At 48.6% G+C, this 144,179-nt stretch overlaps 1 protein-coding gene across 1 annotated transcript; it reads right to left on the bottom strand.

Annotated features, from left to right (window-relative positions):
- Positions 1 to 25,112: 25,112 nt before the first annotated feature.
- On the bottom strand, positions 25,113 to 89,370 carry ESRRB (estrogen related receptor beta). Its single transcript, XM_030804309.1, is given in 9 exon segments — positions 25,113 to 26,254; positions 26,879 to 26,931; positions 26,934 to 27,081; positions 28,482 to 28,720; positions 35,732 to 36,001; positions 44,678 to 44,839; positions 45,310 to 45,420; positions 65,099 to 65,215; positions 88,974 to 89,370. Coding segments are annotated over 9 exon segments (1,524 nt in total). The 3' UTR covers positions 25,113 to 26,227.
- Between the last annotated feature and the right edge of the window lie 54,809 nt (positions 89,371 to 144,179).

Below are 144,179 nucleotides of genomic sequence, written 5' to 3' on the forward strand. Positions count from 1 at the left end.
CAAAAAAGGGGCTTTATTGGCTTCTGTCACTGGGAGGTCCTGGGCAGGTATGGCTTCAGGCTGAGCTAAGATTCTGATGTTGGAAATCCATCCCTCCCACCCTCTCTCAGTCCTTCCTGGTTTTGGTCTTTCCCTGCTTGGAGGCAAGGCTGACCCTGGTAACTCCAGGCCTTCGTGGATTTTGCAGCCAGTGATCCCAGTGAAAAAGACTGTGTTACTTTCCCAGCGGTTTCAGCAAAAGTCCCAGTGATGACCCTCATTGGCACAGGTTGGGTCAGTGTCCATCTCAGGGACTGGGAGTAGGATCAGCCCCACCAAAGGACATGGTGAAAAAGTGGTATATTTTGGGTACTACCCAAAGACAGACACTGAGACAGGGTTTGAGGACAAGCGGTTTCCTTGGGAGGTGATGCCAGAAAGCATCAGCAGAAGTAAGGAAGTGGAATGGGGAAGGGAGGGGAACAACAGAGGGTGAATTCATGAGCAGGTTATAATTTGGGCAACTGCCACTCAACTCCACTGAGGCCCCAAGGCCCCGGGACTTTGTGAAGAAGCAGCCTTGGAGCATTCATTCATCAACAGTCTAATTTCCCTTTGGTTGAAAACTCCTCCTGCAGGCATTGGCTCTCCCCGCTTCTCACCTGCCCCATGCCTGTGGGCTGAGCATGCTTCCCTGGCCAGAGAGAGCCTTCAGGCAGGACCTTGCAGTAGGAGGTCATCAGGGTGTGTGGAAACCAAGTGCTGGAGGAAAATGGGCAGGCCATGGTGGTCCCCAAGGGAAAATAGGAGGCTGTTGTCAAAAGAATGGGACAGGACCGTAAGGCAGGCATAAAGAGCAGACATCCACTTAAGCCACGCTCCTGACAGCATGCAGGATGGGGAAGCTGAACTCTGAACCTCACCCCCAAATTGGTGCATTTTTCTGGACAGAACAGCCATAAATTGCAACAGTTTTCCAACAAGGTCTGGTCTGATTTCAGTAACATTAGGAGCCATTTCTTTAAGGAATAACTTGATAAGACTGCAGATAGCATCATCCCAAAGGATTAATACTAATGAAGGATGATGATAGATCCCAACAAGCACATCACTAATGGTAGAATTTCAGGCTCCACAAGAGTTGTTCACTGGGGAGAGATTCTTGGGAAGAGGAGCCCCATCTAGCACTGATACCACACAGGGAGTCATCCTCTATGGCCAATTAGATGTCAAATGAAGTTCCGCTGCTAGTAATAATTATTACCGACCTCACCTGGGCCTTGTAATAATCTGTGAGGCAGGAAGAGTAAGTATTATTCCCACTTTAGAGAAGAGAAAACAGAGGGTCAAAGAGGCTGCATGACAGAGGAAGGCTAACCGGCTTTATCTAACTCCAGTCAGATTCCCTGTTGCTGTCTCAGTGTGACCAAAGGCACTGGAAGGAAAGTAAGTCCTGGCTTGTGGAACTTAATCCCTCCAACTCATTCCTTTATTTTTGTTTTTAGTTTTTTGTTTGTTTGTTTTGAAACAGAGTCTCTCTCTGTCGCCTAGGCTGAAGTGCAGTGGTACAATCTGGGTTCACTGCAACCTCCACTTCCTGGGTTCAAGCGATTCTCCTGCCTCAGCCTCCCAAGTAGCTGGGACTATAGGTGTGTGCCACCATGCCTGGCTAATTTTTGTATTTTTAGTAGAGATGGGGTTTCACCATGTTGGTCAGGCTGATCTCGAACTCCTGGCCTCAAGTGATCTGCCCCCCTCGGTCTCTCAAAGTGTTGGGATTACAGGTGTGAGCCATTGTACCTGGCCCAACTCATTCCTTTAATACTTTCCCTATGGTCCTAAACCTTCCCCTAAGTCCAGACCGCACACCTGGGCTGTTGTCAGAATGATAAGGGCAAGCGGTAAGGGTAAGTGGGAGGAGAACACAGGGCTTCTGGGAAGCACAGAAAAGACCCAAAAGAGCACTAAATAGTAATAATGACAACCCAGGCACTAGGAAGGCAGAACGATGTCTCACAGAGGTTGTGTGTGTGTGTGTGTGTGTGTGTGTGTGTGTGTGGTGTGTTTGTTTTTGTTTTTTTGAGACAGGGTCTCACTGTCACCCAGGCTGGAGCTGGAGTGCAATGGCACAATCATGGCTCACTGCAGCCTTGATCTCCAGGGCTCAAGCCATCTTCCCATGTCAGCCTCCTGAGTAGCTGGGATGCACTACCAGTCCCAGCTAATTTTTTTTTTTTTTTGGTAGAGACAAGGTCTTGCTATGTTGCCCAGGCTGGTGGCCAGCCTTCAGTGGCTGCTCATGAGCTGTCAGGAAATCAATCAGCTGCCTAAGTTAGATCTCTCATTCCTGGCTGCTCTGATTCTGCCCTTGGGGGGGTTGCTATGATGTTCAATGTCCTCAGTAAACAAAGAGCCCCTGGTTCCTGAGTTTTGTTAGTGGGAGAAGAGATCAAAGAGGTTCCCTCAAAAGTTTGCAGTCAGGTGATCCAGAGATGGTGGTGATGCCATGGAGAGGAGAACCAAGTGGAGAAAGAAGCCAGAGGCAAGAAAAGCAAAGTTCCCATACATTACAATTTGCCAAGGCCTTGCTCTGCCTGGCACCTGCCTTCTCAGGTGCCCAGACTCAGCCTTGCCGGGTTTCACAGAGAAAACATCCCTGGACCCCAGGATCCATGTGGTCCAGACTGGTCTCCTATCAGTCAACTACTCCCGCCACTGCTGTGTCTCTCCTGGCCAGTCCTCTGCTCCCTGTCCTACTCAGACGCCCCTCCCCAGCTTTCCCAGCCCCTGATCAGAATGCAGCATCACAATGGGCTGTTTTTAATCCTTGCTAGATCTCTTTTATTTTTTTTCTCCTTTGCTGGGCTTCCTGGGCTGTAATTTTTCCCTCTGTGTCATCCATCACAGACACAACGTTGCTTGTGCAAATTAAAATGCACCTCAGAATAATAAAAAAGGGGCTTTCTTTCCCCCTCCTTTTCCTTCCCAGCAGCAACTCTTCAACACAAAACATTTGTCTCTGGGCAAGAGCAGGAGCATTAATTAACCCCGTGTGTGCCATTGCCAGGCCCATATAGTCCCTGCAGCCATGTGCAGCCAGTGATCAGGGCTAGGGGGCAGCTGGAGAATGGCAGAGAATTGCATCCAGGGAATAAATTCTCCAGACTTTTCTTATCATGGGCCTGGCACTGTTTATCCATTGCCTCTTTAGTCCTCACTACAACCCTATGGGGCAGGTACTGTTATTATCATTATTTTTTAAATGCAGAAACTGCTGGTGGTTTAGTGACTTGACCAGTTAGTCGATTTGCACACTGACTCCAAAATCCATACCCTCTTTTGCTACTCAAAGTGTGGTTACATGGACATAGCATCAGACCTACTGAATCAGAATCTGCATTTTAACAAAATAGCCAGGTGATTCATGCGTACATGTATACATTCAAGTTTAAGATCTGCTCCCCATTCCCGCCACCCTGATGTCCCCATCTTTAATGGTCAAGAAAGGTTCTTTCAGAAGTTACAGTGGGCTCAGCTCAAGCATCTCCTCCTCCATGAAGCCAGGCCCCAAAGAGACTTGACCAGGGCTTTTCTAGGTTGGTCTTCTCAAACTTCAAGTTTAGGGTACACGAGGCAAAATCATGGTAAGTGTAAAGGTATTACACTTATTTACCTACATGTTTGCTTCATCTCTCCATGCTGAGCTCCTTGAACCTTGAGATGTGCCTTATTTTGTCCCATCTCTGTAGTGCCAGGACAGTGCCTGGCACCTAACCAAAAGGCTGGCAGTGAGCCTTTATGTTCCTGTATGTTAATGCTCCTAAAAATACACACACACACACACACACACACACCCATATACACTCACACTTTTTTCTAATTATAAAAGTCATGCAGCAGGACTTCTGCTTCTCGGAAGATGGAATAGACATACTTTTTTCTATTACTGCCAGTAAGTATAACTAGAAGGTCTGGAAAACAATCATAAGAAGAGGTGGAAAGAAGGAGGCAGACGGGCTAGAGATGTCAGGTCCCAAGGAACATGGAGGTGAGTTTTCTGGGTTCTCATTTTGCCTTGTATACCCTAAACTTGAAGCTTGAGAAGACAGCAACCCAGAAATGTTGAGTGAAGATTTTATAAACCCCAAACAAAAGCCTGCTGTCTCTAGCCAAAGGATTGGGAAAGGGCAAATCTAGCAAGACAGAAAACTTTTAGATTATAACTGCTCTACTCCAGCCAAATACCACATGAAAAAAATCTGAGTTTATATCCCCACCACCACCATCAAAGGGCAAGTGGGGAGCCTAGAGTTCCACCTTTGCTGGGTTATAAGGAGGCATCCTAACCCCACCACCAGGGTGGTATCCAAGAAGACCATGTAGGGAGCCAGGACTTTCATCTTCACCAGTTGGTAATGAGTTGGCAATGAGGTCCCTCACTCTATGGTGTCACTGGAGGCCACATAGAGTGTAGTAAGAAGGCACTCCTACTCTTCCAGCCAGGGATACCCGATACTTTCCAGAGAGGTATCAAGGGAGGCCCAATGGGAGCCAGAATTCCCATCCCCCACTCAGAAGTAATGAGGAGTACTGTCTTGTACCCTCACCTGGCAGTAACAACAGAGTACACCCTCTTCCCCTGCCAGAGGGGTGTCAGAAAAAAGTAGAAAAGATTTAAATGAGAGCCAAAGTCTCCTAATATGATGCCCACAATATCCATATTTTAATAAAAAGTTATTATATCAAGATCCAAGAAGATTTAAAACTGAATAGAAAAAGACAATCAATAGTTGCCAATACCAAGATGACAGATGTTAGGACTAGCTGACAAAGACTTTAAAGCAACCATCATAAAAATGCTTCAACAAGCAACAGACACACTTGAAACAAATAAAAAAATTAGGAAGCATCAGCTAAGAAATAGAAAATATCAGTAAAGTAATAGAAGATATAAAGAAGAACAAAGCGGAAATGTTAGAACTGAAAAGTACAATAACAACAACAACAACAAAACCCTCAATGGATGGGCTCAATAGCAGAATAGAGAGGCCAGAGGAAAGAATCAGTAAACTTGAAAATAGAACAATTGAAATAACTCAATAATCACCCAATTTGAACAACAGAGAATAAAAAAACTTCAAAAAGATAAAGAGTCTCAGGGACTTGGGTCTATAACAAAAGAGCTAACATTTGTATCATGAGAATTCTAGAAGGAGAAAAGAAGGATGGCAAGGCTGAAAAAAGTACTTGAAAAAATCATGCTTGGAAATTTCACAAATTTGGCAAAAGTCATAAACTTGCAGATTCAAAAAACTGAGCAAACCTTAAACAGAATGAACCTAAAGAAATCTATATCAATATACAACATAGTCAAACTTCTGAAAACTAAAGATAGATAAAAAATTCTTGACAACAGTAAGAGATAAATGACACCATATCTACAGGGGAAAACAATTTACATCACAGCAGATTTCTCATCAGAAACCAGTGGCACAACAGTTTTAAAGTGCTCAGAGAAAAAAAACCATCAATCAAGAATCCGATACCCCAACAACAAGAATAACCAAAAACCCTTCAGGAATGAAGGGGAGAAATGAAATCAAGACATTCTAAGATGGAAGGAAACTAAGATTATCTGTTGCCATCAGACGTATCCTAAAAGAATGGCTAAAGGAAATTCTGTGAACAGAAAGAAGACAATAAAAGCAGGAACTCTGAAACATCGGGAAGAAAGAACACAGTAAGCAAAATTATGAGTAAATATAATAGATGTTCCTTCTCCTCTTGGATTTTTCTAAATTATGAAGCAAAAATTATAACCCTGTCTAAATGGAGGTCTAAATGTGTACAGGAGAAATATTTAAGACTTGTTGGGTGCAATGGCTCATGCTTGTAATCTCCTCACTTTGGGAGGCTGAGGTGGGAAGATCACTTGAGCCCAGAAATTCAAGACCAGGCTGGGCAACATAGTGAGACCTTGTCTCTAATAATTAAAAAAGGAAATAAAATAGAACTATTAAAGACTATTACATAATCAACAAAGGAGGGTAAAGGAACATAAAGAGACGTAAGGTTTCTACTCTTCATTTGAACAGATAAAATCATGACAGCAGAAGACTGTGATAGGTTATGCATATGTGATGTAATGCCTACAGCAACCACTAACAAAACTATACAAAGTAATACACTAAAAAAAAGATAAATAAAAATGTCTAGCTAGGCATGGTGGCTCACACCTATAATCCCCACACTCTGGGAGGCTGAGATGGGTGGATCACCTGAAGTCAGGAGTTTGAGACTAGCCTAACCAACCTAGTAAAACCCTGTCTCTACTAAAAATACAAAATTAGCTGGGCTTGGTGGTGCATGCCTGTAATCCCAGCTACTCAGGAGGCTGAGGCAGCAGAATAACTTGAACCCAGGAGGCAGAGGTCACAGTGAGCTGAGATTGTGCCATTGCACTCCAGCCTGGGCAACAAGAGCAAAACTCCATCTCAAAAAAAAAAAAAATTCTAAATGCTAAAAAGTGTTCAAGTAACTCAGACAAAGTCAGGAAAGAGAAATCAGAGAAACAAAGCACAGAAAACAAAAACTGAACCCCTATCATATCAATAATTACGTTAAATGTAAGTGGCCTAAAGCACCACTTAAAAGACAGAGATTAGATAAGTGGATAAGAAAACATGACCCAACTATATGCTAGCTACAAGAAACTCACCTTAAATATAGTGATATAAATAGGTTGAAAGTAAAAGGATGAAAAAGTTATGCCTACAAATACTAATCTGAAGAAAGTAGAAGTGTGTCTATATCAATATCAGATAAAGTAGATTTCAGAGCAAAGAAAATTACCAGAGACAGAAAGGTATATTACACAATGATAGAAGAGTCAATCCTCCAAGAAGATATGGCAATTCTAAAAGTGTATGCATCAAATAACAGAGTTGCAAACTATGTAAAGCCAAAGCTGATAAAATTGAAAAGAGAAATCGGGAAATTCTTAATTATAGTTAAAAACTTTAATACCCAGGCTGGGCATGGTGGCTTATGCTTATAACCCCAGCACTTTGGGAGGCTAAGGTAGGAAGATTGCTTAAGGCCAGGAGTTTGAGACCAGCCTGGGCAACATAACAAGACCCAATCTCTACAATAAAATAAAACAAACAAACTAAAATCTTCAATATCCCTCTCTCAATTGAACAACTAAATAGAAAACCAGCAAGGGTATGGAAGAACCCCACCATAAATCAACAGACTCTTATCAACCTTTATAGAACATTTCACCTCACAAAGCAGAATACATATTATTTTCTTTTTTAAATTTTTTGTATTGTTTTCATTTTTATATTTTTAGAGATGGAGTCTCACTCTGTAGCCCAGGCTGGGGGTGCAGTGACATGACTATAGCTTGCTGTAACCTCTAACTCTTGGGCTCAAGTGATCCTTCCACCTCAGCCCCCTGAGAAGCTAGGACCACGGGTGTGTACCACCACTCCCGGCTCATTTTAAAAACTGTTTTTGTAGAGATGGCATCTTACTACATTGCCCAATATGGTCTTGAACTCCTGGACTCAAGCAGTCCTCCCACCTTGCACTGTGATTACAGACATGAGCCACCACACCTGGCCACGTTATTTTCAAATGTCCAATGAACATATGTCAAGATAGATCATATCCTGAGACATAAATTAAATCTCAACAAATTTTTAAAAGAGTTTCAGAGTATGTTATCTGACTAAAATGTAATCAAACTGGAAATCAATAAAAGAAAGATAATGGCAAAATTTCCAACTACTTGGAAACAAAGAAATATAATTCCAAATAATCCATGGATCAAAGAGGAAAGACTCCAGGCAGAAAATTGATCTGAATGAAAGTGAAACTACAGCATATTAAATTTTGTGATATGTAGCTAAAGTCATGCTGAGAAGGAAACATAGAACATTAAATGCTTAGATTAGAAAAGAGGAAAAGTTTTCAATAATCTAAGTTTTCACCTTAAGATCCTAGAAAAATAAGATAAAAATAATCCCAAAGCAAGCAGAAAGAAGGAAATAATACAGATAAGAACAGAAATCAGTGAAATTAAAAACAGAAAAAAAATTAAATCAGTGAAAAAAGGAGCTGCCTCTTTGAAAATAATGAATAATATCAACAAAGTGGATGGGCATGGTGGCTCATGGCTGTAATCCCCCCAGCACTTTAGGAGGTAGAGGCAGGAGGATCCCTTGAGGCCAGGAGTTTGAGATCAACCTGGGCAGCATAACGAGACCCTGTCTCTATTAAAAAAAACAAAAGCCTCTTTTGCCTCAAAAGGAGGAACAAGAAAACAAAAATAAGAAAGAAAAAAAAGAAAACTGACAATAAAAAATTATTATACCAGGACTGACAGAGAAAAAAAATCAGAAAAAAAAATACAAATTACCAATATCAGGAGTGAAACAGGGTATGATACCATAACAGATGCTGCAGACCTCAAGAGAATGAGAATACTACGTACAACTCTACATACATAAATTTGACCCCTTAGATGAAATGAACCCATGCCTCAAAAAACACCAGCTACCACAATTAACCCAATATAAGATAATATGAATAGCCCTATAACTTTTGAGGAAATTGAATTTACAACTTAAAAACTCTCGAAATAGAAAACTCATGAAAGAAGGAAATAGAACCTTAATTTCCTCATCTGTAAAATAGGAATGATAGTTATAATATCATTTACCCTGCAGGGTTGCTCCTAAGATTAAATGAGCAAATGTCCAGGAGAGCACAATGTGTACACCACATAAAAATTACTCTCCTCCTCTCTGATCTGTCCCCATCCCCACTGGCAACATTTGATGCCATGTTCTGGAACTGGCACAGAGAATCCAGTGACAAAAATGCCAGAGTGGTGTGGCCATCATGGTCATCACCCAGCCAAGGTCTTCCCAGCCCCAGGGAAGGGAATAAAGTCAAGCACAACACCTTGAGGAAGCAAACCTAGCTTTTCTGTGGGAGGAAAGAAAAAATACAAGAGGAAAAGAGAAATGGAAATCACCATTATTCTTAATCATTACATGGAGCATTAGAATAATATGATTATTCAGTGGCATTCCAATTAGGCTTAATGAAGAGTAATGGGAGTGAGAAAAGACCTGGAACATATAGTTTTCTGTGGTATGCATCCCCCACCAGGCAGAGAAACACAAGGACCCCGGGGCTCAGATGCACTGGAACGAGATGCACCCTGGGCTGGCTGGCATTCACCCGTAACTCCTGGCATCCACCTGTGACTCCTGGCGTGTTTGAAGGGATTTGGTATCTAGGAAACCATGCAGACACCCCTTGGCAATGTTTTGGTGGGGATTAACAGAAAGTACATTTTGTGAACTGTGAGTGGTATGGACCCTTGCTGTGGAAGGGAGGCTGGCAGGTGGCCCAGGTGTGGCATTGTGTGAGGTGTGACTCCCTCCCCACCTACCTACCTATATAAGGTATCTTGGAATACACAAATTAGAAATGGAGCAAGGGGTAAGAGGGGTCAGATTTAGTGGGTAAAGGCCTTGTAAGTTTTAGAAGTCCCAAATAACTGGTTCTATAGAAGACAGAGAGGAAAAAATACCTAGTCCCCACCCTCCCCCCGGCTCCCACCACACTTTGCTGTCTGAGGGAGGGCTGATTTGCCTTCATGGTGGTGAACTTACTAAGAACTTCATAGTTCTTGAAAGCATCTCTCCCTAGTGACTATTGACTGGACAGTGTTCCTGGTTACTGGTGTGATGGCCTCCCTCCCTCCGCCCCCCCCTTCCTCCCTCCCTCCCTTCCTTCCTCCTTTCCTCCCTTCCTTCCTCCCTCCCTCCCTTCCTTCCTCCCTCCCTCCCTTCCTTCCTCCCTCCCTCCCTTCCTTCCTCCTTTCCTCCCTTCCTTCCTCCCTCCCTCCCTCCCTTCCTTCCTCCTTTCCTCTCTTCCTTTCTCCCTCCCTCCCTCCCTCGCTTCCTCCCTCCCTCCCTCGCTTCCTCCCTCCCTCCCTCCCCCGCTTCCTCCCTCCCTCCCTTGCTTCCTCCCTCCCTGCCTTATTTCTTCTGGGTGGCAGGAGAACTTGTCAAGTTGGGGTCAGCATGGGCAGTGAATTGAACCAGAATGAGGGAAGAGAAATATAATATAATTTAGACTAAGCACTTGGAACCCTATGGACTGGGTGGGTGTGTCAGTTGAGACAGCCTAGGTTGTACTAGTTAAGAATCAGAGGCTTATTATAACAGGGTTTATTTCTCATTTATCCTAAATGTTATTCACTGGCAAGCTGGAGGCTCTACTAAGTGTTGTTGTCACTCTAAGACCCCAGTTGACTGAGCTTCCACCATCTGGATTCTTGCACATTGTGAAAGCAGAGGGACAGAGAGGGACAGAGAGCTCTGGTAATTAAATGCTTCAGCCTCAAAGTGACACTTGCTACATCCACTCATAACTCAGTGACCAGAATGACCACATGGTCCCACCCAACCACAAGGTGTCCAGGGCATGCAGTCCTACCACATGCCCACCAGGTGAGAAGTTAGAAGTATTTTGAACAACACTAATGCGGTTAAGAGTTTCCACAGGAGTGCCATTTGTCATGGGCTTTCCCAAGCCTGTAGCCATCGGCTACTCAATTGTCAAACACTTGCTGGGGGCCTATAGTTAGTTTGTCACGGGGTTGGGTACTGGAGAACAAAGATCAACAAGCTATAGCCCCTGGCCCTAAAGAGCTTAAGGATTCATGTAGCAGGTAGACGAGTAAACAAACAATTGGGATTCATCATTGTAAGTGCCATGACTAAGCAAAAGCAGGTGCCATGGGAACATAAGATCCCACCTGAGAAGTCTGGTCCAGCTTCTTAGAGGCGGTGATGCTTGAATGGATCCTGGGGATTGAGGAGGAGTGAGGCAGAAGAAGAAAGGGATGGGCATTCCAAGCAGAGAGAATGACATGTGCAAAGGCATGGAAGCAAGATGCTTTCAGAAAAGAATAAAACGTGGCTGGCATGCAGGATGGGGAATGCAATTGCTAAGAGAGGATGCTGGAGAGGTAGGAAGAGGCCAGGTCACAAAAGGCCTTACCTGTCATTCTAAAGACTGTGTTTCCAGTGGGAAGCCATCAGGGGCTTGAGCCACATTTTGGAAGCCATCCATTGGCTGTTGCATGAAAAGAAATCACTTAGATGGGGCAAGACTGGAGATGGGGCGAACAGTTAGTAGATTGTGGCAGACAGTAATTCAGGTGAGAACTATCTGTGATCTGACCCAGGCAGGGCAATGGCGAGGAATGCCAGTAGACAGAGGGGGTGGTATTAAGCTACCTATCAAGTAGACAGATTGACCCGTTGGACAGGATGAGCATGTTGTGAAAGACAGGCCTGAACTTGTGTCATGCTTTGTTTCTGTGCAGGTCAGCTCCGTGTTGACTGCTTTAATTATTTTCTAGAACAAGGCAGGGCATAAAGCTATCATTCAAGCTGTCAATACTTCCTAGTTGCTGGCTCTGCATTAGACACAGAGGATTCAACACTAACAAAACCCAGCCTATGCCTGGAGGAGCTCATAGTCTCGAGACAGGTTCCTCACCCCAGTATGCTGAAGAAGGACAGGGTGGCTGAGGCGAGAGTGGGGAGGACCTCCAGGCTTCTCTTACACAAGTGCTACTCAACTTCACTTATTCCAGCCCCACAGTCATGAAGTTCACCAATTCCACATCCCACCTGTATTGTTATTTATGTAATATCTTTCTTTAAACGAACTCACTTTTTTTTTGAGACGGAGTCTCGCTCTGTCGCCCAGGCTAGAGTGCAGTGGCGTGATCTCTAAACGAACTCACTTTTTAACCTTATGTGCCTACTTTAATCTCTTCCTAAGCAAAATAACTGATATCGTACATTTGAATATGTTAGGGATTTTTTTTTTTTTTTTGAGATGGAGTCTCACTCTGTCACCAGGCTGGAGTGCAGTGGTGCGATCGCTGCAACCTCTGCCTCCTGAGTTCAAGCAATTCTTCTGCCTCAGCCTCCTGAGTAGCTGAGACTACAAGTGTGCACCAGCACGCCCAGCTAATTTTTGTATTTTTGGTAGAGATGGGGTTTCACCATATTGGCCAGGTTGGTCTCCTGACCTTGTGATCCACCCGCCTCAGCCTCACAAAGTGCTGGGATTACAGGCATGAGCCCACTGCGCCCAGCCCCTCCATCATTTTTATACCCCAGTCCTTTTAGCACAGGTAAAGCCCTGAGCACCGTCAGACAACAACACACTCGTTAAGGGTCCCTTGTGGACAAGTGCTGCTATATAAGCCCCTCCCTCTAGCCAACCCCAGGGTACCATCTACCTACAGTTTCAGGAGACACCCCAAGGAAGACGAATTGTGCTGTTCACTGAGGGCAGAAGGGGACTAAGAACCCGAGCCTTTTCCAAAAGCAAGGCACTGTCTGGGGCCCATAACTTGCAAGGTGCTGGCTTCATTGCTCTGACAACATGAAGGATGTTTGGTTTTATTCCCAGTGCTGTTATCATTTATCTTCCTCTTGTAAGACCTGGCACCCTCCACCTGTTCCCTCTTCCTTCTCACTCTCTCCCAACCCCCACACTCAATCCAACCTCCCTATTTGCCTGACCCCCCTGCCACTGAGAGGAGCCCTCTTGTATGTACCCCAAGGAAACTCTCCCCTATTGGTTCCCAGAAGCCCAAGGGATACCCCTGTTGAACTCAACTCTTAAACATTTGCTGAGCAGTTCATCTGGACAAAGTACTGTGCTTGAGGCTTTGGGTGGTAAAACAAAAAAAAACATCAATAAGACAAGTTCTTGCCTTCAAGGAATCTGTCTTCCAGCAAAGAAACAACTGTAGTGTCCTAGGCAGAGGGCATAAAACACAAAACACAGGCATGCCCAGAGAGAACCACATGTCAGGAAAGGCTGGGAAAGGGAGCGTAGAGGGCCTTTGAAAGAGCAGGGCAGCTGGGTGGAGGATGGAGGAAGACAGAGGCCTGGGTGAGGAGTGAGTGGGGAAGAAGACAACAGAAACAACAAATATCTTGGGAAAAAAAAACATGGCTGAGGACAGAAAGAGAGGAAGTCACAGCTGGAAGAGGAGCTACTGTATTGGAGCTGGTTTGAAGGTGAGAGGGGAGGAGCCAGTGGAATGGCAAGGCTGGAGGTACGAGAGAGAGGAAGTCACAATGGAGCAAAGCCCAGGCCAGGATGGGTGAGGCAGGGTCAAGACAGAGGGAGGGCTGCCCCTGATGGACAGGGTTTGCCCAGAGCTCCCTACTGAGGCAGCCAAGACTGTGTCAATAGAGGTTTCATAGCAATCATAGGCTGAGATAGAGTTGGGAGAGCAAGAATTTTATTGGAGTTGGGAGTCGGGGGTAGGGGGTTAACCTGTGAATGCTAAAAGGGAAGAAGCAGAATTGGTCTGGGAAAGACTGGGCCATAGCCTGACACTCTCCCTGTCCAATCTGCTTTTGTAGGCATTACTTCCTGTGTTGGCTTCCCAGGGCTTTGTGACAAATTACCACACCCTGAGTGGTTTCGAATTATAGAATAGAAACCTATTCTCTCACAGTTCAGGAGGCCAGAAGTTCAAAATCAAAATGTTGACAGGGTTGGTTCCTTCTGGAGGTTTGGAAGCAAAGTTGATTCCATGCTTCTTGCCTAGCTTCTAGAAATGGCTGGTGATCCTTGGCTTGGTGCTGTATCACTCCAGTCTCTGCCTCCATCTTCACATCCCCTTCTCTGTGTGTCTCTCCGTGTCTTCTCTTCTTACAAGGACACTAGTCCTGGGATTTAGCAATGTACCCTCGCCTGCAGCTGTGTCCTTTAAGGCAGCTCCATGTGGATGATTTAAATCTAGGATGATTTCATCTTGAGATCTTTAATCAATTATACCTGGAAAGACTCTATTTCCAAACAAAGTTAGATTAGAAATTCTGGGTGGTTGTGAATTTTGGAGGACATTATTCAACCCACTACACCCTCCCCCAATAAACGTCTTCCTAACTCCATCTCAGCATCTGCCTACCAGAGGGCCCAAACTGACCCCCTGGCAGACTGAGAACTGTAGGAATAAAAGCAGGTTCTTCCGCTGCTGGTATGGCCAAGAAATGGAAAGAGACAGGAGGTTTACTGATCTATTAATTTGATCAGCATGTATTTATTCCATATGGAAGATTCCAGAGTTGTGGTCTTGGTGGTAAAGTCTTAGGTGGCACTGAGGATGTGAGGGCTGATGCAGTAAACTGGAGTGGGCCATTGAGGGATTGGGGGAGCAGAAGAAGGGCTGAGGTGGGTCAGCAGCATGGACCCCTCCAGAGGACACTCGGGACTTACCTGCTAGCCTGCACTCTTCTTGGCAGGTCTTGAGGAACCATGACTGGCCACATCTGGGCTCTGTCTATTTCCCTCCTTGACCTTCGAGGAGAAGTAGACATTATGTTGAGAGCAATCACCATCACCATGATCAACAAACATACCGAAAGTATAAAACTTGGAAAGATGGGATTACGGATCAAAATAAAGGAAACTGGTAAACAAAGTCTCATCTTTGTATCTCCTCAGGAAATTGGGAACCTACCATGTACTGGAATAACTGCTGGGAACACGGCGAACTATGTGGCCACTATCCCTGGAAAGGTAAGACCTACACCTGAAACACAAGAGAATGCTGATGAGAAAACCCTTCCTTACCCCACTGGCATTTGGCTCCTTATATATTTTGATGCATGAAGTTATCTGTATTGTAAATGGATGGAGCCCCTAAAATTTGTGTCTGCAACTGAGAATTGCTTGAAAATTATCTTCTTCCTATTGGTTGGGTTATTAATTCATTACTGGGAGAGGTAGCAATTTCCATGTAAGTTGCGACTGGTGGCTTAATATGGTCTTCAGAGACGTACCCTTGCCTGCAGCTGTGCCTTTGAAGGCAGCTCCATGTGGATGCTTAGCACACTGAAGACATCCCCACAGCTACTTCTGTGGAGACAGTTGCACAGAGCTTAGGAGAAGGTTCTGCTGGCTACCTGAAAATTAGGACTGCACTCACCTGTACTCTGGGTTGGCAGAAGACCTAGTTGTGGATTGGTACTCAAGTGCAAAAAGCACTGTTCTGCCTAATTAATTCCTCTGCATTGATATTTTGTAGCATTCATGGAACTTTCTGGCATGTCCTGGTTCTGTAGAATGACAACTCTCTTGAAGTCTGGGTGATTTCTGTTCTTTGAGTGTGAAGTGAATTTGCAACTGAGGCAAAATAAAATATATAGGTGGTAAGGTTTTCAATCTTCTTCTATGCCCTCCAACCCACATTCTCTGCTAAAGAGGAGATTTTACTTACAGGATCAGCTTCTAGTCCTTCGTGACATTTTCCACTCAAGTCCTAGAAAATTATAGGTGTGTTTGGCGGGGGTGGGTGGGTGTGGGTGGGGTGGTTGTGAGCATGTTGTATTGGCCCACCCTAAGCACCCCCCACCACCAAAGACGTAGCCTCTGGAAGAGATTATTACTACCTGACTTGCCAAGTTATTCAGTTCTGTCTCAGGCTCCTGAATCCAACCTAAAGTTGATACACAGGAAGCAACCAGAGGACAGTTTGAGAGCTCAGAATCAGGGAACCTGTGAGTAGCCGAGAGTCTGTTTCCATTCCTGAAGGGTTGTGGGTAGAAGAAGGGTACAGCTTGCCTCATACGGCCCAGAAAGCAGGACCGGGATGGAGGATGGAGTAAGATGGGAAGTTATGAAAGGCAGAGAAGTGGACCCAATCCATTATTTGATGATTAAACATATACAAAGAAATGGGAATGGATTGATCAGCGTGCATTGTTGGCCAGATTTAGCGAAAAACAAAACAAAACAAAAAAACAGGACACTCTGTTAAATTTGAATTTCAGATAAACAATAAATCATCCCATACAATATTTGGGACATATTTATACTAAAACATTATTCATTGTTTATCTGAAATTCAAATTTAACTGGGCATCTTGTATTTTATCTGGACACCCTCCCAGGACAATGAGTTTTTGTCACTGAAGGTGTCCAAGCCGAGTCTGGGACACAGGTGGAAGGCTGTCGCATGGGGATGAGCTGAGATCTCAAATGGCAGCTTGGGTTGAAGAGCCCCACTCCCAATCAGGCAATCAGTTTCACCCTTTTCCCAGTTGTAGAGTATTCAGGTAAGGGGCATCCTCCTGCTCAGGGGAAGGGCTGTTAATTCACTGTCCATTTGAGCGTGAAGTGCATTTGCAACTGAGGCAACTGGGTCCAGCAGCAACTTGTTTAGAGCTCTGTCCTTAGTCACCTAGAGCAGCAGCTGGCATCCTGCATCCAAGAGCAGCTAGCCTGGGGATGATGCAGGTGTGGCCCCGCCAGGGCTGGACTCCCTCCGCCTTCAGCCCTTATCAAGCCTCTCTTGGGTGGTGAGCCGTTGCCTACCCCTAGGCCGCTGGCTCCCTTGGCCTGTCATCACCCACGCACACTCGATTAGGGGATTGGAGTGACTTACCACCGGGGCTCCTCTCCCCCAGGGTCAGCATTTGCATAGGGTGATGGATGCTGAGATGTCATCCAAACACATCCGCACTTTGCATTTTAAACAAAGCAATTTCCAGAGGAAGCTGGGGGAGCTTTGTCTCCTTCCAGGAAAGGTTCCTCTGAATCACATTGTCTTTCCTTTTGGCCAGCAGTTTCCACATCTGCCCTGAGGCCCTCCCCTCTATTGGCCTCCCGTCCCTGCTTCCCCCCACCTAATGACCTCAATGTGAAGCAGAGGGTAGCCTGGGACATAGAATAAAGGAAGACACAGGTCCCTGGCCAAGACCAGGCAAGGACCACCCAGGCTTTCCTCTGTATCTGACACTGGTGTCTCCTTCCCATTCCCCATCCTGCAGGACACCCATGACTAGGATAGGAGAACAATCTTAGCCAGGACAAGCCCCCTATAAGGCATGGTTTGTGGGACACAGAACATCTGCTCCAAACATCTCTGCCCTGCAAACGTCTCCATGTCCCACGGTGCAAGCCAGGCATTGCCTCCTAAGATCCTTCTGTGTTCTGTCTGGGAATATGGGATTCCTTCTGCCTAAGCTCTGACTTCTCCTATCATACAGTTAAGACTTTTTCCTCTTAGTAAGTCTGAGCCTTCACCCCAGGGACCTCTAGGATGATGATAAAAATGTCAGCATAATATAAGTGCCTAAGGTTCGGCTGAATTTTTTTCTCCAAAGACACGTGGAAAGGAATAAGGTAGGAGGATTTCTGTCCCCTGTAATGTAGTCTGAAGGCAGCAGCATCATCTTAGCTCAGTTACTTCTGCAGAGCATGTCTTTGGGTAAAGTCACTTAACCAGCAAACTGGCACAGCAGTGCCTCCTCTGGTGGCTCCACTGTCACAGAGCACAGGAGCTGCTCGGCACAGAAGTCTCCAAATGCATGCTTGTGTCTCCTCTCTCCCTTCCTGCCCTGATGGAGATGTTAGTAAGCTGACCTGGGTTGGGGACAAGCCGTGCCTGGCAGGGGTGAGGGGCAGACATCTGTAGCTGGGGGAGGCTTCCGTGAGGCCATGGGTACCTTACAGTAAAAGGAGGGTTGGGGAGGAGCAAACACTTGTTAAGTGTCTACTATGCACCCAGTCTTAGACAACAATTTCATAGTCTGAAATATGACATGGTGGTTAGGAGAAGAGACGTTAATTGAACTCATACAGATCTGGATTCAAATCTGACCTCTGTAACCTCAAGCAAGTAGAATAAGATTTCTGAGTGTTAGTATCCCATAAAATGAAGGCAGTGGCATTTACAGTGGACACTCATTGTGAGGAATGAAGGGCCTCATATGTGTGAAGTGTCTGGGATATGGGAACACCCACTAATGCTGCCCATTAGCGTCCTCACTTGGTGTGATCAGCTGCATTGCACAGATTGGGAGCGGAGGTGGCTTGCCCGTGGCCATGCAGCCAGTGAGTGGCAGGGCAGACTTCTGGGCCTCAGCTGGTCTGAATCTGAAACCCAGGTTTCATCCCATAGCCAGTCCATGGACAACAAAACTCTTGACCCACTGTCTTCAGGTAGGGGAGACAGATCTGACCCAATCACTCCCCTGCTTGAAACTTCGCAGGATTTCCCACTGCTCCTGCCATGCTGAGCAGTGTCCTCAACGATCTGGCCCTCGCAATTTCCAGCCTTCTCTTTTCTTCCTCATCCTCTGCCCCCACTCAACCAATCAGGTGGTCTTCTTCCAGTTTTTTGGGCAGGCATGGAGCAGAGCAGCCTCTCTCTCTCTCTTTCTCCCATGGACAGCGTTTCTCTTCTGTCTTCCTGATACAGTGTTCCCTCCCTCACCTTGTTAACTCCACTCCTTCGGGACTTGGCCTCAACCTGCTGCCCCAGGGCTGATGTCCTTGGACAACTGTTCTTCACCATCCCTACCACTAAAGGCCAGGTTGGTGCCTGCCTCCATTGAAGTCTCTCTTATATTGCTAAAAGTCTCCTGTAATAAGATACACTCGTGAACCACTAGTTCAATGTTTACCTTCCCTGCTGGACTCTGAGCTCCCACCTTACCCTGCAAATCCAGCCCTGTGCCAGATGACGAATGAATGAGAAACAGATAATGAGTCAAATGTCAAGGAAAAACTGGAAGCCATTCTTCTAGAAGGGCCCCTGTGTTCCATCTAGAGTTCCAGGAAACACAGTGTGGGGGCATCAACTCTTGTTACCAAGCTCTTCTCCCCGATGCCACCTGGTCTCACTCTACCCTGACACTTCTATCAGGGGCAAACATTCCATGCTCTGCATGGACAGTTTCTGTTCAGACTCAGCCTTCAAGTCCAAGGAGAGACTGCTCCAGTAGAATTAACTGGGAAAATTTAGGAGCATTGGAGGGCAGAGGGCACACCTTAGGTTGGAAAGGCCTTGCCTTGCTGGGTGCTTGCTGAAACAAGACTTAAAACAACTGCTTGGCCGGGCGCGGTGGCTCACGCCTGTAATCCCAGCACTTTGGGAGGCTGAGGCAGGCGGATCACGAGGTCTGGAGATCGAGACCATTCTGGCTAATACGGTGAAACCCTGTCTCTACTAAAAATACAAAAAAATTAGCCGGGCGTGGTGGCGGGCGCCTGTAGTCCCAGCTACTCGGGAGTCTGAGGCAGGAGAATGGCGTGAACCCCGGAGGCAGAGCTTGCAGTGAGCCAAGATTGCGCCACTGTACTCCGGCCTGGGTGACACAGCGAGACTCCTTCTCAAAAAAATAAAAAATAAAAATAAATGAATAAATAAAACAACTGCTACAACCTTTGAGCCTGGAGGTGGGTCCCAGAGGGGCACATCCTGGTTCTGCAGAAGGACAATGCACACAGCAAAGCCTCGGGGCAGGCAAGGGGCAGCTCTCTTGGGTTCACAGTTTCTGTTCTTGGAGTGTGAAGTGAATTTGCAACTGAGGCAAGATAAAAGACATAGGTGGTGAGGTTTCCAGTCTCCCTACACCGCCCCCGCCCCATATCCTCTGCTGAAGAAGAGATTTTGCTCACTGGATCAGCCTCTAGCCCTTAAACCTGTGCAGGAAAATGGGAAAAATGTTTAAGGGGCTACGAAGTCTGGATCAGGGATGGATCAGTGAGGGAGGGATGAGAAGGGGAGTGAAGACTTGTGGCACTTTCAGTTGTTTTGGGGTTTGCTGAGTTGTTGTTTCTTTGCAAGTGACTGGCTGGGCATTAAACATGGCATTGGGGTTTCACCTGGGACATGTATTAAATAAGGATCTTAAGAATGAGATTGATAGGTTGCCCTCTTGGTGCAGTGGGCAGTCCATCAGTGTCATAATCTGAAGAATGGGGTTGATAGCTGGGCGCAGTGGCTCACACCTGTAATCCCAGCACTTTGGGAGGCTGAGGCAGGTGGATTGCTTGAGGTCAGGAGTTTGAGACCAGCCTGGCCAACATGGTGAAACCCCATCTCTACTAAAAATACAAAAATTAACTGGATGTGGTGGCAGGCGCCTGTAATCCCAGCTACTTGGGAGGCTGAGGCAGGAGAATTGCTTGAACCTAGGAAGCGGGGGTTGCAGTGAGCCAAGATCATGCCACTGCACTCCAGCCTGGACAACAGAGAAAGACTCTGTCTCAAAAAAAAAAAAAAAAAAAAAAAAAAAAAAAAAAAAAAAGAAAAAGAAAAAAAAGGGGTGGGGTGGAAGTACAGACCACATGACAGATGTGCTGTTCTCAAGTGTTGCTGGGCCAGCCGAGGCACCTTGTTGGCCCTCTCCTTTTTGCCCACCCCTGTATTAGTCTTGCTCCAAGCTTGTCCTGTCTGCCTGTGGGAGGAGGGAATGGAAAGATCTGCCTGTCCTTCTCCTTCACAAGGGAAGTGGAAGAGACTCTTCAGTACCCAAGTGAAAGCCCTGGTGCCTTATGGCTTGGTCCTGGTTTGTGGCAGCTGACAATGAGATCTTTGCATAGATGGGTGGGACATTTGGGCTGATAAGGAAGAGATGTCTGTAGAAGTGAGATCAATCACCTGGAAAAAGTAAGTAGGAGAAAAGGTCTCAAAAGTCGCTTAGTTCTCCTCCCCCACCATTCTGCAGAGAAGGCTTCACTTCTTACCATCAGACGCTGGACTTCGAATGGCCAGCCCCAGGAGCCCCTGCCCATCCCAGGCAAGGGGAAGAAATAATGAGAGAAAACCCAGAGGTAGACCAGAAGTGTAGGGACAGACAGCCAGGGACTGGGGCCACTTTGGCTGAGGAAGAAGAGGATGTGGAGTCACGTTTGTTCTTAGCGCACTTCAACGGGGGCCTCTTAAATCTGCCAAGAAGGGTCTCCACTTCTTTGAGACCTGAAGCCACAGGTGCTGCCTGGCTTCACAAAATCAAAAGTTGACATAGAAAGGAACCAGGCCGGGGCAGACTGCAGGACCAGAGCAGTCTCTCCTTGGACCTGAAGGCTGAGTCTGAACAGAAACTGTCCATGTGGAGCATGGGATGTTTGCCCCGATGGAAGTGTCAGAGTAGAGTGAGGCCAGATGGGGTGCAGATGGCACTGGGGGGAAGAGCTTGGTTGGACCTGAATGCTGAGTCTGAACAGAAACTGCTCATGCAGCGCGTAGGATGTTTGCCCCTGGTAGAAGTGTCAGGGTAGAGTGAGACCAGGTGGGGTGCAGAAGGCACTGGGGGGAAGAGCTTGGTAGCAGGAGTTGACGCCCCTACACTGTGTTTCCTGGAACTCTGGGTGGAACACAGGGGCCCTTCTAGAAGAATGGCTTCCAGTTTTTCCTTGATAATGCCCAGAGTACATCTAAATCAGTGTTTCTCAACTTCAGCATCACTGACATCTGGGGTGAGATAATTCTTTCAGTGGGGGGCTGTCCTGTGCCCTGTAGGATGTCCGGCAGCATCCCTGACCTCCACCCCTGGAGCTATGCTCAGTGTGACAACCAAAGATGTCTCCAGACATTGCCAAGTGTCCCCGGGGGGAAAATTGCCCCCATTTGTGAACTCCTGGCCTAAATCTAGTCAAGCAGTTGTGTACTTGCCAGTCCAGCGAGCTTTTCAGCACCCCACACCCTTTTTGAAAAATCAAGGGCGAGGTTATAGTTCTGATTCTTCCAGCGAGGGTCTTTTCCCCAGAAGCTCACTTTTGGGTTATTTCGCTCAGCTGACAAATAATGACATAAAAGGTGATCGCTAAGCTCCTTCTACTCCATAAATCTGTGTTCACCGGATTAATTTAATTTATTGCCTATGAGGACAGGTAGAGAACAATGGAGGGGTTGGCTGGGTGTGAGAAGGAATTCTCAGCTGGGAAAGACCACCAGTGCTACATCTGTTATTGGGGGAAGCACATTTCCTGTTTCCTGTTTAGCTGGTCCTACGGTCTAAGGCCTTTTTGGCGATATGTCTCCCCTGGACTTGTGATAGCATCTCACCCTTAACACGACTGATTCTCCCACCCAGTCCCCAAGCTTGCCCTCCCTCAGTCTTTCCCATCTCAGTGGATAACAACCTTACTCCTTCCAGTTTCTGCGGCCGAAATCTTTGGAATTACCCACATCTCCTTTCTTTCTCTCACATTCCACATTCAATTTATCAGCAAATCTGGTGGCTTCAAAATAGATCTAGAACCTAAGCATTTCTTTTATTTTTATTTTTATTTATTTTTTTGAGACAGAGTTTTGCCGTGTCACCCAGGCTGGAGTGCAGTGATGCAATCTCGGCTCACTGCAACCTCCGCTTCCCAGCTCAAGCTATCCTCCAGCTTCAGACTCTTGAGTTGCTGGGACCACAGGTGCAAGCCATCATGCCAGCTCATTTTTGCATTTTTTTGTAGAGACAGGGTTTCACCATGTTGCCTAGATCTCCAACTCCTGAGCTCAAAGTGACCCACTCACCTTGACATCCCAAGGTGCTAGGATTACAGGCATAAGCCACTGTGGCCAGCCCCCAGTGCTTCTTAACACCTGCTCTGAAATGTCCCTGCTCCAAGCCATAGTCACCTCACCAGTGGTCTTCCAGCTGGTCTTCCTGCTTCCATCCTGTCCTCTTGGAGCATGTTTTTAACACAGCAGCCAAAAGAGGAGAGGGATAACCAAAGCCCCCATGAAAAGTTTGGGGCAAAACTAAGATGGGGTGGACACAAAGGTGGGACCAGTCAGGTGCCTCTGGTGGCCCAGGGAGACTTGAGAATGACACACCTGTCCCATGTACTTCCACCCTGGCCCCATTCTCAGACCCCTATTTAAATACATGACCCAGATAAAACCCCAATGCCATGTTCAATGCCCAGCCAGACACTTTCAAAGAAACAACAGCCCAGCAAACCACAAAACAACTGAAAGTCCTGTTAAAATGCATGACCACGTCACCCCTATATTCAAACGCTTCCACTGGTTCCTCATGTAATCTCTTAGCGTGAGAGCCACACTTACTATGGCCTTGTGTCCCTTGTTCCCCAGGGCCTCACCCATTCCATTTCACCCACACACCTTTCCTTGATGCTTACTGAATACGCCAAGCATAGTCTTACCCCAGGGCTTTTGCCCTGGCTGCTCTTTCTGCATGAAGAGCTTTCCCTCCATCAACCCACATAATCCTCACTTTCTTTAACTTTTATTGTTGAATGTAACATCCTCATTGAGACTGCTCTGACCACTCCTTTAAAAATTGTAGCCTCCACCCCATTTCTGATCACCCATACCTTGCTTCCCCCCAACTCACTTACACTATATACATTCAAACAAACTATGTAATTTGGTTATTTGCTGTGCTTATTTTCTCTCTTCCTCCCAATTGACTGTCTGCTCCATGAAGAATGAAGATGGATTTTGTTTGTTCTTGTTTCTCTTTTTTTTGAGGTGGAGTCTCCCTCTGTCGCCCAGGCTGGGGTGCAGTTGTTCGATCTCGGCTCACTGCAACCTCCACCTCCCGGGTTCAAGTGATTCTCCTGCCTGAGACTCCCCAGTAGCTGGGACTACAGGTGCGTGCCACCATGCCTGGCTAATTTTTGTATTTTTAGTAGAGACGGGTTTTCACCATATTGGCCAGGTTGGTCTTAAACCCTTGACCTCGTGATCCACCCCCCTAGGCCCCCCAAAGTGCTGGGATTACAGGTGTGAGCCACTGTGCTCGGCCTTGTTTGTTCTCTTTACGGAGATAGTCTCCATGCCCAGAATAGGGCCTGGAACAGGGCAGATCCTCAGTAAATATTTGTTGAATGAATAAAAGAATGAATGAATGACTATTAGCTGAATTTTTCCCCTTTCTTTGAAGCTTCACTTTTTTGCGAACAAAAAAAAAAAAAAAGAGATAGGCTAGAGAATGAATGGAGATGGAGGTATGGATGATAGTTAAGTCTTTGAAAATATGAGCTATTAGTTGGTCTGATCACAATTACATGTATAAATGGAAAAAGTAGCACAGAATATCCTAATATACAGATAATCAAATAAAGATTTTCATTTTGACTGCACTACATGATATTATGGTTGACTTTCTTTTGTAATTACTTTTTTCTTAAGATAGCAACATAAATACCAGCCATGTGTACATTCTTTTAAGGTGAATTACCTGAAAACAATCTACAAATTGAGTACTTTCATTCCCACAAGTACATAATGCATATCATGCATGAAAGTGTTGAATGCAAAGATAACCATGTGGTTCTTATCTTCCAAGAGCTTCAGGAGACTCGCAAACCTCTCACTGAAAGTTGACCTGACCCTGAGCTGTCCACGTATGTGGGTTCTGTGGGCATTATGGTTGGCTGTCTTCTAGATTTCTAGACTTCCAGCCTACCCCTTTCCCACAGTGTGGCAGCTAGGCCATTGAGTGGAATTGATTCTACCCCAAGCTGGTCATGGGCATTCATTAAGGGATAGATAGAAAACCCAGTGGAGTTCAGAAAGAAGTTCAGACATTTTCCATGGTTGCAGAAAGAGATTTTCTCTCCCCCAGGGTGTGAAACAAAAAACTGGCAGCCTTCTTGCTACCAGGAAAGAGGCCAGCATAAGGATGAAACAAACACACAGAAGAACTGGGGGAATCAGAAAAGTTGAACCATAACCCTATTTACTTTGTGAATCTCTGGATCAAACCCTGCCTGATGCCTACCCCACTTCTGGACACACATATAAATCCAGTAAGCTGGTATAGGCTAAGGTGTCTTTTATTTGCAACAAAAGGCATCTTGAAATGTCTTCTTTGATCTCTTTCAGGCCCTCCCCTCTGCTTCTCACTGGTCCTGAGTGTGTCCTGGAATGACATGTGGGCTGTGCTATCAGTGTTGTGTGTGTCACAGATGCAATTCAAAATCCTAAGGCAATGAATTGGTTTTCATTCACATATATCTGATATCTCGTTTCTCTGGCATTAATGAAAATAATCGATTACCTTACCATTAATATTAAAAGCATAAAAGCAACAGGGAGCTTCTCAGACATGCAGCATACTTCTCCAGTTGCATTCCTGAGCTTTGCTGAGGAACATGCTTTTAAAATGACACCTTGGGACTTCCCAGGGAACACTAAGGCTGGGTTGCCTCTCCCAACGGCCTCTCCTAGCCTCAGCCTGAAACCCAAGGGCAGTGCTGTCCGGGGGACAGTCAGCCCAGAAAGACAATGTGTGAAGAAACTCAATAGTTCCTTTCCTTATTTATTAGATTCCAGATACATGGGACCAGGATGGAAGCATCCTAGGGCATTTGATTTACATGGGGGTTTCTGGGAGAACATATACAGAAGAAGAAAGACGTACAAGTAGGTGATACGGCAATGGGGAGCTGCCATTTTAAAAAATATATACATCTTAAGAAGCCATTCCAGCCATATTATCATTATTAGAAAATAAAACAATCTTTCCACATAGTGCTTTTCTTTGGTGCTGTTCCATGAGCATGGACTCTGGACCCTTCAGTCTTCTTGTCACAAGCTGGTCACCCTCCCCTGTCACTTCCATCTGCACAGAGGGAGGGCAGAGTCTATGGGGAAAGGAGGTCCCCCCTGACAGAGGTGGGTGCAGGTTCCAGCTCCTCTGAGGCTCTGCCATGGCCTCCTGACTCTGCTGGAGTCTTGAGAGCCTCTTACTTGGTTCTTAAAGTGTGGCCCGAGGAAGTTCCCTATATGCAAAGATTGGTTTTCACACATGATGAGTTCACAAAGTGACAAAGCCAGTCTGGAAACTTTAGAACGTATGAGGACAAGGGGACCAAACAAAACCCAGCCATACCACCTTCTCCATGGTTGGATTTTTATGTTTTATTTCTTGGTTCATTTCAAATGACCTGTATCATGAGAATACAACTGAGACAGGCTGTTTCCTCTTTACAGATTTTCCAGAAATGGCAGGTTTAGGGTAAACTTGAGATCTGTTCCATTATGGGGAGGGTCCCCTAAACTCTCCTCACTTCACCACCTTCCACTAAGTCAGTCCTCTCCCTTCCCCGGAGAGGGTCCTCATCTTGCCAGGCTTCCAGCTAAGAAGTTGGCCCCTGAACTTCTTTTGTGAGTGTCCAATGGACCCCTTCAGTACCAGGAACTTTCCCATTGGATGGAAGTCCATTGTTACTGACACATTTCCTGTTGTGATCTGAGTTTTAAGTATAAAAGCAGCTTCCATCTCATGGACACCAACCATCAGGGCATCCGCCCCACTCTGCTAGAGGGGCTCTGAAGTGAGGGCACTCGCAGCAACACTAGATCCAGTGAGGCACAGCTGCCCAGTGTGCAGAACACCCACTCGCTCCAAGCCAGATTTTACATGGTGAGCCAGAAATGCTTTCCCTAGCAAAGGACAGCAGATGCCAGCTGGGCACGATGCCCTGCTGCCTGGGTCCTCCAGCTTGAGCAGCAAGTGACAGAGCAGGGTGCTACCTCGGCCCCGCTGCAAGGACACAGCACAGTGAGAGACTGAGGGACCCCCAAAGCACACACCCCAAGGTCTCTACTGTGAAGGTTTCCCCGGAGCAGAACCTCAGGGCAGAGCCTCTAACACTGTGCTAGACTTGGTTTGTAGCTGGTGCTCCTTGATGCCGAGAAGGGGCCTTTGCCCCGAATGTGTACCTCCACCCAAATGAGGGAAGATGGGCTGCATGGAGGACTAGGGATGCAGCATCCTGGGTAACGGCTCCAGTGCCTACTCATCAAGTGACTCAGACCCGATTCCCCACAGGCGAGGGGAGCTGGAGGGACACATCACTGGTCTGGGAGGGCTCTTGGAATCCTTAACATTTTCTGTGTGGGACACCATCAGAGAGCTGCTCTGCAGTTTGTGGATTTCAGCCAGCCCTCCCTCCTGTCTGGGATGACCTCAGCATGTCCCAGCCCAGAAGCCCAGGCCGGGAGGTTCCTGGGGTAGAGCCAGGGAGGTGGGACCAAGGCTTCCATGGAAAAGCTGCAGAAAGGCACCTGGCCTCCTGGTGTCCTAGTGCCGGGTGAGATCTGCCTGCCTCTCTCGTTGAGGGGGTTGGACTAGAAGGGCGTGGATTGGGGATCCCCGGGGGGTTGCTGTGATCCCTGCTTACGAAGGCAGCTGATTGGAAGGGGCATTTTCCATCATGGCTTGACACTCTTTCATCCTTGGGAGATCCTCTAAGCTGCTCTTGGCCAACCTGTGAGCACAAATGGGTGTTCAGGGCTGCCCCTTGAGTTAGTGAAAACTTTTCATGGCCATCCATAGAAATAGGGTTGACCCACTGTCCCCATGTGCCTGGGGTAGAGGAGTTTCCTGGGACAAAGAAACATCCTGGAGAAACCAAGACGGTTGGTCACCTGGCACAGCCAGGGAGACTGCAGGGGTCCTGCCAGAGAGCTGGCATGCTCGCGGTGCCCAGGGGAGCTACACCAAACCTCTGGTCGCCCAAGTGTGGTAGGAGGGCACCCCTCCTGTGGCACTGGTACACTAGCCCTGCGGCATGATGCTGAGTGCAGGGAAGGGAAGCCAGGAAGGATGAGGCAGGCCACCCCGCTGAGCTCCCTCCCTTTGGGGCTCCCCTGCCTACTTATCTCAGCTGCTGGACCTTTCTGTGCTTGGCAAAGATGAGTCTGGGTCTCTGTTCATCCTGCCCTGATGCTCCCCCCGGGGTGCTCTCAGATGGAGCCAGGCTCCTGAGCTTCTCACAGGCTCACCTGGCCTTGAGGGAGAGGGGGAAGGCAGAAGAGGGAGAGGGTTCTGGGGAGGATGGTGTGGTCCCCGCTCTTCTCTGTGCCAGCACGTACCTGTCTATAGACCCTGGAGTCGCTGTGGCTGGCTGAACCCACTGGGTGAGTGAGCTCTGAGGTAGGGTCAGGAAGTAGCGGGGGACTCCCCGGGGGAGGAGAAGAGGAGGAGGACAGGTGGACACCAGCGTGGTGGGTGACAGGCAGGGGGGTAGGCCCCGAGGGGTGGGGTGCCCAGGAAGCACTTGAGCTCTAGCTGCTGCTCTCCTGTGGGTCCGCCCTGGCTGAAAGCTGAGTGGAAACTGTGGAAGGTATGGGGCCTCTTGAGGGGCCCCAGAGGATCTCAGAGCAGGCAGGGCCTCTGGAAGAAAGATACTGTTGTCCCTTGCGTACCTGTCCTCTGCGGAAGGAAAAGCTCCAGGTGGTATCCAGCCTGAGCAGTGCCCACCCAGGCCGCAGATGGGGGAGGGGGCAAGGGAGTTAGGAAATGCACATGCTGCCTCTTGGTGGCTCGGTGGAGGGGAGGGGGCACTTGCTCCGGTGGTCTCCACTTCGAAAGGGAGTCAGCCCTGGCCTAGGCCTCCACACCGCCCATGGAGAAGGAAAGACATACCAAAGAAAAAGCCAGTTACAGACGAGCCCCACACCCCTGCCCCCCCATCCCTGTCCCCCGCCCCACTGCACCCGGGAGTCTGCACACAGCCAGGAGGTGAGAAACCCCTGCCTCTGGGACAGCTCAGAGCCATGATACAGGGGTTGAAGGTGGAGGCTGGTGGCTGTGGAGGTCTCCACCTCGGTCTGTCCGTTTGTCCGTCTGTAGGTGGGCATTGGTCCGTGTGCGGGGCCATCACACCTTGGCCTCCAGCATCTCCAGGAAGAGTTTGTGCATGGGCACTTTGCCCTGCAGTTTGACGCTATAGAAGTGCTGCACGGCCTTGGCGGCCGTCTGCCGCAGCAGGGGCAGTGTCAGCAGCAGCTTGCCCGTCCTCCGGGGCTCCTCATGGCGCTGGCTCAGCTCGTAGTCCTGCAGCGCCTCGTGCAGCAGGTCCTGCAGCTTCTGGACGGCCTCCAGATCCTCGATGTACATGGAATCTGCAGGCACAAGGACGAGCATTAGCAGGCTTGGCCGGGGAGTGCTGCCTGGCGCGGGGGCCATCTTGGGGTCCAGGAGGCAGCATGCAGGCAGGCAGGGGTATCTTCAGAACCCTCTCTTCACAGAGAGCCAATCTGAGGCTCAGAGAGGTCACAGAAGCTAATGACAGAGCTGGGACTCAAACGCAGGGAGAGACTGGCGTCTACAGGGGACATTTCTCAAGAGGTCACCAGGGGGTGGCAGCAGAGACCCTGGAGCCAGACTGTTGGAATCCTGTATCCCTTACTTGCAGGCTGTGTGACTTTAGGCAAGTTATTAACTTCTCTGAGTCTCATTTTCCTCACTTGTAAAATGGGATAATAGCCATGCCTACCTCAAGGGCTTAAAGGAGTTAAACAGGTCAAGCGTTTATAACAGAACTTGTCACAAATCAGTGCCCTGGTAGCGGTATCACCCCTACCACCACCCCTAGCCCCATCACTACTATCACCATGACAACCACTGCAGCTGCCGCTGCCAGGCACCAGCTCCCCAGGTCTTCAGTGCAATCGCTAACCTGACAAAATTCTGGCTATAGGACACAGAATACAGGCACAGATATAGGGGCTGAGCTCTGTGTCAGGGTGGCAGCATGAGGCACGGTGATGGAGGGAGCTATTGGGAGTTCTCTAAAATCTTGGGAAAGGTTTTGAACTTAGGCCATGACCTAGGGGTTCAAACAAAATTTACCTATATCCCAGCACGGCAGGGAGGCACCTGCTGATGGCCACATTACAGCTGGGTCTGAGCCGGCTGTAAAACACAGGAGTGAGGACTCACAGGGTGGTGGTGAGGGTGACTGAAGCAGCACATTACCCAGAGCTTGGTCAGCACCTGGTCAATGTCAGGTAGTGTTATTCCTATGGGGACTCAGGCTGGGGGGGAGTGTCCTTGCAGGGTTGGGTCTTCACTGGCCCCACACCCAAGCCTCCTCCACATTTTTCTGCTCCCTGCTACCAAGGCAGTGGCACTCCTTCGTCATCAGGTGGGAGTTGAAGCAAGGCCCCATTCCTACACTCTCGGCCACTTACAGAGTGTGGACCTAACATGGCTGGGCCCTGCTATGTGGGCTCCTGACTCCTGCCAGCTCTCTCTCCCCACCCTCTCCATCCTCCCCTGACTCGCCCCAAGGAGGACAAAATTGGCAGCTGCCTTTGACCAAAAATGAAATAAAATAACATTGCAAGATTAATTTCTTTGCAATCCATCAGCAGGTCTGTATCGATGGCATTGATAAACTGTTAATTACAAAATCAATGGCTATGAATTTTTCCTGCTGTCAGGGAGCTTTGGGGATGGCTGGGATGTGGGGTAAATGGCAGCCAGCAGGCTCCCAGGGGGCCGTGGTGTGGGGTCACAGTCTGTCTCTGATGTGCTTGGGCACTTCTGCCCAGCGTCAGCCGCCTGAGCCACTGGACCCACACCTGAGTCATCCCGTGCACTCAGCCTCAGCAGTGGCACCCATGGCGGCCCTGGGGGCTGCTGCTAGGACACCTCAATGGTCTCCTGGCACCCATCCCTCCTCCAGCCAACACATTTTCTCTATCATGCCTGGGTGATCTTTCTCCCTCAAGGCTGGGGCAGGTCACTCCTGCACAACCCTTCCTGCCTCCCTGTACTGACCCCATCACAATCCAATCCCTTCACAGCCCTTGAGCTTCTGGTCTGACCCCAGCCTGCTTTTCTAGCCTCTCCCTGAAACTGGCCTGTTCTTTCCCCATTTTCTGTCTGGAGCTGATGGCCCCACTATAGAAGTTTACCCTCCCTCTTCCCATCCTACTGAACCATCTCTTGCTTTAAGACCCCACTCAGATTCTACCTCCCCAGCTGAAAACAATTTACTCTTCCTGCCTTGAGCCCTTTACATGATCCTCTCTCATGCCAGGAATCACTGGCTCTTTCTGCCACATCCAAGCTCATGTCTTATCTCCCTTGGAAGCAGGAGCTACATCCAACTGGCTCCCCTTCCCCAGCCCACCCACTATGCCCCGCAGAGCCCAACAGAAACACAATGACCTAGGAGGGATCTGTGCCAAGCACGGTGGCCACGGCCTTATGTGCGTCACTGCACATTCTTCACAATGAGCTGCTGTTCTCCCTATTTCACAGATGAGGAAACTGAGGCTCACAAAGGTCAGGTTGCCAGACACTCAGCCAGCAGGTGGCAGAGGGAGGATTTGAACCCAGGTCTCACTGACCCTGAAGTACACGCTTTAAACCCAGCCTGCTCAAAACATGGTACACAGACTGGCTCCTGCCTGCCCTCTGGATGTTACTGATCTGTGATAAGAAACTGAGAGTAAGCATTTAGAAACTTTATAGCACTTTGGAAGGATGATTTATATTTATGTCTGTTATATGTAAAAATTTAAAAATTTGGCTCATGTTTTGTACATCTGGTTTTTAATTTCATTTTTTTAATAATTTATTTTTGTTGTATTTTACAAAATGATCTGTCCATAATGGATTGAACATTTTGAAACATTTAAAAATGGGTCCTTCATCACAGGTACTTTGGCAAGCACTCCTTTAAATCATTACTTTATTTTATTTATTTATTTATTTCTGAGAAAGGGTCTCACTGTGTTGCCTAGGCTGGAAAACCATTATTTAAAAAAAAAAAAAAAAAAAAAAAGACTAGCCAGCCTGCTTTCTGAGTATCTACTTGATAACAACAGGGCCTCATGCTCAACCCCTCCGTGCTGGGAAGGAAGCATTCCCCTCATCAAGGCCTGCGGCTCTCTGGAATAAGCACTGTGTGTTCCCTCTTGGGGGTCAGCCAAGGCCCTGAACGTCACAAACTCCTCCTCCACCTCCAGCTTCTCATCCTGTGCACCAGCTGCAGGATGGCTCTCTATGTGTCGCTGGGGCAAGAAGTCCAGAGACCTGAAACCTCATACCATGTGACAAAGTGCACTCAGGCAAAGTCTGATGCCAACAGAAGTTCCTGATGGATTCATATTGACAAACCACCACGGATCCTCAGGTAGGGGTGTGTGTGTATGTGTGTATACACATGTATGTGGTGCATATGTGGGTATGTGTGTGCACATATGTGTGTTCACATGTGTGTGTATGTGTGGGTGTGTATACATGTGTGTGTGTTTGTATGTATGTGCATGTGTTTGTATGTATACATGTGCGTGTGTTTGTATGTATGTGCATGTGTTTGTATGTATACATGTGCATGTGTGTATGTGTGCAGGTCCATGTGAGATCAAGGGAAGAGCAGCTGAAAGCTGGTGTGGTGTGGTCCGGTACTGAGGACCAAGTAAGAGTGGAGGAGACACTACCTCTTTACTCGCCTCTCCCAACACAGACAAGATTGAGCTCTGCGTCTGGTGTAACTTAGGAGAGCCCAGAATAGAGGACTTGAGCTCCAAGGCCTGGCCAGCTTCCTGCACCTGGCTTTGTGCACCTGGCTTCCTCTGCTTTAACTGCTTTTGCTTCTCCTCCACCCGTCGGAACCTCCAAGCCCTCTGCAATACCTGGTTCAAATGCTCCCCTCTGTGTAGGTGAAGCACAGGGCCGTGATGCTATTCTGTATGATACGTCATTGTAGAAACATGTCATTATGCATTTGTCAAAACCTATAGAACAATACAACACAGGCGGCCGGGCGCAGTGACTCACGCCTGCAATCCCAGCACTGTGAGAGGCTGAGGTGGGTGGATCACCTGAGGTCAGGAGTTTGAGACCAGCCTGACCAACATGGAGGAAGCCCCGTCTCTACTAAAAATATAAAAATTAGCCGGACATGATGGTGTGTACTACTCAGGAGGCTGAGGCAGGAGAATCGCTTGAACCCAGGAAACAGAGGTTGTGGTGAGCCGAGAACATGCCATTGCACTCCAACCTGGGCAACAAAAGCGAAACTCCATCGCAAAGAAAAAAAAAAATACAACACAAAGAGTGAACCCTGATGGAAACTATGGACTTTACTTAATCGTATGTCAATATTGGGTCACTATTTGTAACACATTACTGCATTAATGCAAGATATTAATAATCGAGGAAAGTGCTGGGGAAGGGGGACATGCATGGGGTGGGTGTTTGGAACTTTATGTACTATCTGCTCAATTATTCTGAAAAATTGGCCGGGCGTGGTGGCTCACACCTGTAGTCCCAGCACTTTGGGAGGCCAATGCAGGTGGATCACCTAATGTCAGGAGTTTGAGACCATCCTGGCCAACCTGGTGAAACCATGTCTCTACTAAAAATACAAAAATTAGCCAGGCGTGGTGGCAGGCACCTGTAATCCCAACTACTAAGGAGGCTGAGGTAAGAGAATCACTTGAACCCAGGAGGCAGAGGTTGCAGTGGGCCCAGATTGCACCACTGCACTCCAGCCTGGGCAACAAGAGCAAAACTGTCTCAAAAAAAAAAAAAAAAAGTTATTCTGTAAATCTAAAACTATACTTTAAAAAAACAGCATTAGGATTCTCTAACAAAGAATGCACTACAATTTTGGAATTCAATGTGTAAATATTCTCTGTGGACGTATGTAAAATTTTTAATATTATTTTGCGTTCATTTATTATTAATAAAAGATTTGAACTAAAAAAGTGGCATCCTTTTCTGTGTTAGATCAGCTTCCCTGGGAGCAGAGCCTGAGGCAGGGGTTTAGGTACAGACATTTATGGAGGGCATGTGTTCAGGAGAAAGGAAGTGGGGAGGCAGGAAGCACAGGAAAGGAGAAAGCAAGGCAAAGATGGGACCTCGGCTTCAGCCTGATCCCATGCAGGGCTCTGATCTCAACTTTTGTTCCCATGTGGGTCCACCATTGCCTGGTGGTGCCAAGGAAAGGGCCACATAACCCTCTGGGCAAGGCAGAGGAGGGTAGGCCCTGTAAAGGGGTACCTCGGAACTGTTAGCAGCTGGGGGATGGATGCACCAACCCAGTAAAAGGGATCCAAGTGGGTCATCAACAGCACCCCCTGCATGTGCCATGAAGCCATGTGCTAGGGCAACCAACTGTCCCAGTTTGCCAGGGACTGACGAGTTTCCTGGGATATGGGACTTTCATATCAGCAGGACAGTATTGAGCAAACCAGTTGGTTACCCTGTGTATACTGTCTGCATCTGGGAGCCAGTTCTTCCTCTTCCATATGCTAATAACACTTTGTATCCTCTATCATTAATAATAATGATAATAATTAATATTTATTGAACATTTCCTCTAGGCCAGGCACCAGGCTGAGTGCTTTATTGTCAGTCGATCTTTAATACTCACAAAAGCACTTGGGGCTGGGCATGGTTGCTCACGCCTGTAATCCCCTCACTTTGGGAGGCCAAGGCGGGTGGATCACTTGAGGCCAGGAGTTTGAGACCAGCCTGGGCAACATAGTGAAACCCTGTCTCTACTAAAAATACAAAAATTAGCTGAGTGTGGTGGTGCACGCATGTAGTCCCAGCTACTCAGAAGGCTGAGAAGCAAGAATCGCTTGAACCTGGGAGGCAGAGGTTGCAGTGAGCCGAGATTGCGTCGCTGCACTCCAGCCCAGGCCACAGAGCGAGACTCTGTCTCAAAAAAAAAAAAAAAGTGCTTGGAAGAGGTGCTCAGAATATCCCCACTGAACACACAAGGACCCTGAGTTGCCCAAGGTCATACTGCTAGGAAGTGTCAGAGATAGAATTTGAACTTGGGTCTATCTGACCCAGACCTGGGTGGTTAACTCTGCCACACACTGCTCTGCAGCAGAATTATGTGTGTGATTCCTGACATGTGCTCTCTTTAGGGAGGGTACCCTGTATTTATCCTTCTCCTGCAGCCCCCTGGCACCCAGCACTATTCCCTGAATAGTGTGGAAGCTCTCTAAGTGTGGATGTTGGTTACATTCAAGTCCACTCACTGGCATTACCCAGTGCCTGCCTCTCTCCTCAGATAATCTAGCCAGAAGTTGGTGGCTGCTAATTAAATGGAGTGATTCCTCCTTTGTAACCCCAGCTTAAACCACTCAGTTAGGAAGGTTTTATCCTCCTGTGTTCAAGAAATTTGACTTGAAAGATTCAAGGAGTGGGTATAGGTTAAGGTTGATTTTGGAATCAGAGGACCTTGGTTTGACTCTTAACTCTGACACTTTTTAACTGTGTGACCCTGGGCGATTTTCTTTACTTTTCCAGGTCTCGGCTTCCACATCTGTAAAATGGGGTTGCAATAATAAGAATTTTACTCTTGGGTTGTTTGTAAGAATTCAATAAACTCCTAGCTAATTTAATAAGTTGACGCGGAGCGTGGTGGCTCATACCTGTAGTGCCAACACTTTGGGAGGCTGAGGTGAGAGGACTGCTTGAGCCCAGGAGTTTGGGACCAGCCCGGGCAACATAGTGAGACCCCATCTCAATAAAAAATAGAAATAAGAATTAGCCGGAATAATGGCACATGCCTGTAGTCCCAGCTACTCAGGAGGCTGAGGTGGGAGGATGGCTTGAGTCCAAAAGTTTGAGACTGCAGTGAGTTAGGATCAAGCCACAGCACTCCTACCTCGGCAACAGAACAAGACCCCGTCTATAATAAACACATAAATAATTGAGTGCTTTTTATGTGCCAAGCATGTTGCAAGCAGTATAATTATGTATAAAGAAATCCTGTCAATAGCCTTGTAGAGTAGGGACTGTTTGCTGCCCTCCTTTTACTGATGAAGAAACTGAGGCATAGACTGAAGCAACTTGCCCAATTGGTAGACGTGGGATTTGCTCCTTAGCAATGTGGCCTCAGGACCCATGTCCTTAGCCAATGTGCCAGTCTGGATGTCTGAGGCTTAGGAAATGCTCGGCCAGTGCCAGCCTTCATCGCCAGCTTTTTATCTGCAGGCCACCCCTTGGACAATCTTTGGTAATAAAAAGTTTCAGTGTTTTCCTTTCATCTCTATCCATGGCAGCCAGCCCTGCCCACAGGCCCCAGAGATGGGCTGGCTAGGCCCATGCAGACCCCTAGAAGCTCCCCCTCCAGGCCCCGCCGCCGCCCTTACCGGAGTTGGCGAGGGCCAGGGCCTTGAGCGTCACAAACTCCTCCTTCTCCACCTTGAGCTTCTTGTACCTGCGTACCAGCTGCAGGATGGCCCGGTAGAGCTCCAGCAGCCCCGCAAGGCGGGAGTGCTCCTCGTCCATGATGTAGTCCTCAGCGTACACCAGCTTGTCGTCGTAGGGCAGCGAGCGGTACACGATGCCCAGGATGAGGATCTCCATCCAGGCACTCTGCAGCAGGCTCATCTGGTCCCCCAGGGAGAGGTTTGAGAAGCCTGCAGGAACAGGGGGCACAGAGGGCAGCAGCAGGTCAGGAGGGCGGACCAGGGGCCTCCCTGGGGCTCGCTGGGGGGCAGAGGTTGCAGGGTGTGGCTGTGTCCCTGGCACCCCTGGATCCTGCTCCCGGGCCTTCCCTGTGTGGTGTAAGACTCACTGTCCTCCCTTGGGTAATGCGTCAGACTTGGAATTCACGGAAAAGACTTACAAAAGAAGAGCTCAGTCAATGTTGACAGTTGTTGTTATCATTATTATTGTTAGTTCTATGGTATTTTCCAAACGTCTGTGGAGGCTTTTTGATTAATTCAATGCATTTGTAGTTAAAGGAGTGACTGAGTACATACTGGAACCAGGAGGCAGCAGTACATGCTCTGGGCCACTCTGGGGAGTTTCCAGGGCCCACTCTCTGCTCAAACCAGGGGAGGCTTTGGTGTCTGAAAATGACACCTGATCGTTGATGCAGTCTCAGCTGTGCAGAGACCCACAGGCCTGACCAAGAATGAGGACGCAGCTGTTCAAAGCCACAGGGGAAGGCCCCAGTGACCACGGCCTGGGGCTGCTAAGAGATCGAGAGCCCCCGGGGTCAGGGGCACTTTCTCACAGGACAGCCTGTCCTCCCAGGGTCCGAGCCCCTCTTCCCGGGCCACCACTCTCCGCTTAACGATGACCCAGCAGGCCTGTTCTGGGAGCTTGGAATCATGGTAGTTCCCCCCTCCCTGCTATTGAGGAGGCTGATTCCACAGTGAAAATAAAGTTGGGCATGGAGAAGTCTCCAGAATTGTGACACTGTCTTGTCCAGTGAGCTGTGGGGATTGCCTGGGTTGAACCCTGACTCCCACTTACTAGCTGTAGGCTGACCTTGTGAAAACCGTGCAACTTCTCCAAACCTTAGCTTCCTCATCTAGGAAATGGTATAGTAGTAGGGTCTACTTCAGAGAGTCGCTGTGAGGTCTAAATGAGACAATGATTCCAGAACATACAAAGTATTTACTGAGCTATTATTACTAATGATGAGATGAAAGTCCTCACTGCAAAACAATGATAATATACTGGAATTGCATTATACATGCACTTAAATTAGGCAAAGTCAATTAACATCTTGATTTATAGGAGAGTAAGAGAGAGTAAGTAAATAAATAAGTCGGCTGATTTTCAAACATCTTAACCACCAAACACAAGGCAGTAACTTCACTGGAGATTCAAACAGAAACCCAGTGACTGGTTCTAACACGGACATGCTGGATTTATTCAAAGAAGGAAGAGCATCCACAAAGTTGTTTGCACCATGCACTATGGGTAACTGACATGAAGGGATTTTTTCCAGGGGTAATTTTGCCTAGGAAGGACTTTCTACTTCATTTGCTGACTTAGACCCTATCCCTGGCTGGAAGCCACTTTCTGATGTGGGGTGCTGTGGGGGCGAAAAGAGAAGATGCACGTAAAGTGCTGGGCACCTCTCCTGGCGCCATCAGCACTCAACATGCTAGGGTGCTGGTGATGGCTGTGGCTGTTTTTACTATTAATATTATTGTTGTCGTTGACACATCATTGGCATCACTCACTTCTCCTCTCTGGACTTGCCTGGAGGCCTGGGTGGTCCTGAGCTTCTGGACCACCCAGCTCTTTGGCTTGTGTGGTCTCCTCCATCCATCTGCTGTCCTGTCTCCAAATGCCACTTCTTCCCTGGCTTCCACACAGGGCATGGCAGTTGAACCTTAGGGGGCACTCCTGGAGCTGAAGGCCCCTGAGTAGGCAGGCCACCCTTACCCTGTGAGCATTCTCCAAGTGAATTATCACGGTTCCCAAGACTGATCTATACAACTTGGGCCTCAGATCACCACCGGTTAATGGAATCCATGGGTGATCAACAAAAGAGCAGGAGTGATTACACCAACTGACACGGGGGAGCTTTGATTGATGCACCTTCTCAGGGGAGAGGCTTCGACAGGGGATCAGGGTGTGTGTGTGTGTGTGTGTGTGTGTGTGTGTGTGTGTGGTTGTCCAGATTCCCCGCATGGGAGAGGGTGTGTGGCTGCCTGTGGTGGCCGGGGGAGCTGGGAGGTAATAAAAGATAGATAGAAATGGACATCCAATTTCCCTTATCAGGTCTTTGAGTAGGAGAGAGGCCTTGGGCAACATTAATTAACAGATACCAATCAGCCAGCACCGGAGAGTGTGTGGGGGGAGTGTTGGACAGCTCTAGGGAGGGGGTCTAAAAGCAGACAGACTGGAGGGGAGATGGAGGAGGAGGGCAGGGGCGAAATTAGCAGACAACTGAATTGGAAGGTGGTGGAGAGGGAGGATGAGGTAAGGACTAGCCTTCTGGAAACGCAGGGAAAAGTCCCCTGTGCAGTGAATCCTGCAGGTACAATCATTAGGATGTTACTAGAATGCTTTTCTGCCCTTTGAGACATTCAGCAAAAACTTACTGAACACCTACTAAGTGCCAGGCCTGTGCTAGGCACCAGGGACAGAATGGTGTGCTCAGTCCAGAACTGCTCCCTGCCTTCAAGGGTTTACCGTGAAGTGGAAGACACACACCAAAGGGCACAAATCAGCACAAAGTTGCCATTTAAGAAGAGCTACAGCAAATGCAGGGCTCTGAGAGCATGCAACTGGGGAAGGTGGTCCAAACGAGAGTCTGGGGAGGCTTTGTGGAAGGGGAGCCTTGAGGGCTGAGCTCTCAAGCGGGGTGGTGAGGGCACATTTGATGAGGCACATGCCCAGGTGCCCCTGGATAGCCCATCCCAGCTCTGAGTTCCCAGGCTGCACAGACACTGAGCTGTTCCTGCCCCTACCCCCGCGGCTGGGCACAGCAAAGAAGCTGCCTGACAAACCTTTGCAGCTAAAAGGAGAGAGAGAATGGACAAATGCCACAGGCTTCGACTCCCAGGAGACAAGAAAATGTGCCCACAGTACTTGGTTAGACCCTCTAAGATCTTTGGACTCAGGTTCAGGGTTAGCTGCCTTTGCCTATCTTGTAGGAGTCAGGCCCTGCCCTTTGGTGGTGGGAGGGAGACTGGACTTGGAAAGTTTTGTGCCGCCATGGGAGGATGTACCCGGGAGGCCTGTTCCCAAACCTCTGATAGGCTGCTTCGAGTTCTGGACTCAGCCCCTGATCACTCTCTTCCTCCCTGATCATTTTCAAAAAGCCCTGAAAATAGCTTTGATAATCCAAATGTATACTCCAAAGCGCTGAATGGTGATACAGCCTTCTTCATTTTGTGCAAGGAAGGGAGGGGGAGATATCCAATATCTTTTAATATCTGAAATAGTTCAAATATTTTCTAGTATTTGCAAAAAGAAACACCAGAAGGAAAACTGAGAAAGAAAAAGTGGTGACTTCTCGGAGGTCGGAGTGGGAGGGGACGGGGATAGAGGTGAGACTTCTGTTACATACATTTGTGTCTACATTTGGCTTCTGAACCCTGTCAGTGCTTAAGATGCTTAAAAATAAAAGTAAGTCATAAATATAATTAAATTAAAAATAAAATACAAGGCATGCTCCCTTCAACCTAGCAATTCTACTGCTAGAAATTTCTCCTAGTGGCCAGGCACAGTGGTTCACGCCTGTAATCCCAGAACTTTGGGGGCCAAGGTGGGAGGATCACGTGAGCCCAGGAGTGGAATGCCAGCCTGGGTAACATGGCGAAACCCCATCTCTACAAATAATTTAAAAATTAGCCGGACATGGTGGTGCATGCCTGTGATCTCTGCTACTTGGGAGGCTACAGCAGGAGGATCGCTTGAACCCAGGTGGTCAAAGCTCCAGTGAGCCAAGGTCACACCACTGCATTCCAGCCTGGGTGACAAAGCGAGATCCTGGCTCAAAAAAAAAAAAAAAAAGAAAAAAAAATTTATCCTAGAAAGAAAAGTACGAATAAAGACAAAGAGATAAATGTAAAAGGGTATTAGATCACTGCTTGAAATGATTCAAAATAGAAAAAAAAAAGTAACTAATGTAATACATGTGATTATTATATAGATGTAATTTTTAGTTAAATGAATGTGCCAAATAAGTTAGAACTCTGTGTGGACGTGGAAAGACACCCAAGGGGGCAAAAAGGGTGTAATCGTATGAACACAGAGATCAGATTCCTAACTCTGCTGATCACTAGCTGTGACCCTGGCAAGTCTGCCTCTCAGTGCCTCGGTTTCCTCATCTGTAAAATGGGAATCATAACAGCACTCACCTCGTGGGGTTGTTCAGATTAAATGAGCTGACATGTGGAACACTTAGAACTCTGCTTAGTGCAGGTAAGTGCTAGTATTTTGTATAATTAAATGGAAAAAGCAGATGTAAAGCAGTGTTAGGGTATAAGCCCATGGACTGGGGGACACACATGCCCCCCCCCCACACACACACCCCACACAGTGGTTGTATCTGCCCAGGAAATTCCCAGAAGGAAGGTTAGGATGGGGAATTTGGAACTCTTAATTTCGACCCATCTGTCCCATCTGTCCCATCTGACGTCTTTACTAGAACCACAGATTCTTTTACTTAAAACCCAGAAGGAGCCCAGGCACTTCTCCCTGCCCTTCAGTAAATTGCCTTCCACCCCTGCCTCTCTCAGCTGGGCTGGGTCTCATTCTCAAGTTATTAGTAGCTCTGGGACCAAGAGGCCCCTGAAAAGGCTACTGGGATGGTCTGGGGGTGCCCCTGGGAGTGCAGGAATGTCCCTGTGCCGGGCTCACTGCAGGCGGCACCGCCCCCTTGAGGCTCTTGGGCCTGCCCAGAGCTCCTGGCTCCCCAGGCTCCCACTTGGAGCTCTGCTGCCCCAGGAAAATTGTTTTATCTGCACCAACTCATCTAATAACATTCAGGCTCTCCCCAAGCTCCCCATCCCCCCGTCCGTGATTTGGCACCACAAGCTCCTAGAATTGAAGAAGAAGGGAAAAAAAGCACGTAATTTGTGGCAAGTGGAGTTCATAATCTGTTAATTTATGATCGTTTCTGTCGACCTGGAGGGCCATTAGCAGAGGTAATAAAGGGAGATGTAATTATAGGATCTGGGGCCACTTCAGACACAGCTGCTGTCACTCGGCAGCTCATATTTCATTGAGTCAGACGGGGGCTACCTGGGAGCAGCGCCGCTGAGGGACTTCTGTGAAGAGGCCTCTGGGGATGCCCTGCACATGGGAGCCTGGGCAGGGCAGGGTGGTGGAGACTCCCTGGGCAGGCTCTCCTGGCTGGCACAGGCATGAGGCTGCCCAGGGAGGCAGGATGGCAGGCTCGGGTCATTTGGAGGAGGCTGCAATTCATCAAGTGATTCTCCACTGCCTATTAAAGTCTGCTAGCTCTTGATCTCTTGGAGTAAGAAGTGGACACTCTAAAGACTTGGGCTTGCCCTATGGGGAACCCAATACTTGGAACATTCAACTCAAGGTAAAAAACCTGCATTTGGGGTAGGACAATGTCAGACTGACTTGAACAATGGCTGGGATTCTGAGTGAACCAAGTTCCCCCTGGAAGTCAGCCTTGTTCCAAATGGGATCCTTGGGGCAAAATTAATTCCTTGTCTCAGCCACAACTCCTATCAGGGGACCTCATGTGTAGTGACTTCTCAATTTGTGCATGCAAAGCTAAATGTGCAATGCCCTCTCGTGAGATGCGGTACTTTGCGTTTAAGGACAGTGGCCTAAATTCTTCAGAGCTCTACTCCTGAGCAGCCTGGAGTGGCCAGTCCCCCTCTTTCTGTCTGTGCAGGAACTAGATGGACAGGAGCCAACACAGGCCCCAGGGTGGGCTCCAGCTTTTATCCTCCCTACTCAACCAGCTCTCTCTCTCTTTTTCTTTCTCTCTCTCTCTCTCTCAGGGATAGGGAGCCCGTCTTCAGATGTATTCTCCATCTAATCTGAGATGGGATAAAGTTGATTTGTTGAAAAATATCAGGCACCTGGCATGGTGGCTCATGCCTATAATCCCAGCACTTTGGGAGGCTGAGGCGGGCGGATCCCTTGAGGTCAGGAGTTTGAGACCAGCCTGGCCAACATGGTGAAACCCCATCTCTACTAAAAATAGAAAAAAAAAATTAGCCAGGGGTGGTGGCACGTGCCTGTAGTCCCAGCTACTCGGGAGGCTGAGGCAAGAGAATCACTTGAACCTGGGAGGAGATTGCAGTGAGCCGAGATCGCACCACTGCACTCCAGCCTAGGCGAGAGAGCGGAGACTCCATCTCAAAAAAAAAAAAACAAAAAAAAACAGGCACTTGATTATGTCATTGCCCTTAGTATGAGGTTTACATGCAGTGGCAGGAGACTCCACTAATTAATTTTACCTTAAACACTGGAAGGTCAGGAGGCAAAGAATTCAGCATGCAGATTTATGCAAAATAGGCAAATTAGCATTTAAGACGGACAACTGAGTCCCTGTTTTTATTTTATTTTTTTACCAGAAAGAATTCGGCTTTGGACAAGGATAAATGAAGCCATGAAAGGAGGCTTTTATTACTATTGGCAACCACAACAGTCCTGGTAAGCGTCTCTGCCATTCACCCAGTGTACACACTAAGCGCGCTACATCCTCACGGCAATTCCTTGAAGGGGCTCTACCGTGATTCCCATTTTACAGACAAGGACACTGAAGCTCCGAAAAATTAAGTATCTTGCACAAGGCCAGTAAGGACAGAGCTGAGATGAAAGCCCAGGCTGCCTGATTCCAAAGTCTATGCCTTTAGCACTCACTCTGCTCTAGCCCTGCCCTCTTGGTTGGGCACAGATGGGAGATGGAGCTGGGAGGTGGACAGGCACAGAGAAAAATGAGTGCAGGGGAGACAGGGTCTCCTGGTCTTATCTACTTCCTCCGTGGTGTTACAGGGGTGGGGTTGTGGAAGAAGGAAGCATTGACCCAGGGGACCGCCAGGCGCCACTCGTGAGCCATTGCTAGGAGGCAGGATCTGTTCAACCTGGAACAGGAGTGTGGGGCGGGGGCAGGGGTACTTGTACCCAATTTGGCCCTGGGTTAGTGGAGCAATCCAGGCTGAAGTGTCTTAAGCAGTGGCCTGACCCCACATCTGTGCTGAACCAGCACTGGGCAGATTCAAAAACTACTGAGTGTGTAATCCCTGAGAGGTTGAGCTCCTTAGTAAGGGCGTACCAGCCCAGATCCCTGGTCAGAATGCCCAGGGGCCACCAGGCAGTCCCTGCCAGCAGAGCCTCTGGGCCATCTGATATCTCTGTGAGTCCCTGTCCACAGGAAGGCTCCTTCCTGCAACTTGGGCATGTAAGGTCTCACGTGGAAGGACATTTTTTATTCCCTCAATCAACTGTGGGCCTTGGGCCAGGCATGGTGGCTCTTGCCTATAATCCCAGCACTTTGGGAGGCCGAGGTGGGCAGATCACTTGAGGTCAGGAGTTCGAGACCAGCTTGGCCAACATGACAAAATGCCGTCTCTACTAAAAATACAAAAAAATTAGCTGGGTGTGGTGGCGGGCACCTGTAATCCCAGCTACTCGGGAGGCTGAGGCCCAAGAATCACTTGAACCTGGGAGGCGAAGGTTGCAGTGAGCCGAGATCGTGCCATTGCACTCCAGCCTGGGTAACAGAGCAAGACTCTGTCTCAAAAAACAAACAAACAAACAACTGTAGGTCTTGGTATCTAAAGTCTAGGTCACCTTTGCTGTCTCGTCTGCATGCTGTATTCACCTTTCAGAGCCACAACAAACCAAAAACGGATCTACACATAGGAAGCTGAATTGTCCCATGTTCATGGTGAGTCATTACCAGAAAGATAAAAGGATGTTTCTACCACACTCTGAGTCAACTTATTAGAGTCTTAAAGGAGTTGAGGAATAAATTGCACAGAGAAAGGCCCCCTATGTATGTAATGTAGAATACATGGGTGTTGGTGTCTACAAAAATAAAAAAGCTCCCACCATCTGCCCAGACCTAGAGAGGCTGAAAGCAGGGTTTGGGTCCACACACAGCGAAGATAAGTCCACACAGCCTGAAACATGTAACACACACTTTCCGCACCAGAAAGACCCTTAAAATCTCAGAAGCCAATCCAGAGACAGGCCTCCCTTAGAGATCAGGTGAATGGCAATAGTGGGCATGCAACTGATGCCAGCACATGCCAGACACTGTGCCGAACACTTCACACACAGGATCTCATTTCATGGTCACATCAAAGCTCACAAAGTGGGGGACTCTTGTATTGCCATTTGACAGAGAGGTCAGGTGGCCTACCTAGGGTTACTTAGCTAGTAAGCTGCAGACCCAGAATTGGAATCCCGATCTGATTCCCAAGCCCATGCTCTTCACTGCTCCATTCTGCTGCCTCCAATAGGAAGAGAGAGTTAGTCTTTCTTCTGTTGTTTTCCGGCATCATTCCAATAAGATCTACAAGAAAACCCTACTCTTTGCCCTTTAAGGGCTCAAGGAACTTGTTCTTTGAATATTACACTGATTGTAGATCCAAACATGGCCCCACCTCAAATGATAACTAATTCTGAAGAGGCTGCAGCAGTGTAGAAGCCTCACTGGGCCTTCTAACTATCTGTTCCTCTCCAATGCCACAAGGAGAGAGGAGAAGCTCAGAGAAACAGGCCTGCCAGGATTTCACAGGCCTTCTGGGGTCCAGGATCCAGGCATCAGAAGCACAACCAATGGGTAGGCTGCGGAGATACCAGCTGAGAGTCCCTGGCCACACTATCCCCTGGTCCCACATGCTCACCTGGGATGTGCTTGGCCCAGCCAATGATGACCACAAGCTCTCGGTCTGCCAGGTCACAGAGAGTGGTCAGGGCCTTGATGTCCCCCTCAGGCATACCGGGGGGAGGCATGGCATAGAGCTTGTCCGGCTCGGCCACCAGTAGGTATGAGACAATCTTGGTCACTGCAACAACCAAAGAGGGAAAGGTAAATGCTGGGAAAAAAGGAAAGGGGCCGGAGTGGAGGCTCAGATGGGTCAGGAAGCAAAGTTGGGTTCCTAAGAGCTCCAGGTAGGTCAAAGCGGCTGTAATGTCCCCTCCTGTTCTGGCTCCATGAAGTTGCTGGTAGTGGTGATCTGGGCTGTTGAGAAATATCCCTCCAAGGGAAGTTGCCTGATGAATTCTCCAGGAGGAACCTGCAGAGCAACTTTGGGTGGGGGCAAGGGGGAGCATGTTCTGGACATTGGGGCCCGTGGCTTGTCAGGACCATGCTTCATTTGGAGCCACATTCTAAATACGCCAGGCACAGATGTCACCTCCCAAGATCCACATTGTCTCATGACCCAGTGGTGGGAAGATGGCGTTTCCCTAAGGGATGCCTGATGTTCCAGGTACAGATGCTGGCAAAAGGGGCAGGGACTGCCCTGACACTCACATGGCTTTTTAGCAGGTGGAGAAATTTGTAAGCTCAGGTATGGGCTGCTCTCTGAGTCCAGCCGTCGCTTGTATTTCTGACGGCCTCCACGCACTCGATCAAGGCGCACACCTATTGGAGAGGAAAGGGAAAAGATCTCAGGAGTTGTTCAACATCACCACTGACTTTGGAATTTCAGCACTGGCTGGGTCCTTCAGGGCCTTGCTCCAATGACCTTTGACAACTGCCCCACAGCCAGCCTCAGGCCAGGTGGCTGGACAATCCTAAAATAATTGTCTAACAGTAATGGCGCATCCCAGTTGCCCCAGGCCTGGATCTGTCTCTCTGGATTCAGCATCCTTCTGAAATCAATCCCAAGCAACCCTCAGCCCTTGGTTCTCCTTATGTCAACAAAGGCACTCTACCAAGTGTTGGCGGAAGAAGTCATATTATGTTAGATCTGCTTTGAATCCAGGGAGGGTTAAGTTAACTTGCCAACAAAAGAAAGGAATCCCGGTCATTCACAGGCACTTCAAGGGTTTTCAAACTTTTCACACAAGAAGCATCTGGGGAGGTGCTAATTACAAATGTCAATTTCTAGATGCCACTCTCTGAGGTTCTAGCATAAAGCTCTAGAGTCTGTCTTTACACAAGTCCCCAGGGGATGGGAATGCAACAGTTGGACTGGCCACCTCTGGACTGGAAAATCAGTGCCTGGAAATATCTTGAAAGTAGGTTCAAAAGCAGCTGTGGCTACTCCACGTCGACACCCACTTCCAGGAGTGAGAGTTTACCCTGGAGAGATCTGTCATTGTCACTGAATCCAACTTGCCTTCCAGAAGCCTGCCTCACCCACAGCTCCTGCTGCCTGGACAGACACGTTGGTACCATTTCATGCCCCCCACCAGCAGATCGAAGGCACAGGGCCCCAGGTGGGCACACAGCTCAGACTGGCTACCCACTGATGTGGCCTGGCCTGCAAGGATGAATCCCAACAAATTGCTTACAAAGCATGAACCAACACAAAAAGCACCAGAGAGCAGGTGCCCCAAGCATGGTGCTGGGGCCCTGTGGAGCCTGGAAGCCACTTCTGCCTTCTTGCTGTGGCTCTTCCAGGCCAGCCTCAGACAACGTCCCTTCTTGAAGTCCTTACCTTGAGCTCACTGAACAGCTCCCTTTTCCTGATCATGAAATGGGCCTTGACTGAAACACACAAGAAGTCAGACACGGAGACCAGAGTCCTCAGAGAAGAAAGCTGGGTTGCCACCTCAGCCTCTGCTGCCGCAGGGCAGGTTCAACATCTGTTCTTTTCCCCAAAGGCAGTGAGTATCACCCTCGCAGAGCCCCAGTCAGTTGACCTTCAGGGCCCTGTCTTTCCCTTTTCTAATAAACTCCGGTGCTTCCTAGATGGGGAGCAGAAGAAACAGAATCTTCCTCCCTGTCCCAGCCTTGTCCATCCTTCAGCCCCAGAGTGTTGGCTGCCAGTCCCCCGGATTCAGGCCTTTCTCCAGAACAGGCAAGGGAAAGTCAGAACAATGGTTACTTAATGGAATAATGATTTAGAGCCCATTTATGCCTGGGGCTATTTTCTGGCTATTTCTTTGTTAGGATGTTCAGCTACTAAATTTAAGTCCCTGGGAAGGAGGAAGTTTCCTAGAGCAACTGAAAGCAAAATTACTTTGTTTACTGAATGAGTGGAGAAAATTCCTTTAAGTGCACATTGCCCTAAAGGAACTTTGGGATGCTGAGGACACTACCCCAACCCCTCTGCTGCCCCAGGTGTTTTCAGTTCAGGACTCCAGCCCCGGAGGACAAGGATGCTGTGAGTTCACTGAGTGAGCCCACAACTCCGCATTTTTGTCAGCAATGTCTTTTTCAACCCCACAACCTGGTGTATTTGTACCTGGTGCTAAACGTTTTTTAGTCGGGAAGAGGGGGAGTCTACTCAGCAGCCCACCCAGGCTTCCTGTTTAAAGGTAATTCCCCTGGTCAGGCGCGGTGGCTCACCCCTGTAATCCCAGCACTTTGGGAGGCCATGGCGGATGGATCCCTTGAGGTCAGGAGTTCAAGATCAGCCTAGCCACCATGGCGAAACCCCATCTCTACCAAAAATACAAAAATTAGCCAGGTGTGGTGGCACATGCCTGTAATTCCAGCTACTCGGGCGGCTGAGGCACAAGAATCGCTTGAACCCAGGAGGTGGATGTTGCAGTGAGCTGAGATCGCACCACTGCACTCCAGCCTGAGTAACAGAGTGAGACTCCATCTCAAAAGAAAATTAAAAAAAAATTTTTAAAAAGGTAATTCCCCTGTTGGGAATAGGGGAATTGTTGGAAGCCTGTGCCCCACCCCTCAATGGATATCTGAGAAGTACGCGTTCTCCTTCTCTCTGCCCTCTGGAGGTCAAGGCATGGACCCGTGACATAGGCTCAGCCAAGTGCACCATCAGATGGAGGCACAAGGACAGAGCGAAGGTGAGGACTGATCGGACCAGCAGCCCCTCCACAGCAGAGTGTAGGCAGCCCTTGGCCAGTGTGTCCTGGCTACTGGGTTTCCTGCTCCTGGGCTCTCCAGGGATTCTCCTGGTTCTTGTCTGGTTTCTAAATGTACTCTTTGAGCCTCCTGATAGGCTTCCAATAAACTCCCCTTCTGCCTAGAAGGTCAGGTTTTGTAACTGACAACATCTGTTGTGGACTTCTCCAGGAGCAGAATCTGAGACAAGGCTTTGCATACGAGCAGTTTCCAAGGAGGGAAGAAAGCCAGTAACAAATGTGTTCCTGAGGACAGTACTGCTGTGGGCAACTGAGGCTCCCAGCTACAGGCTGCTTTGGCGCTTCTTGCCTGCCTCCCAGGTCCGAGCTGAGCAGACTCTGGTGGCCAAAGAAAGCCCAGGCGTCAGATCAACACACACACACTCACACACACACACGCACGCACGCATGCACACATACACACACACACAGACAGTGCTGAGTAGGTGTGGGCAGGAGCAGTCTCCGCTGTCTTCCTCCTCAAGTGTGGTCTGCAGGCCAGCATCATTACCATCATTTGAGGCTTGTTAGATGCCTCAAAATCTCAGGCCTGGCCACAGAGGAATCAGACAAGGTGATTTGCACGGACAACAGAGTTTGAGGAGTGCTGCACTAAGGCATCCTAGCAAACGCAGCTGTACTATCAACTTCTACCTGTACCTTGGACCCTAAAGGGACAGCTAGATGCCATCCAGCTCCAGACCTGAGCCTATGTGCTGCTAGCACTTTGGCTCACATTTGCCCCCTCACCCCTGCAAGCCCCTTCAGTGAGAGCAGAAGGAGCAGACACAAACACAGGAAGGATGATTCTTCCTGTAAAAGTCTTCTGGGAAAAGTTCCCTGTCTGGAAAAGCTTTCTGACTCTATCCTGTGACATGTCTACATAGAAGCCTCCTCTGTTCACCATACCCAGGCCAAACCAAACCCTCCACCAAGCTCTGCTTCCCCTTGGAATGGTGACAGGACCGAAAGTGAAAACGGTCCACGTCATCCATGAGAGACAGTAAGGGCCCCCACTTACTGAGCACCTACTGTATGCCAGGATCTTAAACATATACTCTCCTTGAGTCCAGGACAAGCCCCTTCCCCACTTCACTGACTTTCTCTCCTAGATGCCACTGGAATGAACTCTCGCTTCCCATCCAGCCTGCTTCCCAACAAGCAGCTGTCAATCAGAGTGAGACATGCTCAACACAAAATAAAAAGAGGTGTCTGTCCCTCAGCAAGGCAAGGAGATGGGCAGCTGCCACCTCTGCCGATGTCTCCATCTGGGATGTTCTGCATCCTGATACAGGGCCTGACCTTTCATGGATGTTCAGGAAAGACTTGATGAATGCAGGGGTGGATGTACCTCTTTCCTCCTCATCCCCATGCCGGGCTGAAGGCTTCCTCATGGGCTCCCAGAGCACACTGGGCTTCCCCTACTGACTAGGCGCCTGTTAAGGCCAGGGGCAGCTCACAGTCCTGCTCCAAAGTCTGTCATGGTACCCAAGATGCAGCATGTGCTTAGAAAATGGGATGATTATTATTATCATCATCTTTATTATTACTGTTCCCCAGCATCGCACCCAAGTTTTTGGTAAATCACATTAATAATGACAATGATAACAGCATAATTTGTAAAGAACTCTCTGTATTACCCTACTTAACCCACAAAAATATAAAGCAGGTGCTATTATCCTCATTTTACAAATAAGAAAAACTGAGGCTCAGAGAGATTCAGTAATTTGCCCAATAAAAGACCCAAGCTCTTTGCTATTACATAGTATGACCTCCCAGGGCACAGCAAATGTTAAGTTCTCCTCTAAATTTTCTCCTCCTGATGTTTACAGCATAGTGGTCAATGGCTCCAATCAATACGTGTATCAATTATCAGGTTATGCTGTTAAAAAAAAAAAGTAGCCTGTTGGGTTTAATTATGCACAAACTGATACCTGATGTGAAATGTGCTTGTTCCCCTTATTTCCTGTCTGCTTTTCTGAGCCTGCCCTAAGCACAGCCCATAATCACTGCAGCCTATGGGCTCGATAATGAAGGTCCCACACCCATCTCTGTCCCTTACAGGTTATTTCAGGTTATTTGGCCTTGGACAAGTGGGCTTCAGCTGCATCATCAGGTCTGGGGAAGGAGGCAATGGTAAAACCAACTCTGCTCAAGGTGGGTGGCTTTTGTGACAATTATATGACTTAATGATGAGAAAATGCTTGGTAAGCTGGAAAGCAGTTCCAGTAGGCTGGGTGAGGCCATCTCTTCTACCACCCTCCTGCCAACCCATAGCACTTCCACATTCATCTGATACCTCACAGGCACCTCATGCTGGTTTCCCTTTATACCCATCATCTCTTCGATTCAATGGGTTCTTAGAGGACAGGACCCAGGCTTGCTCTATTTCTCCCCTGCCCTGGCACTGCCTCACACTCAGGGCTTGCTAAAGGCCGTTTAGAGTGGGAGGGTCCTGTGACACAGATCTGTGCACCCCTAGCCTGGGGTTGGGGAAGATGGACCCCCACCTAAGTGAAGTGGCCTTCTCCTTTTTTTACTATTTTTGAGACAGACTCTCACTCTGTGGCCCAGGCTGGAATTCAGTGGTGCGATCTTGGCTCACTGCAACTTCCGCCTCCCAGGTTCAAGCCATTCTCATGCCTCAGCCTCTCGAGTAGCTGGGACCACAGGTGCGTGCCACCACGGCAATGGGATGTCAGGTTAAGTCCATGGCGGGACTTCTGGAATGGTTTTGCTTTTCTGAGAAAAGGGACAGACATGTTCAGTGCAGCTCTTTTTGCCTTTCTCTTGCCCCAGCCTGGAAGGTGAAGCCTACAGGTGTGGCAACCACCTTGCAGCCATGACATGGCTGTCTGAGGACACCAAAGAACACCAGAGACGAAAGAAAGAGCTGGAGCCCCTCCTGCCATGGCTGAGAACTTTGTGCAATACAGCAGCTGCCCATCTCCAGGCTTCTTGTAAGGTGGGAAAACCAACTTCATTCATCCATGCTTATGCTGCTAGTTACCAGGTTCTCTGTAACTTGCGGCAGAAAGCAATTTTCACTGACTGATACAATGAGCAATTACTTTTAAAATTAGGATGCTTAAAACTTACAAACACTAACTGGAAATAAACAAGAAGACTTGAACTTGAAATGAGAGTTGCCTTATTGTTTATGTCCTTATATTAGTAAAATATCTAAAAGTAGACTCAGGAAACACATTAAAATACTAATTAACTTACAATTACTGTCTAGGATTATTAGATTTTATCATCTTATTGATAGTTTTCTGAATGTGAAAAAGCATTAATAATGCTCCAATGTAAAGTGTCACATATTTCCAAATACTGCTATAAATACAGATCCTTTGTTTTAACCACCATTAACACCGTTTAATCCCTTAATGTGTACAGGTCAAAATTTTAATATTTCCGAGTGCTCCATGAATAGAAAAAAATTGATAATCCCTGGAATACATGACCCTGTGCAGATGGAGATCTTGAGTTGAGATCACGCCATTGCACTCCAGCCTGGGCAACAGAGTGAGACTCCATCTAAAAAAAAAAAATTAATAATAAAAAAAACCACTTCACTCTTAAAGATTTTCTGCATCTTGACCATATCAATGTCAATTGACTGTATCAATGTCAATATCCTGGTTGTGATATTGTACTATGGTTTTTTAAGATGTTACCATTGGGAAAACTGGGTAAGCGATGCATGGCATCTCTCTGTATTATTTCTTACAACTGCGTGTGAATCTGCAATTACCTCCAAATAAGAAGTTTAATTAAAAACTTAAAAAGCAATGCTGCTGGAAAAGTAAAATGGTGTAACCATGTGGAACATAGTTTGATGGTTCCTCAAAAAGCTAAACAGAATTACCATATGATTCAGCAATCTCACTCTTAGGTGTACACCCCTAAAAAACTGAAAAGAGGAATCTGAACATATATCTGTGTAGTGTGGGGAAAAGAAGCAAATTTTTAAAAAATAAAAAGAAGGAATTTGAACAGATGCCTGTAGGACAATGTTCACCACAGCATAATCACAATAGCCAAAAGGTGGAAACAACCCAAGCGTCCATGGATAGATGAGTGGAGAAGCAAACGTGGTATATACATGAAATGTTACTTAGTCATAGAAAGGAATAAAGTTCTGATATATGCTATAACATGAATGCACTTTAAAAACACTACACTAAGGAAAATAAACCAGACACCAAAGGACAGATATTATGTGATTCCACTCTTTCTTTCTTTCTTCTTTCTTTCTTTCTTTCTTTTTCTTTTCTTTTCTTTCTTTTTCTTTCTTTCTTTCTTTCTTCTTTCTTTCTTTCTTTCTTTCTTTCTTTCTTTCTTTCTTTCTTTCTCTTTCTTTCTTTCTTTCTTTCTTTCTTTCTTTCTTTCTTTCTTTCTTTCTTTCTTTCTTTCTTTCTTTCTTTCTTTTTTTGGCAAAGTCTTGCTCTGTTGCCCAGGCTGCAGTGCAGTCAGTCCATCACAGCTCACTGCAACCTCAAATTACTGGGCTCAAGTGATCCTCCTGCCTCAGCCTCCCCAGGAGCTGGGACTACAAGTGTACACCACCACACCCTGTTTTTTTTTAAGAGACAGGGTCTCACTCTATAGGCCAGGCTGGCTCTCTGCATCCTTGACCTCGCAGCCTCAAGAGATCTTCCCACCTCTCCATCCTGGCTAATATGGTGAAACCCCGTCTCTAATAAAAATACAAAAAAATTAGCCGGGCATGGTGGCGGGTGCCTGTAGTCCCAGCTACTTGGGAGGCTGAGGCAGGAGAATGGCATGAATCCGGGAGGCAGAGGTTGCAGTGAGCCGTGATAGCGCCACTGCACTCCAGCCCAGATGACAGAGTGAGACTCCATCTCAAAAAAAAAAAAAGAGAGATCTTCCCACCTATAGGCACATGCCACCATACCCAGATAATTTTTTAAAAAAAATTTTTGTAGAGATGGGGGTCTCACTATGTTGCCCAGGCTGGTCTCGAACTCCTGACCTCAAGCGATCCTTCTGCCTCAGCCTCCCAAAGTGCTGGGATTACAGGTATGAACCACTGTGCCTGGCCCCCTCCTTTTTTTGTTGTTTTTTGGTAGATGGGGGATCTCACTATGTTGCCCAGGCTGGACTTGAACTCCTGGTCTGATGGTGATTACATAATGGTTTGTTTTGTTTTGTTTGAGACAGGGTCCCAGTTTGTCACCCAGGCTGGAGTGCAGTGGCACGATCCTGGACTCAAGTGATCCTCCTGCCTCAGCCTCCTGAATAGCTGGGATTACAGGTATGTGCCACCACACCTGGATAATTTTTGTATATTTTGTAGAGATAGGGTTTCACCATGTTGGCCAGGCTAGTCTCAAACTCCTAAGCTTAAGCAATCCACCTTCCTCAGACTCCCAAAGTACTGGGATTACAGGCATGAGCCACAGTACCTGGCCGGTGATCGCATAATATTGTGGATGTGTTTGATGTCACTGAATTGTACACTTAATTTCTAAAATGCCAAGTTGCACGTGATATATATTTTGCCACAATTTACAAATATAGGAATACAAAACGCTATCAAACTGTATACTTTAAATGGGTGAACTATATTTCAATAAAGCTGTTAAAATTTTTTAAAAATATGTATCCTTTCTCAGGTTAGTGGAATTAAACGACATAAAATATTGAAACATGTAACAGTATGCTTGGTACACAGTAGGCACTCAGTAGTAACTTCTTGCCTTTCATCTGCCTGTTGAAGGTCATAGAGTCTGGCTTGAGCTGCCTTCCTCATGGAAGAGAGAAACACATCCCCACAGTTGTAACTACTGTGGGTCAGATGTATTAAACAAAATCCCTGAAGAAATTAAGGTTGAGAGAGGTTAAATATTGTGCCCAGGGCACACAGCCCCAACACTGGGACTCTCTGGAATATGCCAGTGGGTCTGATGGCTGCCTTTGTCCAACCTGAGAACAGAGGTTCTGCCCTTGGCTCTGCCCTTGGCTGCAGTCATAACTGCTCCCACCTCCACCGGCCTCTTCACCAGGTTGGTGCCCCTCGTGCCTGTGGTGGCCAAGCCCACTTCCCAGCTCAGGGCACAAAAAATAGCAAAGAAGCTTCGGGGCCACTCTGGGACAGAAACTCCTTGAGAGGAGGGGAGCGGGGCTCCCCGTCTGCTGGCCTCTCCAATCCACTGCAGGCACGTCACAGCATCCACAGCCGGCAGCTTACACATCCGGGATTGGATACCCACTTGCTGACTTGATAAGATCAGGCTTCTGACATTTTTCTTAATGGAAGTAAAATAATTCCTTCTTCCCTCCACCTCCCTCCTTTCTTCTCATCTTCCCTCCCTAAGCTGGACAAGATCCCAGTCTTTCGGAAGTAAAAATAGCCGAGTGTGCAGGGTCAGCCGCAGCGGGGCCACATTAAGCTTCTTTCTTTTATACCCAGACACTAAAAATAGCCGGCTAAAGCTCTGCAAAGCGTGGTCCTGCACCTGGCCCTAAGCCTGTCCCAGGCGCTTCCCACATCATATTTCTCTTCCAACAGGAAAGGTTCAGACAGGGCAGGCAGGGGAAAGGCCTCTGAGCCAGTGTCCTCCCAAGAGCTACTGTCCAGGTCTGAGGTCAAGATCCCCGCTGGCATTGCAAGGTTTTCATGACCAACACCCTTCTCTTCCCCTTATCCAGAACTTTCCCCCATCACCATCACCAAATTCAACATCCCTGGTTTATTAACGAAATAAGCAGCTTCACGGTTTACAAATCTATTTCATACCCGTATCTCATTTGAGCTGCCCAACAATGTTGAGGAGGAAGAATATACATGATTATGATCAGTCCCATGTGAGATCTGAGGCTCAGAAAGGTCAGGCGACTCGCTCAGGATCACACAGCCAAGAAACGTCACGGGGAAGTTTTGAACCTTGATTTTCAGATCTCCAAGAACTATCTTCTTTGCCCTAATCTTGTGAAGCCAGTCCCATATAATCTCAGAACGCCCTAGGAAGCCTTTGTACAGCACAGACTTTGAGGACTTACTCATTTAGAGGCTCCGGGTCAGTAGGTCTAGGGAGATGTCGAGGAATGAGTATTTTCCAAAGCTCCTCTACTGATTCTAATTATGTGCCAGGTCTGGGGAGCACTGTGCTAAACCTGTTTTATTCAATACTTTTATGTGGCCAGTGTTCTTCCCAGGAAACTTGGGGGTGAACTCCCCACCTGTAGGTTCTACCAAACTATAGCTGACCTATCTCCAGGAGGAGGAGAAAACCACCCAGAAGGTGATGTGGGTATCATGAGCCCCTGAGGTTCTGGAATTTGTGTGGGCATGCTGATGGGCACTCCAGCCCAGTGCGATGCCCTGAACTCTCAGCCACAACCCCTGTATACACTGGACTTCCTTCAGCCACCTGTCCTGTGCAGGTTTCTGGGTGACAGGCAAGCTTGCCTTGCTGCCTCAGACACAATGGCTCTTTTGGGCTGCCTCTTACCCCAGTGATACACCATAAAGGCAGAGTGCCTCATGCCTGACTTCCTAAAAGCTAAGAGAGAGAGCCTTGTAGCTAAACAGACATACATGACACCTAATATTCTGGGGCTTTTGCCAGCTGCTCTGTGGGCTCTGGGCACTGCGGTGGATAAGTGGTAGTGAGTGATGAGCTCTCAGAATTCTGCCTATTAAAGGAGTGTCTGCTATCATGCTGGGCTCCTCTAGACACTTCTTACCATGCCACCACATCCCCAAGGGCATTTTGACAAAACTGTTACGCCTGCATTCCCAACTGCCAAGAAGTCTCCAAAACTGTATGCCTGACACAGAGAAGTTATTTCAGCCCAGCTTCCCTTTCCTTTCCCTTCTTCTTTTTTCCACTTTGAGAAAGGGCTACAGGCTTCACTACTGGCCAAGGCATCAACCATGAGGTTGGAATAGGCTTCTTAGAAGGAATTCCACATAGCCAAGGAAACTAGATTCCACCTAGCTCTGTCATTTACTAGCTGTGTGGCCTTGGTCAAATCGCTGAAACTCAGTTGACCAGATCAGGCATGGCAAAGACTTATCACCTGTGCCCCTGCCTTCCATTTCTTAGTCTGTGGCAGACATTGCTAATCAATCATGGCACTCTTTCCTGCTGATCCCAGACACTGCCTAAGAAGCCTTTCCATCATGCACTCCAGCTGAGTGCAACTAAAGGCAATTTGCCATCCTGGAGCCTGAATTAAGAACAACTGTGTTAGAGGCAGCCGGTGCAAACAAGTCTGCAAATAAACAAATAAATAAATAAGATAATGTCAGACTGAAAGAAGTTCAATGAAGAAGCATACATGGGGATATGATAGCAAGTAATAGAGTGGATAGGGAGGCCTTTCTGAGAAGATAACATTTAACTTGAGGTCAGAAGGATAAGAAGGAGCTAGCTTTGGGGAGAGCATTCCAGGCAGAGGGAAGGCTCTGAAAGTCCTAAGATGGGAAACAGTTTGTCATGCTTGAGGGTCAAAAATAAGCCAGGGAAGCTGGAGCAGAGTGGGTAGGAGTGAACAGACGGGAAAGGAATGGTATGAGATGATACTGAAGAGGCAGGGAGTGGGTAGACCATGCAAGGTCTTGAAGACCAAAGCAAAGTGTTTGGATTGTATTTTAAGTGCTATGGAGAGCCACTGAGCGATGTAAAGCAAAATGACAGAATCTTACCAGTGCTTTAACAAGATCGCTGCTAGGGGGATTAAACAGGACTAAGAGTGGAATCAGAAGTCCAGTTAGGAAACTCTTGCAGTGGTCCAGGAAAAAACAATGCTTCCTTGGATCAGGGTCATGACCATGGAGATGAAGAAAAGTAGGTGAATCTGAAATACATTTTGGACATTGACCTGGGAGGAGTCAAGGATGACCTCCAGGTTTCTTTTGAGCAATAGGTGACTAGCATCACCATTCCTGAGATGGGAAAGACTGGAAGCAATAGAAGGAGGAATGGTTCAAACCTAGAGTTCCTCTCTAGACATGTTTAATCTGTGATATCTCATAAAGGACCCAAGTGGCAATGCCAATAGGGTGGTTAGATATTGAGGTCTAAAATATCTAGGGAAGACTTTGGGAGGCTGAAGCAGGAAGGTTGCTTTATGCCAGGGGTTGGAGACCACCCTGGGCAATATAAGCAAGACCTTGTCTCTATAAAAAAAAATTTAAAAATTAGCCCCACATGGTGGCACATGCCTGTAGACCAGCTACTTAGGAGGCTGAGATGGGAGGATCTCTTGAGCCCAGTAGTTTGAGGTTACAGTGAGCTATGATCATGTCACTGCACTCCAGCCTGGGCCACAGAGCAATAACTTGTCTCTTTAAAAACAGAAACAATAACAAAATCCCCACAAAAAAACAATACTTATCTTTGAAAATATGTCATTCCCTTTTTCCATACCAACAACGTTTTAGCTGGGTACATGGCATCCCAGATAATGGCTACAATTCCAAGACTCCCTGGCAGAAAAGTGTGGCCCTGGGCTGTGAGTGGGAAGAACAGATGTGTGCTACTTAGGGTCCAGCCCTTCACATGGAGCTTTTCCTCCTTCTAGATGTCTGTGAGATGGGAAGAACTGGGGTCCACAAGAACAAGCCACATGCTAAGCTTGGCAGAGCTGCCAGCCAGTCCGGGATTGCCTGTGACCTTCAGACTGTTATGTGAGAAATGAGTGGGAATGAAACTACTATCCTGCTTAGGTTTCTGGGTGGTTTTGGGGTTTGGTTTGGTTTGTGGAGGGGAAAAGGGAGTCTCTTTCTTTTAGAAGCCTAGCCTGGCCTGGAGCGGTGGCTCATGCCTGTAATCCCAACACTTTGGGAGGCCAAGGCAGGTGGATCACCTGAGGTCAGGAGTTCAAGACTAGCCTGGGCCAACATGGTGAAACCCCATCTCTACTAAAATTACAAAAAATTAACCAGGTGTGGTGATGCATGCCTGTAATAGCAGCTACTCGGGAGGCTGAGGCAGGAGAATCACTGGAACCCGGGAGGCAGAGGTTGCAGTTAGCCAAGATTGTGCCATTGCACTCCAGCCTGGGTGACAGAGCAAGACTGTCTCAAAAAAACCCCCAAAAAACAAAAACAAAAACACAGCCTAGTCTTACACTACCTAATGTAATATATTATAAGTGTATTTCTGGATCTATTCAATGTTTACTTTTTAAAGAAGTTTTTTTAAAGAAAGGAGTGAATGGGATAAGAAAATGAATATAGCAAGTGCTGTCAATTCCTTTTGGAGGTTTTGTTGAGAAAGAGAGTGGGATCAGGTGGCAATATCTAGATGGAGATGAAGGGACAAAATATAGTTGTGGATTTTTTAAATTTAATTTTGTTTTTGGCTGGGCGTGGTGACCCACCCCTGTAATCCCAGCATTTTGAGGGGCTAAGGTGGGTGGATTGCTTGAGCCCAGGAGTTTGAGACCAGCCTGTCTCCTTTTTTTTTTTTAATGTGAAAAAATTTTTAACATTTTTTAAAAGTTAAAAAATAAATTTAATTTTGTCTTCATAATGGGAGAACAGAAGTATGCTTGTGTGCTAATGAAATGATCCAGTAGTGAGAGAGAATTCGATGATGCTGAAAGCAGAGAAGATACTATAGGAATGAAGTCCTTGGTAAGGGGCTGGGCATGGTAGCTCACTCCTGCAATCCCAGCACTTGGGGAGGCTGAGGCGGGCAGATCATTTGAGGTCAGGAGTTCGCGGACAGCCTGACCAACATGGTGAAACCCTGTCCCTACTAAAAATACAAAAACTTAGCTGGGCATGGTGGTGCATGCCTGTAATCTCAGCTACTCAGGAAGTTGAGGCAGGAGAGTCGCTTGAACCCGGGAGGCAGAGGTTGCAGTGAGCCAAGATCCCACCACTGCACTCCAGCCTGGGCAACAGAGCGAGACTCCATCTCAGAAAAAAAAATAAATAAATAAAGGAATGAAGTCCTTGGTAAAGAAGAGAGCGATTCAGAGCACAGGAGGGCAGGAGGGGGACCAGCGTTTGTCAGGATTGGAAATACCTCTATTCTACCAAGAAGAAGGCAGAAAACAGGTGCACAAACTGGTAGGTTTGTGGATTCAATGGTAGGAGGGTAAGAAATTTCCCATTTGACATTCTATTTTTTCATGAAAATGTGAACCAAGATTACAAGAGTAGGGAGTGAGGCTACAGGAGATTCAAAATTGCCTCTGGATCACAGAAGAAAACCCATTTTGTAACATGAAGAATATCTATCTCCAATCAACAATCAGACTTCACAGTATAACTCTAGGAGCTTTCCCTGAAGATTGGGAGCAAGATGAAGATAGGCACTATTATGATTCCCATTTTATGGAGGAGGAAAGGGAGGCTTACAGGGGCTTAAGTGACTGGCCCAAGGGGCCGATAAGTGGTGAAGATGAGGTTTAACCAGGCCTATGTGACCACCAGACCCGTTATCCAAAAGCCTGCAGGGAACAGTAAGAATGATTTAGCACAGACAAGATCATCTCCAACCAGAGGTCATTGTGGCTGAGTGGCCCAAAGGCTTCAGGATGCCTGGGAAGATCCTGTGAGCTGTCAGGTACGTGTGTGCGTGCGTGTGTGTGCGTGTGTCTGTGTGTGGGGGGGTGTTGGGGGGGGCAGTGTGTGTAGAACGTAAAGTGGCTCGAAAGGGATGCAAACACACATTGGCATTCTCAGGCTTATAGCTCAATACCATTCTCTAAAGTGGTAAAGAGTTGGTTTGTTTCAAAACACTAATATATTTTGAAAAAGAAAAAGAATTTTTAAAGGCAAGTCATCTCTCATGCTCTTTCTTCATTCACAGGGCCAGAAAAAAAGTGATATTTCTGGCATGGGCTAGAGGCAGAATACTCTATAAATACAAGGCCATTAAATCCCATGCAATGGGAACCTGATCAGGGCCTCCTTTTAATTTCCTGACATGAGCTGGCCACTAACGCAATTACCCAGAATCCCCGGAGGAGCCCTCCACCTTCCCAACAAGCACAAAGCGAGTGAGAGCATATTGCATGGATGTCGGCCCAGCTTTCACTGAAATCAAATATCTTTTAGAAAACACTTGGGGAAAGGCAGGCAGGGGCTGAGCGGGGGAGAAATGGAGCGGGCTTGGGAGGCTGGTCACATGAGGGAGGTGAGGTGAGGAGGAGGTGAAGTTGGCAGGGACAGGCTGTCTAGAGAGAATTGCTAAAATCCCAGAGCTGTACTGAGGCCTCGGGGAGCCCCCTAGGAAATGCAGCTAGTGGTTTTCCAGAGTCAGTCCACACCCTAGCCAGGCTGCAAAGGCTGACCACCAGGGGAGCTGCCCATCCTGATTCTAGAACCCACAGTGGGGACCAGCCCAAGACAAGGCTGCCTTTTAAGATTCCCACCAACAAATCCAGGAAGAAAATCAAGGTGGCCAGACACCAGTCTGCCTCCCCAAACACAAGGGGCAGACTGATGAAAAGTTGAGTGTAAACGAGGGTGTCTTTGAATCAAACACCAGAATTTTTTTTTTTTCTTTGAGACAAAGTCTTGCACTGTTGCCCAGGCTGGAGTGCAGTGACATAATCTCAGCTCACTGCAACCTCTGCCTCCTGGGTTCAAGCAATGCTCCTGCCTCAGTTTCCAGAGTAGCTGGGATTACATGCGTGTGCCACCATGCCCAGCTAATTTTTGTATTTTTAGTAGAGACGGCGTTTCACCATGTTGGCCAGGCTGGTCTCAAACTCCTGACCTCAGGTGATCTGCCCACCTTGGCCTCCCCAAGTGCTGGGATTACAGGCGTGAGCCACCGCACCCAGCCTGAATCCAACACTGGAGTATTTTAACGCATCAAGGGAGCTGACATTGCAAAGCAATCCCACAGTGGATTCTGCCAAGAGGAGCTGTCCCATCTGTCCCAGGTCCCCACTTTGACCTGGTGATGGAAAGCAGGTATCAACATCCCTGTTTTACAGTGAAGAAATGGAAGCATGTGGGTGTGAGTAATAATATTAAACAGCAGCCGGGGCGGGGGGTGGCTTACGCCTGTAATCCCAGCACTTTGGAAGGCTGAGGCGGGCAGATGACAAGGTCAAGAGACCGAGACCATCCTGGCCAACATAGTGAAACCCCATCTCTACTAAAAATACAAAAATTAGCTGGGCATGGTGGTGTGCGCTTGTAGTCTCAGCTACCCAGGAGATTGAAGCAGGAGAATTGCTTGAACCCAGGAGGTGGAGGGTGTGGTGGTGAGCCTAGATTGTGCCACTGCACTCCAGCCTGGCGACAGAGCAAGGCTTTTTTTGTCTTTCTCAAAAGAAAAAAAAAAATTACACGGGCAAAAATACCTAATAACCAGGGACAGAACACAGGCCACCAACTCCTAACCCAGATTTTGTGTTCAGTTTTTAAAAGAGAAAAATTACCTTTTCTCTGAAAATACAGATTTTTATGTTCTAGATTTGCTTAAAGCAAGATAGGCCTTTGGACATCTCCTGTTTTCCATGGTCTGCTCTGGGTGTTCCAGGGAGAAAGTCACAGGGAGGTGGCCATAGGATCTGTCCCCAGCCATGTGAGGAATCTGAAAAGCTTAGATCCCTGAGTTGGCCACAGTCTTAAGAGAGAGGGAGAGCCAGGGGAAGCCCCAAGTCTGATTTCTTCTGTGGCTGTGGCTGGGCCCCCAAACTGGAAAATGATCTCTGATTATTTTACCTAAGAAAGGAAAAATCATAAAACACAAGGAGAATGTGGCTGGATGAGAGGGGGAGGGTGGGGTTCAGACATGCAGGCGAGGGGAGCAGAGAGGGTGGAGGCACCCACATCTCTCCCTCTGCAGCCCTCCCCAAGCCCCTGGCCCCCCCAAACCCCCCCAGCAACAGAGGCCCACTGTGGGACCCTAAAGCAGAGCAGCAGCCCTGGGGAAGGTGAAGTTTGCCTTTTAGAGTCCCGTCAGAGTCTGAGGTGGGCGACAAGCCCACGCTGGTCTCGGGGGGCCTGGGCCTTGCCTGCAGAACCAGGAGGGACGCCCAAACAAAAGCCAAGCCAGGCAGCTGCCAAGAGCCCCCACCTGGCAGGGGCCCAGGCTGTTGAAGGAGGATGCTCCTCCTAAGGGGGTCGGTCCCCGCGGAGCTTCAGATCCCAGGATCTCTCCAAGGCCCTGCAGCGGACAGAAACTAAACGCGGCTCTCTGCTTTGTCCATGCTCGGGAGCCTTTGTGGCATCTCCCCACTCTTGGATCTGGACCTGCCAGCACAGGCGGGGAGTTGGGGAGGGAGCGTTCTAGTGGCTGTCCCTTCCTCCTTCAGGCAGAGCTCCTTAAAGGGCCTTTTTGGGCTCAGCATGTCTGCCTGGGAGGCCCCAGCTGCCACCCTGGGTACAGGCCATCAACCAAAGGGCTATATTTGGAGCAGGGCAGGGGTGTCAACACTGAGGCTTCCCCTGAACATCCTCCCCACTTGAGGCAGCAGAGGCCTCATGCCCCTGTCCTCCCAGCACCCCCAATACCATCATCCTGGGACACACAGTGTCCACCTTGTTTCTCTGAAAGTGCCAGTCTGGATGTCTGAGCGGCCACCAGTCAATTGTGGGCTTCACCACCTCCCTCCCTGCCATCAGTGCACCCCTTCACCATCTCCTCCTTTCTGAGAAGCCACTAGAAAGTGCCCCTCTCTCTTTCCAGCACTGCATAGCCCCTGAAGAGACTCTGTTCAGTGTTACAAGATGGTCCAGGAATTGAGTGGGAGGTCCCCTCTCGTCCTCCCCCATCCCTGTGCTGTGCCATGTGGAGCAGACACTGAACAGGGCAAGGAAAGTTCCAGCCTCTGGGCCCAGCTCCCCTCAAATGAATGTGTGACTGAGGGTGGGAGTCATCTCACCCCAGCCCCTGCAGGGCTCCATTTTGTCACCTGTAAAATTCAGGGCTATATTGAAAACAATGAGGCTTCTGGCTGCTCTAAGTGCCTCGGATGCTGTCAAGTAGGCAGGGAGGCTGCACGCTGCAACCAAGTGGCCCCTGGGGCCCCCTGCTTGACCTGCTGTTCTCACATCCAGCTCTGGATGTGAGAACAACAGGCCAAGCAGCTCCGTCTCTTGGGCTTAAGAGGAATGAATGAGTCTCCAAAGCTTAGAAACCCTCAGATTCTCAGCACCACACAGAGAGAAAGTCAAGAGACCAGCACTCAGGCATACTTCCATGGGCCTTTTGCCTCAATTTTCCCATCTGTGAATACCAGGAGGCTCTGAAGGAGCAGAAAGGGCCCGACATAGGAGTCAGAGGACCCAGTTCAGCCACTAGTTGGGGTCATCCTATCCAGGAGCAAGACCAAAATTATATAATGAACCAACAGACAGCCTTTCTGCGGGCCTGATGTAGCCCATTTTAAATCTGGAAAGGAGACTGTTTTTTTGGTTGAGCCCCTAACGAAGCAGCTGGCCTAAGAGCTGAGTGGTCCACTCCATCACAAAGGGGTTAAATGAAGCCCTGAATGAGGAGCATTTTAAAAGCCAGTGTGCCATGTCGACAGCCAAGGGCCTGCTTCAAGAGCTTCTGTTTTATGGATATTGGTGCTGGGCTGAGCTGAGGTGAAGTGCAGGACCTCGAAACGGTAAAAGGAAGTGGAAGGTCCAATTTCTATAGCACATAATGGTCCAAGTTGTACTGACAAAGCATCTTAGGTCTGGGCCCTTATCTTCAGAGGGCCCTGGGAGAGGGGGTAGTAGGAGTGCCCTGGGGCCTTCCCTCCAGGAAGGGTCTGCATTCCAGACCTGTCCCTTCGTTCTCTCTGTAGCCCCTTCTGATCACCCCCACACACCTCTTTTCCTGTTTCCTCCCACTTCTAGAAGGATTCCGGGCCCAGAGCTTAAAAGTTGATCTCTAAGAATTTTCACTGGCTCTCCTTGGAAGCTGGAGAAGCAGGGAAACACATACCCTCACGACCCATCCCTAAAATGGTACTGAACAAGGTTCCTCAAACTAAAAACATCGCCTGGGCACGGTGGCTCACGCCTGTAATCCCAGCACTTTAGGAGGCTGAGGTGGGAGGACTGCCTGAGCCCAGGAGTTCGAGACCAACCTGAACAACATGGCAAGAACTTGCCTCTATCGATAATATTTTAATATATAAAAAAGGAGCAAATCAGTAGAGAAAGTGAGGAAGAGGAGATCTGGAGCAGTTGTCCCAATGAGAGCTATGTGTCATTTCAAATTTTCTAGTAGCCACATTAAAGAATAGATAAAAAGAGGCCAGGTGTGGTGGCTCACGCCTGTAATCCCAGCACTTTGGGAGGCCGAGGTGGGTGGATCACGAGGTCAGGAGATTGAGACCCTCCTGGCTAACACCGTGAAACCCTGTCTCTACTAAAAATACAAAAAAATTAGCCGAGCGAGGTGGCGGGCCCCTGTAGTCCCAGCTACTCGGGAGGCTGAGGCATGAGAATGGCGTGAAACCAGGAGGCAGAGCTTGCAGTGAGCCGAGACTGTGCCACTGCACTCCAGCCTGGGTGACAGAACAACACTCCGTCTCAAAAAGAAAAAAAAAGAATAGATAAAAAGAAGCATGTGATGCTGTGATGCTAATTTCACAATATGTTTTATTTAACATATCCAGAAAATTAGCCTTTCTGCATGCAATCACGTTTTTAAAATGATCACCACCAGACTTTACACTGCTTTTTATGGTCCTATGAAGTCCTCTAAAGCAGGCGTGTGTTGTACAACTCCGCACACCTCTGTTTGGACCAGCACTTGGGAGCCACGTGTGGCTGGTGGTTGCCATATTAGACAGCACAGCTCTAGAGACAGAGGACGCAGGGAGAGAGAGGAGAGGGAAGGGAGAGGATGGGGAGAGAGGGAACAAGGAAGGGAGCAGCGTTCCCAAGGCAAGAGCCATGTCCTGTCCACCCACCAGAAAACAAATGCCATTCTTCACAGGTGAAGGGAACATATTTATCATTCTTGGACTTAATGCGTCTGTCCTTTTCACCCCCAAGCCCTTGAGGGTGCTGGGGGATATAACAGCCTCTTAAGCCTACCCCTCTTAGGGTGGAGGTGGGGTTTGCCCCTAACGGAGGGCCTTCCCAGAGTGCCGGGGGTCAGGGGTTCGGAAGGATCCTTAATGGAGAAATTCCAATTCCCACCTCCCTAAAGGAGGAGAGCCATGCGGGCGCCGTGGCGGGCTGGCAGGGTGTGGGAGGAGGTGGGCGCCCAGACTGGGTCTCACCCTGGGACACAGGTCCGCGGCTTGTGGGGGTCTCACAGGGGACGAAAACTCCCCAGCAAGCAGAGCCTCACGGCGAACCCCGACTCGGTGGGGCCTCTTACCTTCCTTCAGCATCCCCACTTTGAGGCATTTCATGAAGCGGCAGGCCTGGCAGGACTTGCGCCTCCGTTTGGTGATCTCGCACTCGTTGGTGGCCGGGCAGCTGTACTCAATGTTCCCTGCAACCAGACACAGAGAGGGTTGCCGGGTGCTGGCCGCCCAGGGCCCCCACCTGCCAGCGCAGAGCTGGATGGATGGGGATTTTAATTCGCCAGAGCTGCCACTGCCCCCAACCCTGAGGCTCCCACAGGGCATCGTTCTCGAAGCAGGTGCTCTGAGGTGCTTGTCGGAACATTACGAACTCTTCCATATGGAGACTCCAGGTGGCAGGTCTGGGTGGACCGGGCGGCCATTTGGGGAAACACTCCCCAGAGGGTGGCCACCCACAGTGTTGAAGCCACTCCTGGGCAGGGACATCAAAACTCACTGAGCCGGCCTTTTACTCCAGGAGGAGAATGCCCCCTATCCTGACCAGAACATCAGTGCAGACCACCACTACCACCACCACCACCGCAGGCTCCTCCAGCCTCCAGCCTCCAGCCTGGGACCCCAACGTGCGGGAAAAGCCTCTTGGAAACTCTGCGTCCACCAGGCTCAAGGCCCGGGTTCTGCATCCCACCGGAGGGGCCCAGGCCACCTGGCTTTGCTCACCTTGAGGATATACTTTCCTCTGACCAAGTTGAAATTTCTTCATCTTCAAAACAGTGGGATAATCTACTAAATGAAGAATTAACCAAGACCACATATGGACAACTGCTTTAAACACTATTCAATGCGAGGGGGTCATTTTATGAGCAGAGTTCATTCAGCAGAGGGAATCTGTGATAAATTTTTCAGGCCACTCCTTTCATGGGTTGTAAGAATGGCTACCAGGCTGGGTGCAGTGGCTCATGCCTGTAATCCCAGCACTTTGGGAAGCCAAGGTTGGTGGATCACCTGAGGTCAGGAGTTCGAGACCAGCCTGACCAATATGGTGAAATGCCGTCTCTACTAAAAATACAAAAAAATTAGCCAGGTGTGGTGTCGTGCGCCTGTAATCCCAGCTACTCGGGAGGCTGAGATAGAAGAATTGCTTGAACCCGGGAGGTGGAGGTTGCAGTGAGCCGAGATCACGCCACTGCACTCCAGCGTGGGTGACAGACAGAGACTCTGTCTCAAAACAAAACAAAGAGCGGCTACCATAAACCCAACCCATGCTCCTTTAAGCTGTAGGCCCCACGAAGCCAAGACCTTGGGCTGCTCCCCAGTGTCCAGCAGCACTTAGCACAGCCCCCGCCATATAGAGACAGGCAAGTAGAATGCAGCGAATGACTGATCTACGGGGTCCTTCCCAACAGCAATTCCATGAAAGAGAAAATAAGTATTAATACTATTAAATACATTTTACAGATGAGTTTTCCAAGTGTTTCTATGCAGTGTGAACACAGAGGTCTTATTTAGGTTGAACTGACCTTCCAGTGCTCTTCCTGGGAGGGTTGACAGTCCAGTGAGGAGAGGCTGTGGCTGCCTTTCTAATACAGGCATCTGCCCTGGGCATGCTGACCTGCTGACTCTTATTAATGAATATGCATTGAGCACCTACGATGTGCCTGGTAATGGAAGGAAAGGCAATGGGGGCAGGGCAGGTGGGGGAGGTAAAGAAATGCAACTAGAGTGGCCAGGCGCAGTGGCTCATGCCTGTAATCCAGCACTTTGGGAGGCAGAGGTAGGTGGATCACCTGAGGTCCGGAGTTCGAGACCAGCCTGGCCAACATGGTGAAACCCTGTCTCTACTAAAAATACAAAAAAACAATTACCTGGGCATAGGGGTGGGCACCTGTAATCCCAGGTATTCAGAAGGCTGAGGCAGGAGAATCACTTGAACCCGTGAGGCGGAGGTTGCAGTGAGCCGAGATCATGCCATTGCACTCCAGCCTGGGTGACAAGAGCAACACTCCGTCTCAAAAAAAAAAGAAGTAACTGGAATGTGCAAACGAAGAACAGCACATCACAGTGCTGTTTGGTTATTGTGTCTCTTCGACTCCTGTCCCAAAGTCACTGAGGTCAGCCTGAGCCAGGGTTTTCCAGAACAGAATCTCTCAACTAGAACACATCTCTCGTTCCAGCCCCCACCTGAGGGAGCAGGGAGGAGCTGGAGGCTTGCCTATCTGAATCCTCCACACCAAACCCTACCCACTTCAGAGAAATAGCAGCTCAGATTTATTGTGCACCTACTGTGTGCATAATCTGCACAGCTCCCTCAGTCCTCACAACAGCCTCTGAAGGCACATCAGTGTCCCATTTCACAGACCAAGAAACTGAGGCTCTGGGAGCTGAAGCGGGCTACCCAAGGCCACACAGAGCTCCTGTCCCACCCTGTATCTCACAAGGAGGATGGGGAAATTGGAAGTGCTGCCCCCTGAGGACGGGCGCCTGGTGCTGACCCAGCAGCTGAGGCCACCTGGTGGGTAGTAGGGGAGAAGAGTGGCCTTGGGCTTCCCTATGTCACCATCTCCCCACATGGGATATGGATGGAAACCTTTTCTATTGGATTTTCTGGAAACAAGCATGAACCATGTTCTACCATTAACAAAGTGCTTTGAGGTAGCAAAATTACTCAGTGTGCCTAACTGTATTGAGTACTCACAAAGGCTCAGTGAGTATTCTCATCCCTTTTTACTGGTGAGGAAAACTGTTTCCAGAGCACCTCAGAGATCTACAGGTGAAAGCTAGCTATCCTCCCTCCCTCTCTCCCCTTCTCCCTCTCTCCCCCCTCCCTCTCTCCCCCTCCCTCTCTCCCCCCTCCCTCTCTCCCCCCTCCCTCTCTCCCCCCTCCCTCTCTCCCCCTCCCTCTCTCCCCCTCCCCTCTCTCCCCCTCTCCCTCTCTCCCCCCTCCCTCTCTCCCCCTCTCCCTCTCTCCCCCCTCTCCCTCTCTCCCCCTCTCCCTCTCTCCCCCTCTCCCTCTCTCCCCCTCTCCCTCTCTCCCCCTCCCCCTCCCTCTCCCCCCTCCCTCTCTCCCCCCTCCCCTCCCTCTCCCCCCTCCCTCTCCCCCCTCCCTCTCCCCCTCTCCCCCCCTCTCCCCTCTCCCCTCCTCTCCCCCTCTCCCCCCCTCCCTCTCCCCCTCTCCCCCTCCCTCTCTCCCCCCCCTCTCCCCCCTCCCTCTCTCCCCCTCCCTCTCTCCCCCCTCCCTCTCTCCCCCCTCCCTCTCTCCCCCTCCCTCTCCCTCTCTCCCCCTCCCTCTCTCCCCCTCCCTCTCTCCCTCTCTCCCCCTCTCCCTCTCTCCCTCTCTCCCCCTCTCCCTCTCTCCCTCTCCCCCTCCCTCTCTCAAGTCCAGCAGGCACCACCTTTTTCCCCATCCCATTTCTTGCAGGGAGGGAGCTGGAGGTCATGCTCTGTGCTGGAGGATGGGAGGTGATGGGAAGGGGAAGGGATGAAGATCCTGTGTATCCCTCCCTGCTTTTGTCTAGCTCTATTTCTTAGAGCTTTGTGGCTTGGGTGGTTTCTTGGGGAATAATTTCAATATTCATGTAAGCCCAGTAAAATTCAAAAGACAAACAGAAAGGAGGAAAACACATATGAAAGCTTATTCATTCAAGCCTTTATCTTGGCTTAGAAGGCGCTGGAGGATTTGGCCCATCCCCACCCAGGCCCACCCTCTCTCTGCAGCCTCAGCAGTGCTGATTTCCTCCATTCGCTCTGCATAACTGTCACTTTCTGGAACTCCATGGTCTCCTAGGCCGCCAGGCCTTTGCTTTGCAGCTTAGAACAGACTCTCTATGCTCCCTCCACCCTCTGTTTCTCCAGGTCCCACATGGGGAGGCGCTCCTTCTCCGTGCTGATAACCCATTAATGTCCCCTGTGTTGTATCTCTCTGCCTCCTCCATCTACTCCAGCTCCTCTCTAGTCCCACTGCCTGGGACACCCAGCTGCTCAATGCGCACACATGGGGGGCTCACACTGGCCAGTACTTGTCAGGGAGCAGCCACAGCTCTGCTGTAGAGATCCTGAGGATTTCATGTTCCCAGCAACCCCGGAGGTAAACAGATTTTTCTCATCCGTAAGATAGAGGGGCCGGGTGTGGTGGCTCACGCCTGTAATCCCAGCACTTTGGGAGGCCCAGGCAGTCAGATCATCTGAGGTCAGGAGTTCAAGACCAGCCCAGCCAATATGGTGAAACCCCATCTCTACTAACAATACAAAACTTAGCCAGGTGTGGTGGTGCACACCTGTAGTCCCAGCTACTCGGGAGGCTGAGGCAGAAGGATTGCTTGAACCCAGGAGCCAGAGGTTGCAGTGAGCCGAGATTGTGCCACTGCACTCCAGCCTGGGTGACAGAGTGAGACTCTGTCTCAAAAAAAAAAAAAAAAAAAAAAAAAGGAGAAGGTGAGAAGGTGAACAGAATCCAGGGTATGGGACAGCAAGGACTGGGACCCAGCCTGTCAGCTCCAGCCTGCTCTGAGCCACTGTGCAGTGAGCTCACAGGGCTCTCCATGGGCTTCACATCTCCAGCTGCCTGGGACACCCTTTGCACACTCTTCACTTTTCCCATGCTTTGCTCTCAGCTGCTCAGCCAACCTGTCACCTTTTGAGGAAGGATAGGCTATAGGCTGCTGCTCAGAGCAAGGGGTCAGGAAGTGTGTGTGCAGAGCTGGCACTGGTGCTCTCCCACGACAAGAGGCCAAGCGCTAACAGCAAGTCCCCAATCAGGCTCTTCACCCTTTAGGGGTCGGCCTGCGTGTGTGTGTGTGTGTGTGTGTGTGTGTGTGTGTGTGTGTGTGTGTGTGTGTCAGAGAGAGAGACCTAATTATTTATTTATTTTGGTTCCTTTCAATTTATTTTATGGCCCCAGCGGCTAGCTGCCAGCAAAGCCAGGCTGGCGGCCTTGCTTTGTAATTTTTTTAAGTGCCTCCTCGATAAAGTGATGAGATTAATTCATCAGAATTCCTGTGGTCTCTTGAGGCGGGCCTAGGAGCGTGTAGGAACAGGGATAGGACATTGGCAGCACACACACACGTGCAGCTGAGGTGTGGCAGCTTTGGGGATGAGTTCTCTCAGGACAGGGACATAGTCAATGGTTAGCATAAATTCCAGGTTCTAACCTCGGAGTGTATTCAGTATAGACAGGTGCAGACTCCACTTTGGACACAGCACCTAACTTCTCTGAGCCTCAGTCTCCTAATCTGTAAAATGGGTACAGCCCCCATCTCATAAAGTTCTTATCTAAAAGTTCCCCAGATTCAGGCCAGGCGCAGTGGCTCACATTTCTAATCCCATCACTTTGGGTGGCCGAGGCAGGAGGATCACTTGAGGTCAGGGGTTTGAGACCAGTCTGGCCAATATGGTGAAGCCCTGTCTCTACCAAAAATATAAAAAAATTAGCCAGGCGTGGTGGTGGGCATCTGTAATCCTAGCTATTTGGAAGGCTGAGGCAGGAGAATCACTTAAATCCAGGAGGCAGAGGTTGCAGAGATCATGCCACTGCACTCCAACCTGGGTGACAGAGCAAGATTCTGTCTCAAAAATAAATACATAAAAAATAAAAGTTCCCCAGATTCAGTGACAGAAAGCATACGAAGGTCTTAGTGAAGTGCAGGCACCGGCAAACAGGCCAGCACGGCTGCTCTGCTTATTTTTATATTCAGGCAGATCTTACAGTAGGAGTGTCCAATCTTTTGGCTTCCCTGGGCCACATTGAAGAAGAATTGTCTTGGGCCATGCATAAAATATACTAACGATAACTGCTGAGAAAAAAAAACTCATCCTGTTAGAAGAAAGTCTATGAATTTGTGTTGGGCCGCATTCAAAGCCATCCTGGGCCACAGGTTGGACAAGATTGTCTTACAGGGTAGATGCAACCAAAGGATTCCAGGGTAAGTCTTTTCTAGGTGTTAGATCCGAGGCTAGCCACCAACTCTGATATTTGAGAACATTAGGGTCTGCCTCCAGTCCCTAGACCTCAGAGTGGATGCTGCCGGCGCCTGTGGAAGGGAGGCAGGCACTGGTAGAACCCGACCTGGACTTCTCCGTGACCTTAAGGCAGAGGGGTAACCACCACCATCAGCTCTCTTTGATCCTGTGCTTCCAGGAGAGAAGGGAATCCCAGGGGCATCCCCATCAGCTGTTCATGAACAGCTGCAGGGAGCAGGGCAGCCCTGCCGCAGGCTCAGGAAGGGGGTTGCTAAGCTCGGACAAATAGCTCTCGGGGACCTGTGGGCTCAGAGGCTGCTGGCTAATGACAGAGCTCAAATGGTACCACTCTATGCAGCTGGTGTGAAAGGGCTGGGGTGATGGCCACTCAGTTCCACTCCCTTATTTACTCACCCCTGGAGACAGGGACAATCCCTTTCATCTCTGTGTTGCCCAGGGCCCTCTGCTCTCCTGATCCTCCCCCTCACCCATGAGCTGGATGATCTCATTCATGCCACTGGCTTCCACTGCAATGATCTGCAGCCAGTGCTCATGCCCTTATAGCCATCTGCCTGCTGATGTGTCCACCTGGAGGTCCCCTGGGCCCTCTCCTTTCTCAAACCGAACTCATCCTCATCCAACCTGTTCCTCTTACTGTATCCCTTGTCTCATCAAAGGGACGACTAGCCATCTGCAGCCTGTCAGAAATGAAGGGGCCTCCTAGATTTTTCCATATCTACCCCTAAGATCCTTTCCATCCTACTTCCTGATACCTCCTCCCTCCCTCCCTTCTGCAAGAGTCCTAGTTCCACACTCATCACCCCTTGCGACCATCGTCCTGCACTAGCCTGTCTCCATTTCCCTTTCCAATCTATCCTCCACACTGCCCCCTGGAGGTCAGTTAATAACTTTCCCAGACAAGTTTATTGGTTCTCTGGCTCATCATGGCACATAGAGCACACCTGTCTATGCGTCATCCCAAAACTCCAATAACTGGCAGGACAGGAATGGGAACTGTCTCAGAGAATGAGGAAAGTAGAAAGCTAGGTAGCTAAAGCAAGGGATCCAGATAAGAAAGAAGCTAGCCACACTGCAGAACCTCAGAAAGTGTCAGGCATTGAAGACTCAAGATACAGCAGCAACAGGAGCTAGAAGACAAAGCAGCAATGGTGTCCAAATTCTGAGGGACAATTCTTTTCCTTTCTTTCTTTCTTTCTTTCTTTCTTCTTTCTTTCTTTCTTTCTTTCTCTTTCCTTTCTTCTTTCTTTCTTTCTTCCTTCCTTCCTTCCCTCCCTTTCTTCCCTTTCTTCTTTCTTTCTTTCTTTCGTCCTTCCTTCCTTCCTTCCTTCCCTTTATTCCCTTTCTTTCTTTCCTTCTTTCTTTTTCTTTCTTTCTTTTCTTTCTTTCTCTTTTCTGTGATAGAGTTTTGCTCTTGTTGCCCAGGCTGGAGTGCAGTGGTATGATCTCGGCTCACTGCAACCTCTGCATCCTGGGTTCAAGCGATCCTCCTGCCTCAGCCTCTTGAGTAGCTGGGATTACAGGCGTGCACCACCAAGCCCAGCTAATTTTGTATTTTTAGTAGAGACAGGATTTCTCCAGGTTGGTCAGGCTGGTCTCGAACTCCCGACTTCAGGTGATCCACCTGCCTCAGCTTCCCAAAGTGCTAGGATTACAGGCGTGAGCCACTGCACCCAGCTGAGGACAATTATTTTCAACTAGAATTCTGTACCAAGCCAAAACATGAATCTAATGTGAAGGTTGGAGGATGGAATAGAGGCATTTCCACATATATAAGTTATTGCCGATTTTACCTCTCCTGTACCTTTTGAGGATGCCCATGAACTACGTGCTTTCTCTAAAGAAGGAGTGAACCAAAAAAAGAGGAAGAGGTAGGATCCAGAAAACAGGGAATACAACCCACGAGAAAAGTCAAGGACATGTCAAGAAGGAAATGGCAACAGGCAAAATAGACAATTTTGTGATATAACCATATTGGGACAGTGGGATGATCGTGTGTTTGTGTGTGTTGAGATGGGTTGTGTAATTGGAGCTAACTCATCTTCCATAACAGAAAGTCAAGAAAGAAGGTAAAAATTGCTGTCAGCAAATATAGCTATAAAATCACAATATTACTACATGATAGAAGAGAGTTTTTTTTAAAATGGTTAACTCTGAAATGGAGTGGGAGGAGAATGTGTAGGGCCAGTGACTGTGATCCTTCATTATAAAACATCTTTTTTTTTTTTTGAGACTAAGTCTCGCTCTGTCACCCAGGCTGGAGGACAGTGGCACGATCTCGGCTCACTGCAGCCTCCGCCTCCCAGGTTCAAGCGATTCTCCTGCCTCAGCCTCCCAAGTAGCTGGGATTACAGGCACCCGCCACCACACCTGGCTAATTTTTGTATTTTTAGTAGAGACAGGGTTTCACCACGTTGGCCAGGCTGGTCTTGAACTCCTGGTGATCTGCCTGCCTCGGCCTCCCAAATTGCTGGGATTACAGGCGTGAGCCACTGTGCCTGACCTAAAAGTTATGTTTCTTTTATACTCTTTAAACTATTTGTATACCTTATTTTGAAAAGAATTAGAAATAAATTTAAAGTATAAATTTAAGAAATTCTCCAACTCTTGCCCCCCAGAGTAGAGAACAAAATCTAACCTCCAGGGCAAAGCCTACCGGGCCCTTTATGATCTGACCATTTCCAACTTGTCCACCCTAATCCCCTCTCACTGAGGCCTCCAGTTTGTAGGCTCCAGCAGACCTGAACTGTCAGTAAGTATAATAGTTCATGGATCTCATGGAGCCCCCAGCCCTCCCATGCCTCCCTCTACCTGAAACTTCTCATTTGCTCCTCCTGGCCAGCTCCTCCACATCCTTGGAGCCACAGCTCTCACGTGGCCTCCTTGGTGACACTTTCTTCCCTTCTGCCCCAGATAGGCTCGCCTGTTTTCTCCCCACGACCCCATCCCCACACTCAAAGCAGGTACCTTAGTGTTTCATAATCACAGGTGTACCTGTGGACCTCCCTTCTGAACTGCATGCTTTTTGGGAATGGAGATTATTATGTTTTTCATTTCTGTATCTATCCCAAGTACAGTATCTCAATCCTGGAAACTGATTAATATCTGTTGAGTAGATAATGAATGCAAATGAATTGAAAGCAAGAGCCCCCACCCAGAGAATCCTAGAATTCCACAACAGTGACCTTTCAGCTACCAAATGCAATTGTCTCCTCTTGGTCTTTCTCCTCCTGGTCCTTCCTGAAGCAGCAGACGCCCATTGCCACCCTCTTTTTTTTTTTTTTTTTTTTTTTTGAGACGGAGTCTTGCTCTGTCGCCCAGGCTGGAGTGCAGTGGCGCAATCTCGGCTCACTGCAAGCTCCGCCTCCTGGGTTCACGCCATTCTCCTGCCTCAGCCTCTCCGAGTAGCTGGGACTACAGGCGCCCGCCACCACGCCCAGCTAATTTTTTTGTATTTTTAGTAGAGACGGGGTTTCACCGTGGTCTCGATCTCCTGATCTCGTGATCCACCCACCTCGGCCTCCCAAAGTGCTGGGATTACAAGCGTGAGCCACCGCGCCCGGCCGACCACCCTCTTAAAACAGACTATTTTGTTAGATTTCATCTCCCTTCTCTCTGCAGGGACTCTTGCAACATCTGACTATTTCTATGTGTATTTCATCAACTCTGGAGTGCTTGCTTTCTTTTGTTTTTTTAGTCGCCTGGTTTGTAATGAACTAAGATGCTTTCAATGGTAAGATGCACCATTATTTTATGCATCAGTCAAGAAAGAAAAAAGAATCCACCGATTAGGCTCACGCCTGTAATCCCAGCACTTTGGGAGGCCACGGCTGGTGGATCACTTGAGCCCAGGTGTTCAAGACCAGCCTGGACAACATGGTGAAACCCCATCTCTACCAAAAATACAAAAAATTAGCCGAGCGTGGTGGCATGCCCCTGTGGTACCAGCTACTTTGGAGGCTCAAGGTGGGAGGATCACTTGAGCCCAGGGAGGTTGAAAGGAGGTTGAGGCAGCAGTGAGCCGAGATTGTGCCATTGCACTTCAGCCTGGGTGACAGAGCGAGACCCAGTCTTAAAAAAAAAAAAAAAAAAAAGAGCTTTTTTTTTCAGATTTGAGTGGATCCCATAGCCTTCTTACACATACATAAGAGAAAACACAAGAAAAACAGATCGGTTAAAATATTGCTAAAACATCTCAGAGTGTAACTCTTCTGAATCATTTTTGATCAGTCATTGTTTTCATGTTTTTTTCACAGACTCATCCTCTCTACTATCAAGGGCTTTGTTAAGAAAGTGTTCACTGTTGTCTCAGGCCACTGGCCCCTACTCTGCAACTTTTGAGGTGCATTTGAGTGCAGTGACAACCAGGGAACGGCTGTCACCTGGTCAGTGGTAACTGTGACAGGCAGCCCAATTCAGAGATGTGATTTGGAGAAAATGTGCGTCTTAGAACTGATGAAATATGGCACTCCTCAATCTCCTTTCAAGGCCCCTCCTATGCTCCTTCTGTTCAGCAGGGTCCCTCAACCCTTCTCCTTCTAAAGAGCTTTCTCTAGAACACCAGTTCTCAAATTTGAGCTTGAATGAAGCTCACCTGAAGGGCTAAATCAGATTGCTGGGCCTTGTCCCCCAGTCTCAGATTCAGTAGGTCTGGCGTGGGGCCCAAAATTTGCATTTCTAACAAGCTCCCAGGTGTAGCCTTTGCTGCTGGCCTGAGGGCCACACTTTGAGAACCACAGCCTTAGAGGATCTCCTTAGACTTAAAACCCCACTCAAGATTTTGCTTCTGGGCTGTAATTCCAAACTCTCCAGGGTCTCTGTGAACTGATCAAACTCAGTATGTCCAAAACTTTATCCATTATCTCATGCTCCTTCCCACCCTGACTCCCCCAGCTGATGAAATTGTTCCTTCTGGGTATTTATGTTTTCCCCCAATGGCCTTGCCATCTCCCTAGTAGCCTAAATTAGAAATCTAAGAGTCCTCCTTCCCTTAGCATCCACAATCCAGTCACTATCCTTTTAATACTGAATCCACCTTTTTTTTTGGAGACACAGTCTCACTCTGTTGCCTAGGCTGGAGTGCAATGGCCCGATCTCGGCTCACTACAACCTCTGCCTCCCAGGTTCCAGCGATTCTCCAGCCTCAGCCTCCCAAGCAGCTGGGATTATAGGTGTGTGCCGCCACGCCTGGCTAATTTTTGTATTTTTAGTATAGACAGGGTTTCACCATGTTGGTCAGGCTGGTCTCAAACTCCTGACCTCAAGTGATCCGCCCGCCTAGGCCTCCCAAAGTGCTGGGATTATAGGCGTGAGCCACCATGCCCGGCCTGAATCCACTTTTGAAAGTTCCTCAAGCCTAACTTCTCCTTCTAGCCCTTTTGCCCCGATCTTGGTTTGGACAGCCCTAACTGCACTGTTAAAATTGCTTCCTGTGGCTAGAGGCCGTGGTTCACACCTGTAATCTCAGCACTTTGGGAGGCCAAGGCAGGCGAATCATGAGGTCAGGAGTTTAAGACCAGCCTGGCCAACAGAGTGAATCCCCCTTTGTACTTAAAATACAAAAATTAGCCAGGTGTGGTGGCATGCACCTGTAGTGCCAGCTACTTGGGAGGCTGAGGCATGAGAATCACTTGAACCAGGAGGCGGAGGTTGCAGTGACCCAAGACCATGACATCGCACTCCAGCCTGGGTGACAGGGTGAGACTCCATCTCGGGAAAAAAAAAAAATTGCTTCCTGCTGGGCGCAGTGGCTCACGCCTGTAATCCCTGCACTTTGGGAGGCCAAGGCAGGAGGGTCATGAGGTCAGGAGTTCAAGATCAGCCTGGCCAACACAGTGAAACTCTGTCTCTACTAAAAATACAAAAAAAAAAAAAAAATTAGCTGGGCGTGGTGGCGCACACCTGTAATCCCAGCTGCTGGGGAGGCTGAGGCAGGAGAATCGCTTGAACCCAGGAGAATCTGCAGTGAACCGAGATTGCACCACTGCATTCCAGCCTGGGCAACATAGCAAGACTCTGTCTCAAAAATAAATAAATAAAATAAAATTGCTTCCTTACTGGGCTCCCAGTCCCTAGCCTCTCCTGCTTCCACATCATCGTTCCAATTGTTGCCTGAATTATCTTGCTGAAAGGAGATCTGATTAATTAATTCCCTGCTCAGAAGTCTTCAATGACTTCCCATTGCCAAGCATAACTAACAAAACAAATACTATTTATTTCATATGCCAGGCACTCAGTTACACCCTCACATGCATGTCTCATTTCATTTTTGCAATAACACTGTAGGGGCAGGAACTATTCACATTTTCTGATACGGACATTAAGGCTCAGAAAAGCTAAGTCACTTGCCCAAGGTGATACAACTAAGAAATTGTGAAGCTGAGATTCTAAGCCTGGTTAAATAGCCCTCAGATCTTCAATATGACTCCTTACTTACTGTTCCTTACCATGACCTGTGAAGCCCAGTGCAGTCCAGTCCCATGCTGTTTTCCCAGCCCATCATCCACCACTGAGCCCCCTCCTCTCTTGCTGCCAAGCGTGTTTACCTTCCACTTCTGAGAAAGTATCCCTTCTTCCAGGAAGCCCTCCCTGCCCTCCAGAAGGTATGAACCTTCTCTGGACTCTATGTGTCACCTAAGTCACAGGCTGACCACATTCTGACTTGCATCCTGGCTGTGTCTCCAAAAAGAGGAATTGTGATTTGTTCTGTCATTTGCCAGTGCCCTGCAGATAGCTAACATTTTGTGGGTTTAATGGACTCTTCTTGTATAGATGAGGAAACTGAGGCCAGAGGAACTCAGTCCTTGCTTGCCCAAGGTCAGCCAGTTGGCTAGTGACTGGGCCGGGACCAGCACCTAGTCCCTGACTCCTGCCCACTCCTGCCCTTGTCTCTGCACCCCTGTCTTGTGTCTCCCGGGATCTGGGATCCAGATCCGCCAGCTGCATTCTCCAGGACAAAAGACCTGGAGGCGACCCAAGGTGGAATAACCCATCAATCACCCCCCTTCCCCTCTCTTAGGGGAGTTTTCTTCCAAGCCTGCATCTGGGCCCCAGGTGAATGGAGGAAGCACTGTGCCAGGCCTCTTTCTTACTTGTTCCTTCTTGTTTTAAGTTACAGACCCAGGAATTGCTCAAAGGACTCCCAGTGGCCTGTGTGAAGTTGGCCATCTACCCTGGGAACTCAAGGAGGAGTGCAGACTGGCTTTACCTAATTGCACAGCCCCTCATGGCCATGTATCATATGTTAGTCAATGGCTGCTACTCTACCTAGAAAAAAATCCAAGTGCACCCCTCACCATGGCCCCTAGACTTTGCCCATCCTCTCCAGCCCCTTCCACTTTGCCTTTGCTCACTGACACTAGCCATGCTGGCCCTCCTGTTGTCCTGAAACACACTGGCTTTTTCCTCTGCCTGGAACGCTGGTCCCAGGATTCCTTGATAAGCTTCGGCTTCCTTTAAAAGTCACGTAATTAGCACAACCTCCCCTAATCCTCCTTCTAAATGAGACCCCCCTTTCTCAATCACTCTCTCGTCTCATCATTGTTTTTTCTCCTTCATAACACCTGTCTCAGTCTGTCACCATGTTCATTATTTATCATATTTATTGTCAACTTTCCCCCTTACAATGCAAGCCCACTAGGGTGGGGGCCATAGGACTGCTTGTGCCCAGGAGTTCGAGACCAGTGTAGGCAACATAGAGAGACTTCGCTTTACAATTTTTTTTTTTAAATAAATTAGCTGGGCATGGTGGTGCATGCCTGTAATCCCAGCTCCTCAGAAGGCTGAGGCAGGAGCCCAGGAGTTTGAGGCTGCAGTAAGCCATGATCATGTCTCTGCGCTGAGCCTAGGCAACAGAGCAAGACCTTGTCCCAAGAACCAAAAAGAAAAAAAAAAAAAGAAAAAAGAGAAAATTGCTTATGATTTGAGTCTTTACAAGTTCTCACATCAGAGGTGCTCTTAAGTCAATCACTTTCTACTGAACAACAATCTACAATTTGGGAAGACACATGGCCCTAAGAAGACCTCAATCAATGCTACTTGCCTGAGTGAATCACTAACAAAGGGAGTAAATAAAAATAAAAATTTTTTCTTCTTTTTTTTTGAGACTGAGTCTTGCTCCGTCACCCAGGCTGGAGTGCAGTGTGTGATCTTGCCTCACTGCAACTTCCGCCTCCCAGGTTCAAACAATTCTTGTACCTCAGCCTCCCAAGTAGCTGGCATTACAGGCATGCACCACCATGCCAAGCTAAGTTTTGTATTTTTAGTAAAGATGGGGTTTCGCCATGTTGGCCAGCTCCTGGCCTCAAGTGATCCACCCACCTCGGCCTCCCAAAATGCTGGGATTACAGGCATGAGCCACCATGCCTGGCCTGGGAGTAAAGAAATTTAACACAAATTTAGTTATTCCCAGGAAAATAATCTTACAAGTGTTGGGTGTCAAAAGCAGTATGTACCTGATACATTGTAGATATCCTGATCATAAGTCAACACAAATAAAAAAAGAACTCCCCTTACGGTGTAGGACGTATACTTATGGCTTAAAATAAAAAAAAAAATGTAGGGATAGCAGCACATACATTCTCATAAAATTTCAATTAACTGATGGAAATGAAGGCAGCACACTGAAACACTGTTAAATGACTCAAAAAACTCCAGAGAAAAAAACAAAGACATTTGTATCAAAGATTCATTTGATAAGCCTTCCTTCACAAAATATGTGTAGAAAAACAACTTTTCAAAAATAATATATTGCTTTACATAAGGTAATTTAAAATATACAAGTGTAACTAAATAATATATTGTTATAAGCAGACATCTGACTATTTTACCTAGATCCCTTAAAGTTTACACATATGCAAACTGGCCCAACTTTTTCAGTTTGTCCTCCCTGGGAAATGGGAGATCACTTTGTTTGGGGATTGCATTGCATTCGGACAGACTGAGAACCTCCTACTTGCCAGGTACTGTGAGAGGACATGGGGTTAAGTGAAAATCAAAGTAAATGTGGGCTGGGAGCGGTGGCTCACGTCTGTAATCCCAGCACTTTGGGAGGATGAGGCTGGCAGATCACTTGAGACCAGGAGTTTGAGAGCAGCCTGGCCAACATGGTGAAAACCTGTCTCTACTAAAAAAAAAATACAAAATTAGCCAGGCATGGTGGTGGGCGCCTGTAATCCCAGCTATCTGGGAGGTTGAGGCAGAAGAATCACTTGGACCTGGGAGGCGGAGGTTGCAGTGAGCCGAGATTGCGTCATTGCACTCCAGCCTGGGCAACAAGAGGGAGACTCGGTCTCAAAAAAAAAAAAAAAAAAAAAGTAAGTAAATGTAACCCTGTGCCTTAGGAGCTTGCAATCTTCTTGGGGTATCAGACAAAAAAAATGGCAATAACCATACAGTGGGATAAGAGTGGCATGATGGGTGAGTCTTTTCAGGGCATCCAGGAGGAATGAGAGGAGAGAATCAGAGAAGGCTTCTTGGAGGAAATGCCCACTAACTGGAGACCTGAGGGACACAAGCTGGGAGTAGAGATTGGGAGTAGGTGCAACAGAGAGAAGAGTATATGCAAAGTCTAGAAATTGAAAGCATGGAATAAAATCTGGGAACTAGAAAACAGAGCAATCAGGGTGACCACAGCATGCAAAAGAGAGTGGCATGAGACGTGGGGCAATCCCAGAGGGCGTCCTCGGCCATGTTCTGGAGCTTCAATTCTCCCCACAAGAAAGAAGGGAGACATGGTCAGGTGTGTGTTCAGGCTGGGAACGGCCAAGCCTGGCGGCAGGGAGAACAGGTAGGAAGCGGTGGGAGTCAGTGGTGGCCTGCGCTGAAGCAGGGGAAGGAAGACAAGCTGCTGGGTCAAGTGATCTGAAGGAGGGAGAATGAACAGGACTTGGCCACTGGGATGTTAGTTTGGGGTGGGGGGTGGGGGGGCGGTGGGCACTGGGACTGGAAGCGGAGTTAAAGGTAAGACCCAGGTGTCTGGCTTGAACATGGAGGGCTGATGCAGGCACTGTATTGGGAACACAAGGAGAAATGGTGATGGAAGGAAAACCGCTTCTGTTTAAGACTTCGTGCAACTGGGGTGCTTCTGGGACATCCAAGTGGAAATGTTCATTAGGTATGAAAGGAATGGAGCTTGGGGAAGAGGATGACAGCAAGACCTATGGAATTAGCCTTCATCCTGATTTGAGACAACTGAAGCCATGGATATGAGAAGGAAGATGCTGGGCACAGAAGCTGGGTCAAGAACTGAGAGGAGGAAAAGAGGAAGAACCAGGAAGCTGAAGGTAGAGGAGATATATATTTTACAAGATTGGAGATGCTAGAGATAGTTGAATGCTAATGGAAGGAAGGAAGGAAGGAAGGAAGGAAGGAAACTTTAGAAAATGAGCAGGGGAAGACAAAGGAGAGGAGGTAATAGGCGAGAGGGTCTCAGGAGGAGGGAAAGAGGTAGGATTCAAAGCCAGAGAAGAGCTGAGCCTGGGGTAGGAGACATCTCTTCCAGCAGCGAGTGAGTTGCAAGAAATAGCTGCGGAATCAGTGAACGGAATCAGCTGCAGACATGGAAGAGAGTGCATCAGTTTGGCGGCAGGAAGCTGAGGGAGTTCTACTTTCTCAATAAAACGGGGCAGAGTCATTGCTGAGAGAGACACAGGGTGACAGGGTCAAGGTTATTACAAAGGTTTTCATTACGGTGGAGTCAGTGTCATTTAGCCCTAAGTCCCAGAAGCAGCTGACTTTTCCAGCCACAGAAAGCGGCTCCATCTCTCATATGCACTCCTATTGCCTAAATTCAGGAACCTGATGTATAAGCTCAGGGATGCGGTGCAAAGAGAGCACACATACAAGGAGAAATTGATCTGTCTGCCTGACCTGCAAATTCACTCCTTGCAGAAGACCTGCAGGGGAACTAGATCCTAACCAGAAAGATATTAATCAGATAAACGGAATGTTTAATCACATCAGGCTGTCCCTAGGCTAAGACTCCCTTTTCTAGGAGCGGTGGCTTTGCCTAAGTATGTCTGTTTTTTCTATGCCTCCAGGGCTGGCCAATCCTTGTTAATTGGCATTTTTTTCTTTAGATATGCGAGTAAATGCAATCAGGTTGGGGTCTATCTCTTCTGACTTGGAGCCATTCTGTTCCTTCAGGAAGGTGCCTTCATCTGACTATGAGCTCATCTATTCTCAGTGAGTGTCCTCATAGCCCCCAGCGACAAAAAAAAAAAAAAACAAACACCTCCCTTTCATAGCATACAATTGGGCAGGGTTGGAATAAACACTAACATGCACTACCAGGAGCTGATTATAGGTCTCTGAGAGCCAGGGGACTGAATCTCCCTAGTTCAATGTAGTGCAGAGGAGAGTTTCAGGTTTTGTGGATCAGGCCGTCTCTATTGCAACTATTCAGCTCTGCTGTTGTAACGCTCAAGCAGCCACAGACAATATGCAAACAAATAGGTGTGGCTGTGTTCCAACAAAACTTGATTTATACAACCAAGGGTGGCTGGTTTACAGGCTGTAGTTTGCCCATCTTCCCCCTCTTCCCTCCCACCCCCATTGTACTACCAGCCAAGCACATAGTGAGGGCTCAATAAAGATTGGTGGGTTGGGCGCAGTGGCCCATGCCTGTAATCCCAACACTTTGGGAGGTTGAGGTGGGTGGATCACTTGAGATCAAGAGTTGGAGACCAGCCTGGCCAACATGGTGAAACCCCGTCTCTACTGAAAATACAAAAATTAGCTGGGTGTGGTGGTGCATGCCTGTAATCCCAGCTATCTTGGGAGGTTACGGCAGGAGAATTGCTTGAGCCTGGGAGGTGGAGATTGCAGTGAGCCAGGATCTCTCCACTGAACGCCAGCCTGGGCAACAAAGTGAGACTCTGTCTCAAAAAAAAAAAAAAAAAAAAAATTGGTGGAGAAGGAATGACTCGGTCTTAGTCTTTCTCCCTAAATCTATCATGACATCTTTGTTTCTGCAAAATTTCTTCCCATATTAGTACAACCATTGGATTGAGCAGAAGGAAGTGATCTAAGGAAGAGGTAGGGTGTGAGGTAACACGATTAACATGATTTTCAGAGCTTTTCTTTACTTTCTTTCTTTCTTTTCTTTTTCTTTTCTTTTTTTTTTTGAGATGGAGTTTCACTCTCGTTGCCCAGGCTGGAGTGCAATGGCAAGATCTCACTGCAACCTCTGCCTCCTGGGTTCAAGCAATTCTCCTGTCTCAGCTTCTTGAGTAGCTGGGATTACAGGCATGCGCCATCACGCCCGGCTAATTTTTGTATTTTTTAGTAGAGACAGGGTTTCATCCTGTTGGCCAGGCTGGTCCTGAATGCCTGATCTTAGGTAATCCACCTGCCTTGGCCTCCCAAAGTGCCGGGATTATAGGCGTGAGCCACCGCGCCCGGCCGCTTTTTTTTTTTTTTTTTTTTTAAGAAACTCCAGCTCTGTTGCCCAGGCTGGAGTGTAGTGGCAGGATCATAGCTCACTGCAGCCTCCAAACTCCTGGGCTCAAGCAATCCTCCCACTTCAGCCTCCCAGGAAGCTAGGATTACAGGCACGAGCCACCAAACCCAGCTAATTTTTTAAAAATTTATTGTAGAGATGGGGGTCTTGCTTTGTTACACAGGCTGGGTTGGGCTGGAACTCCTGGCTTCAAGGGATCCTCCTGCCTCAGCCTCCCAAAGTGCTGCCATTTACAGGCAGGAGCCACCACACGTGGCCCACTTTTCAGAGCTTTCCAAGCATTTACAGGCACTCGTGAATGGCTCATTCCATGACTTAAGCCCTCTGTCCACATAATAGGACTTTTTAAAAAAATGGCCTGAAATTAGGTGCTTAGGAGACTATGTCCTGGTTTGGAGCACAGTGCTACGCCTGTAGACTCACGGGCACTAAGCAGTAGATTGCAGCTGCTTGGGCCAGGCGCAGTGGCTCCTCCCTCTAATCCCAAGCACTCTGAGAGGCTGAGGCGGGAGAATTGCTTGAGGCCAGGAGTTTGGGATCAGCCTGGGCAACATAGCAAGGCCTCATCTCTACAAAAACAAAACAAAAAAAACCACAACAGATTCCAGCTTCTTAGGGACAGAACCACGTCCCTTTCTCTCCTGTTCCCCCTCTGCACCTTACTCAGAGAGGGACTCAAAGAACACTCACTGACTTCTGAGTTTGTCTCTGTGGTTGTCCAATTCTGGGTCATTTTTCTCCTCTCTGTACTTTTCCTAGTTTTCCAGATTTTCTACAGTTGCTACGTTTAGAAACAACAAAATCTGGCGGGGTGTGGTGGCTCATGCCTATAATCCCAGCACTTTGGGAGGCTGAGGTGGGAGGATCACTTGAGGTCAGGAGTTCGAGACCAGCCTGGCCAACATGACGAAACCCCGTCTCTACTAAAAATACAAAAATTAGTTGGGCGTGTTGGTGCATGCTTATAATCCCAGCTTCTTGGAAGCTGAGCTGGGAGGTGGAGGTTGCAGTGAGCCGAGACTGCTGCACTCCAGCCTGGGCAACAGAGCAAGACTCTGTCTCAAAAAAACAAACAAACAACAACAACAAAACCTAAATCTTTGTTAGAGCAAAACCAAAGAGTTAATAAAATAACCAGAGCAGTCTGTCAGCCTTGAGTTTACTTTTCCCTGTCCTGAATATAAACCTCTTTCTGGTTACGAACTTGAAACTCTCCTTGTAGAAAGAGAAGAGGCTGTAGCAGTTCAGTTCCAACTGCACAAATGCTGCTGTTTGTCTTTTGTCTTCTACGGAGAGATCATTATCCTATTCACGGTAGCAGGTAATTAAGACTATTTACAAATCTTTCATGTGGCCTCCTGACTTGCTGAGAACATTCGCAGACACCTGGGCCTCTGTCAAGCATGCAATAGGATTTCTGAGTTTACACACATTAACCTCTGCTTTCAAAAAATGTGATTCAAAACTCTCCAGCCCGTCTAAGAACAACATGGTGAGAAGAAAATGTGACTGTCTTCTAACAAGCAATTCTTCAAAAACTGACCTCAAAGAGTCTAAAATAATGGCAACCTCTCCAAGACCGCCTTCCAATTTAGAAAGAAAAATGTTATCTCGGTAACTTCAGTTGACTTAAACATTTTATGTTTGTCAAATATCTAATGATTTGTGTAAAAACCATCAGACTGGAGGTTCTTATTCTTGGCTAAGGCAAGAGACAGCATCACCATGCAGTGCTTTTCAAATACAGAGATCCCAGGGCCTTCCCCCAAACTGAGACTCAGGGTGTATAAAGCAGGCAGAGACCAGGGTGCGTTCATTTTTATGTCCTGGAGGCCAGCACAGTGCCTGATACAGATGATGCTCAAAACATATTTGCTTGACAAAGATGGTAAAGGGGTCCTTCTTGGATAGTTAAGAAAACTGAGGTCTGGGGTTTCAGGAAAACTTGCTCTACTGTTTTGCACTGCTAGAATTTTTTATCTTTTTTTTTTTTTTAAAGGGCTCATTTAAGAAATAAATCAATTTATGACCTGGCGCGGTGGCTCATGCCTGTAATCCCAGCACTTTGGGAGGCTGAGGCGGGTGGATCACTTGAGGTCAGGAGTTTGAGAGCAGCCTAGCCAACATGGTGAAACCACATCTCTACTAAAAACACAAAAAATTAGCCGGGTGCTGTGGCCAGCACCTGTAATCCCAGCTACTTGGGAGGCTGAGGCAGGAGAATCACTTGAACCCAGGAGGTGGAGGTTGTGGTAAGCCAAGATCACACTATTGCACTCCAGCCTGGGTGACAGAGTGAGACTCGAAAAAGAAAAGAAAAAAGAAATTTATAACTAAAATAGCTAAAATAATCTGAGTCCTGTTAGATCAAAACAATTATTGTTTTATTTAAATATATGTAGATTACAAAAGCTTATTCTATAAGATAAATGTGTCTGTTGTTTTCATAATATGTCTTAAATTATATTGTTAAAGTGAAAATAATAATCGCAAACATTTGTTTGGCACTTACTAGGTGCTAGGCAATATTCTAAGTGCTTTATATATATTAACTCACGTAAGCTTCTTAACAGCTCTATGACATAGGAACAATATCTCACTTTTTATTTTTATTTTTAAAATTTTTATATATTTATTTATTTTTGAGATGGGTTTTTGCTCTGTTGCCCAGGCTGGAGTGCAGTGGTGCCATCTCGGCTCACTGCACCCTCTGCCTCCTGGGTTTAAGTGATTCTCCTCCCTCAGCCTCCCAAGCAGCTGGGATTACAGGCACCTGCCACCATGCCTGGCTAATTCTTGTATTTTTAGTAGACACAGGGTTTCACCATGTTGGCCAGGCTGGTCTGGAACTCCTGACCCCAAGTGATCCACCCTCCTCGGCTTCCTGAAATGCTGGGATTACAGGCGTGAGCCACCATGCCCAGCTGATATCTCACGTTTTAGATGAAGTAACTGAAGCACAGAGAGAAACAGGCAGCATGCCCAAGGTGCAGCTATAAGGGGACGATGGAACTCTCTGACCAGGAGCCCTGGTGGTAGCCAATGCACCACACCATCTCAGCTCATATGTGGAAGTGGAAATATATCCAATCCTAATGTTCTCAATTGGTTTCATAAATAGATTGCCATCTGAAGAAACTTAAACACATAAATATTTGTTGAATAAACAGAATCATCCCGGGGAAGCTTAGCCTGCCTCTTCTAAAAGGGAAATGAATAGGGTGGGTACATTCTGGGGACAGCGAGGCAGGGCCCTGGAGAGGGATCTGACGCAGGGGCAGGATGGGTGGTTCCTGGGTGTTCTCCTGTCTGGTCTGCAGTTTCTGTGCCAGTGGGATGGCACCAGCTCATCGCAGTGATCTGCATGAGTAGGGATTTTGTCTGTCCTATCACCAGCACCTACAGCCTGGCTTGGTGCTTAGTAGGTGCTCAACAGATGCTTGACTAACTGAATGAAAGTGCTCTACCCAGGGCCTGATGCAATTAACAGTCACAGCTATCGGCCAGGCATGGTGGCTCAGGCCTGTAATCCCAGCACTTTGGGAGGCCAAAGTGGGCCCAAGTGGATCATATGAGCCCAGGTGTTCGAGATCAGCCTGGGCAACATGGTGAGACCCCATCTCTATTAAAAATAAAATTAACTGCGTGTGGTGACGTGCACCAGCGGTCCCAGCGGTCTCTCTCTGCCATGAATTTGATAACAGCCCTGTGGGGGCAGGCCCACCATTCTCCCCAATTTATTCTCCCCAATTCACCTCATGGTGACTTTACAGAGCGACCCACCAGGGTTCTTGCACTCCTTTGTCAGAGTGATTCACTCTAGTACGCACAGAAAGAGGCTGCCACCCATGGCCATTGGAATGTGACTCAGCTGATATGTAAATGTATTGAAAAAAAGCTTATGGGCGTGGTGGCAGCCACTGTAATTCTAGCTACTTGAGAAGCTGAGGTGGTAGGATGGCTTGAGCCCAGGAATTCAAGGCTGCAGTATGCAATAATTGTGCCTGTGAATAGCCACTGCACTCCAGCCTGGGCAACATAGCAAGACCCTTATCTCTCTCTCTTTTTGAGATGGAGTCTCACTCTGTCACCCAGGTCCGAGTGCAGTGGCCCAATCTTGGCTCACTGAAACCTCCGCCTTCTGGGTTCAAGCGATTCTCCTGTCTCAGCCTCCCTAGTAGCTGAGATTACAGGCATGTGACACCACACCTGGCTGATTTTTTGTTTGTTTGTTTTTTGGTATTTTTAGTAGAGACGGGGTTTCACCATGTTGGCCAGGCTAGTCTTGAACTTCTGACCTCAAGGCCCACCTTGGCCTCCCAAAGTGCTGGGATTACAGATGTGAGCCAGTGTGCCTGGTCCAAGACTCTCATCGAAAGAAAGAAAGAGAGAGAGAGAGAGAAAGAAAAAGAAAGAAAGAGAGAGAGAGAGGAAGGAAGGAAGGAGGAAGGAAGAAAGGAAGGAAGGAAAGAAAGAAAGAAGGAAAGAAAGAAAGAAGGAAAGAAAGAAAGAAAGAAAGAAAGAAAGAAAGAAAGAAAGAAAGAAAGAAAGAAAGAAAGAAAGAAAGAAAGAAAATACAGGTCTTAAAAGATAGGTCAAACTGGGATCCAGACAGGATGGGTTGAGAGAGAGAGAGAGAGAGGAAGGGAAGAAGGGAGGAAGGAAGGAAGGAAGGTAGGTCTTAAAAAATAGGTCAAACTGGGATCCAGACAGGGTGAGTTCCTGTCCTGATTCCAACAGGTCTGAGTCTTCTACAATGAGAAAATACTCACATATTATTATATTAATTATTGTTTTGAGGCAGAGTCTTGCTCTGTCTTCCAGGCTGGAGGGCAGTGGTGCCATCACAGGTCACTGCAGCCTCAGACTCTTGGGTTCAAATGATCCTCCCTCCTCAGCCTCCCAAGTAGCTGGGACTAGCGGTGTGTGCCATGCATTAATTTAAAAAAATAATAACAATGACGGGGTCTTACTGTGTTGTCCAGGCTGGTCTCAACTCCTGGCCTTGAGCTATCCTCTGGCCTTGGCCTCCCAAAGTGCTGGGATTACAGGCATGAGTCACCATGTCTGGCGTTTTACTTGTATAAGTAAGACAAAAACAAGGTGAGGGACGCTTTCTATGTCCCATAAGTCTGGAATTGCAGGGCAAATTATGTTATATTTTTCCCCCGCACAAAATAAACTTTTTGAGGGACACACATTTGACAGTGTACTCCATACCAGTGAGAAGCACCCAGGATTTGGCATTCCTGTGGATTTTCTTTTGGTTTTCTGGGGCTCTGCATGGGGAAACTGAGTGGGTGGGGAACGCATGTCATCTCAACAACAGCCTTGCAGCTGTCCAGTCTCCGAACGAGAAGCCCTGAGCAAGGGAAAAGGCGCCCCACAGAAGTACCGCTCCAACAGCGCCCAGAATTGGCAGTCTCTGGGAATTCCCAGGGCTTCTGTCAGACCCGCAGGCAGGGCTGCCACCCCCAACCCTGCGCCCAGGCTCCACGAGGCCCACCACGCACCTTGGATGGTCCTCTTGAAGAAGGCCTTGCAAGCCTCGCAGGAGGCCACGCCGTAGTGGTAGCCAGAGGCAATGTCCCCGCACACGAGGCACAGGCGCTTGGGGATGGCGTTGAGCATGTACTCGCACTTGATGGCCGAGTCCTCCATGATGCCGCTGGCACAGTCCTCGTAGCTCTTGCGGCATGGGGTGCCTCCCAGCCCGGCGCCTGCAAACATGGGTGGCGAGTCCAGACCGCTGGCGTGGGTGCCCAGGGCCAGGCCAAAGCCGCCGCTGGCGTCGGACGAGCCACTGGGGCTGTGGTGGCTGAGGGCATCGATGCCCGAGGACGGGCTGGACGGCTCAGTCTTGATGAAGGAGCCGCAGCTGGAGCCCAGGTGCCTGTCGTCCGACGACATCCTGTTCAGCAGCCTGTGGACACAAATTGGGAAGTCAGCCCCAGCAAGGTGCGGTGGGTGTGGCGGGCGGGTCCAGCCCCGCAGGTAGGGTGGCTGGGAAGGGCTCTATGCTAAGGCTTTGGTGCGATAAAACAATGGTGGGGAAGGTCAACCGGTCTCCCCTCGGCACAGCTGGGAGCAAGTTTCTGGCATTACCTCCAGAACCTTAGGAGGCCTCAAAGAAACTTTATTTTGATCAATAAACTTCAGCGGACCAGGTGTGGTGGCTCACACCTGTAAATCCCAGCACTTTGGGAGGCTGAGCCGGGAGGATCATTGCTTGAAGCTAGGAGTTTGAGACCAGCCTGGGCAACATAGGGAGACCCCATCTGTTTAAAAAAAAAAATTAGCCTGGCATGATGGTGTATGCCTGTAGTCCCAGCTACTCAAGAGCTGAGGAGGGAGGATTGCTTGAGCCCAGGAATTTAAGGCTGCAGTGAGCTATGATCGCACCCCTACATTCCAGCATGGGTGGTAGAGTAAGACCCTATCTCAAAAACAAACAAACAAACAAACAAACAACCTTCAGATTAGGCACCCTAGTGCTTTGCAAATTTCTAGTTTGAGGGTAACACAAGATGAAAACTAGTCAGCCAAAATGTTTGGCCAACCTTCCTGCATAACAGTAATACACAATGGCTACAATTTTTTTTTTTTGGTGGGGATGGAGTCTCGCTCTGTCGCCTAGGCTGGAGTGCAATGGCCCAATCTCGGCTCACTGCAACCTCCACCTCCCGGGTTCAAGCGATTCTCCTGCCTCAGCCTTCCGAGTAGCTGGGATTACAGGCACCCGCCGTCATGCACAGCTAATTTTTGTATTTTTAATAGAGACAGTATTTCACCATATTGGCTAGGCTGGTCTCAAACTCCTGACCTCAGGTGATCCACCCGCCTTGGCCTCCCAAAGTGCTGGGATTACAGGTGTGAGCCACCGCACCCAGCCAATGGCTATAATGTAACAGTCCTGGCAGTCCGGCTTTGGCCCAGAGACTCTAAGTACAGTGACCTGGCTTGGAGCTTCCCTGGGACCCCTACCTTCACTAAGATTGGAACCAGAGGCAACAGGTCATTTGGCCAATTCAAGAAGGAATCTTGTGGCAAAGGTACCAGCCAGATTGGCTGCCCTCTGGGTTTTACCACTGGTCCAGGCTTGGTACCAGAAGGCATGTCTGGAAGGTGGCTCCCAAACCCCCCTCTCTCATTTTCCTTTCTAGACCCCGAGTAGGCCAGCTTCTACCCAGCCTGCCTGTCCCCCAAGAGACATGTCTCCATTGGAAAGCTTGAGGGAGTATTCTAACCCCAACCCTGAGCATCCCCCAGCTATTTCTACCCACTAAGCCTCCCCACCCACCCACAAAGTCCAGGTGAATTACCAATATGGCAAGATCACTGTGTGGGATAACAGAATGTTTCCCGTAAACCAAGCCCCGCCACCCCGGCCATGCTGGTGGAGGAGAAGGCGGGCAAGGGTGTTCCCCTCCCATATCCCAGCTCCCAGGATGAAGAGACAGGACCTGTCCTTCTCTCAACATAGACAAGAAAGACAGCTGAGCTCACACCTGGGAGATTAAGGTGTGTGCTCAGGGAAACCCAGCTGTGGGTCACATTCCAGCCAGGATTGGGTCTGAGGGTGGCCTGGGTGGTGTTAATCTGTCCCTGTCCTCAACAGGCTGCCTCACTCCCTGAGCCTCCCCTATCGAGGTAGAGAGGAGGCTCATGCTTATGCCTGGAGCAGGTGAAAGGAAAAAGGGCAAGATCTTGGAGACGAGCAAAGGATAGGGAGGTCATAGGACAGCCCGCCAATGGGAAGACGACTCTCAGGTGGCAGGGAGGGTCTCTCCCTCTTATCACACCCACAGCGCCTACTCGAATCTTGCAACCCATGGCCAAATAGCAATGCCACAAAATGTGTCTGTGCAACCTTATGATGGGGAGAGGCCTCCACTGTCCCCAGTCTCATTAATGATTAATACAAATTAACCCCTGCTGGCTGGGCACAGTGGCTCAGGCCTGTAATCCCAGCACTTTGGGAGGCCGAGGCGGGTGGATCACTTGAGGTCAGGAGTTCAAGACCAGCCTGGCCAACATGGTGAAAGCCCATCTCTACAAAAAATACAAAAATTATCCGGGCATGGTGGCGCCGGCCTGTAGTCTCAGCTACTCGGGAGGCTGAAGCACGAGAATCACTTGAACCTGAGAGGCGGAGGTTGCAGTGAGCCGAGATCGGGCTACTGCACTCCAGCCTGGGCGAAAGAGCAAGACTCTGTTTCAAAAATTCATTCATTCATTCATTAACCCCTCCTGAGGGGCTGCCATTGACTATGGCCGGAGTCAAGGAACTCACTTTCCCATAGACCAGAAGCTGGGAGCTACAGACACAAAGATAAAAGATAACCTAAGGCTCCTACTCTCCAGAAGTTCACCAACTCCCAAAATGCAGTGTGTGAAGACAGAGACTCCTGGGTCTCTTCTCTTTCCCGTGGAATGTCCCTGAGTCCTCGGAGACACCCTCCTATAAGCCCCAGTCCCCTGGTTGAGAATCTCCTCCAGGCCCTTCTACATCACTGTGATCATCTCCCTGGGCACTGCCACACACCTTCTTCCCAACCACCAGTGGAGTCCCCAGGAAAGACCATCAGCCTGGCAGGCCATCATCTGCAGGGGCATGTGATGAGCCGGCAGGGGTGCACCTTGCTCCTCAGGCACCCTTCCACGAGGCAGGCAGAATAGTGCTGACCCCACCCTAACTTTTAATCCCCTCCTGCTTTCCTGATGGCCACTTTAGGTTTTGCTTTTCACAGAAGACCCTAGGGCACTGTGAAAAACCCTGCTGAGCAAGACAGCTCCCACATCCCAGGGGCCTTCAGCCCAAACCTTCCAGAGATCTCAGGAGACACTTGACATAAACAGTAATTACAGCAGCGATGATGTAGTGAGCAAGTGCTCTATGTCACCTGTTTCAGATCTGTGCCTTGATGGATAAGGGGCATTTGCCCCAAGGAAAGTAAACGGAAAGCTCCCAGCCCCTCCCAGGAGAGGGCAGGCTGCAGTTTTCCCAACTGCCTCCCCGCACCCGTCTCATGGCTGGACAACCCTGAAGGACACCAAAGTGAGCAGCGGTTTGCTCCCCAAGCCTCGGTTTCCTCTTCTGCTCCCCTCCTTGATTCAGAAGGGTGCAAAGCATCCTGCATCCTGCAGTGTCTGGGCCCCACCTCCAGGCCCTGGATGAAGACCCTCAGGGCTGAGAGGGAAGCAAAGCAGATGCTGGCCTCTATCAGGGTTGGTGTGGGAAGCCCGCTATTAATTATCAGGGTTGGTGCAGGAAGCCCGCTATTAATTTAGAGCCTGAGTCCCAACTCAGGGGGGTCTAGTAATTTCAGTCCTCCAGCTTTCTCATTTCCATGATTTTTTTTTTTTTTTTTTTGAGACGGAGTCTCACCATGTCACCCAGCCTAGAATGCAATGGCATGATCTCGGCTCACTGCAACCTCTGCTTCCTGGGTTCAAGTGATTCTCCTGCCTCAGCCTCCTGAGAAGCTGGGATTACAGGCGCCCACCACCATGACTGATTAATTTTTGTATTTTTAGTAGAGACAGGGTTTCACCACGTTGGCCAGGCTGGTCTCGAACTCCTGACTTCAGGTGATCCACCTGCCTTGGCCTTCCAAAGTGCTGGGATTACAGGCATGAGCCACCGCGCCCCACCTCATTTCCATAACTTATTTTGGCCTTCTCAGCATGCCTTTTCCAGGAACTGTCAATGTGTATTTTTTGCACCTACTATGTGCCAAGTGCTGGCCAGATAATGGGAACACAACAGGCACAGCTCACGATCTCAAGACGCTCATACTTTCGTAGGAACAACAGACACTGAGCCAACACAAGTGCACAGAGCGCCAGAAAGGGCCGTGCGGGTGCCATGCTGATGGGGGCACTGCTGCGGTGCCTCTGGTCTTGCTTCATTCATTCTCTCATTCTTCATATTTTCACACTATATGAAGACCCCCAGAAGGCCACAGCTTCTTTTCTGGGTTGAAAGTTCCTTCCAGGCTCTTCTGCATGTTTTCCTCACTCTCAGGAGCCGCCCAGCTGCCCCTCTCAGGGGCTGGGCGATACTAGCGGTTGCCCATCAGGCCCCAGCTGCATGTGAGACACCTTCTTCCATGCCATCTTATTTAATCCTCACAGCCTGTCTGCTCTGCCCTCTTATCCCCACCTTACAGAAGGAAAGGCTGGAGCTCGGAGCCTGTCCCATTCACTTGAGTCCTGGGAGAAGCTGCGGTCCGAACCTGACTGCAGGTCCACGTTCGTTGCTTCACAGCACTCTGCCTCTCTGCTACCAGGCCTGGGTAAGAGCTGCTCCAGGCAGGGACCTCATCTTTCCAACCCCCCAAAATGCAGACAATGTCTGACTGCCACCCAGAGTTCCAAACCCTGGAATCCTGTCACTGCTCTTTCTTTTTCTTTTTCTTTTTTTTTGAGACAGAGTCTGGCTCTGTCGCCCAGGCTGGAGTGCAGGTGTGCGATCTCGGCTCACTGCAACCTCTGCCTCCTGGTTGGAAGCGATTTTCTTGCCTCAGCCTCCCGAGATGCTGGGATTACAGGCGCGTGCCTCCACGCCTGGCTAATTTTTGTATTCTGTTTTTTGGGTAGAGACAGGGGTTCGCTATGCTAGCCAGACTGGTTTTGAATTCCTGACCTCAAGTGATTCCCCGCCTTTAACCTTCCAAAGTGCTGGGATTACAGGATGGGCCACCACCCCCAGCCTCGCTGTTATTTCTTAACCTATAAAGTGTCAGAATAGAGAACTCTCTAGAAGCAGATGGGGAGAGAGGCACAGTACTCTTTGGGCTGCCTGGTTCCTGATGCACCAGGCAGGGGAAAGAAAGTTGCTGGAGAGGCCAGACCCTCTGGGAGACCTGCCCACTCCCTCCATCTGTCTTTATCCCCCAGGACCTCATGTGCTCATTCATTCAAATGAAAAATTTAAAGGCAGGCCAGGTGCAGTGGCTCACGCACATGCCTATAATCCCAGCTACTGGGGAAGCTGCGGTAGGTGAATTGCTTGAACACAGGAAGCAGAGGCTGCAGTGAGCCGAGATTGTGCCACTGCACTCCAGCCTGGGTGACGGAGACCCCATATCAAAAAAAAAAAAAAAAAGTAAAGGCAGGACAGAGGGAAAGAAGTCCAAGAAGACAGAGAAGATGTAACCAGAGGTGTGGGAAAAGGAAAAAATAGAGCATGTCATGGAAATGGGATGAGCAGAGCCATCTAGAAGGGCGGTGGGTAGCAGACTCCATCCTATAAGGTCAGGTGGAGTGAGAAGGGGCAAGTATCTCTGCACTTAGCAGTCAGGAAGTGGCTGGGGACATTCACCAGAGCCGGGTTACCGATGGTGGGGACAGAAGCCTCATTGCAATGGCTGGAAATAGTGAATGCAGACAATTCTTTCAGGAAAATTGGCCGTGAAGGGTAGAGTACTGGGCAGAGCAGGGGTGCCTTCATGAACACTTTCAGGCAGCACCAGCTACCTTGTAAACAAAGCACGCCCTCCTGGACTTGGAGGCTGTGGTGTGGAGAAGGAATGTTTTGTTATTGTTGTCGGTACTAACTGTCAGCTTCTTTGATGAGAAGGGGGTGTGTTGAGAATGTAAGGAATTTAAGATATTTAAAAATTAGGTATCCATACCTCCCAGTTGGCCCTGAGCAATCTCGGTCCTACTGCTGGCCCAGTGTCATTACCATCGCTGCCCCCACTTCTCTCCCTAAAGTAGATCATGAATCGTATGGCTACCCAATGTTAAATATTAGTGGTAGAGAGCAAAATCAACACTTAAAGGATGAAGACACAAAATCCATGTCAGCTTTTTGCAAACTATACTTCAATCTCCATCAGAGGCAGCTGAGGGGCTTGGTGAACAGGTGGCTTCCTAGACCTGATCTCACTGACGTCCTATTTTGAAGAAGCGTCTCTGCAGGCAGGGCCCAAGAAATCTGCAGGGAAGTTTGGTTTGATTTTGGTGGTGCAGTTGTGATTCTTAAGGGTGTTGATTCTTAAGGATGTGATTCTTAAGGGTGGGGTACCACTGGAAGAAGTGATGCCATCATGAGAGGATCTTGTAAGAGTCTGCAAGGAATCCGGCCAGGTGTGGTAGCTCACACCTGTAATCTCAGCACTTTGGGAGGCTAAGGTGGGCAGATCACTTGAGGCCAGGAGTTCAAGACCAGCCTGGCCAACATGGCAAAAACCCGTCTCTACTACAAATACAAAAATTAGCTGGGTGTGGTGGCGTGCGCCTGCAGTCCTAGCTACCGGGAGGCTGAGGTGGGAGAATCGCTTGAACCTAGGAGTCAGAGGTTGCAGTGAGCCAAGATCACACCACTGCACTCCAGCCTGGGAGACAGAGTGAGACTCCATCTCCAAAAAATAAATAAATAAATAAATAAATAAAAAGTTTTCAAGGAATTTGGAGTGCAGTTAGAGAAATAGCTTATGCAGGCCAGGTATGGTGGTTCACACCTGTAATCCCAGTACTTTGGGAGGCTAAGGCAGGTGGATCACTTGAGGTAAGGAGTTTGAGACCAGCCTGGCCAACATGGTGAAACCCCGTCTCTACTAAAATACAAATTAGCTGGGTGTGGTGGTGTGCACCTGTAATCCCAGCTACTCGGGAGGCTGAAGCAGGAGAATCACTTGAACCTGGGAGGTGGAGGTTGCAGTGAGCCGAGATTGTGCCACTGCACTCCAGCCTGGGTGACAGGGTGAGACGCCGTCTCAGAAAAAAAAAAAAAAAAAAAAAAGAGAGAGAGAGAGAAATAGCTTATTCAGTAAGAGTGAGAGGGAAGGTTGGCTGTACAGATGGGAATTTTGTAGGTGGCAGAGGGGGGCATTGAGTGAGGCACTCTTTATCCCCCAAACCCACCCACACCACCTCCACTCACCTGTAGTGACTCTGTGAAGTAGGAGGGACAGGAAGTGAAGGCGAGAGCCGGAGGGCAGGAGGACTAAGAGAAGGAGGAAAGTTTGCAATAGTAACTGTGGGACAAGGAGGGAGCAGAAATCTGGGACACAAAGGTTCTCCAGGCCCCTTAACTCATGATGCAGGTGCGACAATGCAAGGGGGCCCCATCTCCAGCAGCTGAGACCTGGGTTTCCATCCTCGGCACTACTGACATCTGGGGCTGAGTGATTCCATGTGGTGGGGCTGTCCCAGCACTGCTGGATGCTCAGGAGCAACCCCGGCCTCTGCCCACTCAATGCCCATAGCACCCTGCCCCCAAATATGTGAGCCAAAACCTACAAACATTGCCAAATGTCTCCCTGGGAGCAAAACTGCTGAGAACCAGTGACTTAAAAGTATGAGGGAAGAGGGTGGACAAGGGAATGATGTCAGAAAGGACAGGATTGGGAAAAAATGGAGAGGTGGCGATGGTGGTCTCCGGGAGGCTGAGGCTGAGGTCAAGCAGGACGAAGCAGCAAGAAAGCTGGAAGGTTGGGAGATGGCGTCTAGGCCTGAGACTGGCACTTCAGATTTCAGAGGTGGCCATGGGGTGGTGGCCGAGCCGGTGTCCAGGAGGAGTAGCTGCAGGATGAGGCAGGAGGCAGCTGACCCTTGTGTTCTGGGGAGGAGCGGGGAGTGTCAAGTCCATCATCTGTGGTTGGCTGGGACCCAGTTCCCCACTGGATCGATGACTATTGACTCTTCATGGGGAGGGAACAGACGCCCATCCAAGCAGCCTTTGAAAGGGCAGTAGTCACTGGTCGAAGCCCCTTGGGGCATCATTTTCCCTTTGATTCATCTCCTAACTGGAGCTTAGCAAGCGCTGCCCTGGCCTCAATTTCACCCCCATCTGATTAAATGCGGCCTTCCTCGTGCCCCAACCCAGCTCTGCCCTGGGCCTTCTCAGTAGCCAGCGTGGGACCCTGTTCCCTTCGCAGCCTGATCCCCAGGTGACACCGAGCTTGCTGGGGGGCTCTTCCTGCCTTGGCTGGACATTGCTCTGCTGGACCACAAAGCAGGTTGAAGATTTTCCTAATGCAGAGACCAGGGGAATCTCAAAATTTCTGAATGAAACTCAAATTGCTGAACTATTTTGCCTTAGATCTCTAGAGGAAGACAGATTTCAAGGTATCAACAAGAGATCATCATTGGTGTTTTGTTTTATTTTGTTTTGTTTTGTTTTGTTTGAGATGGAGTCATGCTCTGTCATCCAGGCTGGAGTGCAGTAGCTCCATCTCGGCTCACTGCAACCTCCACCTCTCAGCTTTAAGTGATTCTCCTGCCTCAGCCTCCTGAGTAGCTGGAATTACAGGCGTGTGCCCCCACGCCTGGCTAATTTTTGTGTTTTTAGTAAACACGGGTTTCACCATGTTGGCCAGGCTGGTCTCAAACTCCTGACCTCGGGTAATCTGCCCGCCTCGGCCTTCCAAAGTGCTGGGATTACAGGCGTGAGTCATCATGCCCGGCCTCTCATTGTTTTTTATGCTGGAATCTCAAGGATCTATCCCACACTAGGTAGCCTGCTGCTGGTCAGAGGGCAGCAGACAGAGGAGTGGACTGGCCTGATAAGCGTCTAAGTTGCTTTCCTCTATGGGGTAGAATCTACCCACCACACCCAAGAATCTGGGTCAGGCTGAAGGACGGCCCCCAGAGCCTCATCCCTGCTGGGGCCATGCATTTAAGAACTGGAACAAGCAGCTGGGCCACTTAATGGCTATAAGCCTGCATGCTGGTAGCAGACGTGCCAGTTCTATCCCCGATTGCTGCCGACTTTGAGTAACCAGGTCATCCTCTCTGGATCTCAGGGTCCTCATCTGTAAAATGGGCTCAATCACAGCACCTCCTTCATGGAGTTGAGCAAGAGCCAATGAAGGCAAAATGCTTGGAACAGAGCAGGTGACAAGCAAGCACTCGGTGGATGTTGCCTGAGGCTGTGATTCTTCTGAGAAAGTCCAGCAGTGGGCAGGCCTGTGGTTAAACCCAGCAAACCCCTTCCCTCATCCAAGGCCCCCAGACCTAGAACTGAGGATGATTCTGCAAGGAACTTGCCATAGACCAGGAGGGAAAGGGGCTGGCTGGGCAAATTAAGAGGATAAACAAGCCTGACATGGGAATCCACTCCACAGAAGAAAAATGGTTTCTGAACACTTGAGAGATTCTTATGTACATTTCAATAATTAATTTGCTAACCAGGGGCCGTCAAGAGCTATCCATTAAAGCAGATCCTCAGACCCTCCAGCAAGGCTTTATGTGTCACGAATCAGCCCGTCACGCACCTGGAACTACTATACTATAACTAAATTTCCTTTAAAATAGTATTAAAGAATGTAGAATGCCCCTAACAGGAGGGTAGGATGGGGAGGACCATGTGGCTAGATGTGAATTACTGTCAAGGTTCCAGTTTTCCTGTTGAACACAGATTCATGGGCACTTATTACATGGGAGGGAGGGTAGGGAAGGAAGAAAGGAAGGAAGGGAGGAAGACAGGAAAGCAGGAAGGCAGGAAGGCAGAAAGGCAGGCAGGAAGGAAGGAAGGGGCAAATAGGCCAATGGTTAAGTGTTACGAACCAGCAATAATGATGAATCCAATTCTGTGCACTGAGATCCATTAATTACACACACACACACACACACACACACACATAAAACTTAAACTCAGATTTTTCATCAATTCAAATTGACCTTCCCTCTGAGTAGTCTCAACTGCCTATTTTATTTTATTTTATTTTTATTTTTATTTTTATTATTTTTTTTGAGACAGAGTTTCGCTCTTGTTGCCCAGGCTGGAGTGCAATGGCATGATCTTGGCTCACCGCAAACTCCGCCCCCTGGGTTCAAGCGATTCTCCTGCCTCAGCCTCCTGAGTAGCTGGGATTACAGGCATGAGCCACCACACCCAGTTAATTTTGTATTTTTAGTAGAGACGGAGTTTCTCCATGTTGGTCAGGCTGGTCTGGAGCTCCCGACCTCAGGTGATCCACCCGTCTCGGCCTCCCAAAGTGCTGGGATTACAGGCATGAGCCACCGCGCCCGGCCTGAACTGCCTATTGTATTAATAGATGGTGTTTTTTAAATCGCTCCTGTGTGATTGAATCTTGGGTATGTGTATCTTTCAACTTTCAACAATAGGTAACATTTTTCTGGACACACACTTCAGCACAGCTGGAGTCACTGAATCATGAGTTCTCAGGGATTTTTCTGACTACCCTGGTGACTTTCAGATAATAGAACAGCCCCAAGAAACTAATGACTTGCTCAAACTTACTAACTAGAATGTCAGGCTGCTTCGGGGGAGGCTGGGGCTGATGGGGGCATTAGAGACACAGCGAGTGGTGACCTGTTGTGGAGGATGAGTTGACTTAGAAAGCAGCCCCCCGATACCCTCTATGTCCATGTTGCTAACACGGCCCCCTCTCTGTGGTGGTGCCATTTCATTTGGCCTCCTCGGGAATATTTTCATAATGATTTCTTTCTCTTTCTCCCCTCAGGAGCCCTCTGGGACCCAGGGCTGCAGAATGACCCAAGAGCATGGTGGCTTCAGCGAGGGCTTGCCTCCCTCTGCACGGTCTGTAGCTCAGGCAAAAATCTGTAATTAAGCATCTTGTCGTTAGAAAGATTAGTCAAAACCAGGCTGATCCCCGACAACTGATTGAAATCTCATTCCGCACAAATTACGGCATGGAAAATAATGATGGGTAATTAGTGCCTTTCAATCAGGGCTTTTTATCCATGATTTTCCAGGCTGCAGGCATCACAATGAGAAGAGAGGCTCTACCAAGGCAGGAAGAGACAATTGGAGGCAGAGTGGCTGCCCCGGGACAGCTGGGAGATCCCAGTTCACTGGCCAAGCCCAGCACACAAGAACTCAGGCTCATGGAGAGTGGCCGCTGCTGGCTTTTTGAAACTTCAGCCCTCACTTGGGTCCTCTCAGTCAAGTGTCCTTATGCAGGGCCCAATGGTACCTGGTAGTTCTCACTTTAGTCCACCTAGCCTTGGCCAGCTCTGGGCTCTGACCACCACAAAGGGGTGTGTTTGACAGAAGGACAACATCAAAAATTCAGAATATGCCCCCAAACACACCTCTAGTATCCTTCTTTTCAGTAGCTATTGGAGCTCTGACATCTGTGAATTTAGCTTAACTTTTCTTAAATCTGTTTTTATTTTCACTCTATATCAAGCAGTGATGTGGCATAAATATCCTACCTCATGGCCGGGTGCGGTGGCTCATGCCTGTAATCCCAGCGCTTTGGGAGGCCAAGGTGGGCGGATCACCTGAGGTCGGGAGTTCGAGACCAGCCTGACCAACATGGAGAAACCCCGTCTCTACGAAAAATACAAAATTAGCCAGGCGTGGTGGTGCATGCCTGTAATCCCGGCTACTCGGGAGGCTGAGGCAGGAGAATCACTTGAACCCGGGTGGCAGAGGTTGTGGTGAGCCAAGATTGCGCCATTGCACTCCAGCCTGGGCAACAACATCAAAACTCCACCTCAAATATATATATAACCCAATTACTGTCATTGAACACACTCAGTAGCCTCCAGATGGCTTTAATCCTCACAATAACCATGGCGCTGGGCCAGAGAGCTTCGTGGTTAGAGCTGGACTGTTTGGGTTTGAATCCTAGCTCTGCCCCTTAAGAATGGGGTTATTTAACCTCTAGATGCTTCAGTTTTCTCATCTGTAAAATGGGGATGTGAATTATAGTATTCATCATAGTATTCATCTAACAGGGTGGTCTTGGGAATTAGTGAGTTAATGCAGAAAAGAGCTTAGAACAATGCCTGGCATACAGGAAGTACTTAATAAATATTAAGAGTTGTTTCTAGCATCCCTATTTAGTAATGAGGAGACAGCTTCCATTTAGATTCTTTAAAATGTTTAATCCTAAAGCAAGTAAGACTGTCTTGCTCCCTCTCTCCTTCTGTCATTCATCCATCCATGCATCTTCCAACCCATGCATTTCATTATGTATTTGCATGCCCGTTACTTTCACTGACACAGTCCCTTTTCAGGCAAAGGGGTCCTATATTCAGGCACTGCTAGAACAGACTGCCAAGCACTAGCTTCTCTCCTGGGAAGGACATCTGACCCCAACATACATTGCCTGTCCTTCTGTCTGTGCACATGCATGTACACGTACACACACACACACACACACACATAGCTCCTGCAGAAATTGCCATATTCTTAGAGACATCCTACATCTACCTTCCTGGCTCAGCTTATTGACCCAGGGTATGCTCCTGATCCAAGCTGGGCCAGTGAGTCTCTCCCATTAGATTTTTGGTGTCAGGGCTGCCTCTCCAGGGACAGAGGCAGTAAGATGGACAGCTCAAGAGCTGAGCAAGGTCATCCTTCCCTCCCATGTGCAGTGAGAGAGAAGAATATCGAAGCTGGCAGCAGAGAGAAGGAACGATTAAGGCAGAGAGTCCTAGAAGCCCCAGTTACTGTTGGCAATTGCTGCCATGCCTCTGCAGCATCTCTGCTCAGGTGAATGAGCACGGCCTGATTCCCTGATGCTGTAGTTCACTCAAGGGGGCTTCTCGCACTTAAACGAATGAGTAGCTCACACACTGTCTCTTTCATTCATTCACTCATTCAACTACTATTGTCTTTAAACAATTTTTTTTTTTTTGTAGAGACAGGGTCTCCCCCTGTTGCCCAGACTAGTCTTGAACTCCTGGGCTTAGAAAATCCTCCCACCTCGGCCTCCCAAATTGCTGGGATTACAGGTGTGAGCCAGTGTGCCTGGCCTCAACTATTGTTCTTTGAATATCTACTGCATGCTCGACACTCTTGCAGCTCTGGGAATATGTTGGTGAGCAAGGTGAATGGGTCCCTGCCCTCAAGGAGAGACAATACCATAGTTCATTGACTCAGAGCTGTACCATTTTTTCACATTTTACCATCTTGGCAATCAGAATTCACCTGAAATAAATGGCATGCCTTAGTTTAATTTAATTAGTGGTTCCAGAAATCATGGTGTCCCTTGCAATAGATGATGTCATACATTCAATGACATATGATAAATAAGTGCAGCTGAGACTGCTATGAGTTCACCAAAAGTTAATTCATTTTCTTGCTAGACACCAGGAGGACTACATTTCCCAGTCACTCTGGCAGTTGGCTATGGCCATGTGACTGGGTCTTGGCCAATGGGATGTGGGCAAAGTAATATAAGCCACTCCCTTATCTGGCCCATAAAAATCTCCCACAGACTCCTGCCCTCCTCCCCGACTCCACTCCCTCCCCTCCTGTCTCCTATTCCTCTCTCTTCCCCCATCTTCAGGCCAGGGGGCTCCAAGACCCTGGGGGATAGCAGAGCCACAAATTAGCAGGAGCCTGGGCCCCTGAACACCTTGTGAAAGGCCACCTGCCAAACACCCTCACCAAAATGTCCTGTGGGCAAGACCTGCTTCTGCCGTGTTAAGCAACTGAAACACTAGGCTTGTATGAAATAATGCCAAGTGTCATCCCCCCTAACGTGATAAGTAAACAGCCAAATAGTATCAATGCAGTTAGTGGTGAGTGCTATGAGGAACAGCAGGGAGGGTTGGGTGTGGTGGCTCACACCTGTAATCCCAGCACTTTGGGAGGCTGAGGTAGGAGAATCACTTGAACCCAGGTGGTAGAGGTTGCAGTGAGCTGAGGCGGAGGTTGCAGAGATCACACCACTGCACTCTAGCCTGGGCAACAGAGTGAGACTCTGTCTCAAAAAACAAACAAACAAAAAACCAGCAGGGAGGACACAGCATGGTGGGTCAGGGGAGTATCCAGGTAGAGCTGCCAGAGAGGGCTTCTCTGAGGAAGTGACATTTAAGCAGCTGCCTGAAGAAGAGAGGGAGGGGCCACACAGGGAAAGCTCTATGTTGGAGGGACAGCAGGGAAATCCGTTGCTGGAAGGGAGGCAGAGGGGGAGGAAGGAGGTGAGGAGGGAGGGGCGGGCAGAACCCCCACACAGCCAGGGGCACTCAGGCAGGCCAGGACCTCAAAGGGCATCCAACCCACCCTCATCTATGCTTAAGTCCCTTTCCCTGAATCCCAGCCATGTGGCTACCTGCCTTATAAAGACCCCAGTGACAGGGAGATCACTAGTTCAGGAGCAAATATTTACATCTTGCTCAGAATGCTAAAAAAATAATAATAATAATAAAAAATAAACGGTTTTTTTGGTGAAAAGTCAAAGTATTTCTTCCCTCTGAGCTTCCAGTTACAGTTTACACAACCCCACCCCTCAGGAACTACAGAACAAGTCTAAGCCCTTCCACAGACTGCGGAAAGCAGCTCCTGCTCCCTGTGGATCCTCCCCTCTCCTCACCAGGGTCAATATCCCCTGCACTTCTGAGAATAACCCATCTGCTCTGTCTTCTCTTCTTAAAGAAGAGCATTAGGCCAGGCGCAGTGGCTCACACCTGTAATGGGATTTACAGGTGTGAGCCTCAGGGAAGCTGAGGCGGGCAGATCGCTGGAGATCAGGAGTTTGAGACCAGCCTGGCCAAGATGGTGAAACCCCATCTCTACTAAAAATATAAAAATTAGCTGGGCATGGTGGTGCATGCCTGTAATCCCAGCTACTTCAGAGGCAGAGGCAGGAGAATCACTTGAACCTGGGAGGTGGAGGTTGCAGTGAGCCAAGATTGTGCCACTGCACTCCAGTCTGGGCAACAGAGTGACACTCTCTCAAACAAACAAACAAACAAAAAAGAGCATTAGAACTGAGCACAGCTCTCCAGGTGAGCTCTGCCCAGTGCAGAGCAGAGCAGTACTGACACCTCCCTCATCCTAGACACTATACTTCTGCTTATACAACCCAGGATGGAATCGACGTTCAAGGTGCTTGGCTCATGTTGCTGACCTCCAGTCTGATCACACATGTGACTGGGCCTCACTGCTGCCTCCCGTGCATTCCCAAAGGACAGTGTGCAGGCCCACACAATGAAGGGGACAATACTTCTATCCACTCCCTGGTCATGGCCATGGCCCTTTTTACATGGCCTTGTACACACCAGGACAGGATCAGGGTCCAAGAAAGGGGGTCAGCCAGCGCCCCAGGAGCAGAACCAACATAGGAAGCTTAGGGCTCATCCTGACTCAGTTTTTCGGTCTTTGTGCAAATAGGCAGTCTGGGCAGATGACAAAGAGGCATCTTAACTCAGGTGGACAGATGGGGACTGGCCACTGTAGCCAACTGAGAACCCTGTTCTGATCTCTGTAACGACAACAGTGCTCACATATGGAGGGCTTGCTCTATGCTCAGGACAACGGTTAGCAAATCATTGATTCCTTGCAACAACTAGTTGGAGTACTATCATTTCCCCCATTTTGCAGAGGAGCAAACTGAGGCCCAGAGGCGTTAAATATCTCGGCAGGGACCACACAGCCAGAAAGCGCTGTCATGAGTTACATCACGAAGGGGAGTAAGTCACAACATTCCTCTGCTCAAGACAGCCAGGGGCTCCAGTGAAGCAGGAGTCCTTTCCATAGCTCAGAAGGCCTCAGGATCTGCCCCCCAACCTCTGTCATGCTATCTTCTGCCCACTCTCCCTGCAGGTCACTCCATCCCAGCCACACTGGCCTCCTGGCTGGTTCTTGACCACACCAGTCACGCTCCCACCTCAGGGTCTTTGCTCCCCGTATATGATGGCAGAGGCTGTCTGTTTTCTTTCCTGTCCTACTCCAGTGTCTAGAATAGACACACAATAGGTGCAGAATAAATATTTGTTGAATGAGTAAGGAGGGTTAGGTGGGATCTGAGGACCCCAGTCAAACAACCATTACAGTTTCCCGAGGCCTGCACTCCCTCAGGATGTGACAGTCAAAGGTGTGAGTCACAGGACAGGATCAGGAAAAGGAGTCCACCAGCACCCCAGGAGCAGAACCCACAGAGCCCCTGGGGTCCAGTGGAGCCCACGAAAGTTCTTAAAGGATCCACCTTGCCATCAGTTTCCATCAAATTCGGATCATTCTGGTTTAAAGAGTTTATGAAAGGATGGCGCGGTGGCTCACACCTGTAATCTCAGCAATTTGGGAAGCCAAAGTGAGTAGATCACTTGAGGTCAGAAGTTCAAGACCAGCCTGGCCAACATGGTGAAACACTGTCTCTACTAAAAATACAAAAATTAGCCAGGTGTGGTGGCGCACACCTGTAATCCCAGCTACTCAGGAGGCTGAGGCATGAGAATCGCTTGAGCGTGGGAGGCAGAGGATGCAGTGAGCTGAGATTGCGCCACTATACTCCAGCCTGGGTGACAGAGTGAGACTCTGTCTCAAAAAAAAAAAAAAAAAAAGTTTATGAAATATGTATGCATTTTTCTTATTTTCTGGTTTTGGTTGGTTTTTTGTAAGTACCCCAAGCCACTTAATGTGTTGGGCCGGCAACTTAGAGAGGCTAGAGTCTGAGAGCCACTCATTGAGACATCTGCTTTCAAAATGCTAAAAACTCAATTTTAACACAAAATCGATGTAATTCGTAAAGAAACTGTGGGAAGTGGGGCTGGAAAGGGGTTGCCTGACTTCAGAGCCAGAACCCCACTGTGTAAACAGAAATGTTTCACGGCCCCCTGCCCTTGAGAGAGGGAACTGACAGGGCCTGGGCCTGAGGGCTCTGGGCCCAGCTCGCCTGGGTCAGAATCCTGGCCTGTCACTGACTTGCTGTGCAACTGTTGCCTGACCTCTCTAGGACTTGGTTTCCTCATCTGCAAAATGGGTAATATAGACATATGTAGCTCACAGAATTATTCTGAGGAGTAAATGACCCAATAATGTGAAGCATTGGGCACCTGTACATTGTAAGTGCTCGAAAATATGTGCTGTTATCTCAGCTGTCTTGGGTACAGGTCCTGGCAGCCACAGCAAGGGTGCCGTCCCTGCCCACATGGTTCTCAGTCGTCTCCTCTGTAAACTGAATATAACAAGGAAATGTCGGCCGGGCGCGGTGGCTCATGCCTGTAATCCCAGCACTTTGGGAGGCCAAGGAAGGCAGATCATGAGGTCAGGAGATCGAGACCATTCTGGCCAACATGGTGAAACCTTGTCTCTACTAGAATACAAAAAAAATTAGCTGGGTGTGGTGGCATGTGCCTGTAGTCCCAGCTACTTGGGAGGCTGAGGCAGGAGAATCGCTTGAACCCGGGAGGCAGAGGTTGCAGTGAGCTGAGATTGCGCCACTGCACTCCAGCCTGGCAACAGGGCGAGACTCCATCTCAAAAAAAAAAAAAAAAAAAAAAGAAGGAAATGTGGCAAGGGCTGTGTGTGTGCGTGCCCACACTCTGTAAAGGAGATGCAGAGGTAGGGATCACTCCCAGGCTCCTTGGCCTTCTAATCCAGGCCTTTGAGAGAGGGGACTGTAGCCACCAGGACTGCCTTTGGCAAGACTGTCACTTATCACACTAGCTTCTCCAGACGGGGCATTTTGACTATTGATCTGATAAATAAACAGCCTGCTGGCTCGATCAAAATGTTATTTTGCATTTCAATTACTGCTCACTGATGCAACCTTCATCCTGCAAGATGCTGCTGGCAATGGCAGAGCCCTGCCACTGGCTGAAGAGGTAGAGCCACCCCCTACCAGCGCCCAACCACACCCTCCCTCCCTGGGAAGTGAGGGGTCCTTGGGGAAGACAGCAGTTCTCAGGGAGGGGAGGGAGGAGAGTGACAGGGGGGCTGGAGGGGCAGCAGTGGCAGGCAGGAAGGCTGCGGGTGAGCCAGACTGGGACGCACCTAACCTAGCCTGTGCCCTCCAGGGACCTCAGTGCCCCTGCTGCTTTGTGGAGTGGCCTTGGGCATGTCATTACACTTCACTGCATCTTAGCTGCTGCATCAGTAAACTGGATCCAAGAAAAACTACTCTACTCCACTTGGTTGTTGTAAGGACACATGGAGTAAACAGATGTGCAAGCTCTTTGGAAGAAAAAGAGAGACACGAATGCTGCTATATTATATAACCGAATAATAATACTACATTTCCTTTCTTTTTAAGCACTTGCTATGTGCAAAGCGCTTTACATATATAAGCTTACTTACTCCTCAAAATAACTCTGGATTTTTCATCCTAATTTATACATGGGAAAATCAATCGAGGCACCAGACATTGTCAGGTGGGCCCCACACCTTCCATGGCATGTGGAAAGGCAAAGATTTGCACTCTAAGCCATCCTGATGCCAATGTATGGGATTTTAACCACTCTGGGGTTACCCATCTCTGGAGGGGTGACTCCAGACAGGGCTACTTCTTCCCTATCCTGGCCAGCCTAGTCTTTAAAGGTGAGCAGAAGAGAAATGGGCTCTGTCCTCCTCCGGCTGGATCCAGGCTGGGCGGAGGGGCAAGGCTGCTGACAGCTGGCAGGCCAAACAGACTCTTTCCTGGACTGCCTGAGTACTGGGACCAGTGTTCCAAGGCCAGCACCGGGCCCCAAGGAACCAGGGGGTGACGGGTGAGTGCTTAGGGTGCTCAGTGAGACACTGCAGGGGTCTGAATACCTGGGCACACCTCACTGCGGGGGACAGGCAGAAGAGATATCATTTAGAGCCAGAGGAATCAGCAGGGCCATGTCGTCCATGTGCACAGGTGGGGTGTGTGGGGCTGGTCTGCAAGCTCTCAATTTAGAAACTTCGGAGTGGATGAAATGGGAACCCTCAATACAAAGGGCATGGTGGCCACCGGTTCCAGGGGACCCCTTTTTGAAAACGACCATCTATCCCTCCAACCTGTGTGCTTTGGTTGAATTGAAGGTAATTTTTGGCCATTTGGCCCAAGTGCCAAAATTGCTTTGTCCTTTGTCCTCATAGTGCACTGACCTAAATGTGTTGCTCTCTCTCTCTCTCTCATACACAAACACACACACGCACACACTCACACCCTCTAGGAGAAGACCTGTTAGCTCATGCACTTAGAACTGTGGCCTCCCAACTCTCCCATTAATGTCGGAACTGCAACTTTGCAGTTTACATTTCAAGTTTTAAAATATGATAAATAGCACGAATGTCTTCTGAGTTCTTACTATGTTTGGTAGAAAAAGCCCAGCGACTAACTGATCTGGTGTCTGCTCTGAGGCTGTGTGTCCTAGAGACAGCCACTTGCCCTGTCTGGCTTCAGTCATTCTTTGTCCCTTTCTGGAAGACAGAGAGCCCTCACCACCTGCTGGGGGTCCTGAAGATGCATGAAACGGGAGGTAAGACAGTTGGCCCTCTGGCAGGAAGCTGGATCACTGGTCCTGAGATTTACCTGGGATGCTGCCCGCTAGTCATGAGCCTTTTGCTCATTTGCTCATGCTGGTTTCACAGGTAACTCAAGGGTTAAAAATGAAATTACCTAGAGAAAAAAAATCTACATTACAAAATGAAACACTCGCTGTAATACAATGGCCTGAGACCAATATGGTGTGTAAAGACTGAGAATCCATAACTCTAGCCTCTTGCCCCATGAGTCAGACCCCTAGCCAAACCCCAGTCCTCCTGTCCCATGAGACAGACCCTCTCCATCCCAGGATGCAGGGCTCTGGGCTTTCCTGCCCACATCCACCCCAGAGCTGCCTGCCCCCTCTGCCGGGCAGCTCAAGCCAGCCTAAACCGGAAAGAGTACAGGGTCTCACAGCCCATGTGCAAGTCTTAACTTTGCCTTTCCTTCCTCCATGACCTTCAGTAGGTTCTTGACCTTCTATGAGCCTCCAGTAAACCGTTTTACTACCATAATTCATGGAGTTATTGTGAGGATCAATATAGAATACGATCTTCAAAGTGCTCCCTGCAAAGTTGTCACAACCTCCCCGCCATCCTCACTCTGGCATTTCACAGCCCCCGCTCCTGCGAGAGGAAGTGGATGTCTTCAGGTTAACCAGTCTTACCAGGGGCTCACCCAGCAATGAAGCCGAGAAGAAACCCCAAGTTCATGAGCACTTCCATGTCTTATCCCAGCTAACCCTCATGAGGCTCGGGGGTGAATATTCTCACCCCCAGGATAAGAATGAAGCATGGAGTTTTCCTCGTTCAATGTCACTTAGTGGGTAGGGGGCAAGGCCAGGACTGAACCCAGCACCGTGTCCCCCACCCTTGATTCCTGAGTTCTAAGCTCGACCTCAACATTTTGCAGACTCTCAGCCGTGTGCGGTGGCTCACTCCTGTAATCCCAGCAGTTTGGGTGACCGAGGCAGGAAGATCACCTGAGGTCAGGAGTTCAAGATCAGCCTGGCCAACATGGTGAAACCCCATCTCTACTAAAAATGTAAAAATTGCCAGGCACAGTGGCACATGCCCATAGTCCCAGCTACTCGGAAGGCTGACACAGATGAATCGTTTGAACCTGAGAGGCAAAGGTTGTAGTGAGCCGAGATCGTGCCATTGCACTCCAGGCAGGGTGACAGAGTGAAACCTCGTCTCAAAAAAAAAAAAAAAAAAAAAAAAACAAATTTTACAGACTCTCAACATCACGATTCCCAATAAAAATAGATAGTTGAAAAATGGAAAAGCAAAATACCTGGCCAGCACTTCTAAAAACTCTCAAGGTTAGGCTGGACGCGGTGGCTCACACCTGTAATCCCAGCAGTTAGTTTGGAGGCCGAGGTGGGAGGATCCCTTGAGGCCAGGAGTTTGAGACCAGCCTGGCCAACATGGTGAAACACTGTCTCTACTAAAAATACAAAAATTAGCCAGGCATGATGGCAGGCACCCATAATCCTAGCTACTAGGGAGGCTGAGGCACGAGAATCGCTTAAACCCAGGAGATGGGAGGTTATAGTGAGCCGAGATTGCTCCACTGTACTCCAACCTGGGCAACAGAGCAAGACTCCATCTCAAAACAAACAAAAAAAACAATCAAACAAAAACTGTCAAGGTTATGAAAATTATGGAAAGTCTGAGAAACTGTCACAGACAAGGGGAGACTAAACAGACATGACAATTAAATGCAGTGTGGGATTCTGCATGGGATCCTGGAATAGAAAAAGGACATCAGTGGAAAAACAAATGAAATCTGAATAAAGTATGGAGGTTAGTTCATAGTAATATACCAAGGTAAGTTTCTTAGTTGTGACAAATCTATCATGGTAACATATGAAGCTGACAAAAGGGAAAACCAGATAAGGGGTATACAGGAGCCCTCTGCTCTATCTTGGCAATTTTTCTGTAAAGCCAAAAAACGATTTCATTAAAAAGTTTTTTAAAAGTGGAAAAAGGCCAGGCGCAGTGGCTCATGCCTGTAATCTCAGCACTTTGGGAGGCTGAGGTGGGTGGATCACCTGAGGTCAGAGGTTCAAGACCAGCCTGACAAACATGGTGAAACCCTGTCTTACTAAAAATACAAAAATTAGCCGGGCATGGTGGTGGGTGTCTGTAATCTCAGTTACTCGGGAGGCTGAGGCAGGAGAATCACTTGAACCTGGGAGGCAGAGGTTGCAGTGAGCCGAGACTGTGCCTCTACACTCCAGCCTGGGTGACAGTGCCAGACTCCATCTCAAAAAAAAAAAAAAAAAAAAGAAAGAAAAAGAAAAAGTGAAAAAATAAGTAAAAGCCCCACCTGGCTCTGCCTCTTGGAGGAGAGGGGAGGCGCTCACTTGGCCCACCGCCCACCGCCCACCTGTCCTCACGAGGCACCTGCTTCTCCAGTGGCTCCTCCCTTGTGGCCAGGGACTACCTGTGTGATGCCTCGGGCCTCTGGGAAGGCTTGTTCTTTCTGCCTCTGCACCTTTGCACCACAGATCCACTGCCTGCCATGCCTTCAGCTCTTGTCACCAGAAGTCACACTATAGTTTTACCTGTCAAGAGCCAAAAAGATGAGCAAACACTTCCAACCAGTTATTGTGCTGCTACAGAATTACCCCAACATAGTCAAAAGTCACATGCTTGAAATATGCTTGAAATGCGTGTTTGCTGCAAACACACACATATGTGTGCACACAGGCACACACAGACGCTGCAGGAAACAACATCGATGTTGATTAATAACACCACATTCACTGGGTTGAATTGTGGAATAATGGGAACCAGAAGACACCAGAGAAACACACTAGGAACAAAAGCCAGTCTCTTCCATGGCCTGCAAAGTGTGTGACCTGACCCCAGCCACCTTTCCAACTTCACGTCCTACCTTCCCACATTCCACCCACACTGGTCTCCTGCTCTTCCCCAAGTGTGTCAAGGGCATCACCATCCCACGGCCTTTGCACTGACTGCTCCCCCTACCTGGAGTACCCAGATACCCACATAGCTCACCCCATCATTAGTCAGGTCTCTGCTGAGATGTCACGTTTTCAGGGAAGACACCCTGACCCCTATCGATACTCTACATCTTTTTTTTTCTTTCTTTTTTTGTTTTTGAGATGGAGTCTCACTCTGTTGGCCAGCTTGGATTGTTGTGGCATGATCTCAGCTCATTGCAACCTCTGCCTCCTGGGTTCAAGCGATTCTCCTGACTCAGCCTCCTGGGCAGCTGGGATTACAGGTGCCCACCACCATGCCCAGCTAATTTCATATACTCTGCATCTTATCCTGCTTTACTTTCTTCACAGCCACTCTTAATATCTGACATTCTATTATTTGTTTTATTGCTTCTCTGTTTATCATCTGTCCACCTAAGGTAAGCTCCCTGAAGGCAGGGTCTTGGACTAATTGTTTTATCTCAGAACCAAGACACATAATAGGTGCTCGGTAAATATATGAGTCAATGAACAAAACCCAGAGATGGGCCAGAAACGGTGGCTCACACCTGAAATCCCAGCACTGTGGGAGACCGAGGCGGGTGGATCACCTGAGGTCAGGAGTTCGAGACCAGCCTGGCCAACATGGTGAAACACCATCTTGGCCGGGCGCGGTGGCTCATGCTTGTAATCCCAGCACTTTGGGAAGCCGAGGCGGGCGGATCACGAGGTCAGGAGATCGAGACCACGGTGAAACTCCGTCTCTACTAAAAATACAAAAAATTAGCCGGGCATGGTGGCAGGCGCCTGTAGTCCCAGCTACTCAGAGAGGCTGAGGCAGGAGAATGGCGTGAACCCAGGAGGCAGAGCTTGCAGTGAGCCGAGATTGAGCCACTGCACTCCAGCCTGGGTGAAAAAAGCGAGACTCCGCCTCAAAAAAAAAAAAAAAAAAAAAAAAAGAAACACCATCTCTACTAAAATTACAAAATTAGCCAGGCATGGTGGTGGGCATCTGTAATCCTAGCTACTTGGGAGGCTGGGGTAGGAGAATTGCTTGAACCCGGAAGGTGGAGGTTGCAGTGAACCACAATCACGCCATTGCACTCCAGCCTGGGTGACAAGAGTGAAACTCCGTCTCAAAAAAAGAGAAAAAAACAAAAAAGCAGAGATGGGGGGAAAGAATGCTATAAGTAAAAAAATAGAGGCGGGACGCAGTGGTTCATGCCTGTAATCCCAGCACTTTGGGAGACAAAGGCGGTCTGAACTGGAGTTTGAGACCAGCCTGGCCAACATGGCAAAAACCCATCTCTACAAAAATACAAAATTAACTGGGTGTGGTAGTGGGCGCCTATAGCCCAGCTACTTGGAGGGCTGAGGCAGGAGGATCCCTTGATCCCAGGAGCCAGGAGGTTACAGTGAGCTATGACCACACCACTGCACTCCAGCCTGTGTGACAGAGCCAAGACCATGTCTCAAAAAAAAAAAAAAAAAAAAAAAGGGAAAATGGTACATCACTCTAATTATGTAATGTAAAAAGGGTATGTATGGAAGATCATGTTCCAAAATGGACATAGAAGTGACATTTGGGAAATTAGCTGATTATTTTACCTTCCTCAAATTATTTAATACTGTAATATGGTGTGAAACTGTGTAAAGAGGATAAGGTTTGACATCGTTCAAAGTCTACTTTTCCCTCGCTTGCTGTTGACCGTAGGCAAGCCACTTAGCCTCTCTGAGCTTTGGGTGTTTTGTCTATAAAAGTGATATCATATCCTTTTACTTAGAGGCTTGCTGTGAGGATTAAAAAGAAAACAAACAAAAAAAAGTGCTTATCAGGCGCCGTGGCTCATGCCTGTAATCCCGGCACTTTGGGAGGCTGAAACGGGAGCACCATTTGAGCCCAAGAGTTTGAGACCAGCCTGGGCAACACAGTGAGACTCCCATCTCTATTTATTTACTAATTTTTTATTTATTTTTGGGACGGAGTCTCACTCTTTCACCCAGTCTGGAGTGCAGTAGCACAATCTCAGCTCACTGCAACCTCCACCTTCCGGGTTCAAGTGATTCTTCTGTCTCAGCCTCCTGAGTAGCTGGGATTACAGGCGCAAACCACCACGCCTGGCTAATTTTTGTATTTTTAGTAGAGACGGAGTTTTACCATGTTGGCCAGGCTGGTCTCAAACCCCTGACCTCGTGATCTGCCTGTCTCAGCCTCCCAAAGTGCTGGGATTACAGGAGTGAGCCACTGTGCCCAGCCATCCTATCTCTATTTAATATAAAAAGTTTTAAAACAATTTAAGTGCTTACCACTGTACTTAGCACATAGAGGTGGCTTCTATAAAGTTCACTCTCCACACCCCTAAAGTTTGTACAAGGTATTTTGTTTTAGACTGAATCCAAATGTCACCCCTCTACAACTGTTCGAATTAGGCACTCCCCTCTGAAACTCCACTGAGCTTGGAACACACTAAGTTATAAATGCTGGAGTTAGCGTCTTGACAGTCCCCAACCCCACTCCACCAGCTCCTAGAAGGCAGGACTCTTGCCTTGCTCACATCTGGGTCCCCACAGCACCCTGAGAAGTGCTGGCCCAGAGGTAGCTGTGATATTGAATGGATGGGCGACTCACAAACCAAGGCTAGGGGCACTCAGATGTAGAGTTTTCATAGAATTTAAAGGTGAGGGGATTCAGAGGCTCATTTACTTCAATCCCCTTTTTACAAATGAGGCCCTGAGAGGGCCGGGGACTTGCCTCAGGTCACTAGGCCTGGGAGGGCCAGGGTCCCAGCCCACAGAGCCACCACAAGCCACTGCACCTCCAGGCCACGGGCAGTCCACCTGGTGCCTCTCTGGGAAAACGCACCAGAGGAGGAGAGGGTTACAGAGTATCTCCTTCCAATCAGCGATTGTGCTAATCAATCGACTCAATTAAATCTAGAATATTTTTATTTTTTATTTTTTTTTAAGGACCAAACAAAAGCAGCAGCAGAAAGTAATGACTAATAATCAAGTAAAATTTGATTATTTCTGTGCCAACTGGTTGGGGGAGTGGGGATCTGAGACAGGTCACTAGAGCAAGCGAAGAAAGAGGCAGAGACTGCAAGCTCAGCAACGCCAGGGACTGAGCTGGGGAGGAACCACCGGGGCACAACTCAGGGCCCTCCGAAATGAAAACCGCCATCAGACGCAGAAGGTACTGCGCCCAGGCACTGCTCTAAGTGGAGAACACAGATTAACTCACTTCCTGTTCACAGCAACCCTAAGGGGTCAGAACTATTATGATCTTGTTTTATAGATGAAGAAACTGGGAAGCAAAATAATTTGGTTAAGGTCACAGCTGGGGTGGAGCCAGGATTTATTTGAACCCCTGTGGTCTAACACCAGGGTTTTTGTGCTTCAGGGCATGCAGCATGCAGGGGCGGGGACGGTGCAGGGGCGGGGGACGGTGCAGGGGCGGGGACGGTGCAGGGGCGGGGGACGGTGCAGGGGCGGGGACGGTGCAGGGGCGGGGACGGTGCAGGGGCGGGGGACGGTGCAGGGGTGGGGATAGTACAGGGGCGGGGGACGGTGCAGGGGCCGCCTCTGCTGCATGTGGCTGGGGATGAAACACCTGCTGCACATGAAAAGTTGTTACTATTCGATTACTTATTTCATTTACTACACATCTACTGAGTCAAACACAACAGGGACCCTGCCCCTAAGCTCAGTAGCTCATGGCAGATACAAATAAGTGATCAATGACCATAAAGTCACTGGACAATGAAAGATCCCAAAACAACACGATAGGGTCACACACACATATTCATGGGACCTGCGAGTGCAGAGAAGGAGTGTCTAACCCTCCTTAGTGTAAGGGAGTCATGGAAGGCTTCCTGGAGGAGAAGTCTAGGCTATGTCTTGAAGGACAAGTAGATGTTCGCCAGCCTAAGAAGGGGAGAGGATGGGGAATGGCGTTCTGAGCACTGGGACCAGTATGTGCAAATCACAGAGATAGGGAACAGCAGTATACAACCAAGGAACTGGAGTTGGAGTGGGAAGTCTGGGACACAGGTGTGTGGCCGGGGCCGGGGCACAGGAAGAAGGCAGGTGGGAGTCTGTCAGGAGACCAGCATGGACAGGTGGGCAGGGGCCAGCTAAAAGATTCAACACCAGGGGTTTTGACATCACCCTTTGAGGGGCAGGCTCATCACACCAACAGCACTGCGGTGCAGCTTTGCCTCACCTGACCGCCTGCACCCAGCTCTTTGCAAACTGCCTGCACAGTCCTCTCCTGCAATGCTGGGTCTGGGTGGGATGGTCACCACTCACTTTCCTCATCGAGGAAACCCAAGGCCCCAAGAGATAAAATGACCAGTCACTCAGCTGGCCTAGAACTCGAGCCTTCTTTTTTTATTTTTCTAAAGGCACAAGTCACCATGCCTAGTTAATTTAATTTAATTTAATTTTTTGTAGAGATAGGGTCTCCCTATGATGCCTAGACTGGTGTTGAACTCCTGGGCTCAAGCAATCCTCCTGCCCCGGCCTCCTGAGTCATTTGGATTAGAGGCCTGGGCCACTGCAACTCGGGCCTTCTGCTTCACCATCCTGTCCTTATTTCCACCACCCACCTTTCTTTGCAATACAAATGCATTAGCAAAGCTAGCTATTTAAAGGAACCCCGCAGCTAATCCTTATGTAAACGGAAAATCTTTCAGCAAAGCTAATAATCACTCCATAATCCAGCAGTTATATAATTCTGGATTTTATAGTACAGTATCCAAAGCTGAGGTATTCTGGTCCCTACAAGACCTTCTTTGTCGGGGGAGGATGGGGTTGGCATGACGATCTGGTGAAAAGGTGTGACTTGCAAGGAGGAGGAGGATGGAGGCTCCCAGGTCGACAGCCCAGTGGAGGAGCAGCTTCCAGCCAGGGTGGGGTGGGAGAGGGGTATAGGGTACTTGGTGGTGAGGGAGAGGTAGAGGGGTAAAGAAAGGGGCTTAGCCCACTGGTTCCCACAAGACTGAAACCACATCAGCCAGGTTGTTCCACATCTTTCAAATACCAAGAAACAAGAAAGGGAACTACCTCCACTCCTCATAAGGGGAAACTGAGGTACTGAAGAACATGAAGCCGCTCCATCTATTCCTGTACCCCAGGAGCATGCCCCAAACCCTGCGAACAGCTTGGGCTGCAATTGATGCCTCTGTTCTCAGTCTTCCTGATTTGATTTTCTTCCTGTGAGGGCGGAGTCTGAGGTCTGTTCTTCTTTGTGTGCCCCCCAGCACAGTGCAGAATGCCAAGTAAACAGCAGGTTCTCAATAAGTGAGTGGGAATACAAATTGGCTCACTTTACAGAAATTAGATTCACAACAAGGATAAAGAAGAACCAAGATCTTGATTTAAAACTGGTAAAGAGACGGGAATAAAATGGGAAATCATATTTATTGAGCATCCTTTGTATACCTGACACTATGCTAATTGTATTTAAAGTGATACCAGCTTATTACATAGATTATGTTTAAAAATATTAAATATTAAATAATAGTGTGATGATAACAGAATAATACTATTCCTATAGTTGAGGCAAATTGCACACAGCAGATGAGCAATGTGTGAAAGCTTCTCTAGATAGTGATACTAATAATCACTAATATTTATTGAGCGATTACCATGTACCAGGTACCATGCCATGGTATTATTCCACCCTCCAAAGAACCCTCCGAGGTTGATACTGTGATTATCTGTTATGAAGTTGGATGCTGCCACACAATTTGTAGCATGTGCTGCCACCAGCATCCTCCTTCCTGCAACACACACAGTGTCTAGTAGGAAGTGGGCAGAACTCAAGATCCAGATAAAGCAGGCAAGGATTCACGCAACACACTCCACCCCTCACTCTCATAAAGGGGTACTGAACTGAAGGAGACCCTAGTAAAGATGCCCTTGCAAGTTCGCCTCCTGTTTCTTTTTTTTTTTTGGAAGATGGAGTCTTGCTTTGTCGCCCAGGCTGGAATTCGGTGACGCAATCTCAGCTCACCGCATCCTCTGCCCCCCAGGTTCAAGTGAGTCTACTGCCTCAGCCTCCCAAGTAGCTGGGATTACAGGTGCCTGCCACCACGCCCAGCTAATTTTTGTATTTTTAGTAGAGGTGGGGTTTCACCATGTTGATCAGGCTGGTCTTGAACTCCTGACCTCAGGTGATCTGCCTGCCTCAGCCTCCCATAGTGCTGGGATTACAGGCATGAGCCACCACGCCCAGCCTTGCATCCTGTTTTTAGGATGCTTGGGTATAAGTGGACAAAACAATAGCATATGGATGGACCCAAGAAGAAAAGAATGGGCCAGGCGTGGTGGCTTACGCCTGTAATCCCAGCACTTTGGGAGGCTGAGGCAGGCAGATCACTTGAGATCAGGAGTTCGAGACCAGCCTGGTCAACACGGCAAAACCCCGTCTCTGCTAAAAATACAAAAATTAGCCGAGCGTGGTGGCACGTGCCTGTAATCCCAGCTACTCGGGAGGCTGAGGCACAAGAATCACTCGAACCCAGGAGGGGGAGGTTGCAGTGAGCCGAGATTGCACCACTGCCCTCCAGCCTGGGTGACAGAGCGAGACTCTGTCTCAAAAAAGAAAAAAAAAAAAAGAAGAAGAAGAAGAAAAGAGTTGGAGAAGTGAAAACTCAAATGTTTGCTGTGTTTATAGCTCTGAACAGCCCCCTCTTTCTGGGAAAGGCACATAAGAGAGCATATGATTTCACAGAAAGACCCCGGGATATAAAGCCAGACCACCAGATCATTCACAATTTGGATCCTGGCCCTGCCACTCACCAGTGGGCACTTAACCAACCTGTGCCTCCATTCTCCATCTGTAAAATGGGAACACCAGGTTTCCTCTGCAGGTTTCTTGGAGGGATTAAAAAAGCTGTGTATGAGTGCACATGGACAATTTTTGAAAATATTGTAAGGTTCACAGAAAACTGGGTAACTGTGGCTGCTTTTAGGGATTCTGTCTAGGGGACCAAGGATTAGGGGAGGAAAAATATCCTACCAGTCACTGCCTGCACTCTCATAGTGTTTGACATTTTTGTTACACATGTGAATGTATTACTTTTTTTAAAAGACTGAAAAAATGCAACAAAATGTATATATAACAGCTGAATAAATGGTAAGCAATACACCAAGTCTTTTATTTATTTGTTTTTTTTTGAGACCTGTCTTGCTCTGTCGCCCAGGCTGGAGTGCAGTGGCATGAACTCGGCTCACTGCAACCTCCACCTCTTGGGTTCAAGTGATTCTCCTGCCTTAGCCTCCTGAGTAGCTGGGAATACAGGCATGTGCCACCATGCCCGGCTAGTTTTTGTATTTTTAGAAGAGACGGAGTTTCACCATGTTGGTCAGGGTGGTCTCAAACTCCTGACCTCAGGTGATCCACCCACCTCAGCCTCTCAAAGTGGTGGCATTACAGGACTGAGCCACCAGGCCCAGCCTCGTCCTCTTAAAAGTTTGCTTCACTCTCCCGAATGGGGTAAAACCATGAGACATACACAGCCTTGGCAATCGCATGTACGGTTTATACTCCAGGACCTGCACAGAAAACCCTTCCCTTCTTCATTTCCTCAGCCTTCCCACCGTCTCCCATCCCCATCCCCCAAAAACCCTCTCCCCAAAGGAGCCCCCTCAGCTTGTTTGGCTAATGTATTCGCAAACCAAATTAGGGGGGCCCTGGCTCCCAGGGAGGTCCCCAAGCCGGTTGCTAGATGCAGGGAATTAGATACATCTCATGCTCAAATCCGATTAGGTCCCACCCCCGCCCCCACCCCACATGCAAAAGCCCACTTTCTAATCAATTTTACAAAGCGCCCTCTGCAGATATACACTAATGGTATTGAGCTGAGATCTTTAAACCAAGTCTGCAAGAAGTCTGCAGAGATAAAATGTACATACTATATTAAGGAGGAAGCCCGTCGCCACGGCATCCTTCCGCTCAAAGAGAGAGGGACTAGGGGGTGCAGGCAGAGTGTTCACTACAGTCAAATAACATCCTTTCTCCAGCCTCGACTGCTCTTTCTCCTTTCAAACTTAACCCACCCACCCTCCAACTCCTTTCCATTTAGGCTGCTTGTCATTTTAACTTTCACCCACTAGAGGCCCAAAAAGAGATCCAGTAACTGATACATACTTTCTCTAATCCTTGGTCCTCTAGGCAGCCTCCCCAAAGGTAACCATTGTTATCAAGTTTTCTGTGAATCTTGTAACCTTTTCACAGACATTCCATGTGCACTCATTCACAGCTTTCTTAATATGTCCAAGAAACTTTCAGGGGAAGCCCAGGTGTTCCCATTTTACAGATGAGAAGTGGAGGCTCAGGTTGGGTTAAGTGCCCATTGGTGAGTGGGTTAACACCTGACTCTGCCACTCACTACCTGCATGGCCTTAAGCTCAGCCTCTCTGGGCCTCAGGCTGTGCAACAGTAAAATGGGAGTGACAACAATAGGCCCTATCTCAAAGGTTAAAGAGATGATACGAGTAATATGTTCAGAACAATGCCTGGTTGAAAAGAAGCGCTCAATGAAAGTGAGCTCTTACTTCTTTACACGGCCACGTTACTCCTCATATATTTTGTAACATTCACACCTTTCATGTAGAATGCCTTTTCCTTTTCCTTCATGCAGGAGCTTTCCCCGGCCAGTTTCTCACTCTCTCCTCCTAGCTCCTCCAGCACCTTGCTAATTCAACCAAGATTTACAGAGTGCCTGCTGCATGCCAGCTCTATGCATTTGGGGGCTGCCCACTGCTCTATATAGTGCTTATCTTTTTTTTTTTTTTGAGACAGGGTCTCACTCTGTCACCCAGGCTGGAATGCAGTGGTGCCATCTTGATTCACTGCAGCCTTGACCTCCCAGGCTCAAGCAATCACCCCACCACCTTAGCCTCCGGAGGAGCTGGGACCACAGGCATGCACCCCCATGCACCTGCACCTGGTTAATTTTTAAATTTTTTTTGTAGAGACAGAGTCTTGCCATGTTGCTTAGGCTGGTCTCGAACTCCTGGGCTCAAGTGACCCTTTTGCCTCGGCCTCCCAAGATGTTGGGATTACAGGCGTGAGCCACTGAGCCCAGCCTGGGACATCATTTAACAGTGAAGTTCTTTAAGGACAGATGGGATTTCCTTTCCTTCTTTGTGTCTTCGTAGAAGGTGCTGAATAATTTCTGTAGAATGAACATAAGCATGAATCAATGAGGGGGGCCAGAGTGCCTGAGGTGACCGTGAACCTGGTCGTGTGCGCTTTTTTGGGGCCAAGACCTGAAGTTCTTTCAAACCTGCCTGTTGACTCAGGTGCCCAAGTCTGTACTGCAGATAGAAATAACTGCAGCCGGACACTGCGTCCTCAAAGACTGGCCAGTGCGTATGTGACCTGAGGTCTGTGTGCTGCCTGGTGTCTGTGCTAGGGCTGGGCTGCCGGGACCCCGCAGTCCCGTGTCAACAGTCACCCACCCGGTGGTTTGGCTATAAGAATTCACAGGCCGCCTGGCACAAGCAAATTAGGCTGAGAGGCTCTGTCTGGCTTTCAGGAAGCAAGCAAGCTAGCTGCCTCCCTCCACGTGGGTCTCACTGGCTTCGGCTGCTCAGCCTCCCAGTGCCAGCACCTCTGTGCCCCTTTCCAAGGTCACCAGGCAGTAATGTGGTATTTCTGCCCTCCTGGAGGCACCCAGACCACTCCTACAGACAGCATGGTCTGCATCAGTGCTCAGCCACGAGGGTTTTGGACTGAGTGTGAATCGGCCATGTGGCCCTGCTGGCCCAACTGGACCCAACTTACCCTCTGAGCAGCCTGTGTGACCTGCAGCTCCCAAATCACTGGATCACCTCTGGCCTAAACAGAGCAGATGGGAAAGCTAGAGTAAGATCGCACTTAGATACCAGACTCTGGTTCCTAAACCAAAGTCAAGGTCAGAGGATTTAGCCTCGTGGCTCTGCTCGATGCAGGCTCTTCGGCCCTCAGACATGGAGAAGGGCAACCCCTGACTCTGGAACCATGGGCTCTAGGGTCACATTGCATTGTGGCTCTACATTTGTGTCCTGCTCAGCAAAATGACTAAAAAGTGACAACTAGTTATCAGCAAAGGCTTCTCCCAGCATAGGCTGATGATCAGCAGCATCAGTTATCACCCAAAGAGTTTGTTAAATTCAGATCGCTGGTCTCTGCCCCCAACCGACTGGACTCAGAATTTCTGAGGATGAGCTTCTGCCTGCATTTTAAGGACTCCTAGAAAGAGAAAATGTGCTGTGACTCCTGGGGCCAATGGCACATCAGCTTATCCTTTGAAGAGTGCATTGTCTCTCACCTGATTCTCCCAATAGCCACTGGAGGCAGGGAGGGCCAAGATTCATTTACTCATTTGTTCATTCATTGTGCCAACAACCACGCATTTCTTGTGGAGCCTTTAGGTGCCAGACACTGGTGAATAAAACACATTCCCTGCCCTCAGGAAGCAGAACAAGGCAGAGCACACACGAGTAAACAGACTAATCAATAACAGAGGACTCTCTCTACCCAATTAGTCTGTTTATTTGTCTACACGGCATTAATGGCTTCTTAGCATTACATCTTGTATTAGACAAGGATGGGCAAGGATGGGGCACTGGTTTTTTGTTTTTGTTTTTTTGATGAAGTCTTGCTCTTGTTGCCCAGGCTGGAGTGCAATGGCATGATCTTGGCTCACTGCAACCTCCGCCTCTGGGTTCAAGCAATTCTCCTGCTTCAGCCTCCCAAGTAGCTGGGATTACAGGTGCCTCCCATCATACCTGGCTAGTTTTTTGTAATTTTAGTAGAGATAGGGTTTCACTATGTTGGCCAGGCTGGTCTCTAACTCCTGACCTCATGATCCACCTGCCTCAGTCTCCCAAAGTGCTGGGATTACAGGTGTGAGCCACTGCGCCCGGCTGGGGCACTGTTTTAACCAATGTGCCATTTGAGTAGAATCTTTCATGAAGACAGGAAGGGAGCTAATGGGTACCTGGAGAGTTAGGGGAAGAGCTCCCCAGGCAATGGGGATTAAATGAACTAGGAAAACCATTGAGAAGCAAGTCCTAACACCCAGCCCCAACCCCACCTACCACCCCCAGAGACCCTCAGAGACATCTCCAGTCAATGCTTCATTTTTCTCCAGCGTCCTCCCCTGCCCCTTCCTTACTCTGTAATTTCTCAGGGCCGGAGCAGGGGCGGTTTGTCCACTCAGCCCTGTAGGCACAGAGCCTCTGGCCTTTGAGTTTTTCCAAAGACCTTCAACATGCTTGAAATATGCAAATACATTTTTAATCCCCAAATATGAAAAGGAAAAATGTAAGATCAAAATGTTTAAATGTGTAATTAAATGTCCACAAAGCACAACCTAATGTCAACTTGCTTCATTAATGGTATATTCGTAAACATTTCATTATGTTGGAAAATAATTTATAGGTTAGATTTTCTTTCCCTTTTTCTGAGACAGGATCTCACTCTGTCACCCAGGCTGGAGTGAAGTGGCACAATCATAGCTCACTGTAACTTGAAACTCCTGAGCCTCAAACTCCTTGGCTCAAGTGACTCTTGCCTCAGCCTCCCTAGTAGCTAAGACTACAGGTGCATGCCACCACACCATTTTTTTCTTGTTTTTTGAGACAGAGTCTCACTCTTTTGCCAGGCTGGAGTGCAGTGGCACGACCTCAGAGAGGCTCGGCAGGGAGAAGGGCTAAATCCTAAGGGTAGTTTGGCTACAGCAGGCCATGTGCAAATCCCGAGCTTTGTCCATTTTCCTTTTGTCTTTTCCTTTGTCCATTTTCCTGAGATCTCACCAAAATCCCCCTGGAAGCATTCTACCTCTTCTGATCATGCTCATGGACTTAAATGCCCAAGATAAACCTCCCACATTACTTCCCAAGGCAACTTACAAGGAAACACTCCCATTATCAGTTCATCCACCCTCTAGGTTCCGGGCTTTCTTCAGTTCTGGGAACCAGATGGGCACAGTGGCTCACAGCTGTAACCCCAGCAGTTTGGGAGGCCGCAGCAGGAGTACTGCTAGAGGGCAGGAGTTTGAGACCAGCCTGGCCAGCATAGCAAGAACCTGTCTCTACAAAAAAATTAGCCAGGTGTAGTGGTGCAGTGGTGCATGCCTGTAGTCCCAGCTACTTGGGAGGCTGAGGTGGGAGGATTGCCTCAGCCGAGGAGTTTCAAGGCTTCAGTGAGCTATGATCACGCCACTGCACTCCAGCCTCAGTGACAGAGAGAGGCCCTATCTCAAAAACAATCAAACAAACAAACCCGAAAACAAAATCTGCGAGCCCATCCTTCCCAAACAGCTTCTGAGGTCTCAGGCTTAAAGTTCATGTCTATGTAAATACACACAGGAGGGCAAAAACTCAGGAAACTGCTTTAGAAAACAATGCAACCAGAATGTCAACATCCAGCTGGGTCTGTCCCCTTCTGAGGGGCTTCCTGAGTCTCTCTGTCCCTGTCCTTTCATACTGAGCCCTCTTCTATAAGGGGAATGACCATTAGAGATAGTTTACTGCCCACAACAAAATACTCATCTGATTACCGTAACCTATTTATCATCTCTGAGTTAAGGACCTCAGTGGCCAAAAAAAAAAAAAAAAAAAAAAAAAAAACACAGCTAATCTCCTTGGTTCCAAATGATTTTGCTTTTAGAAAAAAAGTCAAAACCATCATTAAGTGTATTTTCAAAAGGCTGGGCTGGAGCTGTTGCCAGAGGTGATTCTAAGCACTGGGAAGGGGAGGGAGAAAAGGAGGCAGAAACAATAAAGGAAGAGGAGACAGTGGAGGAAGAGGTGAAGGTGGCTGCAACACCGACTGCCATTTCCCAAAGGGCTCTGCTGAAGGTGTAAATTCTAGGACATTAACTAAGAGATCACAGCCCATGATCTGGCCATTCATTCATTCACAATATTTATTAGATATCTCAAAGTTCTGGACACCATTTTGGCAGGGAAAAGGAAGTCCTTGACCTCAGGAAACTTTTATTCTGGTGGGAGAGACAGATAATTAATTATATTATATAATATTATATAAATAATATATATAAATAATTTAAAAGTACTTTGTGATACAGGAATACATTTATGTGTGGTATGTATCTACACACACATATGCAGACACACTGCTTGTGGGCACTTCTATGGCTAGGTCCCTGGTGAGTACTGGTTGCTGAAGACATATGCACGTGCACGTGCACGCGTGCGTGCACACACACACAAACACACACACGAGACTCTTCCTTTCTGGAACACCCTAATGCAAAAATAGGATGCAACAACCTTGTTTGCACAGCAGATAGACAGGAAGCACACCAGATATTTGAGAGTATGTAGACTTGTCCAAGTCACACCAATGACTGGAGCACAAGAAGGTCCTGCTCCCGGCCGGGCATGGTGGCTCACGCCTGTAATCCCAGCACTTTGGGAGGCCGAGGTGGGTGGATCACCTGAAGTCAGGAGTTCGGGACCAGCCTGGCCAACGTAGTGAAACCCCATCTCTACTAAAACCACAAAAATTAGCCGGGCGTGGTGGAGGGTGCCTGTAATCCCAGGAGGCTGAGGCAGGAGAATTGCTTGAACCCAGGAGGCGGAGGTTGCAGTGAACCGAGATCGTGCCATTGCACTCCAGCCTGGGCAACAAGAGCGAAACTCCGTCTCAAAAAAAGAAAGATGGTCCTGCTAAGCAGGATCTTACCACCTGCCACCACCTCCACCTCTCTGGCACTCTCAGGGACCACCTGTGAGGGCACCGGGGCCTCGTGCAGCAAGGAAATGTAGAGCTGAGCACGGTCTGTCTGTCACCAGCAAGGCAGATGATGGCTCAGAACACCCTGAGCTATGCTCTGCCTTTCCCTCTTTGACGTGACCACATCTTACCCTCATGCAAAGTCTGCCTTCCCTAACAGTATTACGCTTCCTCCCATTCCCTCATCGCTTCATTTTCCCTTTTGCCATCAAAAGGCATCCTATCAGTTAAGGACTTTCAGATACACTGTTTGATTTCAAACCACATGCCTGGTGAGGCCTCTGTTTTGTTTTCGCCTATAGATTTCCCAGCCACACAGTGGCAATCAGGGTAGAGTGGTTAAGGGCATTGTTCTAGAGTCAGACAGGACTAGGTTCAAATCCTGATTTCCCACTTGTGAGAAAGTCACACAACTCTGTGCGTATTTCTTTATCTGTAAAATGAGACACTAGTTCCTAATGCAAAAAGTGGCTGAAAAGATTAAATGAGATCATGCATACAAAGAACTTAGCGTTCAGCCAGTACTGAGTAAACACCCTCTACGTGCAGTTGAATTACGAATTCTGGCTGGGTGTGGTGGCTCATACCTGTAATTCCAGCACTTTGGGAAGTCAAGGCAGGAAGATTGCTTGAGCCCAGGAGTTTGAGAGCTGCCTGGCCAACATGGGGAGACCCTGTCTCTACAAAAAACACAAAAGTTAGCCAGGTGTGGTGGTGTATGCCTGTGGTCACATCACTGGACTCCAGCCCTCCAGCCTAGGTGACAGAGCAAGACCCTGTCTCAAGAAGAAAGAAAGAAAGAAAGAAAAAAAAAAAAAGAATTCCCAGAGCTGAGTGGGATATCATGCCTGTAGTCCCAGCTACTTAGGAGAGGCTGAGGCAGGAGGGTAGTTTGAGGCCAGGAGTTCGAGGCCAGCCTGAGCAACATAGCAAGACCCGCATTTCAAAAAAATAAAATAAAAGAAAGAAAGAATTCCCAGAAAGTTCTCTCTTAAGTCCTTTCACTTTGGGATGCAGTTTGACCATGACAGTGCCTGGAAGCCTCAAAATGCACCACAGCCCTAGTCATGGACAGGCCGCTTTCTTGCAGCTGGCACAGCAGTGTCTTTCTAATGTTACATCGCCAGGGCGGTGTTTCCCAATGGATAGTCCCCAGAGTCATGGGATTCAACAGGCATCATGGCCCTTCCCTCCTTCCCTCCTCCCCAGTCCTCACAAAGTACCATGGCCAAATAAATAAGGAAAACACTTGAGTGAACGAGTCAAATAGGTTTCTTTTTTTTTTTTTTTTTTTTTTTTTGAGACGGAGTCTTGCTCTGTCGCCCAGGCTGGAGTGCAGTGGCGCAATCTCGGCTCACTGCAAGCTCCGCCTCCCGGGTTCACGCCATTCTCCTGCCTCAGCCTCTCCGAGTAGCTGGGACTACAGGCGCCCACCACCACGCCCGGCTAATTTTTTGTATTTTTAGTAGAGACGGGGTTTCACCGTGGTCTGGATCTCCTGACCTCGTGATCCTCCCGCCTCGGCCTCCCAAAGTGCTGGGATTACAAGCGTGAGCCACCGCGCCTGGCCAAATAGGTTTCTTGACTGCATTCTCAGAACCTTTAATACACTAAAATGCCCTGGAAGGCTGAACACAGGGCCATGGTATACAAGAATCTCCCAAACTCATGTGACTGCTATGATGGTTAATTTTGAGTGTCAACTTGACTGGGCCATGGAGTCTCCAGATATTTGGCCAAACATTATTCTGGGTATTTCCATGAGGGTGTTTTTGGATGAGATTAGCATTGAGATCAGCAAATTAAGTAAAGCAGGTTGCCCTGTGCAATCATCCAGTCAGCTAAAGGCCTGAATAAAACAAAAAGGCTGACCCTCTTCCAAGAGAAAGAAAATCCTTCCTGCCCAATGGCCTTCAAACTGGGACATCAGCCTTCTCCTGCCTTTGGATTCAGACTGAAATATTGGCTCTTCCTGGGTCTCAAGCCTGCCTGCCTTTGGACTAGAATTACACTGTCAGCTCTCCTGGGTCTCCAGCTTGCTGACTTACCCTGCAGATTTTGGGACTTGTCAGCTTCCATAATCATGTAAGCTAATTCCTTATAATATATACATAAATAAAGGATATACACACACACAGTCATCCATTGCTTAATAACGAAATGCATTGTTAGGAGATGTCATCATTGTGTGAACATCATAGAGTGTACTTACACAAGCCTAGATGGCATAGCCTACTACACCCCTAGGCTGTATGGTAAAGCCTATTGCTCCTAGGCTGTAAACCTGTACAGCATGTTACTGTACTAAATACTGTAGGTAATTGTAATACAATGGTATGTGTATATATACACAAAGAAAAGGTATAGTAAAAAATGCAGTGTTATAATCTTATGAGACCCCATCATATATGCAGCCCATCATTAACTGAAATGTCATTATGTGGCACATGACTATACATCGTACTGGTTCTGTTTCTTTGGAGAACTCGCCGGGAAGCTGTTTCCCCTGAGAGTACCTTGCAGTGCTAAAGTTCCAGGAATGCTCAAGGAATGCTGCAGCTGAAGGTCAGAATCTAAGAAGGCTGGAGGCCCCCACGCCCCACCCACTGCCCAGAAATTGGGGCCACCACCAGCTGGGTGACACTGAGGTGTTCCCTGAACTAATCTATCCCCACTGTCCCCATTCATCATGGTCTCTTTAATCTGAAGTCTTCCAGGCTGTAAAGACCAGCCAGCATGGGGGATTTGGAAGGCTCACTCTTTCATGAGTGTCAACTCCCCATCTGTTTCGAGGCTTCCTCTTTTGTTCCCTTTTCCTATGACACAGGATGTTTAGTGCCTTTTCTCCTCTCAACCTTCCCACGTGAATATTGGACAGTGTAGGGCTCAGTAGTGGCCTGGGCCAGAGCTGTGATCATACCCAGGGTAAAAGGGTAAAAGGAGCCCTTCTTCTCACACATGTGTCTGGCAACTCCCTGCAAGAGGCCCCAGCTCAGAGCACAATCAGGGAGAGCAAGAGGACCATCCTCTCGGTGCTGCTCAAACCAGAGAAGAAATCTTATATCTCTGGACCTTAGAACCAGCTGCCCTCTGCACAGAGCAGAAGAGCAGAGCACCATGGGGAAGAGGAGAATTTCTGGGCTGAATGGAGCCCCACCCATAGGAGCCTGCCTGTTGGAGGATGGCGGATATAAACAGTTGTTCCTGTGTCTTCACTTTCTGTCCCCAGGTTCCCTACAGAGACTTAAGGCCCAGCTTGAGGACAGCTAGTTTCTAGTTTCTGGGTTCTAGGCCAGTGGTTCCCATCTTCCAACCACACAAGATAATTCCCACTCCCGTTCACTACCACCCAAACTGGGACCAATACAAAGTTGACTCTATTTGTCAAGTGAGAACATAAAACGTGGGAAAAGGCAACCTAGTACAAGCATCACATTATAAAAGAGAAACCATTTTCACGTCCCAAATGAGGAAGACCCTAACCTGAGAATGAGGGACAGACTTCAATGGAAGCGGTTCCTTTTGGAAGGCTCCCGGCTGTTGTTATTTCCCTCATTTTGTTCAAATCTGCAACAGATTTCAGATTGAAGTCCATCTGCCACTGTTCAGAGTTCTCTGCCCTGTGCTCTTTCTCCCAAAATTACGTTCTCAGCTTGCTATTTTCTTATTCAAAACTTCTAAATCTCTACCTTTCCCAGAATGGCTTCTCTAGAAGTTTCCCCAGAAGGAAAATGTCAAAGGACGGCAGTACACGAAGTACCCAGTTGAAGGGCTCCCGCTGCCAGGCTAATTCTCAAGAGCAGATGAGGTACCGGGAGCAGGAGAGGGTGTGTATCCTTCCTCCCTTCTGCCCCCAGCTAGACTCTTGCAAGCTCTGGCTCATTCGGCCCTCCCAGCCAAAGCAGCGTGGGTTCTGTTCGGTAATTTGCAGGTTTGGCTGGTAAGATGAGAAAAGTATAGGCATCTTGCTGGGCCATTATTTATTCTGCATGGATCAGGGACTGAGCCTGAACTGAGACGGCCACAATTACCCCAGTTCCACTGGACACCTATGTGACCTCCCACCAAGTTTGCTCCTCGAAACGGCAGCAGCTGGTCAGGAGCAGCAGGGTGTGACTGTGAAGTCAGGAGACCAATTGTGACCAACCGGTATTTATACACCCCAGTTAGCACTGTCCCCTTCCTCATGGTCACCCTGGGCATCTCTTCCCAGTTCCCAGTGATGCTGGGTTTGGTCAAAGCATTTTTGGAGCTCCTCTTGGGAGCTGCCTTTCAGGCCAGATTATCTGAGAAATAGAGTCACATCCTCACTTGCTTTGTAATCAAAAATCACTTTGCTCAGCTCTGTCACCCAACTAATTCCCTAGACTTTCCTCCAAATGACCTTGGCTGCATTAAACATTAAATCCACCCCCAATGGAAGAAGGCTTGCCATCAGCGAGCATATTCAAAGGGGATGATGTGGGCTCTGAGGGCATAACGAGGAGTAACGAGCGGCGGGGACATTGCTAGGAAGCCTCCAGGGGTGCACATCAAACCTGTGTTGACTGCTTGATTTCACCTAGCCTAGCATTGACCCAGGGAGTTGAGATTCTCTTATCCTCATTAGGCAGATGAGAACATGGAGGCTCAGAGGCTAAGTGGCTCGTCTAAAGATCACAGAGCAGGCCGGGCGCGGTGGCTCACGCTTGTAATCCCAGCACTTTGGGAGGCCGAGGCGGGCGGATCACGAGGTCAGGAGATTGAGACCACGGTGAAACCCCGTCTCTACTAAAAATACAAAAAATTAGCTGGGCGTGGTGGCGGGCGCCTGTAGTCCCAGCTACTCGGAGAGGCTGAGGCAGGAGAATGGCATGAACCGGGGAGGCGGAGCTTGCAGTGAGCCGAGATTGCGCCACTGCACTCCAGCCTGGGCGACAGAGCGAGACTCTGTCTCAAAAAAAAAGATCACAGAGCAATACCAGGGAACACCTTGGACTCCATCACAGGAGCTTCCTGATGGATTGCCAAAAGCATAGGACTTCTTTAAATAAAGATATGTATACACTGGTTAAAACACACAGCTGGCCAGCAAGCCATCTCAGTCTCCCCCTTCACATAGCCACAGGGACCTTCCCTCCCAGACCATCCACATCTGCTGTTTGGACCCATCTGAAAAAAGGCAGGCTGCAGCCAGGGGACAGATGGTAACTTCAGTCCCCAACGTACTGAGTTCAGCAAGACACTTGGGTCTCAGGGTCTCCATCAGGAAAATGAGGATTAAAAAAATCCCTAACCCACCTATGCAACTGCATCCTTTCTGTCACCTCCTACAGTCCCCTCAACAGACAGAGAGGCTGAACGGAATCAAATGCTGGATGGTGGTGGTGAGTTGGGACTTAGGAGGCAAGCAGACCTAGGCTGAAGTCAGACTCCACCGTGTACTAGCTCAGCAACCTGGGCAAGGCACACAGCCTCAGTTTCAACACCTGTAAAAGGAGGAGCAGAAGAGCTTCTACCTCACAGGGTTGTCACAGGGATTCTATCAGCATGTGTATCTGGGACCTGGAATGGTTGACCCTGAATGCAATGCCCAATGCCAACCAGCCTCTTACCCCACACGTATGCCCCCTTGACTACCTAAAGAGAGGCAATCCTCATCCTCTCCTCTGACCCTTTCCCCACAGCCCTACCCTCCTTCCACCCACTGCACCCTGCCAAGAAAGGGCACTGTCTCCCTACTCTAGGGAAATACAAATGAAAGTTGACAAGGTCGTAAGCAGCAAAGCAGAGACCACCCCATTTCCTGGCTGCCTTTGAACTCCGATGGGGGAAGCAATAACAAAAAGCAGACTCAGTTTCCAAAAGAGAGAGAGATTGAAATATGGGGGAACTATTTGTCTTCTGCAGATGTGTCCAGCACAGTGGACTCTGGAGGTGGGTCTAGGTTTAAATGCCAGCTTTGCCTTGTGTTAGATCTGTGACTTTGGGGGTGCTACTCAACCTCTCTGAGCTCCCATATTCTCATCTGGAATATGAGGAAAATGCACATGCCTACTTTGCAGGACAGTTGTGAGATTCAAAAGTACTAACTGGGTAACGCACGATACACTGAGCATGGCATATAGGAAATACTTCAATGCATGCCAGCTAGCAGGGCTATTGAACCAATTTTCCAACAAAGCACAAGCTGGCGTAGGAGGCACTGCCCCGTGTTTGAAAGGCTAGACATGAAAAAGTGAGAGGATATCCAACGAGGCCTTGCATGTGCCCATCCTCTGTTCCTCACTGATATGAAACAAAGGGGTTTCTTCAAAAGGGGAAAGTGTGCAACAGAGAGTGCAAGCCCCTGGCTGCTGTTGTATCTTCTATAACCTTCCAAACAGGTCAACTTTGCATGCACATACCTCCTGCCACAGGCGACTTTCTGCTCAGGAGGTAGTGCATTCATTTCTAAGTATCAAACCTCCAGGTTATTCAGAAGCCTCCTTTTTGTCCCAAATTATTATACTTTTAAATGTTTTATTATTTTTGAAAAATAGAGACAAGGTCTCGCTACATTGCCCAGGCTGGTCTCAAACTCCTGGTCTCAAACAATCCTCCTGCCTTGGCCTCCCAAAGTGCTGGGATTAGAAGCATAAGCCACCATGCCTGGCCTGCCCCAAAATATTTTGTCCTAATTTTTGCCCAAATTTTGTCCAATAAATCTATTTGGGAATTACTTTAAAGCCAGCAAGCCCAGCCTTCGTAAAGAAAATATGAATCTGTGACTAAAGCTGAGATTCCCAGGGTAAGGTCAAACTCCACACATTACTGACACCCTGGACGGGGTACCTGGCACTTCGGCTGTTTTGCGTGGGTAGCATCAGAGGGCAGAGAAGGAAAATCAGAGCTGGTCACTCCAAGAGGTTCTGCTGCCCAGACTGGCCCTGGGGGACTGGCCTGCTGGGTGCCATTGACTGGGGTCTTGGCCGCTAGGGGGTCCTGGGTTACCCTACAAGCCCCCTCCTGAGGCATAGGTAAGATGGGGGGCTCAGGCTCCACAGGCAGCCTCTGGAGGTGTGAGTCTATCTGTGACCTGAATCCGAAGGCCCTGCCAAAGGAATAACAATGAGAAATGTCACCAGATGCACTCTCTTTGATGTGTCCCGACCAGGGGAATTGGTGTCAGAAGACACACAGAAAATCCAGATGGTATTTTCCAGGGTCATGGTCCACCATGGAGTGAAGCCCAGGGCCCCTTTCATGTCCTTTCCCGAGTCAGTCCGTGCCCGGGCGGCTGGTGTGGGAGGAGAGGCCGCAGAGACACAAGATTAATGGCTTCCTGGGCAGGTGAGCAGCCACCCACTCGGGCAGTCATGATCCTCCAGAGACTCCCTCGGCCTGGCTCCATGAGGCGTGAAGTGGAGAGAGAATCTAGTGGTGAGGCCAACGCTTGCCAACCCAGGCCGAGCCCGGCTGCTGCATCTACCACCAGCACTGGCTCCGGGAGTCGAGCCTCCGGGCTAAGCCTCTGTCTGGGTTTGTCCTGCTGCAGGCAGAGGCACAGGCTTGGTACTACGTGCACTGCAGGGGACCAGGGGAGCAGGTGGGCAGGGAGCTGGAGCAGGGACAGAAACTGGTTTCTGGAGGGCTGTCTGTCCAGAGAGCTGACTTCCAAGTTTTCATAAGGATCCCTTGTATTTCAATGTTTTTCTTAGGAAGGTTTATTAGTTTGCTGGCTTGTTTGCTCACACTTGGTTCCCTTAACTTACACATTAAAATTGTTTTCATTATAGAATACGTACATACAATCAAAAGAGTCAAAGTTAAAAGCAAAAATCTCTCCCAATACCGGGATTCTTAAGCCCATTCCCTACAGCTAACTCAAAGGACAGTTTTTTTTTTTATCTCTTTCCCTAAGTTTCAAAAGCATATATCCAGGATTTGAAGCTTAAAAAGCCACACATGTGATTTTACTCTATCTGCTGTCCAGCTACTTGATTTTTATTTTTACTCAACTCTATGTTGCCTGTATTTTCATCTCAGTCTACATGAACCTATGAAGGCTTTTTTTTTTTTTTTTTTTTTTGATACGGAGTCTCGCTCTGTCACCTGGCTGGAGTGGAGTGGTGTGATCTCGGCTCACTGCAACCTCCGCCTCCCGGGTTCAAGCAATTCTCCTGCCTCAGCCTCCCAAGTAGCTGGGACTACAGGCACGCACCACCATGCCCAGCTAGTTTTTGTATTTTCAGTAAAGACGGGGTTTCACCATGTTGGCCAAGATGGTCTTGAACTCTTGACCTTGTGGTCCACTTGCCTCAGCCTCCCAAAGTGCTGATATTACAGGCATCAGCCACCATGCCCGGCTGAAGGCCTCTTTTTTTAATGCCAAAGCATTTCTCAATCCCGCCACCCACCCCAAGTACCAAGTATCATAATCTTGGTACTTTTAGTCTTTATTAGGTGGAAAAATATATAATAACTCCTAATTTAGTAATACTTTAAAATGAATTTATAATTTTCTTTTGAATGGTCATAGCCATGTTTACAGAGAATGCTTGGGGCATCTCTGGCTTTGTGAGGCTGACAGTACCCTGCTAAAAGCATTTTGCAAGCATTATTTTATTAAATCCTTCTGCAACCCTGTAAGAGAAGGATTCTTATTCCCACTTTTCAGATGAGGCCAGCGTGCACAGGGAGGTTAGGTGACTTGCCCCAGGGTACACAGCAAGGGAGAGTTGAGTTGTCAGCTGAATTCACACCTGTCTGACATCAAAGGTCCTGCTTGCTCTGCCGCACCACACAGGGGCTGTCTATTCCTTTATGTTCTTCTAGTGTGAGCCATGAGTCCGGAGGGACTCTTTCCTCCACACGCCCCACTGCAGTCCCCGGGGAACCAGTGGTGTTCAGATCCGTGGTAATATTGCCAGACCCTCAAGCGACCTCGGAGCAGGGATGGCCAGTTAGGTACTGACCTTGGACACAGGCTGGAGTAGCTGGGATGGCTAGTTAGGTACTGACCTTAGACACGGGCTGGAGTAGCTGGGATTCTGCCTGGCAGCAGGGCGATGCATTCCTATTTCTGTACCAGCCATGGAATGAGGCCCCGGGAAGGCCAGCATGAGCCAGACAGTGCACATGGCTTAATTCTCAGGTAGCTCTTACCTCTCCATCTCCTCCTCCTACTGGGCGAGGGGCTGACTGTCGGAAATGGAGAGCTCCTACTGAGGTCACCGAGGTCAGAGAACAGCCTACAGGGATAGCCCGGGGAGAGAAGTGGGCCCACATAGGGAGATGATGGCAGCAAAACTTGTGAAGGAGGCCACCTCGCCCAGACGGCCAGCTCATCTTCCCTCCTATCAGTTTCCTTCTATCAAAATTATTTTTATCTTTTAATTTTCTTACATGGGAATGGTTCGTGTCAGTCTGTCCAGCCCTCCTCTGGCTCTGCATGGCTCCTTCGGTCTCCTCGCCCTGCCCAGCTTGAGGTGGGTATGCAGTGACACTGGCACAGTCACATCAGTGATCTGCACTGCCTGGCCTGAGGCTCACCATTTAGGTACTCAGAACCCCAAGGTCAAAGAGGCCCTTAATGCAGCTGACAGCAAACAATTTGCATTCACAACATGCAAAACAGCTCTGGGTAAAGGTCAAGAGGCCAACCCCTGGGTTTCTTTCTGCACCTAAGCTGCAGAACTGTAGCCAAGGCTCTCATCAGCTCAAGCCCTCAGTTTTCTCATCTTTAAGATGAGGGCTCTGGAGCCAATGAGCCTCCCTCCCAGCACCCACAGGCTGCATCCTCTCTGGGGAGAAGAGTACCAGCCACACGAGGTGCTCAAGGGATACCAGGTGAATCTCCAGTACAAAAGGCCCAGAAAGAGGGAAGGAGGCAAAACATATGAGTAGCTACAAGACGCACTTTGCACAGCGCCTGGCTCATAATGGGCAGTCAGAAGATGTTAGCAAATATTACTACTGTCGTGAGCATCAGCAAAGAGAAAAGTATGGGGAAACTGGCCTAGGACGACAGAGGCAGGGATACAGGGCTAGAAAGAAAGAAGGATGAGGAAAAAGAAAAGAGCCCAGCATCAAAGAGAAGCTGGTTTTGCCTGGAGTGGCCAAGTCCACCTGTCACAGGCACAGTCTCTGATCTCATCTACATGGCCAGGAGCTGGAAGTATTAAAATTAGAATCCAAAGTGTTTTAGATTACGGTGGCTCACGCCTGTAATACCAGCACTTTGGGAGGCTGAGGAGGGCAGATGACCTGTAGTCAGACCAGCCTGGCCAGTATGGTGAAACTCTACTAAAAAAAATTAGCCAGGTGTGATGGCGCATGCCTGTAATCCCAGCTACTTGGGAGGCTGAGGCAGGGGAATCGCTTGAACCTGGGAGGCAAAGGTTGCAGTGTGCTGAGCTCGTGCCACTGCACTCCAGCCTGGGTGACAGAACGAGACTCTGTCTCAAAAAAAAGAATCCAAGGTGTCCTTACTGAGAAGACTGCAGCCGTGGAGTCCCTTGCCTTGGCCAGCCTGGGGACCCCAGGTCCTCCTGCCCTCATAAAAATGCCTCTGATTCAAGTCTTGCAGGCATCTGCTGGACATGGGCACCTGCTTGGAAACACTTGCAGTTGCCGGCACCTGGCCACACTCTCCACCTGGGCACCGACCAGGGGACCTCTCTCTTGGCTGCCAGGGGCCTCTGTGTTCTGTGACTGCTCTGATCCCAGGTAATGTCTTTTTCTTTGCAGTAAAGGTATTTCATGCAAAGTCTTGATGTCATAAAGTGTAAAATTTTTAACATAAAATACACTTATAGACCAAAAAACAGATCCATTGCCAGACCGTATGTGACTATTTTTATTATTATTGTTGCCATGCAAAAGTAGCTGGCACAGAGGAAAGACTTAGGAGGCTGCAGGGCATGGAGGGGAGTCTTGTGAGCAAGGTGGTGGCCAAGACTGCATGTAGGGGCGTCTACTGGAGCTACGGTGGGAGCACTTCTCCAGGCGATAGGTCTCTAGGGAGGGCCCATCAGGTTTCCAACTGTGGCCTCATGTCAAGCCTACAGGGTCTCCTGCGAGCACTCTGCTGGCCAGGCATGGAGCTGGGTGGTCAAAGAATACACAAGGGAGATAAACCCACAAACCCAAGCCCAGGTGTGTTAGATCCTGGCTACAGAACCTTACAGACCAAAGCAGGCCTCCTTCTCTGCTATGCCCCAAATCCGCTATGCCCCAAAGGCTTTGCACAGGAAACTGGCCTCCGGTGCCTCCCTGCCCCACATGCCCGCACAGAGGCCCTCCCAGGGCTGGCCGCAGGCCCTGGGTTCCAGCTCACACATGCGGACCACCCCCAAGTGGCTCTTCTCTGTGAAGGCCAGTGGCCATCCAGGGCTACTGACCCAGGGAGCAGCAAGGAGGTGGGCCTGCCCTTCCCTCTTCCTCATTCTTTCTTGCCAAATGGAAGCACTTCTCTCGGCACGGCATGGACATATCCCAACACCGGCTCTTCCAGATGTCCTGACCCTCTCCACAGCCATACTGGGATAAGGCCCTGGTGGCAGCCCCCGAGCCACATGCCTGTCTCAGGGCCTGCGCTCCCCTTTCCTGAGCCCAGGGTCAGCTGAGCAGTTCAGCCTGAGACCACATTAATGTGCTGGGAAAAGCATCAGGAGGGTTGGCCTGGAAAGACAGTACCCCTTGAGCACCACGACAGTGGTAATATTTGCTAACATCTTCTGACTGCCCATTATGAGCCAGGCACTGTGCAAAGTGCGTCTTGTAGCTACTCATATGTTTTGCCTCCTTCCCTCTTTCTGGGCCTTTTGTACTGGAGATTCACCTGGTATCCCTTGAGCACCTCGTGTGGCTGGTACTCTTCTCCCCAGAGAGGATGCAGCCTGTGGGTGCTGGGAGGGAGGCTCATCGGCTCCAGAGCCCTCATTTTAAAGATGAGAAAACTGAGGGCTTGAGCTGTGATAGAAACAGTGGGTTTTCTGGGCCCCTGGAATTCTGAGCTATTCCAGGCAGACAAACTTGGACGTGCATCCTGACTCTTCAAGTGGATCCACTGCGCCACCTTGGGCAGCCACTCAACTCCTCTGGACCTCTGTAAAGGGAGGACAGGACTCCCTACTTAGGTATTACTGTAAAGATTAAAGACATCAAATGCTAAAACAGCAGCTTCCTTCCCCTCCAAGTTGATAAATTCTAGCACTCCCCAAAATCTACTCACAGAGGCCCTTAGACTAAGCCCAGGGACCCTGTGACACTGTTTCTCGGATATGCCCCTGCCTGCCAGGGCCGCTGGCTTACTCACACCCACACACAACCCTGCACCTTGACTCTGGGAACACAGGGCTGCATTGTCTCTGCTTCCACGGGCATCTTGAAATATCAGCAACCAGGGCAGGGCTTGGAGTCCCCTCCCTGCCCCGGGGCCTGCTGAGAGCCATGGGGGACCCGCTAAGTACTGCGGTTACACAAACAGAAAGCTTTCGAAGAGCTATCTGGCTGTAAGTGCAGGCTGCAGGGATGTTGCCGGCAGAAAGAAACACAAGAGTTCTTCAGAGAATCCAGACACAGGTTAGACAGGAAGTTGCTCCCAATGAATGAGGTGGAGCCTGGCGAGGTGGTTCCTCAGCCCCCTCTCGGCCCTCAACCCCTCGGATACTCACCCCCATGCCCCAGCTATGTGTGCCTTGTTGTGAATTAGAAAAACTAAGTTCAGACCCCACCCACCTCCTCAACCGGGCACTCTTGGACAGTGAACAACCTGTACAACTGAACAGGTAACCCACCAGTGGTGCACCCCAAAGCACAAATTTTCTCAAAATGTATCTAAACTTCTACCTCACGTTTACTGAAGGCTCCTCCACGACTGACCCTGTGCTGCAGACGAATCAGAACCAGATGGGCCCTTGAGGAGCTCAGGGTAAAGTGAAAGACTCCCATACTGAGGTGGGAAGGAAGGGCTTCACTCTTAGGGCTGCCTTCTCCTTGGGAAGGCCACTCCAAAGGGCATTTGTCTGCAGACCAGGGATTCAACGAACAGGAGACTCCAGCAATGAGCTGCAGCTTCTGGCCTGTACAGCGTGCAGATGTACGCATTGCCAGGGGTCTGTGGGCTTGTAGTGCACTTACCATCGGAATAGGGCTGGGCTGGGAACTGTGTGTATCTGAGTCACTGAGCTGCCCCTCCTGATGGCAAAGGTCTGAACCTGAAGCAATTTCCAGGTAACAGAGAGATTAAGTGCGAATCCTCACTCCAGGGGCCTGGGTTGGCTGGGACCCAGGAAACCTGCCACGGAGGAGTCTAGAAGAGCCCAAACCCACTCTGGCTCTTTCCTGGCCTCTGCTGTCCTGGAGGCTGCAGACCAAATCTTCTTACCTTCCCACTTTCCTGTAAAATCCCAAGAAACCACAACGCAGCCAATGTAACCTCAACTGTGTGATCCAACTCGGCATTGGCCGGGAATATTTTCTCCACTCCCAAAGCCAGAGGAGCCCTTGCCTTCATGGGCGTGACCGCACAGCCCAGCATTTCCAGAGAGGGCAGCTGCCTCCTCGCAGGGTCCTGGGGCCCTGCTGCAGCCACACACAGAGCCTCCCTTCATGCTGCAGCTTGGCTGTTCTTGGCATCTGCTCAATTCCTCTCCTGACCTCACCTGTGCCTGCCTCACCTGTTCAACCACGTTGTGCTGCTGTGGCCTCATTTCCTCAAAGGGCCTGGGGCACAATCCTCTCACTGCCTGGAGGCTTAAGCATACCTCTCCATCAGTGCCTTTCCCCTTGGAAAATTCATGGTTTTTACTTCCCGCAGTTAGCTCCTCAAATTAAACCCCACGCACAGGGGTCCTGTAGGCAAAAGGCATGAACCTTATGCTCTAGAAATAAAACTTACATTCCTCTACCTGGCATGTCATCTGTTTCCATAGAATTTGGATAGGGGCATCACTGGAGCACTGAGAAGAAATACTAAAAAGAACTAATATTTATTGAGCACCTACTGTGTACTAGTTTCTGCTATAAGTATCTTATGTTTATCTTTTTTTTTTTGAGACTGAGTCTTCCTTTATTGCCCAGGCTGGAATGCAGTGGCGCAATCTCGGCTCACTGCAATCTCCACCTCCTGGGTTCAAGTGATCCTCCTGCCTCAGCCTCCCAAGGAGGTGGGATTACAGGTGCCCACCACCACGCCTGGCTAATTTTTGTATTTTTAATAGAGATGGGGTTTCACCATGTTGGCCAGGCTGGTCTCAAACTGTTGACCTCAAATGACCTGCCCACCTCAGCCTCCCAAAGTGCTGGGATTACAGGCGTGAACCACTGCACCCAGCCATGTTTATCAACCTTTAATCTTTACAGCAATCCAACGTGGAAGATCACAGCAGAAGAGGAATCTGAGACACAGAGAGATTGAGTCATTTATCTGGGGTCACAGAGCTGGGATGTGACGGAGCCAGTGCAGTGGTGTGGTAATAAATATTTAACAACCGGCTGGGGGAAGGCGGATCTGTAGCATTTGCCAATTTCCATGGCGTGAATACTCCCATCATGGCTGTTCTCAAACTACCAGTGTGTCATCACGGAATGCAGGCTTGGGAAGAGACAGGCAGCAGCTCAGCATTGCATGGTTTTTCAACCATACGTTAGGTGTAAATTGACGGCAAGAACGTAAAGTGAAATGTAGTAAGACATGAGGAAGTGAGGAGTGGTATCTATTACCTTTGTTTTTAATACAATGTATTTAATTATAAGTTTATACCATTTAATTTTTAATAATGATTGTGTTTGACCATCAGCCCACAAAACTGCTGAACATTTAACAATGAGCTCTCCTGAGCTGGTTTGAGCTGGTTCCAGCACACCATTGGGACCAGGATTTCAACTCAGTTAGTCTGGAGCTAGGGTTTTTCCTCCTAACCCCGACACTACACTGCCTCCCAGAGGGATATAATGCTCCCCGAGCCAGAGCTGCCTCCATGGCTCAACCAGGGCAAAAGATGTGGCAGAACCAGTGCTCTCCTGGTTACCTCTTCCCAGGCCCTTCTTTTTCCCTCTTTTCCCCCAAGGGCTCCCCTTTAACTACTTCCAATCCCCTCAGGTTAGCTCAACCAACATTTATTAAACACCCACTCTGTGTCACTGGGGACACAGAGATGACCTTGGGCTCTAGGACCTCATGATCTAGGAGAAAAAATAAGCAAATATACAAATACAACAGATTGTAACCCAGTCAGGGGCATGAGACCGAGAACAGCTGCAAGGAGAGAGACTAATTCCCCCAGGGAGAAGTCAGGGATGGCTCCACACAGAGGGGGACACCTGAGCAGGGTTTTAAAGGATAAATAGAAGTTCACTAAGCAGACCAGAGTTGGGGGAGGCCATACAAGAAGGACTAGATCTAAGGTGTATACATAAGTAAAAGTTTTCCAGATGTAGGAGGGGACTTGACAATGAAGAGCAGGAGGGAAGAACTGAAGATACGCTCCATATCTTGGTGTGGTGCGGGGGTCCCTGCCTAAAGAGACATGAGGAGAGGCAGGTTTGGAGTGTGATGCTGTCTTTGATTTTGCACATGCTGCTGTGTGGTGCCTGCGAGAATCCAAGACGGGCACCAAGTTAGGGCACTGAGACTCAGACTTGGGAGCTGTTGGAGAATGGGAGATAAGAGAATGATGGGAAGGCATGGAACAGGAGAAAAATGCAAGCTGAGAAGAGGGAAGCCAGCTTCAAAATATGTTTATGATAGACTCCAGGAGAGGCATGGAGGCGGTCAAACCACTGAGTGGCCTCCAGAGGCTGGGCATGGGCCCTTGGAGGATGATGTCAGGAAGACCAAAAGTTCCTTTCTATAGCTTTCTCCTGTGCCGAGGACAAGGATGGAAGCTGATCTGGGGGACGAGAGGTCTGACTCTGTGCAGCAATTCTTCCACCTTATTTTTTTTCAGAATCAAGACATGGGTCTTGGTCTTTTCCCCCTCCACCCCCACCTTAAACTTTGCCCAAATGTTAGATCCACACAAGGTGTTCTGAAGGCAGGAGTTAGAAAGCTGAAATTCTAGGCCGGGCGTGGTGGCTCATGTCTGTAATCCCAGCACTTTGGGAGGCTGAGGCAAATGGATCACCAGGTCAGGAGATCGAGACCATCCTGGCTAACAGGATGAACAGTGAATCCCCTTCTCTACTAAAAATACGAAAAATTAGCTGGGCGCGGTGACAGGCATCTATAGTCCCAGCTACTCGGGAAGCTGAGGCAGGAGAACGGCGTGAATCCAGGAGGCAGAGCTTGCAGGGAGCCGAGATCGCGCCACTGCACTCCAGCCTGGGCGACAGAGTGAGACTCCATCTCAAAAAAAAGAAAAAAAGAAAGAAAGCTGAAATTCTAGATGCAATGAGCAACACATAACATCGGGGTGAGGCGTGCAGGCATACAGCCAGATGGCCTCTGTGCAAATCCCAGCTTTGTCAGCTGTGTGACCTTGGGCAAATGACTTAACATCTCTGTACCTCAGTTTCTTTACCTGTGAAATAGGGGGTGATAATAATACCTACTTCCTAGGATTGTTGTGAGGAAGTGATTATTTCATACATGAAATATTCTTAGGACAAAGCCTGACACGCAGTAAATGCTCAATAAATGTCAATTACTACAACTATTACTATTACAATCACCCATATCTGGCCTTACACTTTATATTTAGCTCTCCTATCCCCCCTTAGACACTTTTCTTACATCAGATCCTAAAATGATCCCCCAGAGAATTAGGTGGCTTGGAGAAGAGCATCTGAACACCAGTATCCGGCTCTGAAAATGGTGCTGGCTGCATGGCTTCTGCATATTCAGCAGCTGGAGGGCAATCCTCAGACCGAATGAGACCTGAGCACTTTCCAGCCCGTCTGGAGGTCAGGCAAGCCACGGAGGCAGTGAGTGTGTGGTGTGTAGGTATGCATGAATGCATGCTGGGGCTTGGGAGGAATACCACACTACAAGGCAGCTGCAGTGCTAAATTGCATGGAGCAGGGCTCAGAAAGGTGAAAACCAGAGCTGCTTTCTAAAGCCAGGGTCCTGAGCTCACCCCTGAGCTTCTGAAGGCTCACCCCCTGGGATTCTCCATACACCTTCCCACCAAGGGAAGGCTCTGTTGCAGAACTGTCACCCATGGAGTGCAGTGCCAGTGAGTGCCTGTAGGGGGCTCTAGAGCTCTTCCATTCTCGGTACCCTGGGCTGTGAGGGCACCAGGCTTAAAACAATGGTTGTGTTTACCAGAGCTGTGCGAGTGTGCTGTTCCGAGAGGTGAATGAGGGGAAGCTGGGGTCCGCTGGTACCCTGTTGGCGAGCCCCGGTTCATCCATGCTCTCAACTAGCTCTGCTTCAGGTTTGCAGTCCTAATCCTCCCTGCTCCACTACCTAACACTGATTTGGGCTGCTTCCCCTCAGCCTCCTAGGAGACTCTCCCAAGGGTCAGCCTCCTGTCCTTGTGTGGGGAGGTAGGGAGAGCTGCTGCTTTGGCCTCCAAGGTGGGGCAAGGGTAACTTCCAGTTTCTGGGGTCTTAGGTTCTGGCAGTCCAGCACCTCAACCCTTTTGTCAGGGAAACATCAGGCACAGACAGGTTCCCAGAAAGACTTGACTTACCCTGTTCCTCCCTAAGGCAAAATTCAATAGCCCTGGGTGCTGTTAGGAGACCTCATTCAGCAGATTTATTTACTTAATTGTAACTCTATCAATATATCTGGTTGATGGAACTTACCTACTCCCTTACCTAAGGGCGCGGCCAGGCTAACACGTTCATATTGGTAAAATGTTAAAGATGGTCATTTGGAGGCAGAGGCAGGCAGATCACCTGAAGTCAGGAGTTTGAGACCAGCCTGGCCAACATGGTGAAACCCCGTCTCTACTAAAAATACAAAATAATTAGCCAGGTGTGGTGGCACACACCCATAGTCCCAGCTACTCAAGAGGCTGAGGCAGGAGAATCGCTTGAACCCGGGAGGCAGAGGTTACAGTGAGCTGAGATCGTGTCACTGCACTCCAGCCTGGGCGACAGAGTGAGACTCCGTCGCAAAAAAAAAAAAAAAAAAAATTAAAAAACCAAACATAGAATCAATTTTGGGGGCTCGGTCAAAAGCAGAAAAAAAATAAGGGCAATGTGTTTCTTATCCGACTATTTTAAGAAAAACAGTCATGGGTAGGTAGAGGTGCCAGATTTAACAAGTATTACATGGGATTTACTTATACGAAAAAAGATACTCGCATTTATCTAAAATTCATATTTAATTGGATATCCTGTATTTTACTGGACAGCCCTACTGAAAATATAGGGATTCATTCAGAGGAAAATTTCCTATTCATTCTCTCCATCCCAAATTGTAATTCCATCTTTAATCCCCTTGTGTTATATATTGACACGCAAGCCATATTGATCACATTAAACAAAGTAGTCAGTTCAAGCACCTCAGTCTCACTGTAGGGAAGACTATAACGGTGAGATTATGTCAAAGGAATAAAAAGTAACGCCCCAAAGATAACATCAAAAAATTAATAACACTTAATGCACACCTACTATGTGCCTGGTGCTTGTCCTCTGACTAAATCTTCAAAACAACCCTGGGAGGTAGATACTATTAGTGGAAACTGAAAAGAGAATCTACACATCTAATTTCTGTAATTCTGGGAAAAGCATGTAAATTTCTGGTCAATTACTTCCTGAGAAAGAAAGGGGAGGGAAACCAAGAAGGACTCCATCCCATCAACAAATGGGCTTATTCATAATGCAAAGGCCAGGTCGGTTGCTATTTGGTTATATGCCACTTACATAGGAAACTGTCTTAATTTCAGTGAATTATCACTGGCTTGGAGTACGGGATGGTGGGAGAGCAGTGGGTGGGAACCCCGTAACAGTCAGCAGTAAGCTG

This window comes from Nomascus leucogenys, chromosome 22a (genome assembly GCF_006542625.1).
Source record: "Nomascus leucogenys isolate Asia chromosome 22a, Asia_NLE_v1, whole genome shotgun sequence".
Classification (NCBI taxonomy): domain Eukaryota; kingdom Metazoa; phylum Chordata; class Mammalia; order Primates; family Hylobatidae; genus Nomascus; species Nomascus leucogenys.